Genomic DNA, 105,869 nt, shown 5'->3' on the forward strand with positions numbered 1-105,869 from the left:
AGGTGAAGAATGTCTAGCTGATTAATCTTACATACCTATCTTAAATAAATTAACAATGCAGTGATTCACATTGGTTTATTTACTTCTTTTTAGTATTATAAGTTTATAAGGGAAAAAGTTTTGAAAAAAAGTTTGTGTTCTAATTAAAAATAAACTAAATTACTGTGGCTCCTGGCGACCCGGTCTTAGACACAATTTACAGAAAACTCCAACGTCACTTCAAAAATGTAAACGTTATGTTTTGCACTGATTATTATTTTGTTTATACTTAATCTACAGTAAGTTTTAACGGCAGCTGACAAAGTTAGTTCTGCGCAAAGACGAAACTGGTTTTAATTTAATTTTGGTTGTGTCAACTTCCGGCACCGGTATCCAGTGCAATCCCGGCAGCCTCATGAACAATGAAATTGACGTCATCAACGACCGAGATTTGGCTTCGGCACGAGTACCAACAGTAACAACAATGTCAACCGGTGTGCAAATTATTATTTACCTAACGAGTTTGGAAAGTACAATTTCCAACATGAGCACTTTGTTTGCTTCACGACCGGAGCGAATGCTGCATGAAGTGCGAATGTAGGAAATTGCTTTCCAAACAAATTACAATATTTTTTGTTACGAATCTCTCAAAAAAATCAAAAAATTATAAATATTTTTTATAATTTAGTCTTTTTGCTAATGGGTTGACAACACAAAAAACAATCAAAAATTTGACAAGAACTGTTGCTTATCGTTAAAAAAAATAACCGTTTCCATCTCAACGATAGCGACACCAACCTATTAAATGTCCCTAGCCATTGTTGCAAAGTAAAAAACACCGCAGTGCGGGAAAGTCTAAACGCTATGAGTACAAGAACTATTTTCTTATGTAAATAATTTATTTTCACTGAAAATTGTACTGTGAAATCGTGCGTTTGCTAAAGGCGGTATTAGAGTCGTTTTCAAATCAGAATATCTTGGCCAGGGAAGGCAACAGGTCGTTTCTTACAAGAATTTTACGAAGAATTCGATTCAAATGGGCTAAATATAGCGAATAAAAAAATTCGTATTGAAACCAAAATATGTGAACGTGTGACGATAAGTGAAGATAATTATTTAAGTAATGAACGGCATCTAGAAGTATCAGTTCTAGAACTAATTATTAACCTTGGTGAATATAATAATATCGGATGTTAAGTTAATTATTATTATCAATTGACTTCTCTTGAACACCTATGCTATTTTTTAAATGTTAATTGTTACGCTCATTTTTGCTACATTATCGAAGCTCCCTATTCCCTTAAAATTATTCCCAATTGTAACAAGTATATTTTGTGGCTTTATAACTAGTGTTATCGACTATCGTTTTATTTTCAAATTTTTTATAAGGTAGGTAAATACAATATCGCCAAGCTGGCAATTCTGTCAAGGGCCAAAATCTAGGAACTTTTGGCTTCTAAAAGACAGATGACGCTTTGGGTATTTTTCCAGTTATAAAAAAATTGCATTTCAAAAACCATTGAATTCTAACCACATATTTAAGGTTGGCAGAGCATTTACCGCTTAAAGTATTGTGTGAAGGGCGCCATAGTAAAATATTACGGGGAAAATTTGTCGAATAGCGAAGAATTTGTCAAGGTAAGTGTTTTTTGTAAAAAAAGTTGCTTTTAGTAAAGAATATGTTATTCCCTAGTGGTGAAAATTTTAAAATTTGGTGTTTTTTTGCATAGTAAACAAATAAAAGGTTTGAAAGTACGAGTGTCTGTAATACTGCCAAAACAATTGCGTAGCAATAACGACAATGACGATATTGCCAGATACGTGTATTTTTTTTGTTATTTTGCATTGCTACTAAAAGTTCATGGATTTTTTTTACATAATCGTCATGAGTAATGTCAGAAACCGCAACTGAGGTATTAGAGGAACATGATTTAAAGAAAATATGCAGCATGCTGTAGGAACTGTTAGAAACGGTATGCCCGTAATACAGCAAGTTCTTTCTTACTTTTGTTATGTTTAGTTGTTTATTTATTTAGAGTTTTATCTATGTTTTCTTTTTTTCAATAAACATTACTTTTGAAAAGTTGACTTTCTTTGAAAATTTTTGGATAAAAATAATGGTTTGTAGGAATAGTATTACATTTTGGGTTGCACTGGAACAGATGAAAAACAATATTAATTTATATTTACTACGTTTTCATTGAAGGTTTCAATTCGATTTGAAAACTGTTTTGATATCCAATTTCAAACGTGTTTCCATGGCAAGTTTTAAATCTGGATTTGAAATTTTGACAATTTTGTCACTTGTCATTGGAAGTACAACTTAAATTCAACTGTGGACACTTTCTGGAAGAAATGTTTTAAGGATCTACAATTTAACTCATTCAATGGTTCGGTTAGTGATAGCGCAGGGTTTTGGTGTCCAAAAAGCCAAGCTTTGTCAAAAATTCTCTGTTTTCATAAAAAAGAGTTCGATTCGATCGCAAAATTTGGTGAATAGACCTTGAACTCAAATCGAACTCAATACGTTCAAGTTAAGGTGTTTTCACGAATTGGATTCGTATTTAAATCGATTTGAATCCTCATAAAAAGGTAGTAAATATTGCCAATGTGCAATCTTTTAAAAAAATATTCACAGAATGTACAAATGTGCCAGGAAAATCTTTTAACTGTTTAAACTTTTTAGTAAGTTGTATCAGTAATGTTATACCCCAAAAAACTTTTTTTAATTTAATTATTTAAGAGAAAACATCCATAGAAGCTTAGCGTGGCGATATTGTATTCACTTACCTTACTAAAAGGGTAGGCTCTTGACCTAAATCTTGATCTAAACTTAAGTAAATCATTGTTTGGCCTGTTTACATGATGTCGGATGTATTCAAAATTTTCAACAGGTATCTATTTAATATTACAAGATCTATCGTTTTCGTTAACTAAATTCAAAATACCTAAATCATAACCAAACACTGAAATTCGCCAAACCAGAAGATAAATTGGTAACCAAAATATTTTTGGTTTAACCGTCAACTGAAATACCGAGCGTTAAAAGGTGTATGTTTTTTCGAAAATCAGGCTCTAAAGAGGTGAAATAGGGTGTAAAAATTTGCATAAAAATTCGTCTATATCCATAAATGAAGGAACCCTTCAGGATTTACGAAAATCAAACCATATGGAAGTTAAATGAGATGTTAAAATTCAAATAAAAATTTGTAATTTTAAAAATTATAACCATGCAAAACTGGTAGTTGGGATTTCGGTTAAAGATGAAAAGTACGTGTTTTAAGGCTTGGAAATTCCACCCATAACGCCCGGTATTTCAGTGCTTAGGTAAAATCCTTGGTAACTAACCCAAGATTTTAACTCGGGTTAGTTACTTGAATGCGTATTTCAGTACTGTATGCACTAGACCTGGAAGAGACTGGGAGAGCTTCTGAGAATGGTCAATTTGAGACCTCTCTCTGCATCTCGCAAAAACGGAGAATAAGAGACCTACTTTTTTGCATTTTTGCCATCTCCACTGCTGTAACCACTAGCAGCTTTCTGGTGGGGAGTGAATTCTTATACACCCTGTAAAATAAGTATAAAACACAGCCAAAAACGAATCGCAGAAAGTGGCAAAATTGCGTCATCACGCAATTATCTCGCGAAAAAATTAGGTTAGAAAAATAAGGTCACTGCGCATGAATATGACTAACCCTGAAAAAAAAGTGGTAACCCGACACACTTCCTTTCGTAAAAATTTAAACTTGGTTAAAACACCGAAAAACGGCAAACCAGGAAATAAATTGGTAACCAAAATATTTTTAGTTTAACGTCAACTGAAATACCAGGCGTAAGAGGGTTAAACATAAAATTCCGTCATTTTTGAACTTATATCCATAAAAGTTGTCTTTTGGGGTTTCGGTGAAAATAAAGAAATACGTGTTTCATGATTTTTTTAAAATTCCACCCTCAGAGGGGGTTAAATATAAAAATCCGTTATTTGTGAAGTTATATAGGGTGCTAAGGAATGGTCTCCCAAGAATTTCAGGGTGAGTCTATGAGGTAAAATGGGAACGAAACCCTTTATATCATTGTTTCCCTTACATGAATGGTTTTCTCAAAAATTGTTTGAAAGCTACTATATAATTTGATTGTTGAGTTAATGAATAAAAGTAATCGTTTTGTTAAGAAAAGTTTGTTACTTAGCAACGAAAAAACGAACAATAATTTTCTGACAGACTTTCGCGACCAATAATGCCACGTTTCTGTTTTTTAGATTCCACTGCGCAATTTATCAAAACTTTCCAGATTTGCATTTACTATTTACCAAAATAGTCAATAATTTGTCGCTACGTTAATCAACACAAGCAAGCAAGCAAGGGGCATTGTGAAGAACTGAACTATGACTGCAGTTTTTATAAAATTTACGTACCTATTAACCAAATATTGACCAACACAGATTACTTCCAACTAAAGACCATTCGAGAATTACGCTTTTTATTTATTTACGTTAAACGTCAAATTTATCGTAGGTCCTTTAACTTACGTTTTTAAATTAGACAATGAAAACCGACGAATGTTAATCCCTTGAAGTTTTTGTCATCAAAGAAATTTTACAATGAAACTTTTTACAATCGATTGGACCTACAAATGCAGGATGTATCACAAATACGTGTGTTAACACGATATAAAACTTATCAAATACCACAACTTTTCTATATAAAGTTTTTCAAAATTCTTATTTATAAGAATTTATTACAAATTATAATTTTTCACTGTTTTCCTCTGTTCTTTTGTGCAAAGGAGCCGGTCAGTGTTTAATAATTAGTTTGTATTCATAGCAATAATTTTCATTGTTGTTTAAATTGTTTAAATCGTCCGTTTCTATCACAACGGAAACAGTTCGGCTATTTTATTTTGTTCTTATAGGCGGGTACACGTTTCAGTATGTTCTTTTTTCAAATTTTAAGTAAATTTGCAAACTTTTAATTGAAAAATTACAAATAGAAAAGATGTGTCATTTGTTGAGCTCTGTTACCTGTTACAATTAAGACACGTATTTCTGATACACCCTGTATACTCAGTGTCATAAAAATTGCAACACTAAAAAGGAATTTAAATTTTTTGATGAAACTTGGCACAAATGGTCGACTATTAGCGAGTAATAATTGATTACAATTTTAACGATTTTAATCAAGTGGTAAAGGAGTTTTTAAAATTTAATTTCTTTTACCAGCAAGTGTTATTCTTCCAATTTTTTGCTTTTCTGACTATCTTTTATGTGTGTTTTTTTTAAATTCGTTTAGGTTTGAGTGTTCTAAAAGCGCAATTAGGCTTGGAGACGACAAAACCAAAATTACTTACAATTTAAGCAATTTTTAAAGAGGCATGATTTTTGGACACAAATAGGGATTTTTCATTTAGAGAAATTGCTAGTCTTTGAATAGAAATTAAGCAATGTTATCACTGTTTATCAGTCATAGATTGGAGAAGGCCTAGGACAGCGCGAAAGAGAAAGCATACCTTAAAAAACCAAAATATTAAAATTTCAGAAAATAGCAATTAGGGTCATAGCTAACATTAGCCGCTATAATTCTTGTAGACCGTGGTTCATCAAATTTAACATACTTGTTTTAACAAGTTCTCTTTGCTTGAAATCCACAAATCATCCCATAATGTCTATAAACATGCAGACTTTCATAATAATCACGATCAGCACAACTACTTCTGCCACCCCGTTTCAAAAGTACAGTGCCGTTAGAAATACATTAAATCTTTATAATAAGCTTAATCCAAACACAAATTCTCTTAAATTGAATGCTTTTAAAACCGTTATTAATGGTCTTATTCTCTAACTTCTGTTACTATGTTTATACTCTATTACCGTAAAAATTGCAGCTGTTAATTAAATTCGTATTCCGTAAAATCTGTTGCCCTCTGTTATCAACATTTCTACAGTAACATTCTCTGTTAAATAACAGCGGCAAAAATCTCGCCATAAACTAAAAGTGATGTTTTACCAAATTAACAAGAAATTGTATTAAAAATGTGATAAGTGGATAACACTAGAAGCTTAGAATCACGCAAACAATTCGACCTTTGGTTTTTGAAGTAATAGGAAACGAAGAAAGGAGATAAGATCGATCTTAGAAAAAAATAAGCTGGTATAATTATCCATAATCAAAGTTGCAAAGTTGCAAAGGTAATCTTTGGCAACCCAAAGGACAACGAACACAACTTAAAATTCGTCAGGAACCAAAATTTTTATAAATAAAAAAATTAACACTGTGTACTCTTCATTTTGGAAACAGTACTCCGTGAAAATAAAACAGATTTTTAAATTTGTGTTATTTATTTAAAATAACATTTTTTTGTCTTTCAATAGTTATTTCGTTTCTTGAAAATTTTATTTCTTCCTTTTATTTTGCATATAAGTTTTGTACAGCACAGAACAAAATAATTCGATTTCAATTTGATTACCTAACACGAGATCCCACAGAAATTGCCTCAAAACAAAAAATGTGATTTTTTTTTTCAATAAACAAGGATATTCTTTGTCTTGATCTGCACTCGCCTTCTGCATTCACTTTTTTTCAACACTCTAGTGGAACTTTTTGCGATACCTAGATCAATATGATAATTTTAAGAAAATTTCTTGACATTTTTGGAATACAATATTTAGATCAAGTAGTAAGCCATACTTCAAAATCGACTTCCATTATTTCTACAATTACATTTTCGAACAAATGGGAACTCTGTTACCCTTATTTTAACAGAGAGTGTTAGAGAATCGCAAATTAGACAGCTCTGTTAGGCGGTGTCATAACAGAGTACTGTTGCTAACATTCTATAAACGTAACAGTATAACATAGATAGTTAGAGAACACCACCATAAAAGGTACCTTATAAATGAATGTTATTATAGTACCAGGTGAGGCAAGTTTTTAGACAAAATGAATCCTTACCTTGCTAGCCCATCGAACGCTGGTATCAGAATGATAAATTTTTATTGGTTGGTTAAATAGTTGGTCTTTTCTTTATTTAGACGCAGAAGCGTGATTTATTAGAAGATGGTATAATTTGCCAACAAAGGGATCAGTTACCAGTAGCCGACCTTTTTAAAACCCCTTATTTACAGTTTTGTAATAAAACTGATGCCTGCATTGAAATATCCCAACGAAATCTTTTACAATATTACCCCAATTTCAGTTCACATTGTGGCCTTAATTTAAGACGCTACAAGTAGGAACTCATAAATAAAAATAATTTTTAAAGTTAAAATGTAAAAGTGCGTTCAATTCAAAATCTGATTTTTTTTTTGCTAATTTCGTAAACAATTATTTGAAGTGAATACGTGTAGTTTAGTATAAAATTCAGAATTTAACTTTTTGGTCGAGCTTTACTTTTTTCAATTATTATTTTTATCTATAATTAAAAAATTACCAAAAAATTAGGGGAGATACCTTTTGAACGTACGGTCAGGCGTGTGAAATGCAATTTTTTTATGTAATTAGAAATCCCTATTTTCTTAGGTTCGCGATAAGGTTGCCCCACTTGGTTATTTCAAATTGTTCATTGTAATACTTTTTTGAACCATTGAAAGAAATGGACAAAAACGCATATCTAAGCCTCAAACCTTTATTTCGAAACACAACGCGTTTCTCACCTCAGGATGACCACTTTGTGGTTGAAACATGTTGTCTTTCCAAATAAACGTTTTGGTGTGTCAGTTTTAAGCTGTGTTTTTGCTCATTCCTCCCATACCTAGGAAATCCAACAAAAAACAGTCCAAATGACCTAATTCGATGGTAAACAGTCAGAAGTGAAGTACAACGACCTTCGAACTCAACCATTGGTCAGAAATTTTTCTCGTACTTGAATTATTGCCATAACCGAAGATAACCATTTTGGACTTCTTATGTTTTTCTTAAAGTCTGCTTCTTCTTCTATTTTGTCCTGAACCTTCTCTTATCAATGATTGATAACATCGCATAATGGTACTTGCATTTTTATTCAAACAATTTCTCAAAATGAAAAAACACCTCTTCATTTTCCAAAAATTTTGCTTCTTTTGTTTAATTGTTGGTAATTTTTTTGTCGTAGTCTAGGTATATTTTCGTTTTCATAACGCTTAAGACTAAACGAATTAAAAAAAATCACTTCAAAAGTTGTCAGAAACGCAAAAAATGAAAAGAACAACACTTGCGGGTAAAAAAGTTTAAGTGATAAAAACTCCTTTAACACTTCATTAAAAACGTTCAAATTTTAATCATTTAATACCTGCTAAAAGTCTGACATTTGTGTCATGTTTCATAAAAATATTCCTATTCCTTCTTGGTGTTGCAATTTTTATGACACTGAGTATATAACAAAACTTTTTAAGATCAAGCCGGTTTAAAGGTCAGGTTTTTGTTGTTGGCAGTTCTTACTTTCAAATTTCAAAATCTGTATTTTTATGTGAGTTCACGGTTAGTACCTGTGTGGATTCGGTTTTTCAAAATTTTATGTTAATTGTAGTTAAATAATAAATAAAATGAAGCGACAACATTTATTTTTGTTATTAAAAATAAATTAACAGAAACGTCTGATAAAAAAAACACCCCTTTTATGAGTCATGGGACATAGGCCGTGCTATCGTGTTCAATAAACGTTCGGAGCGATTAGATTCAATTAATCGATGCAGTTAATTGAATGCACTTTTTGCTTCTGATTGTAATTTATTACAGATTACAACCAAGAACTGCTCTTAAAAGTGTTAATTCGTCTCCCTTACTAAACCAAAGTTTACAATTTTTTTAGAATATTCATAAAGTTTCACGTATAATACAAGTAAGGCGAAAAGAAGTAATATATCCCATTTCAGTTCATAGTAGAATTTTGCAACAGCGCATTTGAATTTGAAACGTTATATACGACTTTTCAGTATCGTTCACGTAAACGTTAAAATTTCCTGTTTCGATCTTTAGTAACGAGAAAATAACGTAGTACGTCTTCCTTGACATTTATGTATTTGATGTACCCCACAAGATTCTTGAATTGTCGTTTACTGGAAGCTTCTCCATTAGTATCCTTTAAAATTTAAATTCAGTATTGTCAACAGACACAGTATTTCGGTATCAGTTTGTATTTGTTTGAGTTATTTACGTAACAAGTTTGGAAAGTCCAATTTCCCACATGAGCACTTTGTTTGGTGCACAAGCATTGTCATTTTATTTTCTAATTAAAGATGAAATGTCAGAAAAAAAAATTATTAATTGTATAATTATCTGTTAATAAAATTTTATTTTACAAAAAATGTCACTCCAAACACCACAATCAAATCCTGTCTGCGGTAAAAAATACATAACATTATCAGCGTCACCTCCATTACACTTCACTAAATTATAAAAGTGTCATTAAAATAATGGGTGACACATTGGGTAAATGCTTTAAAGCAAAAGGTAGAAGTATAAGCAAATGCTCCTAGTAAAAGGTAAAAGTAAAAGCATTTCCTTTTTTTAGTATGAATAACGATTACCTTTTCCTTGTAAGCAAATGCTTCACTTAAATAAGTAAAAAATACACAAATTCGCAATAATCAAGTAGGTAGTTTTTTAATTGACGTTTGTTGAAAACATATCTTATAACCTAGAATTTTGGAAAACGAAAAGTAATTTGTGTTTTGCCAAGTTTTTTCCCGTTTTCCAAAAATGTCATCAAGTAGTGATAAGAAGCATAGTGATGTGAGCGATGCTGAAGAAGAGTCACGAGGATCTGTCAGCGAGCTACAATTTATAGCTGAAGAGTTAAACACACACCCAAAAGTTCTATCAAAGTCGCAAATACCTTCAATGAAGAAGAAAAAAGACGAGACTGTTGCAAAGATGGTCCAAAAATATAAATCGTTATATGGAAAAGAGACTACCGGTCAAAAGTTGTTAAAAAAATTAATAATATGAAGACGCGACTAAAGAAAAAAACGGATAAAAACGCTACAGGAAATAGACGCATTAAATTATGTAATTGGGAAAAAGTTATGTTCCAAGCAATGGAAGGAGATGTAAACCCACCCGTTACTAAAATTCCAGGTAATTTTTAATTTGGGGAATTATGAATATTTATTTTCTTAGGTGCTAAAAGTTGTGGAATTTTAAAAGAAAATCAAAACCCTGAAGTCCTAGAACCAATTCTTGCTCCATTACAAGCTGGAACATCTGCAAACACACTGGAATCCCGTAAAATACGAAGAAACAAAAAAGTTGACAAATTGTGAGCTCCAGCGTTTAGTTTTGTTGGAGCAACTACAAACTACCAGAGTACAACGAGAATATTTTAAAGAAAAATTAGATAATTTAAGAGTTACAAATTTTTTTTTTGTTGAGAATGAAACATTTCTAAGTATGTAGGTAACTACTTTTCAATAACTACGGTTTTTTGAAGAATTGTTTTTATTTCATTTTTACAAAGTAGAACTAAATATGTTTCAATAATCGTTATTATAAATTAACTCAGCCTAATTTTGCCGTACTTCTTGACCACGTATACGAATGTTTTCATCCTCAAAATTGCGTAATTCAGGCGGGTCTTCATTCTCTTCCTCAAGTTCTTCGTCTTCTTCAAAATCAGCATCACCTAACATTTTAGCAATGTTGTGTAAAACAAAACATGCTATGATTATATTTGAAATGTTTTCAAGCTTAACGCGGCAAACATATTTTAAAATTGGAAATCGTCGTTTAATTTGACCAAAACATCTTTGTATTATAACTCTTTCTTTTTTAAAAATCTTGTTGTATCTCTTTTTTGTATTATCATTTGGATTGCGAAATGGAGTCATGAGCCATGGTTCTATTCCATATCCATCATCACCCATAAGTACAGTGTTGGTGGACCTCATCATGATTTGTCGAATTTCGGAGTTCTTCCAAATCCTGCTGTCGTGGACAGATCCAGGCCAACTAACTTCAACACTTGTAAATATTTCTCTTGCATCACATCTTGCTTGTACATTTATTGTGGGTTTGCCTTTTCTATTTATATACTCATCCCCGTGATTTTTAGGTTTTTCGATTTCAACGTGGGTGCAATCAACCAATTGCAGTGGGAAACCGATATTTGCTTTGCCACAATTCTTTTGCTTGAGCAAGACAAACGTTTGAGGCGGGAAACTGGATCCAATTAGCGGTTTGTTCAATTATTTTTTGAACAACATATTTGACGGTGCGGGAAACTGTTGACTGTTCTACGCCAAGCTCTTCGCCGATTCCTTTTTGAAATCCTGGATCAGCCAGGTACCGCAAACAAATCTTCATTTTCTGGACAGAAGACAGCGCACCACCTCGCGTTTCGTTTGAGTCTCCCAGAAAAATTTGTGCTAGCCATTCTAAGTTGGGTTTTTCAAATCGAAATAAACTTTTAAAATCACATATTTGCGGTGATTGGCGAGGTTTGTAGTGTTTCTCTTTTCTCAAATTTACAACGTCTGCCATAGCTTTTTACCAAACTTAAAGCCAAGAAACAGGATCACTCAAATTGAGTAATTTTTATATCAATCGATGCGTCATAAAAAACTGAACAAATCATATCATTGCGCCAAACGTGTAGCTTAATTAGGAACGCGGGAAATTGCAATCAAAGTGAAGATTTGTCCCATAAGAGAAGCATTGGGGCGGCTTTTCGGTGAATACAAAGAGCTTGTAAATCTTCGAGATTTACAAGACTGCGGTATTACTACAATTACTAGATTGGGGGTCAGGTATAGGGAACAGACACTTTTATGGAAATAGGGATTTAAGCGGACAGAAGTTATATCTCCAACAATAGGAATAATTTAAATTCAATCGCGATTTCTGGCGTTCCTAATCAAGCTACAGGTTTGGCGCAATGATATGATTTGATCAGCTTTTTGAGATGCATCGATTGATATAAAAATTTTCCAATTTGAGTGGTCCTTAAATTCCCATAAGAAGTGTGCCTAGTCCTTTAAGTCAAGAAACAGAGCATACATAAACTGTAAACGAAATGAGTCTACTAACAACTAGATGCATTTATTTTGAAGCATTTGCTTAAAAAAAAGTAAAACCTTTTTTTATTCATAACAAAAAAGCAAAACCTTTACCTTGCTTCTACCTCATAAGTAAAAGGTTTTGCTTGTTATTTTATTCATATTTGTAAAAGCATTTGCTTCGTTTTTTGCAAGTATAAGGTTATGCATCTTTTTATTAATACGGCCCATTGTCTTCAATTTTCTGTACATTTTTTATGTAATTAAAATCTGCGACGTTCGAATATTTGTTCAATTAAAATAATATATTAAGTACCAAAATCGGTAAGCAGATTTTCCCGATAGCGGAGGAGCCGCCGCGACTCCAGTTATTGTCTGTGATCGGTAATCCTTAACGTTCGTGATGCTTATAACGTTTTTTGTACGATTCTTACATTTTTTTAAAGGTTTAGTAAATAATGTCATTTGACCATTCGGTGATTTCACCATTTGGTGATTTTTTTATTCTATCGTTGAAAGATTTTATAAAAAATTCTCAATATACCTACAAAATAAAACGTTGTATTCGGAAATAAAATTAACTAGACGCCCTCTGGTGATGACTTTTGAACTATGTCGAAAACAGTAAAGAAATTTTCGTAATGCCACATTTAACTGACATTTAATGAATTGTTCAACAATTTATAGTGTATAGTGTTAATTACTTACAATAGAAAGAATCACTTTAAAAGTACGTGGTGGTAAATACTAGCGTTGACTTTGGTTCTGTAGTTTTTCGTGGTATAAAGTGTTTATTGTTGGAACTTGAAAGTGGATAAAAAGTGAAAAATATTTAAATTTTGATTACAAAGTGTTATCAAACAGTTGTCTAATTAAAGATTATAAGTAATGGATCACAGCGAACACAAAGTTTGGCTCAAGATACCAATAAATTAGTGAAGTGCTATGAATTTTAGGTTAGAATTTTCCAATGAAAAAATCATGAAATGCTGCGGTAAATCTACAAAACTACAATAAAGATTAACAATTGCTGATACATTTAAACGTAAATTATGCCAAAAGGTAGGCTTTTCAATGTCTTTGTAATAATTTTCCAATAAAGAAAGTGAACCAAACAGTCATTCGTTATTCGTGTTTTCCTCGTCGTCTCTCATTTGTCAACATAAGTTTCTTGCATCAAAGATGCAATAATCATTCCGCATAGGCAATGTAATAATTGTGAAGCCCCAAAATTCGTACAACGCTCAAAATATCCGAATAAACATTTTCCCGCCATTTATGGTTACTGTTTTCGACCTAGCCCAGTGGCGCCTCCAACGGTAATTTTACTTCCGAATTATACACGTAAAGAAAAGTTGGCATTAACTGCTCGTAATTCCTCGTGCTCCCACACACGTTTCAGAAACACATCACTCACAGGTAATGAACAACTTTTTATTACTTGTATAATAAACTACTATTTCAATTTTTCTGATAGTCCAAACGTTGTGACAAAGTTAAATTTTTTTCTCTATTCATGAAAAGTCTTAAATTCCAATTCAAACTTTTTGCATAAAAAAGACGCTAGCCCCAAAGTTACGGTTATTTCGATAAAAAATCGTAAAAATAAATCAAAGTCTCATTTAAGTAGAATTAAAAAAAACTCAGACATTTTTATTCGTAGAGTTTAAAGTTTGGCAATTCTTGATTGGCAGTTTCAGGCAACAAAAAGACCGAAAGTCCAAATATTCCTCCACACAAAAATATTACATAGTAGTACATATTGTTCAGTTTCTACAATTATTTGATTCCACTTAAATAAAACATGTGATGATGTTTTTTACCCTCTCATCCTCTGGGGCGAAAAGATCTACTTTTGCAAAAAAAGTTGTAACAACCATCGTTAAGCCAAAAACGCAAAAATTTAGCCCCATCATGGTTCCCCTCAAAAATGTAGGAAATAAATCGAGACAATATAACAAGTTTAAGCAAACAGTACATGTTCCAAAAAGTATGCCAAATGCTACATGATAAATCTCTTCAGTTGTGGCTAAAAGTTTATGAAAGTAGTTATTCGTTGTTGTAATTATTTATTACCAAGAAACATGGCAAATAAGGATTGGATCGCTACCAAAATATACAAAAACAGCAAACCGAAACGTTTTCCTAAAAAAATATAAATTGGAAGAAGAAACAGGTAACTGAAAAGAAAGAATAATCAGGTGTTGTAAACATGGTGATACAAACCCCATTATTTCCGCCACATTTGCTAAAACACCATAATCACCACTGTTAACAAAATTTAAAAGGGCTTTCATCTCTAAAAAAAATTTCAAGAAATTATATAAATTTTTTTGTACGTACTCGAACAGTTGTACAAAAATGACGAAATGATCATCGACCAAGAAATCAGTAGAAAATACTTCATTTTACTTTTAAATAGAAACAAAAACATGCGACGTAATATTTCAATTTTCATTGCAGTCTCTGCACCATTTCTCACTTGTACGGTGTAGATCAGACCAGACACGTCATTTAACTGATCATAAACTTTTCGTTGCTTATTTTTATTAAGTAACCATCTGGGAGATTCAGGTATGTACCAACACGCAAAAATTATCAAAACATTTATCGACGAAACGAATGTAGAGAAATATTTCCAAACTGTGAATAATTTAGCAAAAGATATTGACATGAAACTTCCTAAAATTATCGTCATGATAGTATAGACAACGAGAAATCGACTTTTCCTGTTGGCAATTTCTGCAACTGAAAAAAAATCAATAAACCAATGACAAGTGTTACTCTAACGAGTGTTGTTACATGTGACAAAAGTAACAACGTTGACAATATTTGCACTTGCAACAGTTATACTATAAAATATTTCGACCAACAATTTATTATTTACCAAGGCTATAACTAGAGATGATAGGAACCAAATAACAGAAAAAGACAAAGAAACGATTCTTCTTCCAAATCTAAAGTTAAAAGTTAAATCAATAAATTATTTTCAATACGTACACATCAGAAAAAACTCCCCCAAAAACTGGTCCCAAACTAAAACCAATGCTTTTCAATAAAGACATTTTCAAAGCAATATCCCTTTGAGTGCAGTCTTGTAGAGCACACTAAAAGAGGAATACGAGAACGAAAATACAAAAAAGATAAAACAAAAAGGCTAAGAACAAAAAATTAACAAAATATGAAGGAATAAAAACAGAAACGATTAAAAAATTAAAAAGTAGCGAAGAAAAAGGATTTTTTTGCAATGTTGTACATATCCTCGTATATAACTTACCTCGTGCCCGGTTTCATTTTCCTTGCTTTTTATAGCGCAGCTAGATTGAAAAATAAAATTATCCGTTCTATTGTAAGGTATCGAAAAACGTTCCACATACAGATCAATACTATCCGAAAATTCAAATGTACCTGTCTGTTTTTGCTGTTTTTAAACCAGACTAAGCATTTTACATTAAACTTTTACCTGTAATGCTAAACACAATGGAATAAGACTTCTGAGTATGAAAATTAGGATAAACCACGGAGTTGCACCATTGAATTTGTTATATTCTTCAAAGAATTCTTTCTCAGCTAAAAACAAACATGAATTACTTCGAAAAAAAAGTTACATAAAACATACATGGCTCAGAACTAAATAGTACACGACGCATGTTTTACTCTGTCACAGAAAATTACAAACGTCTGGGTGACAGAAAAAGTGTTGATTTTTTTTAAATACTGGGAAAAATGGAGGCCACCAAATTGAAAAATGTTTTATCGGAAAATTAGCGATACGGGATTACTTTCCGATAAAAATGAACTAATTAACATCTGTCAATTAATGTAAATAGTTGGTTTATCTCTGCTCGCTTGTATATTTTCTCTTGATCATTTGTTCTTCACGCAGAAATCAAATGGCAAATTTTAGAAAAACTCTTGATTTCCAGAGGTTACACAAAGGACAAGTTTTTAGGTAAAATAAATATTTATTTCTTTATTTGCTCATATATTTAGTAAATTGTAGGAAGCTTAGTATCAAACAGTGGCTTTCGAAATGGGATCGAACAATTGCTGCTATTACAGCAATTATAATTTTTTTCATGTTGCTGAGCTTCGTTATCGTGAATATTGAAAATGAGAATGAAATCAATGTGGAAGACAGTAACAACATTTTCAACCAATACAACAATCAACTTTTAAATAAAAATTCAGAAATATGTATTATTTCGGAAAATACAAAAGTAACCTGTACATCTGCAAAAAGTGAAGAACTCGTGCAGAACATAAATACAGCCATAGAAGAAAAACCAGTTGTAAGTAAAATGCAGAATATCAACGAAAACAGTTTAATTTTTTTTTTGCACGACTGAGCTCTATTTGATTGTTTACTAGGCCTGTTTCCAAGACAGTATGTGATGTTTACTAGTTGCTACGTCGAAAGGCGTCAGTAAGTAAATTAGGCGTCGGTAAGTAATTTTGTCGACGCCTTGGACGTAGCAACCAGTAAACAAACATAACCTGCTGTCTTGACAATTATTTTGGCATTATATAATAATTAAAAAAAAATTAAGAATCGTGCAAAAAACGCCATAAGCATCACGAACGTTAAGGATTGCCGATCTCAGATAATAATTGGAGTCGTCGCTACGTTCCTCCTCCAAATAATTGTCTTCGATCGGTAAAATCTCCTTACCGTTCTTGATACTTAATATACTATTTGTCAACTTTGACTGTTTAATAATTGTAACAAGATTTGAGCCGTCTAAATGCAAAACTTACTCTTTGCCAAAAATCCGAAAAATGCCTTTCCCGCCCTGTCACATATATTTAGAAATGCTATTTCAGACTCTCTTGCTTTTTTTACAAAATTCATTTTTTAAAACTGAAAAACTATACAAAAGTTTCGAGTTTGCCGTAAAACTCACTGTTTGGCTTGACACTTCAAGTTATGTGAGTAAATTTTCTTAAAGTTATTTCTGAGTTGAAAATGTAAAAACGAATTTTATTTCAACATAATAATGCGACTTTAACTTGCAGCTAAAGATTTTTTGATTGTTTTTATTTATTACAGTTTGTTTCAATTAAGTAGGGATTTAGATTACTACAATGATTTACCATAAAGCAGATGCACAACTCATCCTACGGGCGAGATAAATTAAAATTTTTTTAAAACTGTTTTAAATTGGTTGTCAGATAGCAATTTTCGTCGGTAGCATAGTCCTGGAGTATGCTAAAACAAATTAGTACCGACCCCAAAACAAAATCAAGAGTAAAACGGATTTTATACCTTTAGAATATCGAGATCCAAGATATTTTAAGACCGACTTCCAAATTAAAATCACAAAAACAGTAAACAAGTTGTGTTCATAGCGATTTGTGTATTAAGAGCACAAAGCAGAGATGGGCGTATTTGTATTCGTAAATACGAATAAATTCGTAAATACGTCATTGTTTAAAAAATATTAATGGTATATTCATGAAAATTGGTATTTAGGCTTTAGGTTAAAAATGAAGAAACACGTGTCTCAAGATTTTTAAAAAATTAACCCTTAGGGGGTTAAATGGGGTGTTAAAATTGAAACGGAAATCGGTAATTTCAAAAATTGTGTTTATGCAAATTCGTACTTGGAGTGTCGGTTAAAGATGGAAAATACGTGTTCTAAAACGTTTGAAAATTCCACCCCTAAAGGGGTTATCTATAAAAGTCTCTCATGTTTTAACTTAATATCAGTGCAAATGGGCATTGGAGCTATTGGTGAAAAATAAGAAACCCGTATATTATGGGTTTAGAAATCCACCCTTAAAGAGGTTAAACGTAAAAATTCTTCATTGTTGCAGTCAGAATAAAGAAAATTGAAATTTTGTATTCGGGTGAAATACAAGACAAGTGTGTTTCAAGATTTTTAGAAAGTCCAACTCCGAAGGGGTTAAATGGGGTGTTTAAATTTAAATGAAAATTCATAATTTTAAAAATTATTTGTTAGAATTTACTTTAATTTAGTTTGGGCTCAGAGAATTTTTGTTTATTTATTTTGAATTTCTCCCGCGGTCATGCGCGATTCGCAAAGGGTGGTTTTTTAGTTTTAAGTGGTGGCGCGCGTGTGACCTTGAAGAGGTTGTTGTTGAGTTCTTGGTTTTTAAAAAGCGCATCTGGTGGTTCGTTCCGCTTCGTGGGTTTTCTCCCAAAGAACAAGCCGGCCGGCGAAGATTTTTCTATAAGACGCCAAAAGGTAAGAACCACCCCAAGCTCGCCGCTCTCGTTAGTTTTATTTCACTTTTTTTTCTCTTGCAATTGAACTGCCCATACGAATTTAGCCGCTTACATTTTTTTGGTCCTTCGAGCCCGGATGCAAAGTGCATTCGGAACCATTGTTGTTAGTTTAAATTCGTTTCAATTCGCAAATTCGTATGGGTAAATTCTCTGAGCTTGTTTCGTTGTTTCGTATTTACAGTTTTTCGGTTCAATTTGTCGCGTCCTAGAACAGGTATTGGTTATCTCGCTTTATCGCTGGGTTTTTGCTTTCGGGTGATCGCTTTTTCTCGCTCTTTTCGTTGTTGTTTCGAATTGTTAAATCGATTTATTTTTATTTCGTATTTGAAATCCAGGATTTGAATATGGCCCCTAAATCCATAAAAAAATGTAGTGCTCTTCGGGAGACCGCTATTACGCAAATGAACGAGTTAAAAAAGGTAGCGGAGGTGGCTGATCGTCAAGAAGCGCTTTACGAAAGTTCTTATCCTGAATTTAAAGCTCGCTATAAATTTATTGAACGCATATAAGGGGATTTTTATCAATATCATAACACAATAATTGGTACGTTGGCAAACAGTGATGAGGAGTTAACCCAAGAAAAAGAAATTCAGGCTGCATTTGATAATGATTATTATTTTGTTCATATGGTGTTCGAGCGCGTTTTTAAATCAAAGCCAACCTTTGAACGTTCGCAGTCAAATCAGTCTGAAACCACTAATAAAGATCACATTCAATTGCCTCGGTTGGAGTTGTATAAATTTAGCGGAGAATTAAAAACGTGGAAAACATTTTTGGACATGTTCAACTCAACAATTCATAAGAATGGGTCGTTGTCAGACGTGGAAAAATTCAGTTATTTAATTTCGTCTCTTAGTGAGGAGCCACTATCAATTGTTAGTCGTATTCCTATGGTAGGCACTAATTATCAAATCGCATACGACAACAAAGATACGACAACAAGAGATTGCTTGCGACGCACTATTGGAACCAAATCGAAAATGTCCCTTCGTTGACAGAGAATTATACATCGTCGCAACTTAGAACATTGTTGTCCACATTTGAGGAAAATTTGGCGGCATTAAAAATGTTACAATTTCCAGTCGAAAGTTGGGATTTTGTGTTATTTAATATGTTGTTGAAAAGGCTTTGCTCGTCGTTAGTTAGTCGTTTCGAACTCGGTCAAGATTCGCCAACCGCTGTCCCAACTTTTAAATCGCTAAGTGAATTTTTGCTTTTTGTTTCTCAAAATGTCACTCCAAATACGTCGAAATTAACGCAAAAGGTTCCAAAAATTGTTTCTTCTCCTGCTAAACCTCTACAAGGTTCGGTATTCCTTGTAAATTCGGAAAACTCCAAATGTGCCTTATGCAATCGCGATCATCTCATCTATAAATGTCCCACATTTCTCGCAAAATCACCACAATCTCGTTATGAAATAGTAAAGTCGAAACAATGGTGTCTTAATTGTCTTGGTGCTAAACATTTATTGCGCAATTGCGCAACTCGTCGTCGACTTGTCGAGACTGTCATCAACGCCATCACTCTCTTTTGCATTTTGTTAGTTCGAATACGCTCTCAACTCAGTCCAAACCCGCAACAATTTCGGAAAATCCAATCGCTCCAATAGATACTTACCCTAAATCGCTAGATTCGCCTACTCGCATTAATTCGCTCACTAATTTGATTCCGTCGCAGTCTGTATTGTTGTCTACCGCTGTAGTTGAAGTCCAGGGTTCGTTAGGACAGTTCCAAGAAGTTCGCATCCTCTTAGATAGCGCTAGTCAAGCGAATTTCATTACAAAAAATTGTGCAGAGCGCTTAGGATTATCACGCAAAACATCGACCTTTATAATTAAAGGCTTGGGAGGCATGAATGATAAGGCCTCAAAAGAGGTTTCATGCACTCTTCGATCGAAAAATGAGCCATCTATTCGTTTTTCAATTAACGCAATTCTTCTTGACAAAATTTGCGATGATATGCCAAGCGTATCATTCTCAACTTCCGGTTGGACCAACCTAATGAATTTGACATTAGCGGACAGTCAATTTAATCTTTCTCGTGGTATTGACATGTTATTGGGAGCGGATATTTTTCCTCTTATCTTAGAATCTGGTCGCCTTCTTGGAAATTCGGACGTTCCCACCGCTATGAACACAAAATTTGGTTGGATTCTTATAGGTCAATTTCGGTCAAATACGCATAGGAAGCACAGTTCTTCACCACACCTTCATAGTTTTTGCGCAACAATCGAATCATTCGACACAATACCTCTCGAAAACATCGTCAAACAATTTTGGGAAATTGAAGAGCCTAATTTACCTTTGGATGTTACTTTGCCACCCGAAGATAAATTAGCAGAAAATAACTTTGCGTCGCTAATTTATCGAAATAATTCTGGTCGATTTGTCGTTCCCATGTTGTTTAAAGAAGACGATCCTATTTTTCCCGGTTCGTTCGCTAACGCATTTCGGAGACTTCAGTCAATCGAGCGTCGTCTCATTAAAAACCCCTTGCTTTACGAAGACTATAAGGCTTTTATGAACGAATATTTAGATCTTGGCCACATGCAGCTCCTTACAAATGGAAATTCGTCGGATGGATATTATATTCCCCACCACTGTGTTATAAAGGCTGATAGTCCTAGCACAAAACTTCGCGTAGTTTTCGATGCCTCCTGTCCTTCGTCAGAAGGCAAATCTCTCAATGATAGTTTATTTGTAGGTCCAAAACTTCAAAAGGACATTTTGACTATTCTTTCACGCTTTAGAGTTCATCCCATCGTGTTCACCGCAGATATACGACAGATGTATCGTCAAATTTTGATTCTTCCTGAACATCGCAAATTTCAGAAAATTTTGTGGAGAAACTCCCCACAGGAACCCGTTCAGGAATATCAGTTAAATACCGTTACCTACGGAGTGTCATCTTCTCCCTTTTTGGCAATTCGCACATTAGGCGAACTTGCTTCTCTGGAAAAAAGTCGATTTCCTCTCGCTTCCGAAGTCCTGGTTAACGATGTTTATATCGATGACATTATTACAGGTTGCTCTTCGATTGCTGAAGCTCATAGTTTGCGGGATGAACTAATTGACTTGCTCAGTACTGCAGGTTTCGAATTAAGAAAGTGGTCTAGCAATGAGCGTACCATTTTAAACAAAATTCCTCTTTCACATCAATTAGATCAAGCTCTTGCGTTCAATAGTGAATCAGAGTTTTTCGTTAAAATTTTGGGACTGCAATGGAACCCGCGTAACGATAGTTTTTCTTATAGTATTCAACCGTTCAATCGTCCGTGCGTAAAACGATCGCTTTTGTCTGAATTGGCTCGCATATTCGACCCTATTGGGTTTTTGGCTCCTTTAACTTTTTACGCAAAACGTTTAATTCAGTATCTATGGACTTTGAAGTTGTCTTGGGATGACTCGCCTCCTGACGACATTATTTCGAGTTGGACGCAATTTTGTTCGGAACTTCCCCAATTAGCGACTTTGCAAATTCCCAGAAAAATTATCGTAGAAAAAGTTCGGTTGTGTACTCTTCATGGTTTCTGCGACGCTAGTGAGTCTGGTTACGCCGCAGTGGTCTATTTACGAAGCGTCTCAGTTACCCATGCAATAGAAATTCGTCTCATTTGTGCAAAGTCAAAGGTAGCGCCGTTGAAGAAAATTTCCATTCCGCGTCTAGAGTTATGTGCGGCAGTTTTATTGGCCAAGTTAATAGATTACACCCTTACCACGTTTAAAGGTGTCATAGAGATTGAACAAGTTTACGCGTGGTCCGACTCTACCATAGCCCTTTCGTGGATTCAATCGTCTCCTCACCTTTGGAAGGTATTTGTTACCAATAGGGTTGCTCTTATTCAATCGTTAGCACCCACTGCTACTTGGCATCACGTTTCGTCGGATGACAACCCCGCCGATTGCGCGTCTCGTGGTTTAAGTCCAATGCATCTCCTGCAGCACCTGGTATGGTGGTAACACTTGGTTACGCAATTTTGATTTGGTCGTAGGTAAATCGGAGATACCAGATTTGGAAAGTGACACGATAATGGTAGAAGAACAACGCAAGGTTGTCTTAATTCTTCAAACAGAAGAAAGTTTTTTTGATCGCATATTGAGTACCTTCTCTTCTCTTCGAAAAATATTACGCATTATCGCAGTGTGGCTACGGTTTGTCAAAAATCTTAAAACTAAAACTCGAAATTTTGTGGTCTTAAGTGAGGATGAAATAAACTACGCATTGACCCTGCTCGTTAAACATGTCCAACATCAAGTATTCGCCTCGGAAGTTGAAAATCTGGAATCTTGTTCCAAACCCTTCAGAAAATTGGCGCCCTTTGTAGATCCTCAAGGGATTTTACGTGTAGGTGGTCGCCTCAAACACTCTGGTCTTTCTTTCGATGCTAAACATCCGATGTTACTTCCTCGTGGACATCGTTTAACCGAGCTAATTGTTAAGGATATGCACATTCAGTATTTTCACCCCGGCACTCAAACCCTCCATTTCCTATTGTCTCAGAGATTTTGGATATTGGGGGCTAAAAAACTTATTTCGAAAATAATTTCTCGTTGTTTACGCGTTTGAACCCTCGTTCTCCTCAACCTCCGATGGGAGATTTACCGTCGCTGCGTATTTCTCAAATCAAGCCTTTTTCGTGTGTTGGAGTGGATTATGGTGGTTCTTTTAAAATCACTTTAGGTAGAACTCGAGGCTCAAAGTCGCAGAAGGCCTATATTTGTGTATTTCTATGCTTTAGTACTAAAGCTATTCATATCGAATTAGTGTCGGATTTATCCACAGAAGCGTTTTTGGCCGCTTTACGGCGATTCGTGGCTCGTCGAGGACGTTGTTCTTATATTTATTCAGATTGCGGTACTAATTTCGTTGGTGCCTATCGCGAGCTTAATCGTCATATGAAATCAGCCGCAGAACGTGAACGTCTTCGGTGGCATTTTAACCCCCCATCAGCCCCTCACTTTGGAGAGATTTGGGAGGCCGGCATTAAGTCGGTCAAAACCTATTTACATCGTCTTATAGGAGAGCAAATCCTCACATTCGAAGAATTGTATACGGTTCTAACTCAAATTGAGTCAGTACTTAATTCGCGTCCTCTTTGCCCGGTTAGCGCCGATCCAAACGACCTCTCAGTTTTAACCCCTGGCCATTTCTTGACGTTAGAACCTCTTAGCGCACCTCCTGATTCAGACTTATCGTCATTGAAAATAAATCGATTAACGCGCTGGCAATTAGTCCAACGTCTGCACCAAGATTTCTGGTCACGATGGCATCAGGAATATTTACACACTCTTCAACAACGAAGTAAGTGGAATACTTCTTCAAAACCAATTGTTCCTGATACTTTAGTGATTGTTAAAAATGAATGCCTATCTCCTTTACGATGGCAGTTAGGAAGAATCGTCGCGGTGCATCCTGGTGCAGATGGGGTCGTCAGAGTTGCCACAGTACGTACCTCCCAGGGTACGCTCACGCGCCTAGTGGTAAAGCTTTGCCCTTTACCTGTTCCTACGGTTTCGTAAAACGCGGAGCCTTTTAGGTGGGCGGTATGTTAGAATTTAGTTTAATTTAGTTTGGGCTCAGAGAATTTTTGTTTATTTATTTTGAATTTCTCCCGCGGTCATGCGCGATTCGCAAAGGGTGGTTTTTTTAGTTTTAAGTGGTGGCGCGCGTGTGACCTTGAAGAGGTTGTTGTTGAGTTCTTAGTTTTTAAAAAGCGCATGTGGTAGTTCGTTCCGCTTCGTGGGTTTTCTCCGAAAGAACAAGCCGGCCGGCGAAGATTTTTCTATAAGACGCCAAAAGGTAAGAACCACCCCAAGCTCGCCGCTCTCGTTAGTTTTATTTCACTTTTTTTTCTCTTGCAATTGAACTGCCCATACGAATTTAGCCGCTTACATTATTTTTATGAAAATTAATACTTAAGCTTGAAAATTCCACCCCTAAGGGGGTTAAATAAAAAAAGTCGTCATGTTTGAACGTGTATCTAGGAAATTTGCATTTGGGGATTCAGTGAAAAATGAGAAAACAACATGTGTTGCATGATATTTTTGAAATTCCACCCCTAAGGGGTAAATATAAAAAACGTCATTTTTTAAGTTATATTATATATTATATATATAATTTATTATTATAATTATATTATTATTATTATTATATAATTTATTAATATATATTATATATTATTATATTTATGAAAATTGATATGTGAGCTTCCTGTTAAAAATTAAGAAAGGCGTATTTCTGGATTTTTGGAAATTTCACCCCCCCCCAAGAGGGTTAAATATACCTACAGAATATACCATTTCTTAAAGTTAAGGAAAAAATGTTTATGATGAAGAGTTTAGACGTAAATATACCTAAAAATGCGTACTTGTTGAAGTATTTTAACAAAATTTTGTTGGTACATTTTAATTTAAAACACGTTGCTATGGGTTATAATCTGGGATTCAGATATTAAAAAGAAGGTTTAAAATGATACCAACAAGAGAAACAATTAACTATAACTAACTTAAACACATTTCTGTAATGTCGTCAAAAAAGTAAAATGTTGTGCCCCGTTTACAAATTAACGGAATGTTCAATGTTATATATTATATAAAATTGTAATAAAAGAAAAGTAAAAATGGTTGCTTGGTATAGAGAATAAAACAAAAGAAAGCAGAATTCCAAAAGAAAGTATAATATTCTAAAGTGGTGCTATTCTGTAAATGAAGCGTTACCACGCAATATAACCCATGCTTCGAATTTTTCATCACTTAAGCGCGAGGACTTGGGCATATTGGTCATTGTGGCATAAGAGAAAAAGCCTCTCGACTTAGGCGCACACCTAAACATAACCCAGTTTCTGGACAATGCAGGTTTCGTTTACACAGAAGAATATGTAACGTGTGCGAAGCCAGTAGCTGAGGCGATCGACATACTTCAGGAGGAGACTACAGCATATTATGGCCTACTGATACCTACACTTCTAGCTCTCTGCAGAAAATTACACCATTTAGTAACACATTTAGGTTTTCGCTTTTGTCGAGTCATTGCCGAGGGTTACTTGACTAGTGTCGAGCAACGCTTTCGCCAGTTCTTGGAGTTCCAGACTTTGGAAGCGGAAACGGCTGCAGTCGCAGCTCTTTCCTACCCAAAATTGAAAGAACGATGGGTTTCATGTGTTACCAGTACTCAAACTCAAACACGATTAACACAACGCTTTAAAAACCTTATACAGGGTGATTCAGCTAAGATAAAGAGCCTGACGATGTGACGGTGCAACCCAAAAAACATATTTCATTCACGCCTTTGATTCAATTTAAATTAGGATTTGCAAGTTGAATCCAATTTATCTATCGTCTTATGTCACTCTGACATTAGCGCAAAAAAACCGGCTCCTCTACTAACCCACTGATTATTATAAATATGGTCCAGATACTGCCTAACTTGTCTATAATAATGTGGGGGTGCTCCATCATGTTGAAACCACAAACCACGATAGACAGTGGTCAGTTTTCCAAAACTGGCCTTAATACTTAGGGGTGGAACTTCCGAATATCCACAAATACGCCTTTCTTAATTTTTAACAGAAAGCTCACATATCAATTTTCATAAATATAACTTAAAAAATGACTTAACCTTTGCATAGACACAATTTTTGAAATTATCAATTTCCGTTTCAATTTTAACATCCCATTTAATCCCCTCAGGGGGTTTTTAAAAATCTTGAGACACGTCTTCTTCATTTTTAACCTAAAGCCTAAAAACTAATTTTCATGAATATACCATTAATATTTTTTAAACAATGACGGATTTTTATTTAAAATTTAACACCCCATTTAACCTCTTTAGGGATTGATTTTTCATTACTCCAGAAACACGTGTTTTTTAATTTTTAATCGAAAACCAAAATATAAAGTTTTATGGTTATAACTTCAAAAATAACGGATTTTCATGTAAATTTTAACATCCCATTTAACCCCTTTAGAGGGTAATTTTATAAAAATCCTTTCTTCGTGGACCTATCTACTGTAAAAATTTTAAAATTTTATACTCAGCCGTTTAGGCTGTGCGTTAATAGGTCAGTCAGTTAGGACAAGCGATCTTATAGATTATACGTATGAAGGTATTTACACATATCCATAGGCGCCTCAGTCCGCACTGGCTAAGTAATAAATGATAAGCAAACGCCAGTTTGCGAATACACCTATGCAAATACGAATATTTATAGATAAATATAAATACAAAAGTATTCGTATTTACAGCAAAATTATTTGTGAATATATTCGTATCCGTATTTACGAATAAAAATACGCCCATCTCTGAATGTTGACGCGCGACTAAGGAGCGCGGCATTTTCTCGAAATCGACAATGTACATTTGCGCTCGCAACACACACAAGACGTTTTCTTAATCGCAAGTATTAAGAATATACTATAATATTCAGAACAACACCATGAAATAATTTAGTTAAATCAGAAATTATTTATTTTCTGTTGTTACTACAGTTAGCACAGCTTTTTACATAAATCACTGGACATTTGATTTCAATAAAAAAGGGAGATCAAACGTTTTTTCCATTTTGTCGCTTTAAAGCCAATTTAATATTTCATATACAAAGAATTAGATCACAAAATCCATCCGGTAAATTTTTAACAGTTAAACCGCAACAGCCGCTATGGATAGTACTTGTACTTGTACAAGTTCTTCGGCGCAACCGTAATTAATATCACGAAAAACACAAAGTCTTAATTTATGGAGTCTGGACTTACAAAAGGTTTACATTTAATTTAAACTAAAACGTTTAAAAGTTGACAAGCCACAAAAAAACTTTCGTCAAGGTGAAGCCTTAAAAGGAAAATCAAATTCAAAAACTACTACAAATCAAAGCACTTGGTTGGTAACCAAAACTACCAAAAATATACAAAATGTCACGAAATGGGGGCATATGCCACCAGGAAAATGATTCCAGAGGGACTTGTCTGAGGTACAAGGATAGATCTAACCTCATCGGAGGGCGATCTTTCAGGATTCTAACACCTTGTCCCCAGGAAGATCTCGAAACTCCAACTCTAAGCCAAGCCAATACCTCCTTATCCGCCTCCTCGATGCCAACACGATAATACGAAAAAAGACGGAAAAAACGAAGAAGAAAAAGAAAAGGAAGACTGCAAAAGCCAATTCACAATTATTTCATTTGGTTCATAGTGTACAGACTCACTTCGTAAAATCCCAAAATTTGGTTAGATTTTACAAAAAAGTCACGAGACGAAGTGAACCCAACATAACACGAAAAACAGAAGCCAATATAGCGACTTCTACAAGAAGGAAAAAATTTAAAAGCTCACTTCCAAAACCGACAAATTTTCGACAGTTTTCCGGCCTACCAGAATTTGGCGCGTGAAACTCAAAGAAGTGTGGTTAAAAACGACAAAAAACACAACACGAAACGAAACGATAAATCTTACAAAAACCGAATTAAACTCCAAATCAGTGAGTACGCAACCAAAAGAAACCCTTAGCACACGACGTTGTAGGTAAGGAGAAAGACGAAGAACGATAGTAAAAGACGAAAACAAGATAATGAAAGATGTGAAAAAAAAGGTGTGCTACACGGTGTGCACACAAATCAACCAATAGACCAAAATCTACACTATTGGTTCATTACTGGTTACTTACGATCTTCAACCAACGATCATTAGCCCCCAAGCAATTTACAGAGCCCAAAGGCCTTTTGTACCGGCCAAAACAACTAATAACTCTACACGATTTTCAAACCGTGACACTTTACTTTTTGTAAAGCTAAATTTCTGTTTTATTCGGGAACTATGATTTGTACAGCTTTTTAAAATTCAATTTCTACACTAACGACAAAGTCACTTTAAAGAAAACCGTCCCTTAGATGTCATTAAAACTTTCCAAAATAGATTTTAGAAAATATTTCAAAACTGTGTTTTGCATTTAGAAGGCTCAATCTAGATTCTCTACAACATCCGGAGACAAACAAAAATTGTCGACAGAAATTTGCTAAATGTCTTAAGTTTATTCTTTATTCGATTTATTTATCGACGAATCATGTAATGTACAGGCACTAATCCCATTTAATATGTTTGATTGTTTACTTTCCTCTAGTGTTATCTTATCACTTATCAGTGTATGTGTAACTTGAATATTTTCATTGTCAATGGCAATGGCGGTACTTATCAAAACACGCAGATAAAAAAAACTGATACCAATCAAATTATTGATTAGCAAAAAAAACATGCAAAATTTTTTTTCAGAAAAACTACAATGATTTAAACCTGGTAAAAATCACCTTTAAAAATAACAAAATCGAAAAGGGTTGGCTGGATGGAATTAAGTTAAATTTAACGACATTGACTATAACAAATTGTCAGTTATTTGAGTTGGGAGAGAAAGCGTTCAGTGGTGATGTTTTTAACAATTTAAAAACGTTAACAATAAGCGATACCGTAATAAACACATTTAGAAGAAACATTTTTGAAGAATCACAAATAACCACATTACGAATCAATTATGGAACCATGGTGGGATCATCGTTTGAGGAAAATGCATTTGGAGCTTTGGAACAAACACTTAATACACTTCAACTGCAAGGATGTTTGAGTCATAATGTTTTGCTTAATATAACAGGTCCTCAAACTTCACTAACCTCTTTAAGTGTTTTGGATCTGCGGAATAATAATTTAGGGAAAATACAAGCATCCAGTTTTTCAAAAACGCCAAACTTGAAGCAACTATTCATGTCAGATTCAATGATCACAGAAATAGAACCTAACACGTTTGATTTTCTATATCTAAAGATGTTAGATTTAAGGAACAATAAAATGACAATACTGCCAGAACATATTTTTGACTACGTGGAAAGAGGAATTTCAATTAATTATAACCCCTGGATGTGCAACTGTGAATTATTATGGTTGAAAGACTTGTTTGAACTTAACACCGAGTTGTTTACAGATGAGTTTTATTGTTCCACTTCCGAGGGATCAAAATACTATAAAGATGTTGATTTTTGCTCTGATACGAATTCAACAGAGGTTAGTCTAACACTAGAACCAACAACTACACCTCGGCTCTCAGCACAAATAGTATTACGTAATGAGGAAGATAGTACTCTTACTTCAGATCTTGAAGAACCAACAGATGTGTACGAGGTTTTTGTTCGCAAGGGACGAGTTACGATGAACTTCACACAAACTGCAGATTCTTACCACAGATATACCTTGACTATAAAAGGCGATATAAACAATCAATCAACACTTTGGGGGCCCAACACCTCTACTATTGGGTGTCCTAAGCCCATAATTGGAGGACTCCAATATGAAATTACAGTCAGCAACGAAGGAACTTACTTATTCTGTTTTTTGGAACCTTCTCAAGATACAGCCTCACCTTTTGATTGCAGTGCTTTAACAACACCACCTGCACTGGAAGACCAAACCTGGATCACTAACAAATTAAAAATGCCGTTAATTATTGCTATTGGTGGTTCGCTACTTGCTGCTGTTTTGATGAGTGGGATAATAGTGTTCTATTGCATACGACAACATCCTAATCTCATCAAAGGAAATAAGCGTGTGATAATGGTGGAGAGTCAAGCTGCAGATGCGATTGTCATGCCAAAGACATACGACGAAGTTAACTACAGACCACCGTCATTAAACAGTCGCAGTAATGGTTATTTAACCCCAAGATACAACCGGGTTTACAATCCACAACATGTGAGAACAGTTTCGGAACATACTGCGTTCGTTATACCGACAGAAAGTTGTAAGAAAGGGCATTATAGAAGAAGGACACGTGTAGAACATGTTACGGAATCTTTTAATGACCATGTGTATGAACCTCCACCACCGTTACCACCCAATCATCCTTCGGAAATGAGAAAATTTGACCGCATGAATTATAGCAGACAATAGAATTCATAACTGTTAACCCCATATTAATCAAATAAATAAACGTTATTACAGATAATTCTATTTCTAAATGGAGATGCCAACACCTTTTTCACTAGTTTACGCATACCTTATTAGCTTGATTTAAAACTTTACAGAAAATTTTAAAAACACATTACCGGTTTACTTTGGGAACGGATGGGAAAATATTTAAAAGTAAAAAAATTTTGGTTCTTTCATAAATACAACCTGTATCAGAATTCATTCCCCACTGGAAAGGTACACATATACATTAAATAGTTTAAGCAATTCTGAAGCTAAAGTTCCTTTACAAAAAAATTTCTAACTCGTTTGGCTTGGGAGACAAGAACGTTTGAAAATAACCAATCACAAAAAGCTTTGTTCTGGAGAACTAGGAGAACAAAACACGTTGCTAGGAAAACAAAAAGTTGGTAGAACGGACAATAAAAGTGGGCACTTGAATTATTTTTCATTTCTTAGTAATGTATTATCTACTATCCGTTTTTCAAGCTCCACCTTGGGGATCTCAGTTATTATAAGAGATACGAGTTCGGATAATGTAAGGCAAAGTTGCGCATTTTTATGCTGAACAATTATCTAAAAGACAATTTGATGTATAGTCGATTTTTCTAAAATCAACTGTCTAAGAGCCGTCAGGTTGGCATTATCATAGATAGTATTTTTTTTGAATTAAAGTTGGTGTAATTTTTTAACTGGAAAATTCAATTTCCAAATTTTTCAAGTTGTCTACAGTTTAAAACACGTACAACAACACATCTAGTTATTTCAGACCACCTTTAGACTTTAACGATTAACACTAACGTCCAATTTTCAAAAATGTCAAATCTGGTGGTCAAAATGTCAAATACAGAATACAGCCAGTTTCAAAAGTAGTTGGACATGAACTTTTAGGGTGATATAGTCTGGTCTTTAACACAATTTTGACACTGATAGTTGATTATTTAAAAAATTGACTCTATCATTTTGAGTTTGTGAATACATAATTGAGAAAAATAATAGGAATGTAATTTTGGTTTTTATTTTTTTAAGTGAAAACCAAAAGAATTGAACGTTATTAAGTTGGACATTCTCAAACACTTTCTAAATATGTCATCGCCTTTTCCAAGGCATTCTTGATGCCAGAGTTACAACACTCAACTTTGGTTTTTCTTATGGACGCTATATTTGATAGTTGTATTTATGAAAAGTCTTTTTTGGTCCAAACTACAACGATGTATCACATGATATAATCGAATCTTACATGCTGATTAAAATAAAAAAAAGCGTTTTTGCAAAAACAAACTAAACTTTGACAGTTCTATTAAATATGCGAGCAGAATTTTTAAAACGTGGTCTTGTTTTGTTTTGCGAAGAATAAACTTCTAACTTATCATATCGTTTAGTTTTTAAATAAGTAAGCTTAGAAGAAATGTGAACTTTTCAGATCCAAATTTAATTAAACTTCCCAAATCTAGTTTGTTTAAAAACACAATTATTGGTGTTTTTTCCAAAGCACTATTCGCAAAAATACTTTTTTTCCATTTTGATCAGTATGATTTGATTTGATCATATCATGTGATACACCGTTGGAATCAGAAAGAAAAACTGTTTTCAAAAATATTAAGAGCGAAAATGGATTTCATAAGAAAAACCAAAATTGAGTGTTTTAACTCTGACATTAAGATCGCTTTGGAAAATACGATGACTGATTTAGATTCCTTGTAAAAAAATGGCTGAAGAACGTCCTAGTTAAAAACGTCTAGTTCTTTTGATTTTCGCTTGAAAAAATAAAAACAAAAATTAGAAATTTCCGTTTTTTCCAATAATTCAAAAACTAAAAATCACACATCGAATTTTCTTGCAGATAATTGTTCTGCATAAAAATGCACAACTTTTCACTAATTTGACCGAACTTTTATCTCTTAAAATAACTGAGATCCCCATGGTGGAGCTTGAAAAATGGACAAACTGTACGCTACACCTGGGAGAAAGCTTCTGGGATTGATCACTTTGAGACCTCTATATCTCAGAAACGAAGAATAAAAGACCTACTTTTTTGCATTTTCGCATTTTTGTTCATAGTAGAATTGCATCAGCGCATTGCAAGCAAAAATTGAAAGTTTCTGTAAAAAAAGGAATTCTGCGTTGGAGTAAATGGTAAATGCTAGATTTCAACTTTCAAAATCCGGATTGGGGGTCAGAGACAACTAACACTAATGGTCGTACTCTTAAATCTGTACTTCCTTTTATGAACCTGGTTCTCTTAAATTCTGGAACGCCTACTCGCATTACAGCCCCTGGTCAACATTTGTCGGTTCCAGTTATTTCACTTTGTTCCCGTCCCTTCTCCAACCTCACCTCTTGGAGAGTGTTGGAGGAGTGCATGAATAGTGACCACCTCCGTTGGAACACCGAGACAATAGACTGGGCCTTGTTTGGCGAAGACCTGTCCAAGCACATTTCGTTTCTTCCCGGCATCGATTACCAGGACTTTTATAATCTGATTACTAGCTGTTTAGATTCCTACACTTCTCGTAAACCTGCTCCTTCTTCCCACCGTTTTCCTCGCAATCCGCCATAATGGGACATAGAATGCACCAAGGCGGTGGCTTTCAGTAGACAAGCCTTGCGCCTTTTTAAGTCGGATCCTTCCCTCCATACGTACGTGGAGTACGTGTGGCCGCTCGGACCAGAAGAACTCTCCGCCAGAAGAAAAAAGAGAAATTTTTGGAGATGTATTAACAACTTTTCCTCTAAAGCGCCTGGACTTGATGGCATTTCTTATCAAATCCTGCGACATCTTCCTCGCGAAGTTTTGAATCAACTTACTGTGCTATTTAATAAGTTTCTTACTGGGCATCCTATCGTCCTGTTTTGTAAAGATACCCTAATTGCCTCAATCCCTAAACCCGCACCTGCTCCTACTCCTGTTCCTAAGTTCCGCCCTATTCTTTTGACGTCCTATGTTGCCAAGGTGCTGGAATCGTTGATTAGTCTGAGATTGGAGTGGTCTCCTTCGTCCAACCCCACTGGCGTCCGATACGGATATCACTCTTACGGAGTAAGATGGCTACGCCATCGTGCTCAAAAAATAAGGCGTGTTTTAAAGACCTCAATATCTGAAGAACGCTGAAGAAAATTATGTCCATTATTATTATGAAAAATTATCGATGTTGAATGAATTAGAAATTTTTGGTAAACGAGCTGTATCTTGTATCATCGGTGGAATCACATATGTAGTAGTGAAAACTGGTGCCAAAGTAGGCCAGTATGGAAGTCCGAAAACGCTCTGATGTTATTTTAGCAGTTTGACGGAAGCGCAAATTTCGAATACAGGATTTCAGCGTAAGTCACAGGAGACAGTTACTTGTTACAATTGTAATAAGCCAGGGCATGTATCTAAATACTGTAAAATCCGAAATTAAAATGTTCCTTGTTATTATTATACGGTTTCAGTCAAATTAAAAAAAACTGTAAAAGTCAACATTGGTTTGAAAAAAAAGACTTTGATATCACTTCAAATAGAAAAGTTTTATCAAAATATTTTTGGATAAAGAGATAAAAGACGTCTCGGGACGAGCCGAATTTCAGCATGGCCGAATGTAATAAAAATAATTTGTTAAATTAAGATTCATGATTTCATGTTATAAATTTATTAACCAATCATGTGTTTGTGAATCACATTAGTATGTGTGTAACTATATAAAAATATAATAAACAAGTATTGACTTTGCATCTTTCAACGGAACAAAGCCGTAATTTGGTGAGTGTGGTTTCTCACAGAGAATTTTATAGTCGATATTAGTTAATGTAGCAAAATTAGAACTTGTAATATACCATATATCATGAACTCCAATCATGTGTTGTCATAAACCAGGATTAGGGATGGTCACGTCCAACCCCTATTGCACAATCTGGTATAGTTATCGTTAGGCCAGGGTCAGGTTGGTGGATTCCAATCTATTGCACGATTTGGTTGTAATGAGGTCTCTCCCAGATGGAGTCAGTTAGGGTAGTTAAGCTACGAACGTTACAGTTACAGTACGACTGCCATCCGAAGACCAGGATTAGGGAAACTGTAAAGTTGACCTACTGCACGATCCAGTGAGAGGTTATCCAATACTAATTAAGGAATGGTGGTTTCCACCCTATTGCACGATTGAGTATTGAAGGAGCTGCAAGATCAGGTCGGCGTGGAGGCTAACCAGGTGGGGTTTAGCGGGCTGACCATTGCACGATTTGTACAGTTCAGTGAGAGAGATCTGGCTATACATGGTTCTTAAGTTAATATTAAGTTATCTTTAAAAGTCTTGTAGTTGTTGACATAAATACTCAACAACCCTTTTTACTTCATTACAGAATGAAGTCTGAGCTGGTTGGTCATCCGCTGGAACGACCTGACCAAAGAACATCCTGATTTGTGATTTCAATTATTGTTGAAAATGTAATTGACGCCCCAAGTAAAAATATCTGTATTACACTACTCAGGTATCTCCGTAAATCAACTAATTTGTAACGAATAGTGCTTTTAAATAAGTTCTCATTATTATGCTATACCAAATTAACCCCCTGCAACCACAACAAAATTTTATAATACCTTTTACATAGCCCCTTTAGAACAAATGACTTGAAATTTTACAGAAAAATACAAAAGTGTTAAGCATATTTTAATTAAACGTTATTAAATAGGTCCAGTTTATTTAAAAAAAATTATATATCGCCTTCATGCATTAAGCCTTTCAACTGTTATTATTTTATTGTTTTTAGTGCGTGTGTTGTGAAGTCAAAAGTGACTTCTGTTTTAAGATGTGTTTTGTTTCTAATAAATAGTTAGGAATGTGAAGTTAATGTAAGTGGAGTGTGTGTAGAAGAATCGCAAGCTCGGGTTGGCAGAAACAGTACAGCAAGAAGACAACAATGGCTGCGAGACACCAGCGATCGTTCTTAGTTAGTTAGTATCATGCGAAGTTATTTCACTTGTAAAATTCATTCTAATTGTACAATAATGATCCTTAAATAGTTAGACGAAGCTCCATCACAAAAAGGTACTATAGAAAGCTAGAATTAAACAGATTCGGTCGTTTGTTCGTGCTGAACGCCCATGCTTTTTCCTTTTTTTCAATTGAGAAGTAATTCGAGAGTTCAAGTAAACCACTGTTGTGAGTTAGTAGAATGACAAAGTAATTAGTTGAGCATTTTGCTTGCATGAAATTTGATTAGAAGTTGTAACCGTTAGCTCATGTTTAGAGTAAATTGTAACTGTAACTTGATGGAGGTTGTTCAGTCTGGGGGCACCCCGTAGCAGGGTTGATTTTTTCCTTTTCCTTTTTCCTTTTCCTTTTTTCTTTTTTCCTTTTTCCTTTTTTTCAATTGAGAAGTAATTCGAGAGTTCAAGTAAACCACTGTTGTGAGTTAGTAGAATGACAAAGTAATTAGTTGAGCATTTTGCTTGCATGAAATTTGATTAGAAGTTGTAACCATTAGCTCATGTTTAGAGTAAATTGTAACTGTAACTTGATGGAGGTTGTTCAGTCTGGGGGCACCCCGTAGCAGGGTTGATTTGAAAGTAGATTTAGGGGTTTTGTACATGCTGAAATTGTTGATGTGTTTTATGTTTATTTTGTGATCTTTGGAAATGACGGGTCAGTGAAAGAGGTACCGACCATGTGTTTCAGGTTTAAAATGCTATGCTTTGTCAATTTGTATTGTAATTGTTTTATGAAAAGATCCACCATTGTTTGTGGATACGGTTTAGGGAGGTTTTATCCGCTCCTGTCTGCAGTTGACTCCATATCATTTTATTTTATTTAACATTTTTCTTGTTTCATTTGTTTTTCATCAGCGGTAGTAATGTCAATGAGTTTGTTACTTGCTTATTGTTTTTTTTTTCATTTCACTTCGGCTTTTAGGTACGCCAATTACATTATTGTTTTTGTTGTTTAATTTGTTTATGTTCAATTGGCCAATTGTTTCTTGTTTGTTTGCTTGCTTTAATTGTTTGAATCATTTCTATTTCATTTTGATTTTTGAACATTATTATCAACTGCAGTAATTAAACAATGTTTTCCTACCCACAGGTGTTTTATTGTACTCTCCCAAGTCAAATCCTCACACAAGCGTATTAAACAATCTGGTCCTCCTTTTTTGTAAAACACGAGGTAAATTCCTCCTTTTTGATGACGATCACGACTTTCGGCCATTTTGTATTTTTTATTTTTCTTATTTGAATGTTTGTGTAATTTTACCCCTCTCTTGACATGGCGGACAAAAAGAAGGTAAGGGCCCTTTGAATGGACACAAAAAAAACTTTAATCTTGCAAGTATTGAAAGGCAACACTGAAAAAGAAATCGCCAATTTGCAGTTATATTTAGCGAAAAACTGTTCAAAATGCTGTAAAACGAGCTCATATGTATATGTACTCGAACTCTGGAAATGGTCATATAACCGATATCATTTTTTGAACTTAACGTCATCGCTATACACCTTTTTATAATGGCCGTGGTTAGCCACGGTCTTTTATAACCTTTCCGAAAAAACAGAACCTTTATATTTTTAATAAAATGGCAGCCAATTTCTATATCTAATCCAATAAAAATAATAATTCTTCAAGTACAGGAAGCAAAGTCTAAAAATAATAGGACTTCAAGCCCAATGGAGGTGCAGGGGCCCCTCAACCTAACGGGAGGCTCCAAAGGTCTTACAGGTATAGTTAATAATAGTTATTTATTGTATCAGTGTTTTAGAAAGCATTTTATCCACACAAGAATGTTTAAACATGAGGGCGTCAGCCCGGGTGGATAAAATACGACTAAAACACAAATGCAATACGTTTTATCCACAGTCACCACATTAACAAAATAAAATTATTCGAAGTTAAATTAAAAATATTCGTATTCGTAAAATGAATTTTGGCAGGCTTTGTCTGGTAGTCATAATTACTAATTGCTGTGGCAAAAGTGGAATAGACAACTTATTAAACATCAACTTCCTGTTGGATTTACAAAGTTTAAAAACCCGACACACCAAACCTTTATTTGAAACACTACGCGTTTCAACCACAGGCAGAACATTGTAAGAATTAGTTTAGTTTATATTCTCACCTGAGGATGACCACTTTGTGATTGAAACTCGTAGTGCTTCAAATAAAGGTTTGGTGTTCCGGTTTTTTGAACTTTGTTTTATTTTATTAAACAACATACAACATCAAACTAATTGGATGGGTGGAATGGTTGGAATTCGTGGAAAACAAACATATTCATGTGTATCATTACAAATCGGGGTGGTGGTACATAACCGTCACCACCAAATATTATATTTTTTATAACCTTACTTAGTTTTGTTACGATTCTATGTTGTCTTTGTATTTAGTTTGTAGATTGGTGCGTAGTTGTTGCTTTATGTTTTATCATTGTTCACTGTTTTTTAAATGTAATTAAATATTACAAAATTGCCACTGTAAGAACTAAAATGCTTTTCATTAGGTACGGATTCATTTTATGTAGCATCTTTCTGATACATACAGGCTGTCTCACCTAAGATTTTCCAGTTTGATATCTCAGTTATTTGTCAACCGATTGTTATGAAATTTAAAATGCACATATTTTAGGAGGTGGTCTTTCAATTAGGGGCAAAAAAACGACCTCAAGTTAAATAATGAAATTTTGAAACATATTTCTTTTATTTCAAATTAAGCCAAATTACCGTTGGGTCATTAAACCCCGCAAAATAAATGGCCACACAAAAAATAACCTAATCGCTCGGCTGATCCAAGAAAAAAATTAAATTTGGTTGTTAAAAACTTAATCCAAATTTTGATAGTAATTTGGGCAGTCACCCTTTGAAACAATTGATGAAGCATTTTTATGCGGCATTTTGTGTACCAATGAAAAAAACTGTCAAAAGTGTGCGCACTGTCAGAAAAGCAAAAGTGTTTTAATTTAGTGAAATTACTTTAAAAACCAATAACAGTGGCTGAAATTTCTGTGTTATTGAATAAGGAATCAATATTCGCGTATGGAAAGTGTCGTTGGACTTTTTGTGAAATGTTATTTATGAAATTTAAAGTTCAAAGAATCGTCAATAATTTGAAGACACAGGAAGCGTACCTGAACTAAATCGAGTGAGGACAAAACACGTCACTGGAAACGAAGCAATATTTGGGGCTGTAATTCAAGCTTTTGAAGAGAATCCAATCAGCAGTGTACGAAAAATTTCCAAAGTTCTGAATGTTCAAGTGTCTAGAATTTTTCAGTTGTTATTCAGTCTTTTAGTCCTTTTTGAAAGAATTAAAGCATCCAGTACCAAAAGTAAGTCAAAAATATTGTTTTTTAACTTTGTATGGGTGAGAGATAATTGTGAAATGTCCTTTACGTGAAAGTTACGTTTCTGCGAGTAGGATTGACCAAAATTCAATGGTAATGCTCATTTGTCTCATAGAGATCTACGCTTTTGCATCTGTACCCACGTTTAACAGTTTGTTTTTCATTTTTCACGCGAAATAGACGTCTTCCACGAACGAGTTTTTTCTGACCGCATTTTTCACTGACGACAATTTTTTTAATATAAGTCTTAAAAGGCTTAACATTTTAAAAAGGCATGTAAAAATTACGTTTTTAAGACTTGAGTTGTTGCATTACTTCGATTTTAATTTTTATCTTCTAAAATATCTGCATTTTAAATTTCATAAAAATCCGTTGACAAATATCTGAGATATCAGGCTCGAAAGTCTTAGCTGAGACACCCTGTATAAACAAGTAAAAGATTGATTTTTTTATAAATTTTTTTCCTTAGCAATCGTATTAGTTGTTAACACAACCGTGTTAATTGTTTACTATTGAGTTTGCTTGTTTATCCAATGATTTATAGACCAAAAAATATATAACACTTTAAACTCAGTTAAATGTCTTCTATCATCATTCGTCACCCAAGAAATGGTCCGAGACTTAAATTATCTTGTAGAAATTCTAGTCTACAGGGGATAAATTGATGTGCTTACTTAAATCTCCAACAGGAAAATATAGCAATAAAGCCCGCCAAATTGAAAAATGTTTTATCGGAAAATTAGCGATACGGGATTATTTTGTGATAAATATTAACTAATTAACATCTGCCAACTAATGTAAATAGTTAGTTTATCTTTAAGCTCGCTTGTCTATTTTGTTTTTGTCATTCGCTCTTCACGCAGAAATCAAATGGCCAATTTAAAAAAAACTCTTGATTTTCAAGTGCTACAGAAAGGACAGGATTTTAGGTAAAATCAATATTTATATATTTGTATGCTAATAAACCTAATAAATTGTAGAAAACTTCGCCTCAAACAGTGGTTTTCCAAATGGGACCGAACAATTGCTGCTATTACAGCAATTATAATGTTTTTCATGTTATTGAGCTTCGTTATAGTGAACATTGAAAACGACAAAGAAAATTTGTTTCCTAAAATCAGTGGAGCAAAACGTGACATTTTAAACACTTATGCAGTTAAACTTTCAAATCATGGTCCAGAAATATGCACTGTTTCAGAAAGTACTAAAGTAACATGTGCATCTATAAATAGTGAAAAACTAGTAGAGGACATAAATAAGACCATGGAAGGAAAACCAATTGTAAGTAAAATGGAGAACCTACACATTAAATTAGTTTAAAAAATATTTCCACAAATATTTGCTTATTGTCTCTTAAGTTTATTCATTATAAATATTTGAAAACCAAATCCTTTGACATTTCGTGCAAATACGTTAGTTAACAAACTCTGTAATACACAATCACTAATCCCATTGTGTTTACTTTCCTCTAGTAATTATCTTATCAACAAAACTGCATATTTAACCTGAACATTTTCATTGTCAATGGTAATAGTTGTACTTATCAAAACATGCAGAGATAAAAGAACTAATAAAATCAGTTTATTGATTAGAAATGGTAAATACCAAACTTTTTTTCAGAAAAATTATCAAGACTTAAACCTGGTAGAAATCACCTTCAAAAATAACAAGATCGAAAAGGGTTGGTTGGAAGGAATCATTTTAAATATAGTCACACTGACTCTAATAAACTGTCAGTTATCTGAATTAGGGGATAAATCATTCAGCGGTGATGTTTTTAAGAATTTAAAAACGTTAACAATTAGCGATACCAGAATTAACACATTTAGAAGAAACATTTTCGAAGAATCACAAATAACCACATTACAAATCAACTATGGGACCATGATGGGATCATCGTTTGAAGAAAATGCATTTGGAGCTTTGGAACAAACACTTAATACACTTCAACTGCAAGGATGTTTGAGTCATAATGTTTTGCTTAATATAACAGGTCCTCAAACTTCACTAACCTCTTTAAGCGTTTTGGATCTGCGGAATAATAATTTAGGAAAAATACAAACTTCCAGTTTTTCGAAAATGACAAAGCTGAGGCAATTATACATGTCAGACTCAAGCATAACAGAAATAGAACCTGAAGTTTTTGCTTCGCTAAATTTAGAGCAGCTAGATTTAAGAAACAATGAATTGAAAACTTTGCCAGACCATACTTTTGATAATGTGAAAAGTGGAATTTCAATTGACTATAACCCCTGGAACTGCGACTGTGATTTAGTATGGTTAAGAGATTTCTTTGAAAGCCACTCTAGTTGTTTTACCGATCTTTTGTATTGTTCTACTCCCGAAGGGCCCAAGTCTTATAAAGAGGTTGATTTTTGCTCTGATACGAATTCTAGTACATCAACAGAGATTAGTACAACCGACATAACTGATATAAGTACAATATCAGAACTAACAACTACTCCACTTACGCCCGCAACACAAAAAGTATTATGTAATGAGGGAAATAGCCCTCGTGGTTTAGATCCTGTAGAACCCATAGATGATTATCAGATTTTGGTTCGCAAGGGACGAGTTAGGATGCAGCTGACACATACTGCAGATCAATACAGAACATATACTTTAACAGTCCGAGGTAATCTAAGCAATTCATCGTTACTTTGGAGCAACCCATCTAGCATTTGGTGTTTAAAACATATCATAGGTAATGGATCCCAATATGAAATCGAGCTCGAAAACGAGGAAACTTACTTGTTCTGTTTTTTGGAACCTTTTCAAGATACAGCCTCACCTGATGATTGTGGTGCTGTAACCACTCCACCTGCGTTAGGAAACCGAGCCTGGATCACAAATAAATTTAAAATACCGTTAATTTTTGCTGTTGGTGGATCGCTACTTGCTGCTGTTTTGATAAGTGGGATAGTAGTGTTCTATTGCATACGACAACATCCTAATCTGATCAAAGGAAATAAACGTGTGATAATGGTGGAGAGTCAAGCTGCAGATGCGATAATCATGCCAAAAACGTACGATGAAGTTAATTATAGACCACCGTCATTGAACAGTTATAGTAATGGTTATCTAACGCCAAAATACAATTGGGTTTATAAACAAAGAATTGTTCCACAACACGTGAGAACAATTTCAGAACATACTGCGTTTGTTATACCATCAGAAAGTTGTAGGAAAGGACATTATAGAAGAAGGACACGTGTAGAACATGTTACGCAATCTTTTGATGATCATGTGTATGAACCTCCACCACCATTACCACCTAATCATCCCTCCGAAATTATAAATTTTGACTGCGTTAGTCAAAGTTCTAGCAAAGTATGAAATTCACAATAATTGATAACTTCCACATTAATCAAATAAATAAATGTATTTTTCTACTAGATTCTTTTTTCCCATTTTTTTCCACTGCAAAGTCAAGAAAAAAAGAAAAAAATGCCACTCGTTACAAACAAAAAATGCAAAAACAAATTGAAGGGGCTAAAATAATAGTAGATATCTATCAGAACATAAATTTTTGGAATGGAGTGTTATATTAAAAAATGAAAATTTTTATACGGATAAGCTCAACCGTTTTGGAGAAAAATAATTGAAAAGGTGAAAATTCGTGGCCTGACGTCAGCTATGAATCAGCCAGTCACAGAACTTGAGATAGAAAACTGGGTCAACAAAGATAGCTTGAAAGACGTACGTTTTTTCTTAATTTCTGCCTCTGTTGTTTTACATACGACTTCAGATGTGCTGCAGGAGCAGTCATTTTACCAAAACACAAACTCCTGCAAAATATTAGCACACAACACAGTCACAATCGACAACGCACGGTTTTGACATTTGTATTTGACGTTTGCCAACCCAAACGTAGGTCGTAGTGCTAATTGTATGCAGCGAAAGACTGACGAATCATTAGTCGAGACATTGCTTACGTCACAGCGCAAATTTTCTATTATTACTAAAAAGTACCGATTTAAAAAAACTCAAACCGATATTAATAGACATCATTTTGTGTCTACTTTCAGAATCTGCAATTTCCAAAAACTTTTACTTTCGAGTATAACACTCCATTGTACACCACTATAAACGAGAATGAATAATAAAAGGGAATGAATAATAGTCAAGTAAAAATGATTGCCAGTGTACCTATAGCAATTTACAATAATAATAGTTACTTCTATATTATATGCGCAAAGCAAAGGTTTTTCGAACTTGAAAATGTTAAGAGTTTCTATTAAGACCTTTAAAGTTGAGATAAAAAATGAATCAAAAGCTCAAAAAAGCTTTGTTTACGTAACATAAGCATTGCTAGGCACACTTATAGGAATTTAAGGGCCACTCAAATTGAATAATTTTTACATCAATCGATGAAAGGTGTAACTTGATTCTGTCAGCTTAAATCCCTATATCCATAAAAGTGTCGGTTATGGATTCCTCAATTCGTAAATGGCCTACTCTTTGTAGTAATCTGAACCCTAATCCAGTAATTATTGTTATATACAAGCTCTTTGTACACACCGAAAAGCCACCACAATGCTTTTCTTATGGGACAAAACTTCACTTTGATTGTGATCGACGTTCCAAATTAAGCTAAGATTAATTAATCCTAATTAACATATGATTTGTTCAGCTTTTTGAGACGCATAGAATTTGCTACAAAAATTATCCAATTTGAGTGGTCCTTAAAAATTCCCATAAGAAATGTGCCTAACGTTCGTAATGTCCTTTGGTAGTGACCTTCCTGACATTTGAGTTAATTCGTGAAATAAGGGACAATTAAGTAAAAACATTTTCAGCGAAATAAAATTCATTAGCTGCATCATTGTGTAACAGTATATTAATAAGTATCAAGAACGATAAGGAGAATAGAGGAGGAGCGTAGCGACGTCTGAGATCGGTAATCCTTAACGTTCGTGATCCTTATGACATTTTTTGCACGATTTACATTTTTGTTTTTTGGTACACACTCCCTAAAATGGTTACTTTGTGAACTACTTTGCCTCCGAAAAATGTCATTTTAAAGGACAAGTACCTAAAGTCGTCGTAGCATCACTTTGCGGACTCTAATTCATTTAGCGGACTCTATTTATTATTTGCCAAAATAATTATTATTGTTTCAATAAATCAGTCCTTGCTATGACTATTGATCGACTACACTTATGATGAAAGTGGATTGGAAAAGTAAAATTTTTACAATCTTGTTGTTTTAGAGAGCTGGTTACCAAAATAGTTTTAGCAGACTTGTTACATAAATAATTATTAAAGATCTATAAATACTGTCAAAATAATTTTCAAGACAGCAGGTTATGTTTACCGGTTGCTAGTCGACAAAATTAGAGGTTGTTCCAAATCTGGTGGCGAACTGACAGTGACATAAAAGACTCTTGAAATCCACCCACTTGGCTAAGATAATGAAATACATGGGCGTACATTTTTTTCCTCTAAAATTTACTTAGTTGTCATTTTAACATAAATAAGTTTTGAGAACGAAGATACATAGAAATATTACTATTGACATCAATAATTTGTTAAGTATTTTTTATCTTACGTATTTTACAATACAAAGCAATCAAAAAGTCCTTCTATCAAGCAGGCGTATTACTCGAGAACGTATGTGCGGTGTCGTGTATTAGTTCAGCCTGCTGTCAAAATTTAAAATGAAATTACCTCAAACGTAAACATTTAAATGCCGTGTATTCGTCACACAAATAAAACCCGAACGCTACACCACCCGTATATGGTGTCTATGGGACAAAACTAGATTTCAACAATAATTTAATTTGCTTAATTTTTTTGACAGTTTTTCTTTGACATTAGGCTTGAGTTATTCTAGAAATAATGTTTTTGTAAAATTTTTAGATTGCTAAAACCAGGTTCAAAATGGCCTGGGTTGGCATAATTTCTCACCAAAGCAATCCATACTTTTCGTAAACAACAAGTTTTTGGGATGGTTCTGTCTCAAAAAACACGAGGTCGATCCCACCGAGTGGATAAGTTTTCTTATCCATATAATTTATCTCATTAGATAAATTATAACAAAAAAGAGAAAAAACTTGAAACATAAAAATCATTTTCACCAAAAAAGGCAATGTAAAAAATAAGTTTAAAAAGGTTGAATTACTGAAATACTCCCCATATTCACCAGATCTGACTCCTTCTGACTTCCACTTACATAGCAAAATAAAGACATTTTTGAAAAACCTATTAATCCAAAAAAATTTAGTTTTTTTTAATCCTAAAATGTAAATACAATATTAGACTTTTTCGCAAAAACCGATTTTATCATTTGTTAATCAATTTTCCCATTGATTGAGTTGTTAATTTATAATAATTTTAAGAGAGCTTGGAAGATGATGAAAATAAAAGCGCTTTACTTTTAGGTATAAAGTTAAAAACTTTGATTCAAGAGTTCCATTTTACCCTACTGTACTAGTCTTTCGATTTGGATAAAAAGGAAATGGAACAACAAACACACTGATAGCGTTAAAAACCTTGACTCGCTCAAACCTCAAAATAAGTAGAAAATGCGATTAAGAAGAACGCAGATGGCACGAAGTTCAATCGCCGAACTTGCTCAGTATGGACGTTCTCCTTAAGAAGCAAAGCACCGATGCTTCAAAAGAGCTTGACGAATTATGGATCCAAAAAAGCAAAAAAAGTAATACACAAATGAAGATACATGCTAGATTTTAGCAAAAATATATTTTAATTTTTGTTATATAAATTTTATAATATTTTTCCCATTCACTTGTTAATTTATAATAATTTTAAGAGAGCTTGGAAGATGATGCCAATATAAGGACAGTTGAAGAATAAGCAGACGAATATATCAGAAAGTAATAATTCTAACGAGCCCACTTAAAAGTTAAAAACTTTGATTTAAGAGTTTTTACCCTACTGTTTTCCTTTTCCTTTCTACTCTACTGTACTATTGTTTCAATTTGGATATACACCATCGTTGAAATGTATTCAGCCGCAGAATACTTTGAAATGGTCCTGATTAATGAGAAATGACAGAGACCACCATGCGGACCACAAAACTAACGAAACAAGCGAATTCTGACCGTAAAAAATATAGAAATCGTTTTAAACACGTTTGAAGAGAATCATCCAACGCCATTTATCCTAATAACGTTTTTATTCTAGGTTGTTCCTTCTGAATTTCCGACGTGATTGACGGACGAAAAATACATAATTTATTCGAAATTAATAGGTTTACTTGAAAATGTGCTCTTAATTTTTGGTGCTAACTATTGGTATCGACATGATAGTGCACCGCCACACTATACAAGAAATGCTCAATTATTATTTGACGAACAGTAGGTACTCAGTGTTGGATAGATTGGCAGAGACGGCCCAAAACACTAGCTGCTTGATCTCCAGATTTGACACCGCTTGATTTCTTTCTTTGAGGTCATATAAAGAACGTAGTTCACGAGGGAATCAGTTAATAGAAAAGCTGAGTTAAGAGATCGATTGCAGGAGGGCTTTCCGACATGATAATAATTTACAAACAGGCTAATCAGAAGGTACCAATGTATCCAAAGAAACGGAGGAATCTTGTTTGTTTGATCCATCTGGTATGTTCCAACCATGTTCCAATTTACCATTACATTATAAATAACACTGTGTTAAAAAGAAGAATTGAATTAAATAGAGGTATGAAATTAAGAAGTTAATCAAAGCGTACTCATTTTCTAATGCCTTATAGCGAGTATTTTACAAATATTAATCCTAATTTAAACCCGTAACAACAATTCTTGCAAGAATCGCAATCGTCAATCTGAGTTTAAATCAGAATGAAGGCGACTAATCGTTTATACAGGGTGAGTCTAATTTCTTCATACTCTTTGATCTAAAGAGTCTTCAGACTATTTCGCAACATCACATAAATTCCATTTTGGGCAATACGCCCACATGAGAGCAAAAATGCTATGTAAAGTTTAAGTACAAAAGATGAGTACACCACTGATAACTACATTTAAAAGAATCGGGAAATGAAAAACTTATCACGTACAACGCAAAAAAGTGGAAAAACTTGTGTTATCGCCTGTGCGCCGTACTACGGTGCAGATTAGTTTGTTGTTAGTTCGGCTTTGATTTGTGAATCAGCATGAAAAATCACACAAATCCTGAAATGACCGATATGGTCCAGTGTTACGGAAGTGCAGATAGTGTTGTTTTAAGGGTTCACACCCTTTGATGTTTCGGTTTGTTTTATGCGGAATAAGCGTGAAATGTGAATAAGGGCCTCGAACGTCGTTTTCTTGAGGCTGTAGAAAAAATTCCGTCAACAAGTACCCGGCAGTTAACTCGTCAGCTTCAGATTTCTCAGAGCAAGTATTGCAACCTTGCACCAAGGACAAGTCGCTTATTAGAAATGAGGGCGGACTTTGTGAACAATTTTTTTAAATGTAAGTGGAAAGAATATTGTTTATTTAGAGTTTTTGCTTAACTTGGCGTTTCACTCGTTTGCATTCATTTAAAGCGTTTTTGCGTTATTCCAATTAAGAAAAACAGTAGTGTCTCTCTTTTTAAAGCGTTTTTGCGGCCCTTCATGTTTTGATTAATCAGAACCTTCACAAGCGTCGCGTTATGGATGGAATTAAGGAAAATTTGACTTTACGCGTTTACAATTTTGAACTACAGTTTTGGTTTATACACATATTGAAGATACTCCAGTTCAGATTATGATGGAAAATAGACTCACTCTGTATAACTCAGACTTAAGTCGCTTCTAAGAAGACGTATAGGACTCAACAAAAACAAAATTGTACACTAAACTGAAAAAAATGTATGTGGAAGCCAAAAACTGTAGGAAAAGATGTAAAAACTCTTATGACAAAAAAATCAGTATAAAATATAATATCAAAATTGTGCATAAATCTGAAACGTTTAGACAATTTACTTTTGCTTTTTGTAAATCCTCTTGAAAGCAAAGAACATAGTCTGTTTATAGTCTGAGATAGTCCGCTCAGTAATATAAAAATTACAGCACTAAGAAGAATAGTTATTTATTTTATAATTAATACAAGGCGAAAAAACTGTATTTCTTTCGAGAGCGCTTAAGAAAATAATGGTACATTTTATCGTCGTGTACAATACAAAATTTGATTCCACCTTCCGTAACAATTATAAACGTCAAATAATTTAATAGTTTAGTTGTGTTGGTGTGGATTTTGGTGGTCTTATTGTGCTTATTTGTGTTTGTTCGTTTGTTTCGCCACTAAGGCTGTTCACGTAGAAATTGTTTTAGATCTTTCAATTGAGGCATTTATTGCATGTTTACATCGTTTCATTGCTCGTCGCGGTAGATGTGACCGCATTTTCAGTGGCAATGGCACCAATTTCATGGGTGCTGATCAGGAACTTTGTCGCCTTTTGCAACTTGTTGTAGGCAGTCAGTATATCGAATGGTCATCCATCTGCCCCACACTTTAGTGGCTTATGGGAAAGTGGTATAAAATCAGTTAAAACTCATATTGCTCGTGTAATTGGATTCCAAATTTTGACATTTGAGGAGCCTTTGAATCGTTGGTAAGGAGGTACGATAACAAACGGTGATTGGCAAACATTGGCAAACCATATTTAATGTCAGTAAACTGTCGGGCAACTCGCCACAACGCTGCGTTCTCTGGTGAACGCATTTTCGGAAAATTTATCGGCGTTAGGTCAAATTAAATCCTATCTAAACGAATCGAAATTGAGAACAGCAACGTTGATTTCCCAAACTTTGCCGCGTTAAAAGTATTTTGTTGAGAGGAAATGTCGGGCACTGGAAGCAACGGACACCACCAACACAGAAACCTATTACGCCGGTGCCGCACAAATCGAATCCGTACAATTTTAAGCGTCCCGCGCCTTTTGGGCGTCCTGTGCAGGCACTTGTTGCCAAAGCCAAGCAAGGGTCCAGCCCTTGTGCCATTGCAACGGTGAACACTTCCTAGCCCAGTGCCCTGATTTTCACGGAAAATCTCCACAGGGAACATTTCAAATTGCTCGCAAGTTTAAGTTAATGTCTAAATTGTCTCCGTCCGAACCACAGTTACAGACAGTGTTCATCAAACACTGTATGCAATAGGTGTTTTTTTATTAAAAATTTTTAATGAGATAGGTAGCTATATGATTTTTATTTACAATTTTGGTCCGGATTCTGAGCCCATTATTAAATTCAATCTAAATTTAATTAAAATGATTATAATAACTTCCATGGTAACATGTACAACTTTTGCAAGTATACAGGGTCTCAGAATTAACGCCCATGCGTTAGGAATTTGATTCAGGAGGTTAATACAAATCGAAAGTTAAGAGTAAAAAAATTTTCAATTGTCATTAATTTTCGAGTTATTGATAAAAATGTAAATAATAAGCTTTATGCTGTCTTTCCAATTATTTGTGGAACATAATTCATTAGTTGATTTTAGCGATGTTAAAATTCTTAGGATCACTCTGTCTAGTGAGAAGTATTATTAATTATCTTCGGTTTTTTATGTTTAAAATGATACGATATTACTACATTATTACATTCGAGATTTTGTCGATTGTTAAAAGCTTGGTTATAAGTTAGAGGTGTTTATGATGGCGCTGCCGTTACAGAGGCTAGGGCATATGCAGAGAAGTTTCTAAATCGCATTGAAGCGTATTTTGTGACAACAAATTTGGTAAATTCGCTTTTAATAAAATTTAATGTTTAAATTTTAAATTTTAGTTTCGTATCAATAACTCGATAATGAAGGACAATCGGACAATTTTCCACTCTTAACTTTCGATTTGTTTTAGTCTTCTGAAGCAAACTCTAAAAGCACGGGCGTCAATTTTGAGACACCCTGTATTAAAGTAAAATGATATAAAGATTTTCTTCTTTTATGTTTTCTTTAATGCCATTGTACAGACATTACAACTGATATTATTATTAATCATCCATTCACCCGATTCCTACTCTAATCCAACCAACCCTAATACTAATAAACACCATCATCTGTTGTAAAACTTTATGAGGTACAAATGAAATATTGCTACAATAGTAAGCCCATGTGACTAATTAGTATCATCAAAGGTACATGGAAATTTTTGAATAAATTGCTATTTTTTATTATTGTTGAAGTAATAAATTAAGAAAACAATAATAACAAATAAGATGATAAACATTAGAACAAAATAGTATATTATGATACGAGTTTTATAAGACGCATTTTGTCGCACACACGAATTTAATATATACATAAAGTATTTTTTTTAATAAACAATTGTCAAACTGCCGTCATGTTGGTATTGGTGTTCATAGTAAATTTAAAAATTAAAGTTAGCAACAACTTAGCAAAAGTTGCTGTCAAAGCTGTTGACAGCGCGCGTCACATTTGAAATTGGATTATTTTTCTTCCCTGCAATTCTTTAAAATGGCTTCGCGCAAAAAAGGAACGGGTCTCTCATTAACACAAAGAGAAAAATTGGCAATTGTAAGGTACAGCGAAGAAATCACAAATCAAAATGCGGAGCTGAGAAAGAAGGAAATTTGTGAAAAAGATGCGCGCATGTTCGATGTTGGGATTCTTTGCAAAATTTTAAAACTTTTCTCATATTCAATACTTTTTAGATTCATCACACAGTTGCTTTCAAAATTCTGGACCACTTTAAAGCCTCAAAGTGTGTAGAAGCTCCAAAGAAAAAAGGGAGGCCAAAAGTAAATTATAAAACGAACCCTGCATTTTACTACATTAAAGAGGAATTGGGTCGACAGATACATTCATTCCATGCTAATAAACAACATTTTACTTTACATGACTTGCACAAATACGCTGTTGAAGAGTGTGAATTCATCTGCAGTATGTCTAAATTGTACAAAATAATGAAGTCAATGGGATACTGTTACAGAAAGTTCAATAATCGAAAAGTCCTTATCGAGCAACCTCATATAATCACGAAAAGAATTCGTTTTATCAGAAGATACCTGCAATATTTAGAATCAAATACTTATATATTCGTGTTCCTGGATGAAACCTGAATGTATGAAAATGGAAACAAAGTGCGCATGTGGATTAATGAATCTGATCCCAATAGGGTTCCAAAACTTGTTAACGCCGAGGGCAAAATATTTACTATTCTACATGCTGGTACTGTTGCAGGTTTTCTACCGGGATGTGACTTACTTCTTAGCTCCGACTTAGAGCACCACGACTATCACAAGAATATGAATGCTGAAATTTTCACTGCTTGGGTCAAAAATCAATTACTTCCGGCTCTAGCGTTGTTACCCAAACCGTGCATAATAGTCCTCGATAATGCCCCCTATCACTCGGTGCAAGTCAATAAAACACCAGTTGCAAGTTCAAAAAAAGGGAATATGATACGTTGGTTGAACATGAATAACATAGAATATCCTCCCAATGCATTGAAGAAAACGTTGTGGGATAAAATTCGCGAACACAAGGCTAATTTGGAAAAAACATATATTATTGATAAATTAATCAAAGAAAATGGTCATGTTGTATTTCGATTACCCCCCTATAATTGTCAATACAACCCTATTGAATTGGCCTGGGGTTGTTTAAAGACTTATTATAACAAAAATATGCCATCATTTCCTTCTGCTGAATCAAAGATAGAAAAAGTTAAACTTCTGTGGCTCGAAGCGATTTTAAAATTTACACTTGCAATGTGGAATAATAGTGTTCAACACTGCGAAAAATTAATTCGGGAGGACTGGGCAAAATTAATGGGCAATTCCCCACTTGAAGACATACCTCCAATTATTATACAATTGTCGGCGGATTCAGATGATTCTGAGGACGAGGACTTTTGTGATTCCGACTTTGAATAGTTCTGATGTTATTTAATATTATTAAACTGGTTTTAATATGAAAACACGTATTTATTGCTATTTACATTTCTAGACTGACACTTTATCAAAAGTCGTTTAGGGGCAAATCATGACACAGCCTGGTCCGTACTTAAATGTTTTAGGGTGATACAGCGTGTTATTTTTCTTTATTGTGACAATGACAATTGTTTATTAAAAAAAAATACTGTAATAGAGTAAGTGTGACAAAATGCCTTAAAACGAGATATCATACAGTATTTTTTCTGCTTCGCACTTTTTGTATCAAAAAAATTAATTTCGAAATTTACGGAATTTTGTAGCAGATGACAAATTTGCGCGCAGACAGTGAAATGAAATTAATAATTTGAAACGTCATTAATTTATGTGTACAAATGTATTCTGAAAGTGTCCAAAACGTTTTGCAATGTATCCCTTAACAAATTCGGGCTTTTGTGACAAATACGTGGAATTTGAAAATTGGCCGAAGGCCGAAGACTAATGAGATTTCAAATTACTTATAGAATAGACAACATCCTAGTGACACGATTTTTAAACGGCTTGAGAGGGAACTTAGAAGGAATTGGCCTCTCCGTAAAAGAAGAAGACAACGCACTGCTAGGTCTTTGGAAAATGAAGTTCGTGTTATAGCTTCCGTGACAGAGAACCCACAAATCGGACAGAGAAATGTGGCCCGAGAAGTTGGCATCAGCCAGACTTCAGTTTGTCGCATTCTGAGGGAAAATAAATTTCATCCGTATCATGTGCAGTTAGTACAAGAACTTTGAGAAACTGATTTCGAACAAAGATTAGATTTTTGTCAGTTTATCAGAACACAAATGCAGGTTGACAATAATTTTGTTCAGAAAATTTTATTCAGTGACGAAGGCAAATTTTCTAGCAACGGTAGCGTTAACAAGCACAACTGCCATTGGTATGATCAGGAAAATCCTCTGTGGATACGTGAAGCACGTTTCCAACGAATTGTTTCGGTAAATGTTTGGTGTGGCATCTTCGGGGACCGCATAATTCGACCATTTTTTCCAAGAAAATTTGACGGGTGAAATCTACATAATTTTTTGCAAAACGTATTAAGGCCAATTTTGGAAAACTGACCACTGTCTATCGTGGTTTGTGGTTTCAATATGATGGAGCACCCCCACATTACCATAGACATGTTAGGCAGTATCTGGACCATATTTATAATAATCAGTGGATTGGTAGAGGAACCCTTAATGCTTGGCCACCCCGTAGTCCGGACATGACTCCATTAGACTTTTTGTTATGGGGTGAACAAGTGTATGCAACACCTTTTGACACCGTCGAATAGCTACAGGAACGCATAACCAACGTAATCCACAATGTTTCGCCGGAACTTTTACAGTGTGTTCGAAGGTCTTTCCTCGATAGAGTAGCGGCTTGCGAACAAGCAGGAGGCCAGCATTCGTTAAAAATCTTTTTTTGTCTCCCTTGTTTATCGTTGCCAGTTATGATTTAGGATAAAACTGTTTACCAACCTTTAATGTTACATTTTTTCATACATTTTGTATTGGAGTTTCAACAAAGACTTCCTAAACTTTCTTTATCATTCCGCGAAAAAATAAAAAAAATAAAACACCAGAGTTTTCAGGTCGCATCTACAGCCTCTGAGCTGACCTAACGACTACTAACTGGTAACTAGTAGTGACCGGGACCGACGGTTTAACATCTCCTCCGAAAGACGAGTTAGTTGCGATGTTTTTGGCATTACATTTCCGGTCACACATCCAAGGTTATATAATTTTGCTTTCTCCGTCATATGAGAAACACCTGCAGGATTTACAAGAATGTTTTCAAAGAAACCCATAATTTCAACATCGAATGGACCGCGCAAAATGCCATTTCGCGTGCGTCCAATTCAAATGTCTGGGCCCCCTTATTACGCCTGAAGGTATTCAAACAGACCCTGGAAAAGTTTCAGCCATCTTAAACATTTCCAAACCAAAGACATTGAAACAGTGAGTTTCAAACAATTAGTAGTATCGAAACAACTACGGCCCCTAATCACGAAAAAATATCACGCCGCCGCCATTGCCGGTCACTATGGAGCCAAAAACACCGCCTACAAGATTAGAAAAAAGTTCGTCTGGCCCGGAAAGTACAGATGCAGGGTGTTTGAAGATTGCGCTCACAAATTTTAACCACTAAAAGAATGCCCTATGAAAAGTCAATTTGAAGATCAAACAAATTCCGTATCCAATTTTTTTTTAATTTTCCCCTTCACGATTTTCACGAGCCGTTCAGTATGTCTCGCCTTGTTAGGTGGAAGCAAGGTATTCAATGAAATAATGTTGGTCATGAATATCTGTATGCACAAAAAAGGGATAACTTTGTGCACGAAAAAAAATATCTGCCTCAAAAAAATATTAACAGGTGTTGACACACGTTGATTTGGCCAAATTTAATCACGTTTTTGAGTGAAGTAAATCGGTATTGCTAATTAGTAATTACGTGTACTCCAACGCCGAATTGACCGATATGGTCCAATTCTACGAGGAAGTGTTCCCGCTTTTCGGATCGACACATCCCGGCCGCACGCACTTTTTTTAGCAACAGTGCAACACTTGCGGGACCACAACACATTTTCGCCTGCATTACGCGATCGAGCGAACTGCACGCGTCTTAGAAGTGGAGTCTAAAATTTTGGGGATCGTTCAAGAAAAGCCCAGTGTGAGCATCCGCAGTGTGGCCCTATGTGTAGGAGTGTCTCCTTTTACGGTTAATCGAACCCTACATGAATAGAGATTGCACCCTTACCATCTCCATCTTCAGCCAGAAGACCCAGCTCGCCGAGTGGCTTTTTCGCAATGGTTAAGCCACAAACTTGATGAGAAGCCCAACTTTTTGCGCAAGGTGTTGTTTACAGACGAATCAACTTTTACACCGTCACAACACCCATGTGTGGGCAGATGAGAATCCTCATCAAGTCTACGAGCACCACTTTCAAGACCGCTTTTCCTTAAATGTTTGGGCAGGGATAATTGACTACTACCTAATGGGACCCCACGTTTTACCAGAACAGTTAAATGTGTTGGATAATGTTTTGAAGGACGTGCCCTTGACCTTACGAATGGATATGTGGTTTTTACAAGATGGAGCTCCACTACATTTTGCCAGAGTCGTCACCAACTGGTTGAACAACCATTTTCTGGTCACCGCGGTCACCGGATTTAAATCCGTGTGATTTTTTTTGTAGGGTCACATGAAATAATTATGGCCGGTTGCACAAAAGTCAAATTAATCGACCATCCTCCGTTAAAATTTGATGGCTTGTTAATTGTGATTGCGTTGCACAAAACAATTTGCACATGTTTTAATCGTTCATCATATGATGCTCTGTTAATAGTCCATTAACAAATAACAAATTTGGCAACAAGGTTACAATGTGTCACAGTCTTTCAATTTGACATTTGTCACTAGTGAGTTGTTCTATTTTGGTTGTTTTCCGCTTTTATTCTGGTGTGCTGTGTTGTTGTGGTTGAGTAAAGTATACACATAATGAAAAAAATATTTTTCTTTCGGTGGTAGCAAAGTAAGTTTTTATTAAATTTGTTTTAGGGAAACCACTGATAAGAATGCGCAAAAGATTTCAACACTTTAGTATTACAATTAAATTTATTAGCTACAACAGCCAAGAAATTAAAAATTTTTACGAGAATCTTAGGCGAGACACGCGCAAAAGAGTGACAGGAACATGTAAGAATTTTATAAGAACTGGTAAATTCATTGATAAAATATGTATTTTAGCAAAAGAATATAAAGCCCGAATAAAGAAGGACAAGGCGAAGAAAGCTGCTGCTCACGACAAGATAATTACAAATTTACATAATACTACAGTCTTTTTGTTAGAAATTATAATTACAAAGATTATAATAAAAGTAAAAAACATTTATTAATAGAGTGAAATAATGAAAACAGGAGGAGGCATTTCCAACTTGGAAATGACTTCTGAACAAGGTTCTACTGGCCACTCTAGAGCAAGTGGAGCCGCTGGAGAATCCGTACGACGGTGCAGTGGAACAAAATTTCATTTTTTATGTCTTAATAGATGATTTCAAAATTTTTGAAACGCCAGTCTTCGAACTTGCTACCCCTAAACCTTCCTCCCACCCTTCCGAACTTAATTGCCTTGGACCCTCTGCTCTACCCCCTGGAGCTATCTGCGTTGCAACCCCAGTATCTCGTCTCAAATCAGTTCCCCCCCGACCAACACCCAGTAAAAAAAAACTATGTCAAAGAAATAAATTATAAGGATCTGTTTTATAAACAAAAAATTTTAACAGAAAAAACAATCAAATATTGTTAAATTTAGAAATAAGAAAAATTACATTAAAAATTAAAAAAATGCAAGACTGAAATTTGGTTTTTTATCTAGCGAAAAAAGTATCTATGAGGAAATTTCGAACTGCAAAATTAACATTATTTATACTATTTCCTTGGTAAATAATATCTTCTTTATCGTCTTCCATTACTTCATCAAAATATTCTTCAATGTAGTCAATGAAGGTAATACTGTCCCACTAACATTGACATAGTTAGTTTTTTTTGTTTGAATGAATGGAAATATCGTATCAAACCCTATGGCCTATGCGGAGACGGGTTTTCAGCCGCAACTTATTTTTAATTTTAACTCCGAAATGACATGTTTTCGGCAAAAGTTGGAAAGAGAAAAGTTGTTCCTTTTGACGAGGTCTATTTAGTGGTTAAATTTTGTGAGCACAATCCACAAACACCCGGTGTATCAAGAATTATGTTAAAGCTTGTCCAGCCTGCTAAAAATATAAAGCCTTCAACTTGAAACCGGCAGGCCTCCTCTAGACCCAAGTATTATGAAAGCGTTTTGAAGTAATATCTGTCGACCTTTTCGGACCACTTCCCCGAGGACCACAGCAAGAAACATAGGTCTTTATCATAGATCACTGTGCCTCACGGTGGATTCAACCTTTCTCACTCGTCACAGCCTCTGCCGAAGCATGTGCTACAACACTTCTAAATGAAATATGCCTTTGATATGACATACCAAGAAGAATATTTAGCGACACAGTTTATAAGCTCCCTCATGCAACAATTGTGCTACTGTCTAGACATCGACCAGGGGTCCGTTTCATGAAAATTACAAGTTGATTTTTACAAGTGACAAGTTTATTATTTACATTAGATTACAATAGAAAAAGTTACTACGTTTTCATGAAGATTCAAATCGATTTGAATACGTATGCAACTCATGAAAACATCTTGAACTGAACGTATTGAATTCGATTTGAGTCCAAGGTCGATTCATCAAAATTTTGGGTGATCGAGATTGAATCGAACCTTGTTCATGAAAACAGAGAATTTTTGAGAAAGCTTGGTAATGAAGAGGAGAGTTTATTTTAATGAAATTAATAACACAGACGTTTTACCACAGCGAATTCTTAATTCAGCTGAAAAATTAAAAAATTCTCATAAATTAATAGCATCGATAAACAACTTACAAAAATTTTTAGTTATGTGTTGACAAGAACGGACATTTTAACAGTTTTTAATTAAAGTTGTGTTTGTGTATTACAATTACAATTTATTAAATAATTTTTGGTTTGTGAGTTTTTGAATTTTTACATAATCGCAAGTTTTTCAGCAAATCTAAAACTGTTAAATGTTTCGAATTTAACGAGCAAGACGTATTTATTAAATTTTGAATGTGAAATGAATGATATGATGTTATCCACAATACATAATCGAGACGAGGTTTGAATGCATGAAGCATCACAAAGATTTAAATAATAACAGAAACGTAAAAATAGTACTAAAAATTTAAAAAAAAAGCATACTGCATTACCATAAAAGTTGTGTTTTTAAACCATGAAGCGTCAAAGTCTACATTTTATTTACAGTTACCGCTACTTAAGTACTCTTTCTAGTCTTTCTATATAAAGTATTCTATACTTTAATCTATTTTAAAACATAATTTTTATCGCTGAGTATTAAAGTGATAGGAATAGCTCAGTCAACGATATTTGAAGGATATTGTGTTCTAAGTACTTTATAGCACCCCGGCCGCAAGACCCATCAAGGAGAGTGCCAACTAGATTTTCTTCCGAAATGGTCCGGTACTCAATATTTTTAAATTAAATTGTATAAACAGTTTATATGTGTCCCGAATAAAAAATATTTAATTAGTTATCTTTATTAAACATTTTATGTCGACTTTAGTTAAACTGGACAAATTTTATTGTTCAATGATGGCACTGCTGACATAAAAATTGTATTAACTCAGAATACGGACCTGGAAATATTTTAGTAGCGGTCGAGTAGGTAAACAAACTTTACAGTGTCCCATTGTCAGTCCGTCATAATGGGTTAACTCGGGTTGTATCCTCCAAATATCTTTGAACGGACTTTCGTCTTATATTTTGGCCAAACAATAATCTCGTCCTGACCTTCAACTACGATTCAAGATTTATTTACGCCCTAAAATCAATGTAAAAATTTTTAAAATAAATCAATTCTAATCACAGTGCCTACTTTCGCAAATGTCCGATTTCACAGCACAATTTTCAGTGAAAATAAATTATTTACATAAAAAATTGTTTTGCGCAGGGGTTGATATTTTATTATCGCACCGGATGTGCAGAAAGCAGGAAATGAAGACAACACCCGGTCGTTGGTGACGTCACTTTCAATGTTCAGGGCGCTGTCGGGATTAGTTGGATACCGGTGCCCGGAGATTAGACACAGTCTTATATTTTTGTGGAGAACGACAGAAATGGCCTTGCTCTTGTTTCATGAATGGAACTAAATAAGCTTCATTTGGTTTTTGACGGTAAAACTCGGAAAAGTTTCTATTCGGTCAGATGGACGAAGGAATACAATCCCGATTTATGCTTTGTTACAATGAACAATGAAGTACCATTACAAGCATCATGAGATTTACTATCTGGTTTTCCTCATAGCAAACATCGTCCTGTTATTGTTAAGATTGGCAATGAAATAAAACAATTTCCGTCTCTTCAAAAAAAAGCAAAATGGAATAAGTTTGCTAAATAAGTGGATAGTGATCTTCGTTGGATTCCACCACAGATTTGTTGGAGTCATCAAGAATGCTGCTGAAAAATTCATTCCCCGAGGATTCAGAAAGAATTATGTTCCCTGTTGGACTGGTGAAACAAAGAGCTTTTACAATGCATACGTTTCTAATCCTAACCAAGAAAATGCCGAAACTGTATTAAATTCGTTAAATAAGGCGAAGAAAGAAAAACAACTTAATGGTTAGATAAGATTTAAGTTTCACACATAGTAGTCGCAGTAGTTGGAAGCTGTCGCAAAAACTTGGACCTTCGAACATCGCACAACCTAAAGCAGATTCCGCTATCAGTCCTAATGCTGTAGCTAGCCGTCTAGTAAACGTGTCAAATTCCGTTAAGCTAGAAAAAAGGACAAAGGAGATAAAACGAAGGGTTCAAAAACAGAGAAAGAAGATGAAAGTTTCAGAAAAATTGTCGAAATGTTTTAACGTAGATGAGTTGAAATCAGCAATACCATCGACTAAAAGCAAGAAGTCGGCTGGTTTTGATGGAATCTATCCAGAATTCATCAAAAATCTCGAAAGTTTTGCTCTGAAATGGCTTACTTCTCTTTTTAATGATATTTTTATTTCAGCTCGTTTGCCCTCAGAGTTTTAAAAGACTAAGGTGATTGCAATTCTGAAAAAGGGAAAAGCATTCAGTTATCGCCCCATTTCTTTGCTGAGTGTATATTACAAAATTTTGGAAAAGATAATTTATCAGCGCATTTCTCCTTTTGTTCAAGATATTCTTTTCTATGAACAAGCTGGATTTCGACCACAAAGAAGTTGCTGTGACCAAGTCTTACCTTTAACGATCCACATTGAATCTGGTTTCGAGAAACACTTGAAAATTGGTGTTGTTCTTTTGGATCTCACTGCCGCATATGATACAGTTTGGAAGGATGGTTTAATTACACAAACTTTATAAAGTTGTGCCTTGCAAGCGGATTGTCAGTCTTATCGAGAGCATGTATGTTAACAAACAGAAAATTTAGAGTTTTTGTCGGTGAAAAATCCAGCAAAGTCAAAACTCTCAACAGTGGTCTTCCTCAGAGTGCAGTATTATCTTCATTACTCTTCACTGTAGGTATACAGCGTGTCTCAAAATTGACGCCCGTGCGTTAGGAATTTGACTCAGGAGGTTAATACAAATCGAAAGTTAAGAGTAAAAAAATTTCCAATTGTCTTTAGTTTTCGAGTTATTGATAAAAATGTAAATAATAAGCGTTATGCTGCCTTTCCAATTATTTGTGGAACATAATTCATTAGTTGATGTTAGCGATGTTAAAATTCTTTGGATCACTCTGTCTAGTGGGAAGTATTATTAAGTTCCTTCGGTTTTGTATGTTTGAAATGATACGATATTACTACATTATTACATTCGAAATTTTGTCGATTGTTAAAAGCTCGGTTATAAGTTACAGGTGTGTATGATGGCAATGCTGCTACAGAGGCTACGGCATATGCGGAAAAGTTTATAAATCGCATTGTAGCGTATTTTGTCACAACAAATTTGGTAAATTCGCTTGTAATAAAATTTAATGTTTAAATTTTCAATTTTAGTTTCGTATCAATAACTCGATAATGAAGGACAATCGCACAGTTTTCCACTCTTAACTTTCGATTTGTTTTAGTCTTCTGAAGCAAACCCTACAAGTACGGGCGTCAATTTTGAGGCACCCTGTATACGAGTGACCTGTCTGAAACCCTTTCAAGAAAGTTTGTGTATGCTGACGATATCGCACTGACTTTTCAACATAAAGAATTTCATCGATTAGAGGAACAACTTTCCCAAGATGCTTCTGTTTTGTGTAATTACTTTAAACAGTGACATCTATGTTTAAATCCATCAAAAACATAAGTTTCCTGCTTCCATTTATCAAAATCTCAAAAAGAAACGAAATTGAACATTTCATTAAATGGAATACCACTTAAACATAACTTTCATCCAGTCTACCGTGGTGTCTCTTGACTGTCCGCTCACCTACAAGTTTCACCTTGAAAAATTAAAACAAAAACTGAAAACAAGAAACAACATTTTATTACAGTTGGCCGGTTCGACTTGGGGGTGCTAATTAAATACTGCTACGCGAGTCATAAATGGCACTTTGAAATCAACCCCCACCGAATAGCTTCCAGTATTGTCTAACATTGCTCCACCTGCACTTAAAAGAAAACATTCAGTCAAAAAACTGTGGAACAAATATAGAAGACATCCCCAAAAGTATCCAATATGGTCTAACCTGATTGCTCCCGAAAATCGATTAAAATCTAGAAAACCTTTTTGGGTTGAAACGTTTAACATCGAAAACTTTTTCGTTGTTAATGAATGGCGCAATATGTGGTCCATTATCCAACTTTTCAATAAAGATTTAATAGAAGATCCATCAAAAAGGGTACCTGGAATGAATCAGCCAAGGTGGGTCTGGGTGAAATTGAACAGATAAGAACTGGCCATGCCAGATGTAAGTCAATATTATTTAATTAAAAAGGCCACAGAATATCCATATTGCCAATGTGGTCAAGTGGAAGAAACTGTTCAACATCTTGTTGAAGAATGCCGAATAACAAGTTTTCAAGGAAGCTTCAATGAAATTCATGAGCTAAAAACAAATGCTAAAACTCGGTTGTCTACCATAAAAGTTTTGTAATTTCTTCTATGTACAAGTATTATGGTTCTTTTTTTCTGTCATACAAATATATACAAGATGTATCAGAAATACGTGTGTTAATTTTAAGACGGAATAAAATTCATAAAATACAACAACTTTTCTATACAGCGTGATAAAAAAATTCTTAGAATCACCATTTTCAAAATAAAAAATAAATAAATTTATATTGGAGATCAAGCGTACCCCACTGATATGCTCCTAAGTAGTATTAGTGCAGTTAGTAGAAAGCATAATAATCATTTGATGATCATATACTATCGTATTCATGAAAAACTAGGGCAGTCAAATTTTTGATAGTATAAATTGGATGAAATAACTGACATTTTACTGTCCCAAAAAATCACCGCGCCTGCCGTATGTTTGTCACCACAAATGAAACCTCTGCTTTAAACTATAAAATGGTTATAAACGTTGACATAACTATGACATTTTGCTGTCCTAGTGAATACGATAGTACTTGATCAATGCAGTAATGATCACTGTGTATTACCGATATTCATGATGAAAACGAGCACATTTAAGTGGCATTGATTAAGGGAATTTCTACCCCTACGAAATAAAAGCGTAAATGTGCTGTAGATCGTCTCTACGTATCCTTGGAAAGCTGTGAAGAAATTGTATCGCTCTATTTAAGAATCACCTGTATAACATTTGCAAAATTCTTATTTATAATTTTCACTGCTTTTCTCCTTTCTTTTGTGCAAGCAAGCCGGTCAGTGTTTAATAATTTATTTATAGCAACAATCATTTGAGGAGGACAAGAAAAGGAGAACATATTTTTGTGAAACGTTGTGTTTAATTTGTTAAATGGGGACGAACAAATTTTAAAGAAAATTATTTTCACAGACGAAGTGACTTCTACGTTAAACGGAGAAGTCAATTCTCAAAATTTTCGTACATCAGTTTTATCCAAATAATTTACCTTCACCTTATCCCTTAGATACTGGTTCCGCACAAACCATCGCGTTCAAAATTTTCCGCGAACATTGTACCCACAAAAAGTTAATGTGTGGACAGGAATCGTTCATATGAGGCTTATTGGACCATACTTTATTGAAGGCAATAAAGTCTATAAAATTTTTACCGGCAGTAGAAAACCTTGAGTTTGAAGAGTTTGAACATCCATTATTTCAAATGGATGGAGCCCCTCCCCATTTAACAAATGTTGTAACAAACTTATTAAATGAAAGGTTTCCTAGACGGTGGATCGGGAGATATGGTCCCATCACATGGCCCCCACGATCGTCAGACTTGGCACCTAACGATTTTTTCCTCTGGGGGTATTTAAAAACAAAGATTTATAGTAACGTCCCAATGCAGAATTTAGAAAAGCAGAAAGAACGTATTCGTACAGAATATAATAATATAGATCCTGAATTTATCAGGAATGCAGTGCGTGGTTTTCAATATCGCTTGGTTTATTGTTTGGACATTTTGAAAACTTGCTTTAATTATTAATATTTCTCTTGTTTTGTTGCGTTTTAATTTTTTGTAAGTTAATATTTAACTACATTGTTTTTAAAAGTTTGTTTTTTATTTATCTATTTTAAAGTAATATTTGTTGCCTATGCCTAGACAAATGGCTAATTGTAATACTAATAGTCATGGCAACATTGAAGTTGACCCGGTTTTCTTAACTGTATACATAGGGCTAAATATACTAATAAAAAATTCCCTAGGCCCCAATTTTAAATGACATTCTCAATTTTTGGAAAAGAAAAAAAAGCTTGTCTAACCGTAAAAAATTGTTGATTTGTTTTTGGGTTGGGGGTGGATTTTGAACTTTTTAGTCATTAAGAACCTTTGATTTTAAGCCCATTTGATTTAAACAAACAATACTTCAATTTGACTTACAAAGGTAGAGATCAAAACCAACATTACATATGTTTATGTTTAGGCTTCATACCCCAGTCGCTAGCTACTCCTTTAACATTTTAAATAGCGCCTCCTACATTTTGAATCATTATTAGAAAGAAAAAAAATATTAGAAAGAAGGGAAAAACTAATCAAACTGTAGAGAAAACACATAATTGTAGATTTGTTTTTGAGTTAGGGGTGGTTTTAAAAAGTGGGGGTACAATTTAAAGTTCTAATTAAGAGGATGATGTAACCTAAAACGAAGATTATGATAGTTTTAGACTCTCGCCTTCCAAGACGAATCTACACTATCGCACAAAAGTAAAGCAACATTTTGAAAAATATAGAACTTAATGTCTATCTAATGTAAATAAATTATGATCGGGCAAACTATGGTATTATTAAAAGAATCAAAGGAAGCTACTGTCATTAATGTCAACTAATTATTTATTAAGGTTGAAAAAAACCGCTTTGTTGACTTGTAGTGTAAAAAAGGATTATTTTAAGACGACAAAAGTAAGGCAACATTTAGATTTTTTTCAAAAAATGTTGTTATAATGAAAAATTTGTTAGGCCAATATTAACAGTTCGTCTTGTGCAACAAGAGCCATGCCAACGGGTACACCAATTGGTAAAGAGTTGAAAGAAAGAGTGATAGATGCTTTCTTAAACAATGAAAAACAAGCGGATATTGCAAGAAGATTTCAACTGCCTAGATACAGCGTGTCTAAAATAATTATTCGCTACAACAAAAGAGGACATTTAAACAATAATCCAAAATCGGGAAGACCACGAAAAACCACTATAAACATGGACAGACGCATTAAAAGAATTTCGGAAAACGATCCATGGAAATCTGCATCTAAAATTATAGCGGAAATACCGGAAGTAGGAGTTAGTACACGAACAATTCAATGAAGACTGGTTGCAGCAAAAGCTTTTTAGTAGACGTACTACTAAAAAACCTTTGATTTCCGAAAGAAATAAACTTCAATTTGCAAGAGAACATTTGAATTGGACAAAGCAAGATTGGAGGAAAGTTCTGTTTAGTGACGAAACTCGATACAAATTATATAATTCGGATGGAATGAAACGCGTGAGACGGCCAATCAATACACGATTCAACCCCAAGTATGTTACACCCACTGTTAAACATGGTCATGGTAGCGTTTTTCTGTGGGGTTGTTTTTCGTGCAATGGTGTGGGTCCGTTGAGCTTTATTGAGGGAATATGGATCGGTTCATCTATAGGGACATACTCCAAGATGTAATGCTGCCGTAATCTTGTAATGTAATCTTTTAGCAAGATAACGACCCCAAACACCTTCTGCATTGGTCAGTGAGTGGTTCCAAAATAATAATATTCATGTTTTGCAATGGCCTGCCCAATCACCAGACCTCAACCCAATTGAGAACTTATGGGAAGAGGTAGAGCGACGAATCCGGATACAAAGGTTTCCCAACAAGCAATCTTTGATAGATAAAATCAAGGAAGTGTGGTCAAATCTGGATGAAAATGTTATTCAAAAATTAATTTCTTCAATGCCCAGACGGTGCCAAAAAATTATACTTAATAACGGCTATGCCATAAATTATTGAATTTTTCGTTCTATTTATTTAAACTTTAGTGTTGGGTAGTGTTATGTAAATGTTGAATCAAATAAAATTTTAGTTGAAAATATTTTCTGACAATGTTGCTTTACTTTTGTCGCATTAATATCGGGCTTTTTTATATTTCAAGCTAGTAGTATGTCATAATAATTACCCACAGGCTATCCATTTTCAACACGAATAAGAATATCTTTAAACATTTATAAAAATTGAAGGTAAATACCAACTCTTAAAATTTAAATATAATAATAATAATAATAATTATACATTGAAGGTTAAAAGGTCATCTTGTGCTATGCTAGGCTTGTGCTAATGTGCTATAAATAAGGTGTTACAATTTTGTGCTGTAAATAAGGTGTTGTGCATTTTGTGCTATAAACGACAGTTTTTTAATTTTTCGTTAATTATTTGTGGTAATAACTTAATAAGTGACTAAGGTTTAAGGTTATGTTAAACTGTAGTCAATAGCGTTTTGCATTTCTTTTGGACTTTCAAACATTTATACTTTACACAAAGAGTTATACTGATATAAATGACGTGATCAATGCTCGTACTATAACCAATAATCCAATTTTGTGCTACTTTTTATGAACATTAGTTTTTACATGTAAATTTCATATCAGAGGCGTACGCTTCTAGAATTGCTGATAATAATTATTATTCTATCCTCTGTTCCTTTTGTGTCCTTTCCCTGGCCTATCTGTGCCTGTTTTTTTATTTTGAGTCACTACGAACGGCCGCGTAGTGTGAAGCGTGTGTCCTTGTCTTTATTCCCTTGCCTGATTGTATTTATCAACTCACTCATAATGAGTGTCTGCTATAAATGCAAAAGTAGCGTCGTGAATTCTATCGCTTGCCTAAATTGCAAAAAAGCGTATCACCCCAGTTGCTTAAGAGCCTTTAAAAACTATTCTGCGATTGGTCAAGATCTGACATCAATAAGTGCATGCCCTTGTTGCGATAAATTAAAATCTTTACAAAATCCCACTTCTCCGACTCTAAATATCTCTACTAATACTATATTTGAAGACCTTGGTATCCTAAAGCAAGAAACCGACTTAATAAAAAAAACTCTTGATGATTTAAAAACGTTTATAACTGAATCACCGACTACTGTTTGTACTTTTGATAAAATAGATGAATATGTACGCAAAAGTTTTGATGATCTTGAAAGCAAATTAATTTCTTTGTTAAAGGATACCTTTAATCGTGAAATTGAGAAATTAAAAAATTCAATAAAAAACGAAGTAATAGCAGAAATCTCTACTAATTTGAACCGTACCAATGATAATATTAAAACTGCCAACTCTTCTGATTTAACTTTGAAATCTACAAATTCAAAGAATGTAAGTACCCAGTCCGTGTCTAAGACGAACAGATATAAAGTTCGTATATTTGCTGATCAAAAAGGACGTCATTGTATAGACTTATTAGAAACTTATATTCCAGTTAGCAAATATGTGATCCAATCCGTAGTAAAACCTTATTCCTCGTTACAAGAGCTTCTTAAAACTGAAAACAACAACGAGCAACTTGGCAATAATGATTTTGTTGTAATATACGCTGGAAATCATGAAGCACAAAAAGGAAAAATCCCTGATGAAAATACTCTAAATGAACTTGTCAATCATAAATTTTTAAATACTAATATCATTCTTATCGGCTGTCCATATTTTGTTAATCGTCCCATTTTGAATAATTTTGTTTATGAATTGAATTGTAATTTTTATAATGTGGCTAAAAATAATAAGAACATATATTACTTAGACTCAAACGATAAAATTTTTGATCAATTCAAGACGGATAACTTTGTAATAAATAAAGCTGTTAAGAGGTGCATTATAAAAAACCTGGGCGACCTAATCACTGAGTGCCAAGACCATACAAATAGATCTGCAGTTGAACAAAATCCAGTAGCAACGTTTCTTGACACATCTCTGCCATCAGTTGATAAATCTGACTCTCAGTCTTTTTAAATCGCTTCGTCTGTTTACAGCCCTCACATTCTAAAATATCTATATCAATCAATAAAAAAACTGTCAATAGTTTTCATGGCATCTACCAAAATGTTAGGGGATTAAAATCAAAATCAGTTACATTTTTTAATTCATTTTTATCTACGTCTGATGAATTTGATTTAATTGTTATTACTGAGTCTTGGTTAGATGACACCGTCTTGGATGGTGAATTGTTTTCTGATAATTATTATGTTTTTCGTCGGGACAGAGATCTCCGCCACCTGGGTATCCATAGAGGTGGTGGTGTGCTTATAGCAGTTAATAACAAATATAACTGTCGTCAACTCGATATATCTAATATTAGTCGTAGAAGTTCTCCTGCTATTGATCTGGTTGCAATAAAAATAAATGTAACAAGTTATCAACATCTCTTCGTGTTTGTAGTCTACATTCCTCCTTCTATTTCCTTTAGTGATTTTGACAATTTTTTTGATCTTCTTAATAATTTTGACGAGATTAATAATGACAATGTTTTATTCTTAGGAGACTTTAACACTCCTTTATTCAGTGGATTTTCAAAAAACAATTTTAGTATTTTTCTCAAACACTTCGCTTCTTTTCATAATTTTAATCAATTTAATAAAATACGTAATAATAGGAATAATATATTGGATCTCATCTTTTCCAACATGGACTGTGCCGTTAGCAAGTCCTCTTTCTCGTTTGTTCCTGAAGATCCTTTCCATCCGAGTTTGAAGTTTACCCTCGATATTGTAGCAAAAACTCCTGATAAGTTCTATATGAATAGGGACCACGTCGCATTTAATTTTAAAAAAGCAAATTTTGAATGTCTATACACTACTTTACAGGTAGTTGATTGGTCCGAACTGGAGAAGTTTAGCGATGTGAATGAGGCATGTCGAGTTTTTTATGAAACCCTCTACAATTGTTTTGAGTTATCTGTTCCAAAACTATTTTGTCGTAAAAACTACCGCACATTTCCTACTTGGTTCAACACTGACATTATCAATTGTCTACGTCGTAAATCTAACATTTTAAAGAAATATCGTCGAACTAAAAATATGCATTTCTATGAGGAGTTTAAGAAACTTCGATCTCTTTCAAAATCCCTAATAACTACTGCCTATTCTCAATACATCGGCCACATGGAAAACACTATCTCCAAAGATCCAAAGAAATTCTGGTCTTTTGTTCAAGCTAAAAAGCGTAACTCTAGAATTCCGGGTGTGTTGTATCATAATGGTAATGCAATATCAAATCCTAATGATATAGTAAATAGTTTCGCTAAATTCTTCAAAACTGTTTTTTCTGACATGACATTGACTTCAGATAGTCCCTCGATGATGACGAATCTAAATAGTTTTATTACTGTAAACGAGATTAATGAGCATGAAATAATCCGGGTATTAAAGCGATCTAAAGACACACTTACTGCTGGTTGTGATGGTATCCCCAGTTTTTTGTTAAGGGATTGTGCACATATTTTTTCTAAACCACTCGTATACATTTTTAATTTAATATTGCAAACTTCGACGTTTCCTAACATATGGAAAATAGCACACGTTTGTCCTGTCTTCAAAACGGGTGATATAACACAAATTCAAAACTACAGGCCAATTTCAATCTTGTGTAATTTCTCGAAAGTTTTTGAGTCAATTATTTACGACCGCATCTACTCTTCTGTAAAAAGATTTATATCACCTTCGCAGCATGGATTTGTTGAAAAAAGATCAACTGTTACAAATCTAGCCTGTTTTACTCAGTTCATATCTGACGCTTTGGACAGAAAAGGTCAGGTTGATGTCATTTATATGGACTTCAAAAAAGCATTTGATCAAATTGATCATCATCTGTTATTGTTAAAACTTGATCAGTATGGTTTCTCCGGTTCTTTGCTATCCCTAATAAAATCTTATCTTGCTAATCGAGAGCAAAGGGTTAAATATCGTAACTACATTTCGGATAGTTACGTTGCAACTTCGGGTGTGCCGCAAGGTTCCAATCTTGGACCCTTATTATTTTTGCTTTTCATTAATGATATATGTGGTTCTTTATCAACATGCGCTAAACTTCTCTTTGCCGATGATCTTAAAATTTACACAGAAATAAAATCTATAGAGGACTGCCTCACTTTACAGAACAATATTAACGCAGTAGTGAAATGGTGTAATGAAAATCGCCTTTATCTAAACCCATCCAAATGTAACGTTATGTCTTACACTAAAAAGCGCGAATTCCTTGAATTTGTATATGATATTTCGTCCGTAACACTGCATCGTACCTTTATTATTAAAGATTTGGGAGTTATTTTCGATACTGAACTCGCATTCAGTGAGCATATTAGGGATGTTACGGCTAGAGCGATTAAGTCATATGGATTCATCTATAGAAATTGTCGAGATTTTAAGAACTTATCAGTTATGAAGACCCTATTCTTCTCGTTAGTTAGAAGCAAACTGGAATACGGCGCACTTATTTGGCACCCGATTTATAAAATCCATATAGATCAACTCGAAAACATACAGCGACGATTCCTAAAATTCCTAGTTTTTATAATAGATGGAAATTATCCTATAAGGGGCTATGACCAGAACTTGCTTTTGAATAGATTCGGTCTCCAATCTTTACAGTTTCGCCGTATTTGTATTATAATTAAATTTCTGTATAATTTAATTAATAATAACATCGACTGTTCTTGGCTATTAAATATGTTAAATTTTGCTGTTCCACGTTTAAACTCCAGACAAGCCATGACATTTTATCCTATAGCGAGAAGGACCAATGTAGCTGATAAGTCTCCTATCGTATTAATGACTACCCTATTTAATAATGTATGTAAAGACGGTGATATCAACTATGATTCGTGGCGGAAGATTGTTTCGTCTTTATCATTAGTATAGTATTAGTGTAGTTCTAAGTTTTTGTATATATTTACTGTAAATGGGTTTCCTGTAGTAAATAAAGGCTTATTATTATTATTATTATTATTATTATTATACCAATATTTGTATATTTTTCAACATGTTGCCTTACTTTTGTCCGATAGTGTATATGTTCTTTATTTAAATTAAATTGGCTTAAAATCAAAGGCTACTAGGTACTACGACCAAAATAAAATTACAAACACTCTCCATAAGCTAACTGGCTTCGGGAGAGAAACGGCATATTTTCGACTGGTTGAAAAGTTGAAGGGTTGGTATACAAACGTTTTCTCACGCAAGAACTTGCCTAAAGTGTGGCACCATATCTTTGGAATAGCTTTGTATATTACAATTTTCATTGTCCCGTAATTATAATCTCCAAATCACACAAATATGCATATAAATACATATGAAATTCAAAAGTGTAATCTCATGACGTATTCGCGCGCCGTCTGCTGATTGGCTAAAAGTTACGGCGCAACCATGTCTCTACTAATCATGGGTCGAAGGTCTCTACTAACCATGAGAAACTGCCAGTTTTTTTATATGAAGGGTTGCCAACATAGATTATTTAAAATAAAAGTTACTAAAGAATTTGCTAGATACAAATTTAAAATACAATTCCGAAGGCGATCGATTGAAAAAGTGGCATAAAAAACACGTACATTGTGTTTTGTAGTACTTCTTTCCGAATATACTTTTTAATATCGACTAAGACACCACTTCTGTAACAGTCTTATGATACAATATCTACTCACCTCAGTGTAATCCATGTTCCCTAAAGTTCCAGAATTGCACAGCTTTCGTATTCGGCACAAGAAACTGTCTTTAAAACTAGAAAGCAAACAGCATGAAAATCCTCACAAAACAAAACACCAAAACACTTCAAAAACAAAATGGTCGCACGTTGCCATGAACAACCAAAGCCCACCAACGGCACCAAAATTGCAGAAAATTGCAAAGCTTCTGACCACCAAGATTGCAACAATTTAAACACTTTTTTTAATAAAATAAACTCAGTTTAATAATGGCTTTAAATTTGCAATTGCGTTATGAGGTTTGTAGTTTATTTTTTGGATTAAAATACTGAATACACACAAAGATTACATGCAACCAACTATACATTTTTTTTTATTGGATGAACTCTGAAAAGTTGTTAATAAATTATTGTCTTATTAATAGTTAGTAAACTTCAAATCACAAGTTACAATTGTAAATTTCTAAGAATCACACTGTACAGTAGTGTCAATAGTATTGTTTACGGAGTCTGTTACTGTGTAATGTGGGTATTGTGGGTTGCGTAAAAATATTTTGGTTCCTTAACATTTTGTGCATTATTTTGTTCTTGTCCTTCCAATTTTAGTTTGCAATTCAAATAGTTTTTATTGTTTATGCAAAAAAATGGCAAATGATTCTCCTGATACAACCAATCAAGTGGTTGTAGCGCCAAATTTCAACCACATTTGTATTATATCCCATTTCATTTCATAGTAGAATTGCTACAGCGTATTTAAATTTTTTGGAGTGAAAAATAAAGCACAAATTGAGAGTTTTTGTATAAGAAAAGAATTCTGTGATTAACTAAACCCCAGCGACACACTTTGACCTAAGAAGACCCACCAGAAACTTTGAATTTGTACTCCATTTCATTCAAAAAATGCAAATGGGCTGATGCAAAATTCGTCTTTGAACTGAAATGGGATGTAGCTGTTTCAAGAGTATAAAAACGGCAATATCGCATTTTCTCCCAAAATTAGCTGTTATAAATTATTCATTATTCATAAGATATTCAAAAAATTGTAACTAACACTTTCAATTTCAAGCAGAGATCTAATCGTTAATTGCTATTTTATAATTTTATAAATATCTTATTTAAAAAAATATTTCGGTAAAATGCGTTTTTATAGTTTAGGAACAGCTAATACATACTTTTCAAAAAAAAAAAAATTCATCTTATTTTAACGTTTCAAGATGTAAGCAAACTGATTCACTAAATACGGGGTGTTTGAAGAATGCACTCACAAATTTTAACCACTAAACGAATTTAAAGTGAAAAGTCAATTTGAGAACAAAACAAATTCCGTGCCAATTTTTTTTCCCATTTTGCCCCCCACAATTTTCACGAGCCATTCAGTGTCCCTCCTTGTTAGATGCAACTAAAATATCAATGAAAATAAATTGCATTGAACGTTAACGTGCTACTGAGCGTTTATTATTTAAACTGTGCAAACTGAAACTAAATACTGTGCTTATGCGATTTTTTACTGGGCAAATTTTAATAAAATACTGTGCGTGGTTTACTTGCCATTTAAATTTTTTACAGTACAAAAATGAATTAAATACTGATCATTTATTATTTTTTACTGATCAAAATTGAATGTATTACTGATAGCTTTATTACTACCCTTTTTATACTACTCTACTGTCCCACTGCAGTTATGAAAAGACCAATTTTGTTTAACGAGCATAATGTTTACCAAATCGAGTGAACGCAGCGATCAAGTTTGGCGAGTTATGCCAAACAATATTGGGATTCTCGTAACGTATTAGGTACGATCGTAATTTCGTCGTAAATTGAAAATGTATATAAGAAAAAAGAATAAACAAATCATTTAGCCTCTACAGTTAACAAATTACGTTTAGAACATGGTGTATATAATATTATGCTTTACTTTTGTTTAGCTCGCCCTTAAAACTTATTTTATTTGTTAATCCTTCAAACGCTCTTGAAGAATATACTACAAAAATCCATCTAGAAGATCACATGAATTCATATACTGGGACTACACCATTTGTTTGTTCCATTGGTGGTCAAACGTTCAGTTTCCGAAGTAGATAGTTGACTTGCCCATGAACGTAACCACAAAAATGAAAAGCAATCTAAAAAAATTGTAGTTTAAAATGTAAAAAATGTTTTTACTGCAAAAAAACCTAATTTGCTTCAACTAATTTAATCTTAATTTAGCACTTTCTTTTAATTAAGTTTGAAAAAAATCTCGAAACTTATGTGCGTTCGCATTTAGGAGAACCTCCGTTTTCATGTGCCGTGTGTTTGGAACGTTTTGTTCAAACGGGGCATAGGCTTTTTCATGAAGGCGTCAAGTCGTTCGAGTGCACAAATTGTGGGAAAACATTTAGTTTGAAGGGGAATTTAACTGTTCATACAGCCTGTATCAGAACTCACTCCCCTCCGGAAATGTGCGTATAGTTTAGGCAATTCTGAAGCTAAAGTTCCTTTACAAAAAAATTCTAACTCTTTGCGTTTGAGAGATAAGAACGTTTGAAAATATCCAATCACAAAAGGTCTTGCTCTGGAGGATTAGGGGAACAAAACACGTTGCTAGGAAAACAAAAATAGGTAGAACGAACAATAAAAGTGGGCACTAAGACGCAAACTAAGAATAAAAGACCTACATTTTTTGCATTTTTGCCATTTCTATTGCTGTTACCACTAGCACCTCTCCGGTGGGGAGTGAGTTCTGATACACCCTGTATGAGGGCGCATACAGGTGAAAAGCCCTGTTTGTTTCATGTGTGTGGGAAAGGGTTTTATGATTCTAGTAATCACAAGAAACACGTTTTTGCGGTCTATGGGGAAATTCCACAGTGACGACTGATTCTTAAGATGTGATGTTTTTGTTTTTTGTACCTTTTTTAAGAAAGAATAAAATGTTTTGTTGCTTTTTTTCTTCACGTTTGTCTTTGCTTAATTAGGAAAAATATTTTTAAACTGTAATAATGAAAGAAGTGAAATTTGAAGAGTTAAATATCTTTTACCCACTTCATTACCCATTGGCGCCCAACGTGGGGCTGAAGACAAATATCTTATTATGTCTTCAACGGTCTGTTGTAATAACAAGTTAGACAATTCAGATAATTGTTTGTTCAGCTTTTCAAACGCAAAATTTTTCAAATATTCTGACACCGTTTTCATTTTTTGACTATGAGCAACATTTCTTAAAAAAATTGATTTGTCTAAAACCAAAACACCTCTGAAAGTATAATCCTTCTTGACAAATTGGAGGATCAAACCAACTCAAAAGTAAGTTATGCTTACGGAAAACTGTCTGATTGTTTTAAAACCATTATTTTTCGTGTATACCTGTTAACAGTTTTTGAGATGATGGTCAAAAAGTTTTGTTCCTAGAGAAAAACATTAGTTGGAGTAAAGCAACTGATACCAACTCAGGCGCTGAATTATGTCGAACACATGTTTGACATTTCTGAAAATATAGAATTTTTGTTAGTAAAATGAAGAATCACTAGAACTCAAGAATATTTTTTTCATTCTATTCATATACTCGTATATCATACAGTTTTTGAGATATCGTCCAAAGTTTGTTTCCTAACAAGCAGATGATTTTTTATTTTTTTTATTGAACTAAGACAATTCAAACTACATCTTTTTGTACATAAAGAATTTTGAATCTGTTGTCACGTTTTTTTTGCGAGCCATAGTTTTCAAGATTTAAGTTAAACTCTGAGAAACTAGTTGATATGCATTGGCGCCAAGCGTGGAACTCAAGCCCAAAAGCCACCATTTTACGATCATTTTTGAATGGGTATTAAAATAAGTCACAATCATTCATTGCTTGACTTTTACTGAATAAATTTGAATAAAGTGTATAATTTTCATAGATATTGTTTAATGTAGTCTTGTAGCGCACTCACATTAGAATAAACTCCAGGAAAGTCAGGATCGCCACACCCTGACCCATATGACGTGATTCCAACAAGGACATTATCCACAACCAAAGGGCCTCCTGAATCCCCTTGACACGCATCCTTTCCTCCATTTTGTGACCCAGCACACACCATTCGCTCCGTTATGGGCATTTGCTCGTACGATTCCTGGCAGGTATCTTTATCAACAATTCGAAGCGCTACACTTTGTAATTCTGGTGCAAGTCTGGAACTATCCGATCGAAAAGTGCCCCAACCAAACGTAAAAGCTCGAGAATTTGGATCGATTTCTTGCTGGGCTAAAGTTATGGGCGAGATAGTGTTGCTAAACGAGAGATTTGAAGCCAGTTCAAGAATTGACACGTCGTAGTCATTAACATTGGTATTAAAGTTGGGATTTTGGTAGATTTTTTTCACTTGTGCTACTTGACCACCTGATTCACGCATTGTGGAGCCTGCTCTAATTGAAAAATCGGACGCTTCTCTCCTGTGAAATAACACAATATGTGGTTGAAATATTGAAAATTGTTATTTAGTCTTCAGTTTCGCGAGGTTTTAGGTATTCTCTTCCAAGCGAAGTAGTGAAGAGTTTATGTAAATTGGGAAAGAACCTAAGGGCTCTGACATTCTTATAGCCATCACTTCGTTCGTGCCATTTCGTGACCCCCCCCCTCTCAATTTGTTCAAGAACGGGTCGCCAGGAGCCACAATAAATACACTTTAATGTTTTTTTCGTCAAGAAAAAATTATATTTACTTACCCATCAGTGCAATGAGCAGCTGTGATAATTTTGTTTGGCTTTATTATGGAGCCTCCACAAAAATGCTGGCTTTGGTATTGGATGGAGACTATGAAAGGGACATCTTCAATGACAATAGTTGAACCTCCAACAATTCGTGCTTGAGGGGTTTGAGGTTCGCATTTTGTTTGCATTGCTGAAAAATAAAGTAAAAACTAAAAAAACCTCAGACGCGACAATATTTACCCAAAATTGCAAGAAGTTGGACGAATATCGAATTTGGTGGCATTTTTACTTAACTAAAGTTAATCGGTAATGGAAAAATATAATCGTCTGATATTTAAATTGTTGAAAATGGTATGCAGCAGTAAAACTAAGCATTAATATTTTTTGATAAATTGCTAACGTCACACATTAAAACGTTATTTTAAAAAATAAAATTGGCAGAATTAGATTTGCATTTCATATTTGTATTTGTTGATTAAATACATAAAAAATCACTAAATTTGGTTGTTGTAAAGTTGATGTAATACTGTATAATGATAGATCTGGGATTATAATGGAATTAAAATGTGATCCATATACTGTAGAAGATGCACTTAAACAGATTTTTAAAAATCACTACTGCAATGTCTTTACGATGACGAAGTATTTTAATGCTTGTCAGAAAGCTCCTTTTTGTCTTGTTATGGGAATGCATGTAGATTCTGAAAAAAAAGCATCTGTGATGTTTGTTGACGCAGAGCCATTGCTAGAAAATCGCATTGAGATGGCTGTTATTTGTATGGGTGAACGTTTCATTAACATTTATTGCGAAAGAGCAGTTGTCTCGTAACATATCAGAGAAACCAAAAGCTGCGGTTTAGTTTTTGTTTGAATTCAAAGTATTTTTAAGTTCAGCTGATTTCAGTTTCGATCACCTAAATCTGTTTAATTTCGGTTTTTATTTTGTTTTTAGAATATGTTTTTTAATTACAAAGTTTATATTGTACAAATGAAAAGCCTCCTTTTTAATATTGGACTTTAATATTTGGAAGCCGGTCTGATGGGTTTTAACGGTTCTTAGTTACACAAACCACCTTGATCAGGAAATGAAATCTACAATATTTCGGGGTGTTCAGGACTGATGGTCGTGCCGATGATTCTCCTCGATAGACACATACCTATAAACGGTATAAGCTGTCGTGAAAGAGGAGATGCTGTAAGAATAGATCGGATTGTAGTCGGAATGAAAACGCAGAGTGTTTTGCACTTATTTTTATTAATTCTGTAAATATTCTGAATCCAAGAATTATCATGAAGGCATAGTCGAATATTGGGGTGTTGAAAACAAATATTTCCATGCCCTGACAACGTTTACGTTCACGTCTTTGTTAAAATTACCAACGTTAAACGTTGTCGTATACGTGTGATATTATTTGATAATTAAGACACAAACCGAACATGTTTACGATAACATTAAAGTTTTAATAGCGATCTCTAAATTAAAATCTATAATGAAGTGTTCAGATATTTTAGTAGACTTCGAACAATTAGGTGTATCTTTTTTATGTGCGTATAATAGTTCAATACAGTTGGGGTATGCAAAATTTATTTGGTAATAATTTTTAACACCTTTGCCATGCGCCAATTGGCTTGGTCCAGAAATGAAAAGCTATTTTTGGGGTATCTAAAAACTAGGGAATTTGTAAAGGTTTTTCCTGGTTTTTAAAGTAGGTAATTTTACTTGGAGTGTCGAGGATTTTAAGTCGCTTTAAGTTGTTTTTCATTGATTTTTTCCATGCGCCAATATAGGCAATAGTCTGTGAAATCTAGAGATTTAACAATTTTAATTGAATTTTGCATGCGCCAATTGGCTTGGTCCAGAAATGAAGAGCTATTTTTCGGGTGTCTAAAATGTAAGTTTTTTAGATCTTTTTCGGATGGTTACTTTTAGAAAAACAACAAATTTGTAGGATTCTACAATGTTTTTTCATGTGCCCAATTTTTGGTGGTCTACACATATTTGGATACTTTTGGGGTGGATAAAAATTAATGCATTTTGAGTGATCTTAGGCCTTTTTTAGTTGTTGACTTTTGGGAAAACAGTCAAATTTGTAAGATTATACCTTGATTTTTAAGACGCCAAATGTTCTGGCCCAGAAGTAAAAAGCTATTTTGGGGTGTGTAAAAACAAGGTATTTTGTTAGTTTTTTAGAGTGTATTTGTAGGATTTTACCCTGTTTTTCGTGTGCCCAATTTTTGGTGGCCTACATATATTTGGGAACTTTTGGATTGGATAAAAATTAATGATTTTTGAGAGGTTTTAGGCCTTATTCGGTTCTTTTCTTTTGGGCAAACAGCAAAATTTGTAAGGTTCTGACTTGTTTTTTAAGACGCCAAATGTTCTGGTCCAGAAGTAACATTTTATACTCTACTTTGTAACATATTTTCATTTATATCATTTGTACGTATATTATCAAGTTTCTCGTCTAATAAAATTTCATAAAACCTTTTAACAACTGTAACATATCCTGTTGCACCCATATTTTGTCTTTGACCAAATTTACCCCATAAAGAATTTAAGCATATTTTCAGCCCTCTTCCGAAGATTATTTTCTATTTTACCCAATTCAATACCTAGATTTTCTTTTACAGCTTTTCTATATTTTTCTTCTGATTCAAAATCATCCTGCCAAGGGCTTATTTCTAATTTAATTTTCATTAACGCTTTCACATATCCTTTAAATAAATTTGATGATTTTTCGTAAAAATGCCAAACCTCATCAATAGTTATTATTTTGTAACCCTTTTCAATTGCTTTTTTTACTTCGTTGGTACACCAGGTTCATCTGATAATTTTTTAAGATTTCGTATGAGAACATTTTTGATTATTTAATTTTGCGCACAATTGACATAATGGAAATGTTAGTTTTTCATCACCAGATTTGGTTTTATTTTTAACAGGTAAAACGGGGTGATACAATTCACTTATTCCATTTGTATTGTTATAAGGAACAACATTCGACTTCAAGTCTTGTGATGCGTCATAATACGAGTTCCTATGAGTTCCACCGTACGCTACAGAACCAAGCCAGACGGAGTAATTGTTATAGGCATCGGTAACAATTTCATTTTACATTCAACGCGACTTGCGTTGGAACAGGAACAGGTATTTGGAACAGATATCAGTCGGTAACAGGAACAGTTCGGAACTGTTCCGCAAAAACGTTGTTTCGTACCATCTTTAGTTTCTAGGATTAAGTTCTTCCAATTCCTTAATTTCTTCTTCAATTTGTTTCATTTCTTTCTTATATTCTTTTGACTTTGTCCACTCACATTCCCACATTTCTATTAAGTTATAACCAGCTTTTGTTATTTGCTCGCTTCTTTCTATTGTTTTCTCATAAAGATCTTCCATAGTTGTTTTATTCTTTTAACGCAAGTCATTACAAAAATACTTCACTTATGGTAGAGTTTTGATTTCAGTCAATATTGAGGGGCAGAATAGTTACGCTAAAAAGTGTCGAATTGTCGAAGCCATTTTTCTCGGTGTTTTACAGCCGTTTTGAGTAACGTTTTTGTAAGTTATTTACAGAATACATTCTTTTACTCGGGCTGTAGATGCAAAAGTGTTTTAAAATGCTGTAGGTGCTTTATTTAATTCAGAAAAAAATCTTGAAAACTGAAAAAAATTGGTATATTATGAACATTATTTCTCATCAACATTGTGTGTTAAAGAGTTAAATTACTTTTGCACCTGTAGTGGACTCTTGGAAATAAAGCTACTTTTGTTCTAAATTGAAATTGCCAATTGTTAACTGATAAAAATCTTAAAACGAACTTGCGGTACTGGCCTTTGATATCAACGATCTTTTCTATTGTGCGCTCGCTTCAAATCAGTGTCGCACATTCATTTTCGTGGGTTATGGCAGTACATACATACCTTTCAAACGTAGCCAATTAATTACGTATTAGGTTTAATTTCCTACAGGCTAGTCAACCCTATTTTAAATTTTAAATAACACTATAAATTTTTGGAAATGAAAGAAAAAACTTGTCTAACCGTTAAAAAATTGTAGATTTGTTTTTGGGTTGGGGCGTTGGAGGTGGTTTAATTTAGAAATTTTTAGTCATTGGTGGGCTTTGATTTTAAGCCCATTTGGTTTAAACAAACAATACTTCAATTTGACTTGCGAAGGTAGAGGTCATAATCAAAATTAAATATATTTATGTTTAGTCTTCACCCCCTAGTCGCTTCTTAAACATTTTAAATAGCGCCTTCTACATTTTGAAAGATTATTAGAAAGAAAAAAAAATAGACAGAGGGGAAAAACTAATTTAATTGTAGAGAAAACACATAATTGTTGATTTGTTTTGGCATGACTGGTGGTTTTAAAAAGCGGAGGGTACAATTTGAAGTTCAAATTAAGGGGCAAATGTAACCTAAAACGAGATTATGCTAGTTTTAGACTCTCACCTTCCAAGACGAATCTATATGTTCTTCATTTAAATTAAATTGGCTTGAATTCAAAGGATTCTAGGTACTACGACCAAAAATAAAATTACCCCCATCTCAAGAACTCTCTCTAGCTATATTTTAGCTAATAAACATCGAAGTCTTTTAATGTGAACAAAATGGCAATACGTATTTGGACCAAACTGGCCCCAGGGGAGAACTGGCGTATTTTCGACTAATATGGGTTGGTATGCAAACGTTTTCTCACGCAAGAACCCCCCTAAAGTGTGGCGGCATATCTTTGAAATAGCCACGTATATTACAATTTTCATTGTTACGTAATTGTAATCTTCTCCAAGTCACCAAGTCACACAAACATGCATATAAATACGTATGAGATTCAAAAGTGTAATCTCGGTGACGTATTCGCGCGACGTCTGCTGATTGGCTAAAAGTTACGGCGCAACCGCGCAACCATGTCTCTACTAATCATGACTCACTCTTGACTCGGTTATATTACACAGGCTGATTCAGATAACATAAAGAGCCTGACTATCGGCCGATGCAACCCAAAAAACAAATTTCATTTACGCCTTTGATTCCATTTTAATTTGGATTTGGAAGTTGAACCCAAGTTACCATCTTATGTCACTCTGACATCAGCGCAGAGAACGACAGTGTCATTAAGTTAAATTTTAGTTCAGTAATATTCAGAGTTGAACAAATCTGTAAGATTTTGAAAAACTAGTTAGAAAATTATGTTAAGAAATAACTGATTAAAATTAATTTGTTGCTTTAATTATTCTTATACTTCTGAAATCAATGACTGACCAATTGCGGATTAAATTTTAAATAGATCTATTTTAAATCATAAATGCAAGTTAAGAAGAAATAAAAAATAAAGGAGTATAAACTCAATTATACAAAATTATTACCAATTATTTTATTAGAACAAAATGAAATAACACAAACCCATACTTTACAACAGCATATATGTATTTCACTTATCATTTCTTAGGAATATAAGGTTGCCACTTTTCTATCATATTTTCCCACCATTCCCTATCATATGGGGACTTATACTTTAGGCCCAATTGCTTTGGGTGCTTTAAAAAATATTGTACTGCCATTGGTAAATTCTCAAATTTCTCCCCTGGATGTAATCTTGGTCGCTTACTTCCGGATTTCAGTTTACTTCTTGTATTCTCTTTCAAGGTGTGATTTGTTTCAAATTTATTTTTATTATATTTCAAAGCTCCTCCAATTGCTAAGCCGACGCCACCACTTTTGGAAGCTTCTTTACCACCTGATAAAAGTCCAGAAAGGGGATTTTTCAGTTTTAGGGAGCCTCCAATCGACAAACCAAAAGAGCCTCCCTCAGATGATGCGATACCTGTTTGTGGAAAAATCTTACTTTTATGTATACGACCTACTAGATTAATAATATACTTTTACGTCTCTTATAAGGCCCCTCACGTTGTTAAGTTTCTGGTCAAAAAGTTGAAGAGACTTTTCTGTTAATTTTTCAACATCTGTAGGTAAAACTGAAGATAATGGCTTTCTAATTTTCTTTCTTACTCGCGTAATGGTCTAAATTTTTTTTTATTTGAAATGTAAATCAAAACTTTCTGGCAAATTGTGGTAAGAAATGTTTCGTTTTCTAAAGTTTTGCCTTTAGATTCTGTGCTTTAGTTGGATAGTTTTCCATGCAACATTTTCTAATAATTGTATTTTTCAATACTATCCTAAATTATAAATGCAAAAACACTGAAGCTATATTTCCAACCACTTCAACACTGGCACAATTCCGTGGCTAAATGCAAATTTTGCCACAATGGGGAAGCAACCGTTTACAAGGCAATATTATATTGAATTTTTCGGGATTGGTTCATCTAGAAGTGTTAAAAAATTTACACTTATTTGCAATTTGTATTGACTTTGAAGACCAATTTGCGATTTTCAAACTGAAACTAATTAATTAAATAACAAACAACGAGCAATAATTTAAAGCACAAGACAATAGAAAACAATTCTTAAAACAAGAGACGCTATATTTCTCTCAGAAATCATGGAGAAAAGTGTAAACAGTTAAATTTGATTTGAAAATGTGAAATTGTTTCAATTTTTTGCAGTTACCTGTAAATGTTTCTTAAAATTGCCATAAGGGAGCTCTGATGTACGGAACTTTTTTAAAAACAGACATTTGACACATGCAACGGGCCGTATAAGAGACGTAAAGTCTTTTATCAATCTAGGAGACCGTGGTATACAGCTGGGCAAAGTATGGAACTAAGCGTTTTGTGCCTAAACTATGTGCCTTACAAAAAAAGACAATTAGTACATCAAATACTTAAAAATGTGATCATTTTTTAAGAATAAAATTTTTCGAAATTCCTTTTAATTTTCGAGTTAAAAAAATATTTTTTTTCAAATGGCACCTCACCACGGCTTTTTTGGTAAAAAAACATGCTCTTAATATTACTTCTAATTCAATAATATTGTTTTTAAAAACGTGATTCTCTGAACATAAATTTAATAAAGTTACGTTCTAAGTTCATTACGAAGGTTTTTCAAACTTCCGAAGTAATTGTATCCATGAACGTTTATATTTGCAAAAAAATGAACGAATCCAGTTTCTCGAATAAAAACATATCTTCTACCAAAAAAATTGCTGTAGTAGGGCCCGATTAAAAAAATTAATAACTCGAAAATTAAAAGGTATTTCGTAAAATTCTTGATAAATGATCACATTTTTAATGTAGTTGACGATGTCGATTTTCGTAAGGAACATAGTTTAGGCACAAAACGCTTGGTTCCATACCTTTGCCAACGCTGTATGTATATTTGTCAAAAAATGAGCAAGATTAACCAGAAGAAAAACAGTAATAAATTTCGTTCTTTGAGCTTGTTTTTTCAATCTAAAATCTAAAATACTAAAAATGTTTGACTTTAAGGAGACTTTTCTATTTTTAGAAGAATTTTGTTTTTCGAGTGTTTAACGACGAATTTTCTAGTAAATGAAATTCAAAATTTTGTCAAATATTGCGTGTTTTCTTGTCTTCTTTCGAGTGTTTTTAGAGCTGACGCAGCTTTTAATATTTTTGTTATTACTTATTATTATCTGTTTCATTCAATTTAATTTGTTTGTGTTGTTTTTTATTTACTCTTAGATCGTTTTGAGCAAAATTTTGATAACAACAGGCTGAAACATTACTAAATTTATGATGGTAGGTATTCCCTAAATATCTCTATTATTCTGTTAGAATATTAGAATGTTAGCAATAGGGCTGTGTTCTGAAGTTATGATATGACACTGCTTAAAGACACAGCTGTTTAATTTGCGGACGACTTTAGCGACTTTAACGACATTTGTGTGGACTTATATTATTCTGGCTATTCTTCGTATGTTCGGTACAAGCACTCAAACTCTGTAAGTCCAGAAATTGTCTACCTTATTATTAGAGTGCAGATAAGGACAAAGAATATCCTTGTTTATTCACATTTTTGTTTTGTGGGATTAGGTAATAATTGAATTGAATCCCTATTATTTTATTCTATGCTGAGGAGAACTTATACGCAAAATTAAAGAAAGAAACACAATTTAGAAGAAAGAAAATTATTAATGAAATACGAAAAATGTAATTTAAAATAAATAATACAAATTTAAAAATCTATATTTTATTTCACGGATAAATGTTACCGAAATGATGAGTAGACTGTGTCAACTATTTTATTTATACTTTTGCGTTCCTGGCGATTTCTCAGTGGTGTTCATTGCCACATATTACTTTTGCAATATAATGGATTGTACAGTTGATTTTTAAGATCGATCTTATCACTTTTGTTCGTTTTCTAAAACTTCAAAAAGTAGAACTGTATAGGTAGGTAATTCTAAGCTTCTAGTTTTATCCAATTATCACATTGAATACAATTTCTTGTTAATTTGGCAAAAATTCACAATCTGTTACTGACACTGTTAGTTTATGGCCAGACTTTTGTTGCTGTTACTTATCAGAAAATGTTACTGTAGAAATGTTGCCAACAGAGGGTAAAAGAGTTTACGAAATACGAATTTAAATAACAGCTGTAATTTTTACAATAACAGAGCAATAACATAGTAACAGAAGTTAGGGAATAGCACCATTTGTTCGTTTTTTATGTGAAAAAAAGGAAAAATCTGCAAATTAAAGAAAAGTTCGTGTTTTTGCAAGTTTTCACAAAATAAGAATCACTAAACTCTCGAAAATGACATTATTTTTGTTTATTCGTCTCTTTCATCACCTAAAAATGCTTCAAAAACTTAAAAAAGTTTGCTGAAGAAACGCTAAAGTAACATTAAAGTAAACTTCATTCGATTTGGAATCAATTTGTAGTAATTTATCAAAATCTGCCGAAAATTTAGAAAAAATTAAAATTGATAGTTTTTTACTTTTTTACTCGATTTTGGCTGAGATAAGCCCAAAAACCCACAAATTAGATTTGTTTCCAACTGGTCGAGAATTGAGAATTGAGTTGAAAACCTAATTATTTTAAAAGATCTTTGCAAAACATGCGCATTTTCTGCAAAATAAATAAAAATTAATAATGTTTTGCGTGTTTATTTTCCGCCAAAAATATGCTGAAAATTCTGACAAATTGATAAAAGGTGGTATTTTTTTATGAGATTTTACCACAAGTATCACTAAATTGAGTCTATAATGATAATATTTTTTGTTTCGTTTGATTTATCTAAAAAAACAAATGCTAAACCAAACCAAAGTCAAAGGCAAAAACCAAATTTTTGAAAATATTTGTATTTACATTTGCTTCTTCAAAAATCGATAACTCTGTCATTTTTAATGAATTTTTAATCGTGTATAAACTTTGTGAAAGAGAAAGATCAGATCTTTGAGAAATAATTGATATGAATAGCGAAAATTGAACTACATACTTATTTTTCGTAAATTACGCTTTGTTTATTTTTGATTTTTAGAAAATTCACTTTAAGAGGAGTTAGAATTGTTGTAAAACTGTTTTAACAACCCTTTAAAATAATGATAAACTTTAAAATGTGTGAGTACTATACACATCTGTATTAATTTTTTCAACATATAAAAAATATTCCAACATATTTCACATTGCTGAAAAAAAAATCAAATTGTTTGTACAAAAACCAAAATTTTTGAAATTCAAAATTTTTCATTTTTGACTATCAACATTTCTTTAAAAAGAGTTACAATTTTTGTAAGCCGTTTTAAATCACATTTTGAAACAAAATTTTTGGAAATTGTGATTACTCTAGAAGCACACTTTTATAACCGAGATATAACCATTCAATACGGGTGAGTCAAGTTTTACACTCAGGTACTTTATACCTCTTTATAATGTATTTGAAATTCTAAAAAAAATCGTATGTGATTTTTTTTGTATAAAAGAACGTTTTGACCAATTTTTAAAATGTTTACTTGTATGGTGTGTTTTTTTTTCACTTTCGCTTAGTTAACTATAGTCTAATCTCAACGATTTTTTGTCTATAGGTGTATTTTGAGGTAGTGCATTAAAGTGCCTAATTAAATTTTCGAAAAAATATGTCTTTGATTTTTAATTTGCGTTTTGATATTGAGGCAGCTTTTTTCCCATGAATTTTGGTAGAATTGTAAATCACTTCCACAAAAGGTCTCCATCAGGGTGGTGGATTTTAAAAATTTATTGCATTTGTCGTAAAATTGGCACGCCATCATTGTTGGGTCTGAAGGTTGAGGCAGCTGGTAAGAATTTTTCAGACCCGGATTACCATTTATTTTATCTGTTTACTGTAAATGGAATGTTAATCTTTAAATCTTACGGCAAGGGTTCATGCGAATTGTAAACGAAGAATTCGTTTGTGCTTAGACCAAAATAGTCATCAATTTGAACAGCACATTTTAACATTTAATTTTTTAATAAAAACATTTTTAACACTTTGGTGTGCTTATTCCGGTCATGGCTTTAAAACCGCCCGATGGGACCGTGCCGCTAGTTCTAAAATTTCTGCAGTCATTACTATTATTGGGGTAGGTAGTGAGTCCTTTTGTAGCGGAGATTTATTACTACTCAATCTTGTCCCTCATAAATTATACTAAAATTTCCGATGAATAATATCAAAACGGCTTTTAATCCAATTCTAACGATTTTTTTCAAGTCAAATTTTTTAAGAATAATTTTATTTCGTATTACCGATCCATTGGTGTAAAAAACAACTAATGTGATTTTTTGGTCAAATGTTTTTTTTCTTTTTTATTGGACAAATGAGTCAATAGAAAAAAATATTTTTTTTCCTAGCGAGTCCGTATATCAGTGCAGTGGAATATATGTATTTCATTTTTTTTTCTCTCTTCTAAGAGGTGTAAAGTGCCTGAGTGTAAAACTTGACGAACATAACTGCCCCTTATGTCTCTGTTATGTATCGTTATCTAACCTTTTTCTACGCATGGTTATACTAATGGCTTACATCTTGCTTATTAGCTGTTTCAAAACTATAAAAACGCTAAAGTCGCATTTTACAGAATTATTTTTTAAGATTGATGAAAATGTAAAATAGTTATTAGTGATTAGATCTCTCATTAAAACTATAAATTACATTAGCTATTTTTTATAAGGAATAATTTATAACAGCTAGTTTTAGAGAAAACGCGACACTGGCGTTTTTATAGTTTTGAAACATCTAATATATTGTGGTAATGTGGTACCTAATGCAAATTGTGCTACTAAGGTATTGTAAGGCTTACGATGTGCCAAAAAGTTATTGTGTGATATATGTATTATTGTTATAAATAAATATAATTGATTCAATCGGTTACAAAAAAAATTTTTCTAAATCAGATTTGATTTTCGCCAAATCTTTATATTATTTTATTTTTGAATATTTAGGGACACATTCTGTGTATCAATACCATCATTATGCATAATTTTATTCGAAAATATCTCAGCCTGAGGAATAGGTATAGTAGTTTTTCAAAAATAGATTTGTCAGTAATTTCCCTCAAAGTCAAAACATTAAAAATCGACGCAAAATTAAATTCCCTTTCATCTAATAAAATAAAACATAAGGCACTCTGTTTCAAAAAATTAAGTTATGTTACCTGTTTGCCGATGTTTTGAATCAGTCTCGACGTTAACGTTCTGACCTTGCGCAGCCTCCCCAAGTAATTCCTTATCATCTAGTTCTATTTCTTCATAAATCTCGTGGTTCCCCAAATCTGGTCGTAAATAATTTTTAATTTTTTGCTTTTGCAGCATTCTCCATTTTGGAAAAATTAGTTTTGTTACCTGTTTGCTGATGTTTTGATGTGTCCACTTGTTCAGTTTCTACGAGTTTATTATAATTTTGTCCAATGTCTTGATAAGTCTCATGTTTCTCCATAAATTGTCCAAAACCATTTTCGTCATGCGAAACCTCATCATTTGGCTGATTAACTTTATTGTGTATGAGTTGTTTATTCAAAGTTTTTTTTAATGTTTTATACAAAACCCACTTAATTTGCGCCGACTTCGAATTTATGAACCATTTCAATTGATAAGTTGGTTCCAAAGTCTCATTTTTCCCAAACGAAAACTGGCTCAAGTCTAAAGGAGGGTCATTTCGATCGACCATACACATAAGTTTAAGTTTCCCATTTTCTCGAGTTTCAAAACAACGAATTTGTGCTGTGACTGCGTCGTTTTTCTTCAAAACCCAGGAAATCTTTGGCCCTGCAATTTTATCCAGGAACCATCTGATAGTTAAAACAACTTCTGACCCATACAACAACTCGATTTTTGATTGGTTTGGCTTAACCACAGCCATCCACTTGATGTTGCGATTTGTTGGGTTCGCAGTTCGTGAGTATGAAATAATTGCGTTTCCTCTTTTTCTTCCTGGTTCGAGTTGGGTATCAATACAATGGAAAGTTGTTTTTTTTGCACATTTTGTTAACACTGGTTTGGGCACGATTTCATGAAACGATTTATCCATGTGCCACCTAATTTTCAGGAGAGGTTTATAAGTGAGTTCTGTTTGTTGTGGTTTTTTGTTCTTTTCTGATACGTCTTCTAGAACTGGTCTGAGTTTCGGAATAGCTTCGTTTGTCCAAAGAACCATTTGTTGTATAGTGGGGATTAGATGACTGTAGATGGGTAAAATGTTTTGGAGGATTTCTGCGCCTTCAAGATGTAACGGTTCATCTGTGTTAAATAACAAAACAATCAGAAAATAAAGATGAGAAAGAAGAAAGAAGAGTTGAAGAAGTCTATGTCTATATCATTTCAGAACTTATTACAGATGCCATGTATGTTTTTTAATGATGAACGCTTACATAAAAGATCGGTAAACATCTTGGAGCATCCTGGGGAACTTGAAAATTTAGCATAGATAGAAGATACGTCCCATGGATTTTATTATTTACAATAAGAGTTTAAATATGAAGCAAAGTGCAAAGTATGACCATCTATTTTGCAGTTGTCCAAGCCACATGTAGTCCTGGGGCCTGTTTCATAAAAATTACAAGTTGATTTTTACAAGTGACAAGTAAATCAATTGTAAAAAGTTTTATGAAATAGGCCTCAGAAAGCTATTATCTACTACTACTAGAATTTCTTTGTAATTACGAAAAATTATTTATAGGTATTATTAATCTGGAATTGCTAAAAAATAACTGGTATTTGGGTTTTTCGGAACTACTGGAATGTCCTTTAGAATTACCAGAATTCTTTTTATTTGGAATGGAACTTTGAATTTGAAAGTTGAAATTAAGATGGAAACTAATTTGGAATTAATCTAAATTACTAAATTTTTGTTAATTTTTTTTCGAATTACTGGAATATTTTGTGATTTATTAGAATTAATTTAGAACAGTTACTAGAAATAATAGAATTTTGTTTGGGATTACCATATTTTTTACTTGGAATGCAAATTACGTCGAACTTCTTTTAACTTAAAATTTGAAATTAAGCTGAAATTTCCAGAATTTCCAGAACAATTTATTAAAATTACTCAGGAATTATCAGAAGTGTTTTTGGAAGAACTGCAATGTTTTTATAATAAAATTTATTTATTTGGAATGGAAATAACATTATAACTTATAATTATGATTTGAAATTATGTTAAAATTACATATTACATTAATTAATTTGGAATTAGTCGGAATTATTAGAATTTTGTTGAATTTTTTTCAATTACCTGAAACTATATGAATGTGAATTATTGGAATTACTTTGAAAATACTAGAATTCTTTTTGGAATTACATAGATTCATTCTAGGTTTATCCGGGATTACTTGGAATTCGAAGTGTCAAAATTAATTAAAGTTAAATTTATTGAAATTAATCCGGAATTACCTTGAAATGGTTGTCCAAACTTTCTTAGAATTATTAGATTTCATTTTCTATACAAATCTCCTTGAAGTTTTTTTTGAAAAATTCGTATTGAAAGTATTAGAATTCTCTTAGGAATTATTAGAATTATTTGTAAAATTACTGAAATTCTGAATGAACAGAAAGTACATTGAATTTCTTAGACGGAATCAGTTCAGAATTACAGTAACTAGTTTGGAATTACAAAAAAATATTTTGGAATTATAGGAATTAATCTTGTATTATCACAAATTACTGGAATCTTTTTGAAATTAGATAAAGACCATTATATTATTATTATTATTTTTAAATTACTTTTTTGGAATTATTCCAAAATTATTTATCTGTTGAAATTACATTGAAATGTAATGTAAAATTAAGTTTATGAAATTAATCTGGAATTATTATGAATTTTCGGTGTTGCAAGAATGTTCGTCGAAGTATGTATCTTCAAATTACTTGAATTATTATTTGTAAGTTCCTGGAATTTTTCGAAAACTATTGGAATCTTTTTTGGGATCTGAGATTAAGTTCTATACCACAATTACGTTGAATTTCTTAGAACTATTAGAATGTATGTGGAATTAATCAAACAAATCTGGAATTACTAGCAATTTTTGGTAATATTAGAGTTTTTTTTTGTGAATTAATGGAATTTTTAGAGAATTACTGGAATACTGAGATGGGATTCAATTCCAAAATAATGTTGAATTTCAATCTGGAATTACTACAAAACTGATGTAATTATTAGTACATTACTAAAATTTTTTTGTAATTACTAGAAAACTCTTTGAAATTTTTGGAATTATTTGTACAATTTGGTATTACCCAGGCTTATATGCAATGCAGATTACCAGAACTACCAGAATTATTTTGGAATTACAAAGATTAAGTTGAACTTAATTTGTAATTATTCGAGAATTATTATTGGAATTAATTTGAGAATACTATGAACTTTTACAATTATCCTGGGAATTACGATAAGAATATTGTTTTTTTTTCAAATTATTTGAATTATAATAATATGAATAACTTCAATTTCTCTGGAATTAATGGAATTTCATTGGAATTCTTTTTGGAATTATCCGAGATTTGAGATCGGAATTAATTTGCAACAATTTTGAAATTATGAAAATTAAGTTGGAATTGTGAGAATTAATTTTGAATTACTATCAATGACTGGAATAACTAGATTTGTTGTTTGTTTTTTGTCGACTTAATTGACGTATTTGTGAGAGTTACTGTAATTTTTCTTAGATTCTTTTTGGAATTAGAAGTGGAATTCTTCTTGGAATTCTAACACTTAAGTTAGAATTGCTGGAACTGAATTGTATTAACGATTTTTACAGGAATTACTTAAGGGTTAATCTTGAATCAGTAGAAACTTGTATTCCAGTAACAGAAGTTTTGTTCGATGTTTTTTGAATTGATGGAATTTTTTTGGTATGATCTGAGATTACTTAAAATGGAAATTACACTAAATTTCTTATAACTATTGGAATTAATTTGGAATTACTGGAATTAATCTTTAATTGCTCTGAGTTATTGGAACTTTTAGAACTTTATTTAATTTGTTCGTTATACTGGAATTAATTTTATGAATTATTTGTGAATTACCGGAATTCATTTTGAAATAATTCGTCATTATTTTTTACTACGTTGGATTTCTTGTAACTATTCGAATTAATTTGGAATAATTAGAATTAATTTAAATTATCCGTAGAATTGTTTTGAATTAGAACTGGAAAATGCTACCTAGTATATCCTACCTATATCCTAGTATAAACGGCCAATCGTGTCTAACATACCTCCAAATGACAATATTGACGACTGATGTGGATAAAAATACACAGCGAGATGTGCATCCAAAGAATGACTTTTCAAATAGCTTGGTGGTAATTGGTAAAGAATATTTTTTTTTGGTATTGATGGGAAGTTCGTCCATTGCACGTCACTACTGGACCATGAGGTACAAATCATGTTTCGTGAAAGAATTACTGAAAAAAAAATTGAACTACACTATCGAAAACGTGAATCCTTAATTCCTTACCATAGCGTGTTTTTTGTGAATAAACTTCATAGATATTCAACACCAAGTAAAAATAAAACCAGAATTTCATAGCGGTTCAGTGGAAGAAGGGCAACTGAATTTGGTTATAGAGTTATTGCAATATAAAGTCTTAATGTTTTTAATTGCATTCTTTTTGATTTCATTTGTGATTTTCAACGGCGATTAAATGACAAAAGAAAGACATCAAGGAGACAATGCACGCAATTGTCGCTTAATTACGTGTATATTTGATAAAAATGTTAAATGAGTTGTTAAATTTTATTTTTAGATGATTCCAGCGTGAAAAATTAGCCTGAAATTTATAATAATTTAGTTGTAATTTTGTACAAAGAAAACGAGTCAAGAATATCATCAAAATGTGGCAAGAACATTTTACAAATATTTTTTAGGTTTAGTGAAAAACAAAAAAAAATGCAAGCAATTATCTAACTTATCAAAAATATACTATTTTTTTTTTCTAAATTAACCGTCTTGTAGAACTTTTGTATTACAAAACTATTTATTTATTTATTATAAATGGAAAGCAATAACACAGTTTCTGAAGCTTGTGAGTTGATTAGTTATTTTACTTGTCATAAACTTTACCACTATTTATGACATATTTTCAAAAACATCCATCAATCCTAGAATAGTGTTTTTAAAAACAGAGCATTTGTAATTTGCTACATTTTATTAATTAGTGTAATCTTTTATAAATGAAAAACTACTGCAAAAATGGACATAATTTTTAAGTTTTTTGAGTTATTTTTTTTTATTTTTGTATTAATTTTTTTACACTTTTGGACATTTGGACTGTTTGAAAAAATTGAGACAAATTGGCAATTTATGTTTTTTAATTATATTTAGTTTCACATTTTTTTAAGATTTTCTCTCTTGGTAAACTGGTCACTTTTTGAGCAAATTTTTTGAAAAGTAAACTTCTATAAGTTTTATAATTTTTAAGATTTTTTGTCGTATATATATATATATATTACTCATTGTTGTATTTTCTTACCTATCAATTTCTTATTAAATTTCTTTTTTCCTTGTCGCTTATTTTTTATATCTAACCATCATGTTCCCAGAATTTAGAAAAATTTTAAACAAAGCGAAAGTTGGTATGCTTGCCCTTTTTAATTGTTTTAAGAGAGTTTTTCTTTTGGCAAATTATTTTTTTTTGAACAATTTTTTTAATGATAAAGTACAATAAAAATGTGCCTTTTCTTGAATTTTGTGAAATGTTTTCGTTTGCGAGTTAAGTAGATTTTTATGTTCTTATTAAATTCCCTGCAAGTTTTGTATCTTTGATCCTATTTAGAAAAATATAAGACAGTGATAATTTAATGGGTTCTATGAATAAAGTTGAAGTATTTACTTAAAACGTAAGTGTGAAGTAAAAGCAAATACTCGAAGTAAAAACAAGCAAATACTTGAAGTAAATAATTTGCTCCTGCTTTTACTTCGGACTAAATGCTTTAATTTTTTGGAGAATCTGTTCTCAGAATAAATCATTGTAGTGAAGTTTTCAATGTTATAATTTTTAAAAGGGATTTTATTTCTTTCAATTACAATTATTGCTACTCAAGAACATGTGAAAAGTGTCATATAATCTGCCCCCTTCCAAAAAAATTATTATCAAAATTCACGCTGTTCTTAAACATAATTTTTGTTGTTATTTTTCTCATCATCTACGGCAAAATCTTCGTCCATAGAGTACTTATCACATTATATGGAAAAAATAATCATAAAAATAAATAATCATTTCATAAATATCCGTGAGGGTATTTCCCTTCGTTGTTCTCAGGCAAAAAATACCAGGCCAAAGCATAAAGATTTGTTCGTTCAAAGCAATATAAAGTCTTAAAATTTTTTCCTAAGGGTTTGCAAGGTTGTTTATAAGTTTTTCTTACTCTTAGATGCACAACAACCACCATGGTTTTAAGTTTTAAGTATTACTTTTAAAAAGTGATGCTTGTACTGTTTAGTATCAATAATTTTGAAGCAAATGCTCAATGGAGAAAGCTCATTTTGTTTTGAGTAAAACCTCGATGTTGAAACAAAGACTCGCCCAATATGCTTTTACTTTTAGTAAAGCTTATACTTACATTTTTACTCATACGATTTAAAGCATTTACTTGTAAAGTTTGAGGTAAAAGCATTTACTCAATTTTATACATATGGCCCAATATGTTTCTATTTTTTTACATTTTTATTTCTTTTTTTTGTTGATGGATGGTAAAGTAATATTAAAATTTGGTCTGTTTTTTTTAATTTTTTGTATCTTCGGCGAAATTTTCGAAGTTTTAACGTATTTTGCTACAATTTTATTTTACTATAATGTCTAAATTATCTAAACGTAAGTTTTGATAATATACCTATTTATATTTTAGTTGTTTTAGATTACTCATTTCTCAGAATAAAATTTGTTCAATTTTTCCCGTTACTTAATCTATAGATAATTTTTTTTCAAATAACATCTAAGTACAAAGCAATCTCAGTGCTTAAAATAACGTTTCCGTTTCCGTTGATTATTATTTACAGATAAACAGATATCACTTACGTACGTTTCTAACAAAAGCATTCAATGGATGATAATTATCCATAAATGACAAAAACTTTCCTTCGATTTGATTATAGCTACATATCTCAAGTATTTTTTTGAATACAAAAGTGGAAAATGTCCACTTTACTAAAGAAAAAAAATTAATTCTGAATCTAGAAAACGGATTTTTATTGGAAAATCTGTTGTGTAATTGACGTTTGCATAAACTGAATTTAAAAACTTTTCTATGTTTTCAACAATTAAAATTACAGGTCATCAATTACTTAAAAAATGAGGGAGAGAATAACGTACTTTCATGGGATATTTCAAGGGTGGGAAACAATAAGTTATAGTTTTGACATTTTTAGTAGTTTTTTAGCAACATTTACGCTCAGTTTTGCTCACCAAAAGGAGGTAACTAATTGGAAAAATTTTGTAAAAAAATAGTAGATGCGCAAAATATTGAGTCGAGGTCTTAATCCCAAGTTTACTTCTGTATCTTATCAAACCTCTTAGCCGAAAATCAATGAATAACAATGATAAAAAGAACGTGCGTTCGAGAGCTTGATAAGGCAAATTTGTACAAAATACTAAGTCTAGACAATCCTTTAACCCGAATGAAATAATTAGTAATACAATATTATCAATAAATCTCTAAGATTTTGTAATTAGAATATCACTATATAAAACCAAAACTTATTTGGAGAAAGTACTCATTTCCAAAATGAAGTTTGTAGTATTGTTTGCTGTGGTTTTGGCGACCGCTTCAGGTAATTAATCAATTGTCCGATTTGAGAAATTATTAATTGGAAAGTTAACAGCGGTCCCAACGTTCCTTCGCAAGAACAAATTCTTCCCTGACGGAAGAATTGTCGGAGGAGACGATATTCCAATAGAACAAGTCCCTTGGCAAATTTCTCTGCAGTATTATGGTTCTCACATGTGTGGTGGTTTTGTCATTAGTGAAAAATATGTTATCACTGCTGGTCATTGCACTGAAGGGTAAAAAATGGAGAAATTTCTAACAACAAATAGCTAAACTATTTCACAGTGTTACAGAAAACGATATCAACATTCGTGCCGGAACCTCGATTCGTGAATCAGGTGGCCAAGAAGTAAAAATCGCCAAAATCCACCATCATCCAAAATACGATGGAGGTCTTATCGATTACGATATCTCTATTTTGGAATTGGCTACGCCTTTGACACTCTCTGATAAGATATCTCCTGTCAAATTGCCTGAAGCTAATACCGTTTGGCCTGACAATATTGATGTTCTTATCAGTGGTTGGGGAACCACCGAAGAAGGTTCTGGTAGTCTTCCATCGAATCTTCAAGGAGTTACTGTTCAAATCGTCTCGCCTGAGTCCTGCAAAAAGGCCTATGGTGCAGATGCCATCACCACGCGCATGATCTGTGCTGGAGTTAACGGTGGAGGTAAAGACTCGTGCCAGGGAGATTCTGGTGGTCCTTTGGTGGTCCCTAATGCTGATAATACTCTTGGAGGTATTGTTTCGTGGGGAGCGGGATGCGCGCGTCCTCAATATCCTGGAGTTTACTCAAATGTTGCTGCACTTCGTGATTTTATCACTGAAGTGACTGGATTGTAAACTGTTTGTTTTAAGCAATAAAGTATTAAAACACCCATTTGACTTTTTATTCCCGAAACTGAAGTGTTACAAGTTCTGAATTTTTTTTAATCTAAAATCGAATGAAAAAAAAATAATTAAGATGTAGCGGTTAGCTACGTTTTGTCGTTAAATGGCAGTGCATCTTTTCATTTACGACTAAAGTATGTCCTTTGTAATATAAGTAGCTCTATGTTCGTTCACCTTTTTATATAGACAATTCAGTTTAAGACTGAACATTGTAGAATGCTATTTTAACAAGTGAATAAATAAATGTGGGTGGAAATGATGCCTAGCAGAATTTCGGGAGAAATTTCTCAAAAAATTTCTTAACTATTATTTGCTAACATAGAAACAGTATTTCTAGTCACCTCCTTAATCTCCTCCACTGTGTCTTTTGCAACACAATATTTGGAACAGAAATGTGTCTAAAGTTACAACTTGCCTTTTAAAGCGTGCTATAATTAGTATATTTCCGATCTCATGGTAGAAAGATGCTATTTTGGAAACTACTCGTAATTTAGAATGCAAGAGAGTTCTTTAAATTGTTTGCTAAATTTTTCTTCAGATTTTTGTCTAAACGTTTTTCTACATTCTCTAAATTCTTTCCAATTTTATATTCTTTGTCTTTTGAAAATTCTTCTATGCTTTCCTTTAGAATGCTTACAGTGTTTTCTGAGTCTTTTCTTCACCCGTTTCTAGAACTGAAATTTGTACTCTTCTATAAGTCGTTTTATAAACCCACCCTTAGATTTTTTTATACATATTCTAGATGCATCTTTATAATTCTTGTCTAAAATCTTCTCAAAATTATCTGATAAGCACATATCCTTCAAATTCTCTTTGAGACTTCACTCTGCGTAGTTTGAAAACTATTCGATAGTTTCGTTTAGATTTTTTCCAAATTATTTTTTGGCATTGTTTTCTCTAATTTTTTTTGAGATTCTTTTCTCGTTCTTTTTTAAAATCTTTTTAAATTTAATTTAATGTAATTTTAAATTTTAAATGTGGACTATTCTTTAGTTTATTTTATAAAACCATCTTTAATTTTTTTATAAATCCTTTTTTTTACAATATTATTTTCTAGGTATTACACAAGATTGTTTTGTAAACACTGCATTTTTTGTTTTTAGTTTCGTTTAGAATTCTTCCAAACTTTTCTTCAGCATTATTTCGGGGTTTCTTAAAATTGTTCTATGATTTATTTCTAAAGCTATCTCTAAATCTGAAACCTGAACTCTTTTTTACATTCATTTATAATTTCTTTTCTAGATTCTTCTTAAGATCCGTCTCTGATTCTTTTCTTAAGTTTTCCGTAGATCGGAAATCTGAACACTTTCCTTAGATTATATTTGAAAATTCTTATCTAGGTTCTTCTTTAGAACTATTGTTAGACTATTTTAGAAACTAGTTAGTATGCATAAAGTCGTAGGATGACTTCTTTAAATTGTTCGCTGAATTTTTCTTTAGATCAATTTCAAAATTTCTTTAAATGAAGAAACAAAAACTCGATGTCGCTCTGCAAAAAAATTATTAAAACCAACCCCTCCTTGAGATAATAAATAGATCACGCATTTATTTATAAATTACGAGACAAAGACAGCACTACGTGCCGCCTGTGGGGGTTTATTTTTAAATAATCACTTTGTAAGTCCATCCTTCTATAAATGTTCCAGATTCTTCGATGAATTTTGTTTAAAATTTTTCCCACGACCCATATCTCTGTCCACCCAATTAAGTAGGCACGAAAGTTGACAATTTCGAACAAATATCATCATGCCTCTAACAAACACGTTTATAAAAGACTGTTTATAAAAGAGTGTAGAATCTCAGGTCGTTCTGGAATTGGAATTTGCTTCATTTAATTATTTTATTTCTATGAAATGTCTGAAAAGTACCAATTTTTATCTATCCAGGCAACCAATAAAGCCATTTTTTTATAAACTAACATTCTTCGTTGTTTATTGAAAGAAGCGGCAAACTTTTAATACCCACTACGATCCTACATTCAATTATAGACCCATTGTATAAATAATGATCAGAATTAGAAATTTCCTAGGTCTAATGATGTTCGCTATATACTATATCCTATAAATTAATGTAAGATCGTACTAGGGATTAAAAGTTTGCTACTCATTTCTAGAAAAAACGAACAATGTTAGTATATGAAAAATTAGTTTACTGGTTGCCTGATTAGTACAAATTAATACTTTTCAGTAATTTCATAGAAATAAGATAATTAAATGCGGCAAATTTAAATTCTTGAAACACCTGAGATCCTACACTCTTTTATAAACAGTCTGTATAACAAACATGTTTATTATAAAATAGTAGTTGATTATACAAGTAAAGAAAGGTTGTTCATTATCTGTGAGTGATGTGTTTTTGAAACAAGAGCAGATATTGCCAACTTTTCTTATACAGAAACTTTAAATTTGTGCTTTATTTCACTCAAAAAATGCCTTGTTGCAAAATTGTACTATAAACCGAAATGACATAATAATGCATCTGGGTTGTTTTTTAGATTAGTTTAAAAATATATCTTTTAATGTTTTTATAAATCCTGCTTTAGAATTAATTTCTGGACTTTAAACAAAGTTATTTTATAAACACTTCGAATTTTTTTCTTTATTCTCCGATTTGTCTTTTAGATTTGATACTCTTTCTTTTAAAAGTTAAAAATTCTTGGAAATTGTTCTTTAACGTTGTTTCAGTACTTTTTCTTTAGATTTTTCTTAATATTTTTCTTTGATGCTTCTCTAGATCTAAAATCTAAACTCTGCTTAGATTATCAGGTATTTTATAAATCCAAATTTAAATTGTTTCTAAACTTTAGATCTTTATTAGGATTTTTCTTTATTTATATTCTAAATTCCAGATCTACCTAAAATCTGGATCATTTTTAGATTCATGTATAATTCCTTTCTAGATTCTGCTCAAAATTATTTTACAAATAAGGCTTCTTCAAGATTTTTTTAGTTTTCCCATGTAAATTGTACTAATTCTTATATCGTTTTGTTTAAAATTATTTTGGATTATTCCGAAAGTTGAAAATTTCAGGTTTCAAGGATAAAGTATCCTTAATGGTTTTTCAGACTTTTTAGACTTTAATTTATTTAAAAACGAGAAAAGAACCGCTTTTGGTTCTAAAATTCGTAATCAAACAAACACATATTTACTTATCTATTTATTGCTATACATAGTTAGTACTTCACAAACTGGTCAATAACTGATGAAATTTTAAATCCCTGTGGTTTGTTGAATGAAGCTACGAAGCGCCGGAACATTGGAATAAACCCCAGGATAGCTAGGCCGTCCACATCCCGCACCCCAAGAAACAATCCCAGCAAGGACATTACTAACCACCAAAGGACCTCCAGAGTCACCCTGGCATGCGTCCTTGCCCCCATTGGTAACACCAGCACACAACATCCGACCGGTAATACTTCCAGACCCATAAGCCGATGAGCAAGTCGATTGGCTAACGATTTGGACAGTAACTCCTTGCAAAGCACTAGGAAGCGAACTGGAACCTTCAGAGGTGGTGCCCCAGCCGGTGACAAGGACAGAAGTTCCTGCGTTCCATGAGGTACTAGATGAAGGAAGGGAGACTGGAGATACGTTCGAACCCAAAGTCAAAGAACTGGACAATTCGAGGATGGAAATGTCGTAATCGATGGTTCTGCTGTTGTAACTGGAATGTTGGTAAATTCTGGCCACGCTAGATACTTGTCCACCGGAACCACGAGACGAAGTGCCAGCACGGATGGACAGTTGAGCAGCAGTCAAACTAAAATAAACCAAAAAGATTAAAATTATGTTATATTTTCCTTGAAGAGTTTGATTTATGAACTTAACAAAACAACAAATAACAATTTAACGCTTTTTTATCACTTGCTTCTTTATTACGATAGATCTTTCTGTTGAAAGACGTTGAATTCTGCCCCACGTTGGGCGCCAATGTATAAGTTCTTCAAACCTTGACTGAAATCAAGGAAAATCAGTCAAGCTTTATAACTTATAACTTATTTCAATATCGATATAAAAATAATCGCAAAATAATGGTTCATACAGTGGCTTTTAGGTTCGGCCCCACGTTGTGCGCCAGTGTATGACGATAAGATGATAAGTGACAAGCAATGAATGTTTATGATTTATTTTAATACCTGTATAAAAAAAAACTCTATGCGACTCTTCTAAACTTTTGAAAGTATTAATGTGTTTAGTAAATGTTGCAATGAAACAACAATTTAATTATATACAGAGTGTTCCGTCTAATTCCCACATTAGAAATATTGGTAGTTCTAATAGTGATAATCATCTGAAAATTTGTATACAAGCATAATCTCTTGGGTTCTGCTTAGGAAATTATCTTCAAGATAGTGACACTTCCGGTTATAGCGGAAGTCGCAATCAACTTCCTTATTCTAAACGGAAACTTTATTGTTTAATTCGTTTTTTGGTTTACTAGAGTTATTTTAAGGTAGTTCTCGTAAGCTTTCCCTAGACATAAATTTTGCCCTTTATGAAGTACTTAGGGTTTTTAATATTTTTTTTTGAATTTGCACCTTCCAGTTCAAAAATCTATAGTGCTGCCATTTTTAAAAATTCGGAAATATTTTTAGCTCACTTGAAAGAGGAAGCCTAGATCTTTCCCTTGGTGTTTTTAAATTTCTAAAAAAGAATAACAAACTCCACATGTTTGAAGTTAAGTTTTCAGAACATTAAGCACCCATAACTCAATGTTTTTAAATGAAATGCCCAAGTTTTCTTTCATTAAATCGTAGAGAATTTAATTCTGCATCGCTCTTTATAAGAATTCCCTACACTTATGTATAATAGTATTCAAGTTACAATAACTTTTTGTTTGGATTGAAAAATTCATTAGTCATTGACCTTTTTTCATAGATCGCCACAGAAACGAGAGAGAAAAATGTGAGAAAATAAAGTTTTTTAAACCAACATTCAATGAATCTATTTTGTATTCACAGGATGTACAACATAATTTTGAACAGAGTTCGTCGTTTGTTTAATCAGAATTGTTTTTATGACAAACTATACAAAAATAGTTGTGGTTAGTCAAAGAAAACAACATAACTTGAAAATGATCGCAGATAGATTTAATGAATGCTATTACAGATCGATGCAGAAAATACAAATTGGACATGCCATTTGAAAAAATTAAGTATGGGTACTTGAAGTCGTTCAAACTTAACGTTAAGATTTTCGGGTTTATTAACTTTTTTTTAAATTTTGAACACACTGGAGAACAGATAAGACCTTTTATTTAATTCTCCAAATATGATTTTGAAATCTCTAAAACTAAGAGTGTTACCGATTTTTTAAGTGACAGGTGCATATCCAAAAATTTTCAAAAATAATTCAAAAATCTCAAAAACGGTTAAACTTAGGTATAAGAAAAGCTGATAAAAGCGACCTTGAAATTATTCAACTAAACCAAAACGCATTGAAAACCATAGCTACCTATTTAAAATAAGAAAGTAGATAGCGACTTCCGGTATAACCAAAAGTACCGCCATCTTGAAAATATTTTCATTGAGCTGACCTCAACGGTTTATGGCAGAGTACCAACTTTCAAATAAATTTCTTTATTACAACTTACAATACTTCAAATGTGGGGTTTAGATGGAACAGGCTGTAGAGAAAGAAGATATTATGTATTCAAAAAAAAAATGAATAAAATAAATATGGTTCATAACATCATAATTTTTTGGTTTCTGCCCCAAGTTGGGCGCTAATGTTTATTAACTAGTTTTCCAAACTTTGACTGTTTTTTTTAGCTTTGGTATTAGTTTTTCAAAAACCAAAAAAGTCGATATACAAATCTGAAAAAATCATGCAAATATTAGGTAAATCAAAAAAATGAAGAAAACTAAGTAAAATAGGAACAACCAACTCAAAAATCATGAGTACAAATGGAAAATGTAACCCAAGTACAAGTATACATAAGCAAAAGAAATATAATAATAACAAAATAAAATCTATCTTAACCTCTTATAAAATGATGTACGTAACAACAGAAAAAACAAAGCCTCTTTTGAATAGTTATCGAAAAGCCTTTTAATTTTATTTTTGTTTGATATTTTAATTTCATTTTTTTAGTTTTCTGTTTTTACCTAAAAAAATTAAAAATGACATTAAAGTTTGAATACTAACCCATCGGTGCAATGAGCAGCTGTGACAATATATTTGGCGCTGATTATGGAACCACCACAAATGTGAGAACCATAATATTGCAGAGACACTTGCCAAGGTACCGAAGAGATAGAAATTGAGGAACCACCAATAATACGACCATCGGGCAACAGACTGTTGGTCCGAAGGTAAGATGGTACCGCTGACATAACGAAATTATTTTATTGAAAATAATGGAAAAATAAACTCACCAGAAACAGTTGCGACCAGAAAAACAGTCAGCAAGAAAGACTTCATCGTGTGGCAAGTGATGGTGCAGTTTTGCAGTTGTGTTTTTATACCAATTTGTGGTTTAAAAATATTCGATTGTGTCAAAATTTAATTCTAGCCATAAATATTTCAAGATGTCTGAGGTATTCAAAATTGATCTTTTGGATTTAAAATGTGAGTGATAAGAGAACTGTCTGGACGAAAATAAAACAAATGTGTAATAATCCAAACAAGTATTAAAATCTACTCATTTTTTTACAAAAATGTATAAAAAAATTAAACTAAAACAGTGACAAATTGATTTCAAAATTTCCCATAATTGCTAAAAAAAATCCAAATTTTATTGAAATGAGATTTTTGGAGGGTATAAAACATCAAACGTTTTAACTTTCACAAATACACACCTAATTAAAAAATTGTAAATGAATAAAGAAAAAATAACTAACCAAAACAGTAATAAATGAATTTAGAAATTTCCAGTTTTGTTTGAATTGTGTGACTTATGGTTCACACAATATTTTTTCCAAAAAAAAACCTAAATTTGCTCTGTTTAAGCTAAAATATGATCTCTTTAATATACCATATACTTTAAATGCTCCCAAACTTCCAGTTCTCGGTGGCTCTCTTGCTTCCTTATTTTGACTGAACGATATTATTTGTTATCGCTCCAGCACTAATTCTACTTCCTCAACACCAAATAATTCGTTACCTTTATATTTCTATTATCAAACTGTTAGGGGTCTTAACACTAAGCTAACAGATTTGTGGGATTCTTGCACTTACTGTAATTTTGACATCAATGGATTAACTGAAACCTGGCTTAATTATTCTGTAACTAATTCTGAAATTTTAGTCCTAAATAGCTCTATTATCATACGTGTGAACAGAAAATTTTTCAACATTCATACCAAGAAAGGCGGCGGAGAGCTTTTAGCATTCAACAAACAATTTTATGTTTTTTTAATCTCATCCAGTGCTACGTAATAGCTGCTCCTCAATCTTTTATATTCTTATTGTATATATTCCTCCTCATTGTTCAATTTTATTGTACATCCACTCTGTTTTGTTTGATAAAATCTTGACATTTAATAAAGTTTTTTACCAATAACATTATTAATTTGGGTAACTTTAATATACCTGATTATTAAAATAATAAAGATTCATTAATGAGTGGAAAACTCATGGTCGACCACGACCATCTTTCTAGTCTCTTAGGCCTAAAACAATACAACTTTACTCCTAACATTCATAATAAATTTCTTGATTTGGTCTTAGCAATTTTCCCAATTTGCGTCGAACTTTCTAATGAAATATTACTTTCTGAAGATAACTATCACCCTTATTCACTTCTTATATCTATTAAATTATTTCGTAAACTTAACAATTCTGTACGTGTTTGTTTTAATGAAACGCAAATTTCTTAAAACAATAGGCACTAAATGATTTTTATCTTAATCTCTTAACATTAATAATGTTGTTACTTATTCCATAGGGGTAGTAATAAAGCGATCAAAAATAAATTCAATTTTGATCAATAAGAAATAATAAATGATCAGTATTTAATTCATTTTTGCACAGTAAAAAATTTAAATGAGAAGTCAACCAGGCACAGCATTTTATTAAAATTTGACCAGTAAATAAATCGTATTTGCACAGTATCTAGTTTGCACAGTTTAAATAATAAACGCTCAGTAGCTAGCTTACAGGCTGGGGCTTCGCCTCAGCGAATTAAAAGGAGACAAACCCCTCGAACGATTAAACTCAAAAATATGAAACTCGAGATGTGAAATTCTGCACTCTCTAGTTTTGGGATGTTATTATTTACTGTGCATTTATTATTTTTACTGAGCAATTATTATTTTTGCTGTGCAATTATTATTTTTTATGTGCATTTATTATGTTTACTGTGCATTTATTATTTTTACTGTGCAATTATTATTTTTACTGTGCAATTATTATTTTTTCTGTGCATTTATTATTTTTACTGTGCATTTATTATTTTTACTGTGCAATTATTATTTTTACTGTGCAATTATTATTTTTTATGTGCATTTATTATTTTTACTGTGCAATTATTATTTTTTCTGTGCATTTATTATTTTTTATGTGCATTTATTATTGTTACTGTGCATTTATTATTTTTACTGTGCATTTATTATTTTTACTGTGCAATTATTATTTTTTTATGTGCATTTATTATTTTTACTGTGCAATTATTATTTTTTCTGTGCATTTATTATTTTTACTGTGCATTTATTATTTTTACTGATCAAAAATACTTGTCGTTTAAGTAAAATACTGTACATTTAATTTGTACCCATTCCATAAACACAAATAGAGGTAGTATACCTTTATTCTACAAGTGGTTACTGTGGTACATTATTTGATTTAGTTATTTTTATCTTACTAATAGAATAAAGTGGCCATTTGGTGATTTTTTTATTCTATCGGTGAAAAAATTAAAGAAAAATTTCTCAATGTACTGTGATGATTGCGGTATTTATAATTTAATCTATTAATCAGCGCAAATTATTAGAAGTCATTTTAAAAATTTGAGCTTCCGTACAACACCGTTTAATTTCAACAAATTTAATTCAACTTATTTAGTATTAAAAGCATGTTAGCATTAAAATGTTTAGAAATTATCGTTCCCACGAGAATTTTCCAAGAACCGTAAAATGCAGTCCAGGCGTTCAGCTAATTCTATAGTTTTCTCACAAACTAATAATTAATTTAGGTTTGTTCAAATAGCCAAAATTTAGTGATAAAACTGTAAAGAAATCCAAGACTTTTGCTTAGCAAATAACAAGTTACGGTTAGAAAGAAGTAAATTCATTAGTCATTTTAAATCACCAAAAAGGCATCAAACAAATATTCAACCGCAACCAAAATCTAAATCCAAAACGGTGCTATTCAAACTGTTGTACACAGATAATTTAAGGCTGCATACACCCAAATCTTACGAAATAGAAGGATTTGTTACTAGTTAAGGATAGGTTTAGAGTAGAACGATTTCTCTCACAACCAAAATCTAAATCCAAAACCCACGGTGCTATTCAAACTGTTGTACACAGATAATTTAAGGCTTCATACACCCAAATCTTACGAAATAGAAGGATTTGTTACTAGTTAAGGATAGGTTTAGAGTAGAACGATTTCTCTTCCGCAACGCGTTAGGCGATAAAGCAAGAGTGTTTCTCTTTTGTGCAAAGATCTGAGACGTAGGTTAATTTATTTGGACATTATCGAATTAAATTAATTCATGTTAGATATCAAAGTCATATCAAGAAAACTCTTTCGTATCACTCAGCAACTTCGAAACTATTTACTTGGTTAATTCCAAACGAATTGTGGTTACGACTCTGAGGTATGTTTTGACGACATTACCATACAAACACAAATAACAATTGGCCAAATTTGATCAAATTTTCATAACCATTGATTATTGTAATCCATCCAACGGAATATTCATTCTTCTTGTAATAAATAATTTTGGAGGAAACTTGTGGTTTAAATTTCTTCTCCCATGCGTTTTGACACTACTTTGAATCCGGACTTACGGAAAAATTCTGAACCCTTTCGGATAGGAATTAAAATCAAAATCTCTATTAACACTATAGAGGTGATATCGGATGCCAAATAGACACAACGTAGGTAAGTGAAAGAAACCTTTTGGAAATTAATTAACTAGACGAGCTAAATAATTTCGAGAACCAAAAGTAAAATTCAAGATTAATTAAATAAATAAGTTGTAAATAATTTAAATATCAAGCAACCATCAATCACGGTCTCACTACAGTACCTATAAGAGAAAACGTTGTATTATAAACGTATTATAAATGCTACGCACACGTTTCAGAAACACATCACTCGCAAATAATGAACTTTTCTTTACTTGTATAATAAACTACTAATGTTTAACTTACTACTATAAATTTTGTGGATAAATAAAAAAATAAAAATAAACACGATTAAATCATTCATAAATAAAATTCAAAATTCTCTATTTTTCTCACAAAAGTAAATTTTAACGAAATCAGATTAAGGCAATAGACATCAAACATTTTATCTAAAGTTATATTTTTTGTAGATAAATAAAAAATGTCTAAAGACTATTTAATAGTATATTACATTTCAAGTAACCAAGGAAAGTTCTATTTTCGTGGTGACGATTTCGGGAAAAAAGATTTATGACAATCATAATCATAATATATAGTTTATTTGGAGGTGATAGAAACAAAAACTTTTAATTTTAGCTACTAAAGTGATTAGTAGGTATTCTATCTCTGTATGATTATAGAACAAATAAATATTTGGTAATTTTTATTTTATAATATACATGCACTACAGGTTTTAATGAGTAATGAAGTAATAACGAATTTGGGAAAAACTGTAAATATTTATTGAAAAACTTTGCAAATTCAAATTCATTTCAAATTCAATCACACAGAAGGAACTTATAGCAAAAAAACAAAACTAAAACAATAAAAACAGATGGATTTTTCTTAAAAAATTATAATTCTATGAAATGAAATTGTTTGAGGTGATAGCCGTCAAGCGTTTTAAAATTTTTTAGATAAATAAATAAAAAAATGCTTGAGGACGATTTAAAAAGATTTATGAGTTTATGACATTGATAA

General features: G+C 32.9%; 7 protein-coding genes and 2 long non-coding RNA genes across 11 annotated transcripts in view; 5 read left to right on the top strand and 4 right to left on the bottom strand.

The window, feature by feature from the left end:
* Nucleotides 1–68, top strand: part of LOC103312748 (uncharacterized) — a 3,913-nt gene extending 3,845 nt beyond the window's left edge. The window contains exon 3 of the long non-coding RNA XR_010335477.1: nt 1–68. This exon is cut by the window's left edge and continues 175 nt beyond it. This is a non-coding gene — a long non-coding RNA (uncharacterized LOC103312748).
* A 13,508-nt stretch (nt 69–13,576) lies between these two features.
* LOC103312765 (solute carrier family 22 member 16) lies at nt 13,577–15,713 on the bottom strand. Of its 2 annotated transcripts, none has more exons than XM_064359027.1 (10): nt 15,564–15,713; nt 15,408–15,514; nt 15,222–15,356; nt 14,945–15,051; nt 14,832–14,901; nt 14,288–14,692; nt 14,171–14,243; nt 14,021–14,124; nt 13,768–13,973; nt 13,577–13,717 (listed from the first exon to the last, which is right to left on the bottom strand). In XM_064359027.1, the coding sequence occupies exons 1-6, from the start codon at nt 15,592–15,594 to the stop codon at nt 14,639–14,641; spliced, it is 504 nt and encodes a 167-aa protein (XP_064215097.1). In that variant the 5' UTR covers nt 15,595–15,713; the 3' UTR covers nt 13,577–13,717; nt 13,768–13,973; nt 14,021–14,124; nt 14,171–14,243; nt 14,288–14,638. The 2 variants fall into 2 exon arrangements, with proteins under 2 accessions (XP_064215097.1, XP_015835143.2); XM_015979657.2 differs by having other exon boundaries at nt 14,747–14,901.
* On the top strand, nt 15,714–30,171 carry LOC107397873 (leucine-rich repeat-containing protein 4C). Its single transcript, XM_015979656.2, has 3 exons — nt 15,714–15,896; nt 15,948–16,236; nt 28,455–30,171. Exons 1-3 carry the CDS (start codon nt 15,838–15,840, stop codon nt 30,114–30,116), a joined length of 2,010 nt encoding a protein of 669 aa, XP_015835142.2. The 5' UTR covers nt 15,714–15,837; the 3' UTR covers nt 30,117–30,171.
* Nucleotides 30,172–38,494: 8,323 nt separating this feature from the next.
* Nucleotides 38,495–41,830, top strand: LOC107397875 (leucine-rich repeat transmembrane protein FLRT1-like). Of its 2 annotated transcripts, XM_064359023.1 has the most exons (4): nt 38,495–39,364; nt 39,416–39,716; nt 40,056–41,070; nt 41,140–41,830. In XM_064359023.1, exons 1-4 carry the CDS (start codon nt 39,306–39,308, stop codon nt 41,769–41,771), a joined length of 2,007 nt encoding a protein of 668 aa, XP_064215093.1. In that variant the 5' UTR covers nt 38,495–39,305; the 3' UTR covers nt 41,772–41,830. The 2 variants fall into 2 exon arrangements, with proteins under 2 accessions (XP_064215093.1, XP_015835149.1); XM_015979663.2 differs by having other exon boundaries at nt 38,496–39,364; nt 40,056–41,830.
* A 7,855-nt stretch (nt 41,831–49,685) lies between these two features.
* Nucleotides 49,686–55,783, top strand: LOC103312768 (uncharacterized). Its single transcript, XR_010335499.1, has 4 exons — nt 49,686–49,978; nt 50,032–50,260; nt 50,310–54,987; nt 55,039–55,783. It is a non-coding gene; the product is annotated as an uncharacterized LOC103312768 (long non-coding RNA).
* Nucleotides 55,784–73,959: 18,176 nt separating this feature from the next.
* LOC655521 (serine protease P77) lies at nt 73,960–75,172 on the bottom strand. The gene is made up of 3 exons (XM_962074.5): nt 75,044–75,172; nt 74,819–74,993; nt 73,960–74,545 (listed from the first exon to the last, which is right to left on the bottom strand). Exons 1-3 carry the CDS (start codon nt 75,084–75,086, stop codon nt 74,008–74,010), a joined length of 756 nt encoding a protein of 251 aa, XP_967167.2. The 5' UTR covers nt 75,087–75,172; the 3' UTR covers nt 73,960–74,007.
* A 4,988-nt stretch (nt 75,173–80,160) lies between these two features.
* Nucleotides 80,161–90,750, bottom strand: LOC103312753 (uncharacterized). The gene is made up of 5 exons (XM_008194190.3): nt 90,634–90,750; nt 90,392–90,580; nt 86,523–87,416; nt 86,336–86,452; nt 80,161–80,628 (listed from the first exon to the last, which is right to left on the bottom strand). Exons 1-5 carry the CDS (start codon nt 90,701–90,703, stop codon nt 80,243–80,245), a joined length of 1,656 nt encoding a protein of 551 aa, XP_008192412.1. The 5' UTR covers nt 90,704–90,750; the 3' UTR covers nt 80,161–80,242.
* Nucleotides 90,751–93,784: 3,034 nt separating this feature from the next.
* LOC655599 (serine protease P80) lies at nt 93,785–94,820 on the top strand. Its single transcript, XM_962160.4, has 3 exons — nt 93,785–93,945; nt 93,997–94,177; nt 94,227–94,820. Exons 1-3 carry the CDS (start codon nt 93,900–93,902, stop codon nt 94,783–94,785), a joined length of 786 nt encoding a protein of 261 aa, XP_967253.2. The 5' UTR covers nt 93,785–93,899; the 3' UTR covers nt 94,786–94,820.
* Nucleotides 94,821–97,888: 3,068 nt separating this feature from the next.
* P76 (serine protease P76) lies at nt 97,889–101,263 on the bottom strand. The gene is given in 3 exon segments (NM_001170736.1): nt 97,889–98,593; nt 100,981–101,161; nt 101,211–101,263. Coding segments are annotated over 3 exon segments (777 nt in total). The 5' UTR covers nt 101,257–101,263; the 3' UTR covers nt 97,889–98,043.
* Nucleotides 101,264–105,869: the final 4,606 nt, after the last annotated feature.

This window comes from Tribolium castaneum, chromosome 9 (genome assembly GCF_031307605.1).
Source record: "Tribolium castaneum strain GA2 chromosome 9, icTriCast1.1, whole genome shotgun sequence".
NCBI lineage: Eukaryota > Metazoa > Arthropoda > Insecta > Coleoptera > Tenebrionidae > Tribolium > Tribolium castaneum.

Bases quoted from the DNA above. Each gene is read 5' to 3' on its own strand.
- LOC103312765 (XM_015979657.2), bottom strand. From the start codon at position 15,594: ATGCGTCGTGTACTATTTAGTTCTGAGCCAT. The intron at 15,515-15,563 runs GTATGTTTTATG...GTTTGTTTTTAG, and splicing joins ACTATTTAGTTCTGAGCCAT to CTGAGAAAGAATTCTTTGAA. The intron at 15,357-15,407 runs GTAAAAGTTTAA...CAGCAAAAACAG, and splicing joins CATTGTGTTTAGCATTACAG to ACAGGTACATTTGAATTTTC.
- LOC107397873 (XM_015979656.2), top strand. From the start codon at position 15,838: ATGGCAAATTTTAGAAAAACTCTTGATTTCCAGAGGTTACACAAAGGA. The intron at 15,897-15,947 runs GTAAAATAAATA...AGTAAATTGTAG, and splicing joins CACAAAGGACAAGTTTTTAG to GAAGCTTAGTATCAAACAGT. The intron at 16,237-28,454 runs GTAAGTAAAATG...ATTTTTTTTCAG, and splicing joins CCATAGAAGAAAAACCAGTT to AAAAACTACAATGATTTAAA.
- LOC107397875 (XM_015979663.2), top strand. From the start codon at position 39,306: ATGGCCAATTTAAAAAAAACTCTTGATTTTCAAGTGCTACAGAAAGGA. The intron at 39,365-39,415 runs GTAAAATCAATA...AATAAATTGTAG, and splicing joins CAGAAAGGACAGGATTTTAG to AAAACTTCGCCTCAAACAGT. The intron at 39,717-40,055 runs GTAAGTAAAATG...ACTTTTTTTCAG, and splicing joins CCATGGAAGGAAAACCAATT to AAAAATTATCAAGACTTAAA.
- LOC655521 (XM_962074.5), bottom strand. From the start codon at position 75,086: ATGCCACCAAATTCGATATTCGTCCAACTTCTTGCAATTTTGG. The intron at 74,994-75,043 runs GTAAATATTGTC...TTTATTTTTCAG, and splicing joins CCAACTTCTTGCAATTTTGG to CAATGCAAACAAAATGCGAA. The intron at 74,546-74,818 runs GTAAGTAAATAT...GTTATTTCACAG, and splicing joins GCTGCTCATTGCACTGATGG to GAGAGAAGCGTCCGATTTTT.
- LOC103312753 (XM_008194190.3), bottom strand. From the start codon at position 90,703: ATGAAATTCTGGTTTTATTTTTACTTGGTGTTGAATATCTATGAAGTT. The intron at 90,581-90,633 runs GTAAGGAATTAA...TTTTTTTTTCAG, and splicing joins TTCACAAAAAACACGCTATG to TAATTCTTTCACGAAACATG. The intron at 80,629-86,335 runs GTAACATAACTT...TTCCACAAACAG, and splicing joins TTCAAAACATCGGCAAACAG to GTATCGCATCATCTGAGGGA.
- LOC655599 (XM_962160.4), top strand. From the start codon at position 93,900: ATGAAGTTTGTAGTATTGTTTGCTGTGGTTTTGGCGACCGCTTCAG. The intron at 93,946-93,996 runs GTAATTAATCAA...GAAAGTTAACAG, and splicing joins GGTTTTGGCGACCGCTTCAG to CGGTCCCAACGTTCCTTCGC. The intron at 94,178-94,226 runs GTAAAAAATGGA...ACTATTTCACAG, and splicing joins GCTGGTCATTGCACTGAAGG to TGTTACAGAAAACGATATCA.